Source organism: Erithacus rubecula (assembly GCF_903797595.1).
Source record: "Erithacus rubecula genome assembly, chromosome: 11".
Lineage (NCBI taxonomy): Eukaryota > Metazoa > Chordata > Aves > Passeriformes > Muscicapidae > Erithacus > Erithacus rubecula.
The window spans coordinates 876,563-1,016,817 of record NC_136663.1 but is presented as its reverse complement, the minus strand read 5'-3'; the positions used below and the strand labels follow the sequence as shown (position 1 = coordinate 1,016,817).

Below are 140,255 nucleotides of genomic sequence, written 5' to 3'. Positions count from 1 at the left end.
AAAGCCCTCCCCACTGGAAAGGGACAGGGATGGATGAAACAAGGCAGATGTTACAGCCTTGGTGAGCTACTGGAAGAAACACCAGGCAGCGATGAAGGAACTGTGGAGTCACTAAAATAGAGAAAGAGAAAACACAGCTGAAGGAAGGCAGGATGTTTAGAAGATGGAGAGTCCCAAGGAGGATGGTGGGGCTCACTTGAACAGGGGCAAGATCAGTGTCTGTGCATCATTCTGAGATGCAGCAGTAAAAACCAACAGCAGCAAAACCAACCCTTGGGTCTGGTGCCAGCAGCGAAGGCAGTGGGATCACCCCTACAAATAGAACTATGAGGAGAGTTTCTGCAAGCCCTAAGACTGTGTTATGATATTTTGTGGTGACACAGTTCTGGAGCTCTGCTTGGGCTCCTCTCCATCCCCTTTGAAACGTTTTCAAACAGCAGCAGACAGTGCCTGGCAGGAGGTCAGGCTGCTCCTTCCTCCACCTCACTTTCGTGCCCAATTCCTGCTTTGCCATTGCCCTGCAGTGTCCTGGCACATCCTGATAACAAAATGCAAATGTTGCATTTCCATGGCATGGCCTGACAATTTAAATTTATCTATCTCCCACAAAAAGATAACAGCAGGTGTGTGTTGATTGCAGGCTGTTGCTACAACAGACTTGTTAAAAAGCAGCCTTACCCTTACATGTGTGGAACTGGGATGAAAATAAAGTGGAATAAGGTTTTTCTTGATTTGCTTTAGAACCCATTTCCTCATCTGTCAAACCCACTGACTTCAAAAGGAGCAAGAGCACAGCTAACATCCAAATGGAGATCATGCTTACTGCAGTGCCAAAATTGTTGTGTCTGGTCTCTGAAGGTAGATACTGGGGGAGGGGGTGGCCAGAGGAGTTGGACTTGACTCTGTCCTGCCCTGGCCAAGAGCTTGGCTGTCCTGTGCTGGGGCCACCTGAGGTGACCCGTGGCTCTGGTGCCAGCTGAGCTGGCAGCTTGTGGAGCCCAGGGAGATACAGGAGCTGCTTTCTGAGGGAGCTGCAGGCCCCTCAGGATGGCTGTTCTGGGGCTCCTCTAGCACTGCTCAGCATCACAAACTTTGATTTTCCCATTCCTAAGAATCTGTCAGCAAGTGATAGTTTCCACAAGCTGTTGGCTATTTCGTAGCATCCTAAATGGTTTAAGAAAGGAGATTTTAGATTAAATTGCTTTAAAATGTTTCCATTTCTTTGTGATTTATCCTGGATAAAAACATAAAAGAACTTAGCAGAGCTGCCAGCAGAAGGCCCAGAGCTGTTGGGATGTTTGGGAGCAAGAGTGGGGATTCCCTGAGCTCTAAGGTCCCTTGCAGCCCCAGCAGCTGTGACCTGTTGTCAGAGGCACACACAGAGGTGTGGTGGCTCCTGGGGAAAGCAAACCCTGTGTGTGACCCGTGAGAGGCAGGGGAGGCTTGTGAAACGGGCCGGTGTTTCCCAGTCACTATGGAGTCACCCAGGGAACAGGCAGATTTTCTTCCTGTTTACACAACAGGCAGGGGCAGCTTTGTCCCCATCCCCGGTGAGCTGCAGCACTATTTGGGGCCGTGTTGACACGCCATGGCGATAGCACTGTGCCTCAGGGGATGGCCCTGCTGCACCAGCCTCTGCTCCAGCCTGCAGCACCAGGGAGCCCTCACCAGAGCTGGCCCAGATATGTCACAGGGAATTGCTCCCCTGCATCCAGTCAGTGCTGTCCAGGGAGCTGGGAAGGGGCTCAGCCTGGAGAAAAGGGGGATTGAGGGGAACTTTTGGCTCTGCACAGCTCCCTGACAGGAGGGGACAGCCAGGGGGGTTTGGGATCTGCTCCAGGGAACAGGGACAGGAGGAGAGGGAACGGCCTCAGGCTGGGCCAGGGGAGGGCAGGTTGGACATCAGGAGGAATTTAGTGATGGAAAGGATTAAATTTCATAAGGGGCTGCCCAGGGAGGTCTGGAGTCTCTGGGCAGCCTGGGGGTGTCCAAGGAAAGAGGTTCCCTATTCCAGTCCCCGGGGGTGTCCAAGGAAAGAGGTGACACTCAGTGCTCTGGGCTGGGGACAAGGTGGGGATGCTCTGGGAGGGCTTTTCCAGCCTCAGGGTGCTGTGATCTCATCCCTGTGTGCAAGAGCTTTGCTGGGAGCTCAGGCTGGACCTGGGGCTCTTGCAGGACTCAGGCTGCTGCCACACTCTGTGGGTGCATCTTAAAATGTGTCCAGCTTAAAGCCAAAGGTGCCACTCAGGACCCCCCACCAGGACAGTGCACTGCAGAATCCACCCTTTTCTTACAGCACTTTGAATAAATTCCAAGTGAATTCATTCCCAGCAGTTGTGGAGTGCTTTCATGAGCCTCCATTTCATGGCAGAAAATGTCACCCCCAAAGAGTTTCTGTGCCATTGGTGACGGTGAGGAGCTGCAGAGCCCCCAGCTGCACCAGCAGAGCAGCAGGAGCCACGCAGGGGCTGTCACAGGGCATCAGTCACAGCAGAGCCACAGTGCAGCCTGCTCCCAGGCCAGGGCTGTGCTCCCTGCACAGCCACAGCCACACACCTGGGCTTTGCACACCCCTGACCTTTCCCTGCTGAGAGGAAGGGCTGTCCACAGGTGTGTGGGGTGGGAGCCACGTCCCCCAGCAGGATTTGGGGTGCACAGCTGGGATCAGCTCACACCACGTCCCACTGTCCCTGCACCTCCCTTCTCCCCATTGCTCCAAACCACTAATTCCACACTCTACCCCCTTTCTGGGGACAGAACCTTCTTGCAGATCGAGTCAGACCCGACTCCAAGCTGCAGTTTTGGGAGTTTGCAGTGTGTCACCTGCTGACCTGGGCTCGGTGCCTGCAGAACAAAAGCTCTGCACGCTGCTGTTTGCACAATTTCCCTGTGAGTACACTTCCCATATCTGGGCTGATACTGGGGAGATACTCACTGCAGTGTCTTGCACTCACACAGGGAGGATCAGCACTTCCTGCTGGGGGTACAGCACTCCCCACCCCGAGATTAGGGGCACATTCAATATTTATTGAGCTGTCACACCTGGAGGCCCTGTCAGGATTAACTCCACAGTACCTGGTGCTCTCAAACCCTGATAAGAGGCAGTCCCACTCCCCCTGTGCCATGTGTGTCCCTGCTCACCAGCAATGTCACCGTGCCCGGAGCTGCCACCCTGGTTATTTTAAGGATGGCAGTGACTTCCACACAGGTGTCACCTTTCAGAGCTCTCAAAAATAGAACTTCAGAAAGTGCTTCACCTAACCCTTACCCTGTAAAGCTTCCCAGTGAGGGGAAGGCACCAGCCAGAGAGGCAACAGGACACAGGAGTTTTGGGAATTAACTTGGATCCAAAAAGGAGCATAATTACAGGTTATTTATACAGAGCCTTTTTCCCTCACAGGCTGCACAGAAAATGGATTGGATCGTAGAATCACAGAACCACTGAGGCTGGAAAAGCCTCAAAATCCAACCTGTGACTAATCCCCATCTTGTCCCCAGCCCAGAGCACTGAGTGCATGCCAGGCCTTCCTTGGGCACCTCCAGGGATGGTGAAATGATCAGAATAATCCTCATTTTACACTGAAACAGAGCTTTGCTCAGACAGGCCAAGCTGCAAGAGCATCCAGATCTCTGGATTGTGGAATCATGGAATGGTTTGGGTTGGGAGAGACATTAAAGTTCATCTTGTTCTACTCTGCCATGGGCAGAGACACCTTCCACTACCCCAGGCTGCTCCAAACCCCATCCAGCCTGGCCTTGGACACTTCCAGGGATTGTTCCATTGATTTCAGCCCATTTCATCACAGCTTTCCTGCTCTGTAAGAAACCCATGATCAATAAAAGGTGATTCTGTCAAGGTGGTAATCAGACAGGACTGATCACTTCTATTTGCCAATGTGTGAAGCTGCCTGTGGAAGTGCCTTTGGCCAGTTCTTTGTGGGGACCAGAGCACACCCTGCCCCTGATTCCCTGATTCCCTGAAAAGCAGCACTTCCCAGCTGTGTGTCCCCAGTGAATCAGAGGCAAATCCTGTCTCTGGTTTCCAGTCCAGCCTCCCCTGTTGCAGAACGTGTCAGGACAGCAGCACAGCTGATCTGGCACGTCACCACTGCACAAGGAAATGAAAATAACTACAGATTTATGAAGGAAGGCCCATTTCTGGCACCAGGCACGGATTTCCTGGCTGACTGCTAATACCAAAGTGCAGATCCTCTATTTTATATCAGCCAGGGGAAATCCCAGCAGTTCATGCCACAGCATTAAAACACAGAGTTCTAAAAATAGCATTACAGAGCTGGACTGGAAACAGCAGTAAAAACGAGAGAGGAAACCTTGTCCTTTTGTGTGCTTGGTGGTTTTTTTAAAGCAAGGATGTTAAATTTAACCCTGAGAGCTCATTTCAAAACAACAGGGCTTGGAAGGTGAACTGGGAATATCAAAATAGCTACTGCACAGGGGCATTTCTGTGTTTAAATCCCACATTTATTGAAGATTTCCCAAACTTGCCTCTCTAAAAAGGAGAGAGTTTCCCAGTCTCTGTGTTCTCCATCACATCCTGCTCAACCATGTTCATTTATCCCATGATCCTGATAATTATTCCACATGGATAGGCTTGGAATTCAGATATTTCCCTGTTTGACCTGCAAACTCACATTCTGATACAGCCCAGGTCCCTCGTGCTGGAGCATTCCCTCAAACTCACAGGCAGAAGAAGAAACAGGGAAGAATCTTTCCTGCCTGGGGGCCCCTTGGGAGACCACACAGGAAAACACATCTCATTATCCCACCAAAACGTGGGAAAAACCCAACATCCCCAGGCCAGGGAAGTGATGTCAGGACCTGGAGGTTTCTCACAGTTGAATTAAATACACAACACCCACAAAAATCCCAGCTCAGTTCTCTGGGACTCACAGCAATCCCAGGAAATCAGCAGCACTGCTGAGCCCAGGAGCTCCTCCAGGCCTTCCCCAGGGGTGACTCCCTCACAAACACTTCTCTGGCAGGTTGGGAAAGCAAAGCTTGTGAGAATTTCTCCTGGTTTCCCCCTGGAAACTGAGTTTCCCAGGAATTATGCTGTCCTAGAGGAAGAGTTTAGTGGGATGTTTGTACAGCTGGCTGATCAGGTTGCCCTGGTGTGGATTTTCCAGAGGTCTGGTTACTTATGGACCTGCCAATCCATTCCCAAACCTGACTCATTAAATTCACTCAGTAAGCACTTCAGTATGGCAACAGCCAGCATTACTTTTCCATATTTTTTAGCATTCTTGCTAATCCATAAAACTTAGCAGCTCGGAATGAAAACCACAGGAAGAAAGAGCTAATGAGGTCCTCCTGTCAGAGTCTGTTTATACAGCTCCCATTAATGTTAATTGGCCTTACAGAGACACAGCAAAAGGAAAACAGACCCTGGAAGATGGAAAAAATCAACTGCTTTGTGCAGCCAGGTAATGATTCCCTTTCCACAGCCTCACTACAGCTCTTCTGGCTTCACCCCCTCAAAAGCCTCGAGACATGTTGCAGATGACCAGATTGCCAAAGACACTCAGTCACATTATTTATGCTGTCACAGCACATGACTTAATAGGGAAAGAACAATAAAATCCAAACCCACAGCAGTATCAGGGGAGCACTTGAGTTTCAGCATGTATTTGATTTGTAAGTAAGATTTAAATTCTGAAAAACCTTGTCTGGAAAAGGTGTCCCTGCTCAGGGTAGGGGGGCTTTAAGGTCCCTCCCAGCCCAACCCAGGCTGGGTTTCTGGTTGGGATCAGCCCTGGGGGACTGGTGAGAGCAGAACAAATGCCAGCAGTGGCTGGAGGAGGCTGCAGGGAGGTGGTGGCGTGTGGCTGAGCTGTCCTGGCCAAATGTGATGTCAGGAGCCATCAGGGGATGTGGCATCTCCCCCCAGCAGAGCTAATCTGAGCAATCTGCTGTGCTCCCTGCTAATCCTGCCCTGCTCACAGCCAGGGCACTGCCCTCAGCTGGACCCTGAGCCTGTCAGTGCCATCCATCATCCATCCATCCTTCCATCCATCCATCCATCCATCCATCCATCCATCCATCCATCCATCCATCCATCCATCATCCATCCTTCCATCATCCATCATCCATCCTTCCATCATCCATCATCCATCCTTCCATCCATCCATCATCCATCCATCCATCATCCATCCATCCATCATCCATCCATCCATCATCCATCCATCCTTCCATCCATCCATCATCCATCCTTCCATCATCCATCCTCCATCCTTCCATCCATCCATCCATCCATCATCCATCATCCATCCATCATCCATCCATCATCCATCCATCCATCCATCATCCATCCATCCATCATCCATCCATCCTTCCATCCATCATCCATCCTTCCATCCATCCATCCATCCTTCCATCCATCCATCCTTCCATCCATCATCCATCCATCCATCCTTCCATCCATCCATCCTTCCATCCATCATCCATCCTTCCATCCATCCATCCATCCATCATCCATCCATCCATCTCTGCTGGGATGGGGCTGCAGCCAAACCAAGCCCTCAGTTGAAACTCCTTCCCATAACTATTCAAATAAAACATTTCCATAACCACAAGCAAACAGCTGCCAGCAGTTTGTGGAGTGACAACGAAAGGCTTTCTCAAATAAATTTCATGAGAAGGAAGGTGAAAATGTGGATGAGAGGTTTTGTTTGGGGCCACGTGAAGCCAGCTGATGTTTGCCCCTGTGGGAATTGTAGGATGTGATCAGATGGAATAAGTTGGGATGTTGGGATTGTGCTGTGCAGGGCCAGGAGTTGGACTGGATGATCCTTGTGAGTCCCTTCCAGCTCAGGATGTTCTGTGATCCAGTAAAACCTGACACACATCAAACCCGAGGCATCAAAAGCCTTTTACGTGAAGCCCACAACAAAATTTAAATCACAGATAAGGCACATTTAAAATAAATCAAGTTTAGGGTGGTTTTTTGTTGGTATTATTATAACTAGACAGCAACAAGCAGCAATTCCTGTGCCCTCCCATCCCAGTGGGATGTCAGCAGTGGACATAGCACTGAGCTACCACTCATCAGCCTAAAGATCATTAAAATCCACTGTCAATTAAAGCTCCAGCAGTGTGGAGGTGCCTGCCCAGCCCAGGGACCTCCCAACCCATCCATTGCATCACTCCACATCCCCAGGCAGCTTCTGCGTTTTCCCACATGGGAAAATTAAACGGAATAACCAACTGGTGTTTCCCGAGGAGAGGAGCTCCCCAGCAGAGGCTGATTCTGGGAATTCTGGAGGGAGGAAGGGCTGTCCAAGAGGAGGGGAAGAGCAAAGGCTCCTGCTGGGAGGGTGCCAGGCACACACAGCTGTGCTCCTGCGCCTTCTCCAGCTGCCTTTTGGACAATGCCAGACAGGAAATTGATGCCACAGGGCAAATATTCATTCTTGCCGACTTCCCTCCCAAAGCAAGCCCAGATTTGCCCTGGCTAGACCGGCTTCCTGCAGAGCATCCCCGGCAGAAACGCCGAAAATGTGTGTGAGGAGGAAAAACAAACAAACAAACAGCCTGGCAGATGTTTGAACACCTGATGCCCACGCTGCACCTCCAGGCCAGGCTTGGAGAAGCTGCCAGTCCAGCCTTTGACCGAGTACCCCCATTCCCATTAAACCAATTAACATTCCCATTAAAATGAGCCAAATGAGCCATTGGAGCTGCTCGGCCGCTCGGGACGGGGCAGGACAGGGGAAGGGGCAGCCGGCGGTGATGGAGCGGGGCAGCTCCGTGGGACCCCACTGCGGCTCCTGGAGCAGAGCACGGACACGGGAAAAGCCCCGAGTAAAGCACGACAATCGCGACAGCTCACACGCCACGTCCTGGTGTCGCCAGAGCCCCCAGCAGCAGGACAGCACGGCTGGGAGAGCAGGAGAGAGGAGAGGGGGAGAGGATGCTCTGCGGGCTCCTTCCTCCTGCCGGGGTTAAAGCGCGGCCAGAGCAGCTCCCTGACACCAAACTCTGCTCTCCTTGCTCAGACTCTGCTCCCCATGCTCAGACTCTGCTCCCCCTGCTCAAACTCTGCTCCCCCTGCTCAAACTCTGCTCCCCCTGCTCAAACTCTGCTCCTCCTGATCAAACTCTGCTCCCCCTGCTCAGACTCTGCTCCCCCGCTCAGACTCTGCTCCCCCTGCTCAGACTCTGCTCCCCCTGCTCAGACTCTGCTCCCCCTGCTCAAACTCTGCTCCCCCTGCTCAGACTCTGCTCCCCCTGCTCAGACTCTGCTCCCCCTGCTCAGACTCTGCTCCCCCTGCTCAGACTCTGCTCCCCCTGCTCAGACTCTGCTCCCCCTGCTCAGACTCTGCTCCCCCTGATCAAACTCTGCTCCCCCTGATCAAACTCTGCTCCTCCTGCTCAGACTCTGCTCCCCCTGCTCAAACCCTGCTGGGTGCAGCAGTTCCTGGCTCCCTGCAGGAGGGGATTTTAGCTCCAGCCTCTGTTGCTCACACCCAGGGAGGCAAACAGGAGCATTCAGGGCTGTTTTGGTGCTTCTGTTCCTGGCTAAAGCTGCTGCTGGTTCCTCATTCCCCCCAGACACAAACTGTCTCCAAAAAATGGGCAGGGACAGCCACCATTGTGCCCTGTCCCTCCATCCTTGTCCCAGTCCCTCTCCAGCTCTCCTGGAGCTCCTTCAGGTCCTGCAATGGGCTCTGAATCTCCCTGGAGCTTCTCCTCTCCAGGTGAAGATTCCCAGCTCTCCCAGCCTGGCTCCAGCCCTGCAGCTGCTCCTTGGCCTCCTCTGAATGCAAACCAATATTCCTCCTTTCCCTGCCTCACTGCTGGCAGTAATTATTGCTCTTTGTGCACTACAACGGCCTCCAGAACAGTGCTACAAATGTGGGCACTAGAAACACTTGTGTGGTTTTATCAGACAGTTCTGAAATGTGCTTCCCATGCCTAATGCTCTGGAAAACGGGCGGGAATGAGGCAGAAAGCACCTGGAACATCTCTGTCAGCAGGAGACTTGTGAGCTCAGCAGATCCCAGCCGAGATTATCTGCAAAAGGCATCAGTTGGTGCCTTGGCCTCGGTGCTGCATCCCAGTGAAAGCCAAAGCCCTTTGGTCTGGCTGTGCAAACACCGAGTTCATGGGAAACAAACAGGAATTTGATTCCATAGTGGTATTTACTGCAGCACTTCCCTCTCCTGCCCTTCCTGTGACCCAGCTGGGGGTGTTGGGGCTGGTTCTCAATGAACACCCGACTGGGGCAGCAGAGGAGCAGCCAGGCTGGGCAGGGCTCTGGAGAGAGCAGAGCTGGCAGCAGCCAGGAGCCTCCCCAGCCTGGGTGAGGCACTGAAAGAGATGTTCAGTCTGCAGGCTGGGCAGCAGATCTGATATCTGCATGGACATTGTGGGTCACAGAGCCATGGAATGGCTTGGGAGGGACCTGAAATCCCACATCATCCCACCCCTGCCACTGGGGACACCTTGCACTGCCCCAATCCCTGCCCAGCCTGGCCCTGGCCACTTCCAGGGATGCAGGGGCAGCCCCAGCTCCTCTGGAGCATCTCCAGCAGGAGCCCATCCCAGAGCAGCTGCAATCCCTGGCTGTGGATTGCTGTCCCCATCCAGCTGCAGGGGCTGGGCCCTGCTGGGTGCAGAGGTACAGGGAGTGCACAGAGAGCACAGACAAACAAAGGGCAGCGTGGATCAGCACATGGGAATGTGCTCCTCGTGCAGGGGAGAAGGCAGGAGATGATTTATCACAGCCCAATTACGCATGAGACAACTTGTACCCGGCTGGTTGGACAAGAGGGAGCCCGAGGAAAACTGAGGCAACAACAACCCTTAGGTCAACCTGACATTTGTTGTTGGGTCTGTGGGAAATTATTCTCATAAAAACAGACTTTGTAGCCAGAAGAGAAAAATAAATATTAATGCAGGGGATGTGCTGCGATGGTTGGATGGTGATGACACGGTGGGGATGGAGAAACCCCAGGGGCAGCCAGAGGTGCTCCCTGTGTGACAACCTCAGATTTGCACATTCAAAACTACAATAAAAAGCTCCCTGCCCCCAGGCTGGGCAGGGGGTTGGTGCTGGAGGCTCGTGGTGTGCTGTGCTCTGTCCTGCCATGACTCAGCCCCTCACGAGGTGCCAAATTCCCCTCCAGCAGAAGGAAACCCAGGGCCAGGCTGTGCCCACCCTGCTGCCCAGCAGAGTTGAAAGCAATTTTTTTTTTTCTCAGGCAAAACTCTAGTGAGCTACAGGAGAATCACAGAAATCCTCTGGCAGTCCTGGGAGAGTCACCCAGCCCTGGTATCCTGCTCCAAGGAACCTCTCACTGCATCATCCCTGGTCTCACCCACCTCCAGCCCCTCTCCTGCAGCCCCTGCTGCGAGCCTGGCAGTCACAGACACGGATTGAAGCCCTGGACACCAGGGATGGGGTTTATCACCCAGAATCCTGCTTTTAAGGGGTTTTTACTCCTCACAGGGGCATTGCTGTGGTTGGAGCTGGGCAGGCTCCAGCCCAGTGCAGCCCTGAATGACCTCAGAGCTGACCCTGCTTTGAGCAGGACCTTGGTTTACACACCTGCCAGGACACCTTTGCACTGCCAGGACACTCCCAAAGCTCCTTCCCACCTCCCAGGGCTCCTTCCCACCACCAGCACTGCCTGCACCTTCCTCCAAGCCACTTCCCCAGGAGCCCCACAGAGCTGTGTCCAGCAGCCCTCAGCTCCTGGCAGGAGGGGACAGGGAACATTTCCCACTCCAGGGTTGTTCTGACAGCCCCAGAATCCCTGCACAAGCCCCAGCTGGGTCCCTGTGGTGCCTTTGTGCCCTGTGGGAAGGGGGCACGGTCTGGCTGTTCCCAAGCACTTTCGGGGTGCTGACACTTCATCTCCTGCAGGAACAGCTCCTGCCCTTCTGCCCAGCTCCCAAATCAGCTGCTGCTCAGGCTGTTCCTTCCTCCCGGCCTCTGGGGCACCTTGATCCTCTGTCCAGAACGGGCTGTGACAGATCCAGGCACACAGAGGTGACCTCACCCTTCACTGTCACCACAGCACTGCCCTGACCAAGCACAGGGACCCAGGAAATCCCCCCTGGGTACCCCCACACCCCAAATCCTCCCAGCTCCCGGGGGAGAGGCATGGGAGGGATTTATCTGAGCTGGGTTTATCCAGAGCAACCTCGGGACACGGGCAGGGCTGGCTGTGACAGGGCAGGGGGACACGGGCAGGGCTGGCCCGGGTGTGACAGGGCAGGAGGGACACGGGCAGGGCTGGCTGTGACAGGGCAGGAGGGGCACGGGCAGGGCTGGCCCGGGTGTGACAGGGCAGGAGGGACACGGGCAGGGCTGGTTCGGGTGTGACAGGGCAGGAGGGACACGGGAGGGGCCAGGCACTACCGCACCGTGCCAGTGCAGGTGTCACCTGTGTCACCGAGAAAGGACAGGGCGGGGACATCCCCGGGCTCTGTCCCGTGTCCCTGCCAGGAGCAGGATTTGGGAACAGGGAAGTTCTCAGGTGTCCCTCGAGCAACTGGTGCCACGGCCCTGACACAGGCAGGAGGCAATTAATTAGGGGCTAATTAACTATTTAGGGGCTGGTTCTGCTCCTGTGCCCAGTCCCGGGATCCCCATGGGGCCAGCTAGGGTGGCACAGAAGGGGACACTGAGCTGTGTCACCTGCCCTGAGCTCAGCCCCTGCAGGTGGCACAGAAGGGGACACTGAGCTGTGTCACCTGCCCTGAGCTCAGCCCCTGCAGGTGGCACAGAAGGGGACACTGAGCTGTGTCACCTGCCCTGAGCTCAGCCCCTGCAGGTGGCACAGACACTCAGCATGTTGGCAAGGGAACACCAGAAATATTTGGAGTGTGTTGTCACACAACATGAGCTTACTGCTCATCCCACGGCAAAAGGGAAGGGAAAGGGAAGAAAGAGGGAAAAAGAAAGGGAAAGGGAAAGGGAAAAGGGAAAGGTTTGGGCAGACCCCTCCAGGGAGTGTCCCCGGGCATGGGGCTGCAGAGAAGGACCCGAAAAGCAAAACCCCATTACAGCATCCAAAATAAAAACCACAACTGCCTATGGAGAGTGGGAGGGAAGACAAAGTCCCAGCTCACACTCCCATCCTGCCCAACCCGGGCAGAACCTGGAGGAGGGAAGGACTCAGCACAAACCCAGAGACAGCAAATCCATCCCATGGCTTTGGCTGTCAATCCAAACTCTTCTCCCAGTGCCACCTCCATCCCCTTGGTGCCTTCACCTTCCCTGCTGCTCCTCCTGCCCCCGGTACCTTTCTGAAGCCATTTTCTGGGATGTGAGCCGTGGTCAGGAGCAGCTCCACCCTGCACATCCCAGTTTGGAGCTTCCAGTGTCTCCTCCTCCAGTGGAAGCTCTGCCAGGAGCCTGCCCAGACTGGGGTCCCTGGAGCCAGCTGGTTGTGCCCTCCCCTTCTGCTCACCTGACCCAGGTAACCAGGAGTGATCCAGGAATCAGCTGGGAGCAGGGAATTCCCTCCTAAGGAGCTGGTGTGGAGCTGATTGTCACAAGGCACAGCTCCAGCCCCAGCTGAGTTTGGGGATAACCCCAGGACACAGATGGGTCCCTCCCCATCCCAGGAGCATCCTGAGCCCCACAGGGGGCTCACAGCCCCCCCAGCCACTCCTGTGCTGCTGCAGGAGCCTGGGCAGGGGACACAACTCCCTGTGAAGGTCCCAGGGGGGACAGGACACCTCAGGGACACCCAATTGAACAATTACAGAGGGGTGTGGGAGGGACCTTACAGCCCACCCTGTCCCACCCCTCACAGGCAGGGACACCAAGTGACAGGCTGTGTGTCCCAGCCAACCCAGGTTTTAAACCCTCCCCACAGACCATGCTAATCTCTTCCTAATTTTCCTTCATTTAGAAAATGATCTATTTGTATTGTCCTGTTCAATAGATCAAAGTATGAACAGGGAGTAGTTCTGTGATGTCTCTCCCAATCCCCCTGAAATGTGGTCATAAAAATAAATGGCTGGGACAATGTCTTGTTTAATATCCTTGGGCTGAAATGTGATTCACAGTCCCTAGAAATGGCCATGCTGAAATGCTGAGATCAGGGCACAGGACGCCAGGGAAATGACACCCACAGCCACATTCTGAAACATGAACATTTACTAACATAAATAAACAGTGTTTTATAACAAAAGGCACAGATTTTCAACTATAAACAATGGAAAAATATATACAATTTCCACATAGGGAATCAACCAGCAAGTGCACAGTTGGTCACTCCAGATTTCCTTCCTTCCAAAGTCATTCCACCAGCGAGGAAGCGCCCAGATTTTATTTTGGATTTTTCCCTACAAACGGTCAGATGGGGACGGTGCTGCTGACCTCCTCGTACTGGATAATGAAATAGGGGTAGCTCTGGTCATCATTGAAGATGACAAAGATCTGGGGCTCGAAGAAATTGTCCACGCAGGAGTCGTAGAGGTCGCTGGTGACGCTGCCCGGCTCCACGGGCGGCGGCCTCCTCATGGTGTGGTTGCCCACCGTGTACCTGCCCGTCAGCACCTTGGCCAGGAACATGAAGTGCAGCCCCTTGGGGGAGCGTTTGGAGAAGTTGTGGGAGTAGCTGGCCTTCCTGGCAAAGTAGCTGCCCTGGCCAAACATGGTGGCGTGCTTGCCGCAGACGCGCGGGTCAAAGTTGTGCTTGCAGATGCCGTCCACCGCCTCCGGCGACGTGCCGTGGAACAGGTGCCGCTCGCCCATGGCCCGGGCCAGCCCGCTCACCTTCCTGCACATGTACTCCTTCTTCCTGGAACACACAAGGGTGGGAAGCCATCAAGGGTTGGGCTGTGTAGGAAGCAGAACGCTTCGGGCTGGAATGGTGGGACTAAAGAATGGGAGATGTATGATGAAATCAATCTTATTTTAAATTTTATGTGTCTACTGACAGCTTGCGAAACAAGGCTTTGACACAGCCCAACACATTGTGCACAATCAGATTTCCTGCTTTTGTGTGATCAATCACAAACTAAGATCACACTTCCCACTTCTGTTTTTTATCTCCCAAGACCAGATGGTTCCATGACCAATTGTCCCCAGAGCTGTCCCATGGAAGTTTCTTTGCCCATCACTGCTTACCTTGCAGAATTATTACAACAAACCAATAACAATTATTGATACTACAAGGAAAACCATCCTATAAAAAGGGAGCTGCAAACCAAGGTTGGTGGAAATGTGGAGTTTTGTCTATATACAATAAACCAATCTAAATTTTGAGAAAAATTGAGACTTTGTTTCTCATTTATAACAATGGGAACTGAAGGTGGGGATTTGCTGCAGGTCAGCCAGAGAGAAACTGTTTTCATTATGGAAGAGCTGAGCTGGGAGAGGAGATACAAATCCCTCTCATAAAATTCCCCCTCTAGGAATATCCATTATTAAAGAACTGCAATTGCCTTCTCTTACCTTTTATACTTCTCCCAAAGGAACTGGTTCTGCACTCGCAGGATTTTCAAAATCCTGTATTTGGTCTCTGGCACAGTCTTGTGGAACAGGTTGTAAATGGTTCTGTAGCTTTTGTCTTCCTTCAGAACAGGCACTTGGATGAAGTCCTGAGCTGGATCCATCCCAATCCAGGTCTCAGGGTAGAAGCTGGGGCAGGTGACAGCAGCTGGGGACAGGTCCTGAGCAGAGGCAGGGCTGGAGCAGGGCGAGGGCAGCACAGAGCTGCCACCCAGGGTCCTGCAAGGGACAAAGGCTCTGCTCAACACCCTCAGCACCCCCAGACATCCCAGCCTGCCTGAAACCTCTGATGGCCATGGCACTGCTGGACAGGGCCTGGAGCACCCTGGATCCTGGGAAGGGTCTGCCAGGTGGGATTCAAGGGTGGCACGGGCTGGGAATTAAAGGTGACACTGGGTGGGATTGAAGGGTGACACTGGGTGGGATTTGAAGGTGGCACTGGGTGGGATTTGAAGGTGACACTGGGTGGGATTTGAAGGTGACACTGGGTGGGAATTAAAGGTGACACTGGGTGGGATTTGAAGGTGGCACTGGGTGGGATTTGAAGGTGACACTGGGTGGGATTCAAGGCTGACATTGGGTGGGATTCAAGGGTGGCACTGGGTGGGATTTAAGGGTGACACTGGGTGGGATTCAAGGGTGGCACTGGGTGGGAATTAAGGGTGACACAGGGTGGGATTTGAAGGTGGCACTGCGTGGGATTCAAGGGTGACATTGGGTGGATCTAAGGGTGACACTGGGTGGGATTTGAAGGTGGCACTGGGTGGGATTCAAGGGTGGCACTGAGTGGGATTTAAGGGTGACACTGGGTGGGATTTGAAGGTGACACTGGGTGGGATTTGAAGCTGGGGATTTCAGGCCCCTTCCCAACCCAGCAAGACTCTCAGTGCCATTTACAGAGCCAGATGTGGATTTGCATTTGCAGCTGGTTCTTCTCCTGCCCCTCCTCTGGGAATGCTGCCTGGAGAACAGGCAGGGCTGGGGGAGGGAGATGTGGCCAAGAAGCCCCATGGACTGCCAGGAAAAAACCCTTGGAAAATCCAGCCAAGGGGAGCAGCTCTGACCCTCCTGCAGCTCTCACTCTGCAGCTGAGCTGACACAAGGGACTCTCCAAACCCCCCAGATGGCCAGAAATCAAATCAAACCCAAGGAAAAGCACTGGGAGGGGGAAGTTTAGTGGAAAAAGGTCTATTTTTAAAATCAACACATGGAAAGCTGTGACAGCACTCCCACTTCCCAGGGCAGAAACTCTCTGAGTGTTCACTGGCTGCTCCTTCCTGCTCCAGGCCAAGGCCAGGATTCCCTTCATTTGCATGGATTTGACTCAAAAGTTCTTCTCACTGCTTATTAACAGCTGAGCAGAAACCCAGAAATTTGTTCTACAAATTACTATTAAAATAGCAATCAAATACCAAATTTGTTTTTAATTTGGTTTTCTTCCTTGATGAGCAAGTGGGTGAAAAAATATTCCTGTAGGGCCTCATCACTCACACTGGACTGGAGATCAAGCAGAGATTGCCAGTAAATCACAGATTAATGAGGGAAACATCAAATCCAATAAAAACCCTGCAATCCTTTGGTGTGCTTTGTTCAGTTCTTCTGACTGGTGTAAAATATTTATATTATTTATTCTGCAGGGGAAGCCATTAAAAAGCCAACATTTTTCATTCCTATCCAAGGATTCTTTTCCAATTTTAGAACAGATTTAAGCAGGTGGGAGGTGAGGGAAAGAACAAATCCCAGGTAGCTTCATGTGGGAAGTGGAGGCAGCACTGACTCCTGGATGCCATAAATATTGAAAATACTCTTGTTCTTGCCAAGAATTCATGTTTTTAAGTGAGCTTTACAAGGGGGTTTGGATAAATCAAATCAGAATGAAGTTTGGTGCAGCCAGTTCTGGTCAATCCCTCACGAGTGGGAATTAATTGGGAATTGCATCATTCCAGCAGATCACTGTGGTAAAACAATCCCAGGCAGCAAAACATGAGGAGGAGCCCTGAAATCCTCATTTTTCACCAGGATGAGAACCAGCACTGCTCCAACCAGCAAGTTAGGTTTTTCCTGGCACCCTCCAGTTTCTCTCTAATGACCTGGTGGTTTCCTTGCTGTAAAACCCTGTCTGGAAACACCTCCCAGCCCAGGTGTGACCAGCCCCAGAGGGCTCTGCCAGCACACCCAGTGCTCCAACAAACCAGCAGGGCATGGCTTGGGCTGGCAGCACCTCAAACCCCACCCAGTGCCTCCTTCCAAGGCAGGGACACCTTCCACAAACCCCCCAAAAATTCAGGAAATTTGGAATTTGGCAAACATCACAAATTTCACCCTCGGGTAAACTGGGGAAGGAGCTGCGGGCAGCCCCAGATTTTGGATTTTTGCTGTTGCAGCCTAAAGGAAGAGGGGGGGTTGGGGGTTTTTTGGGATACCCACTGCAGGAAGGGTGTGAGCAGCAGGCAGGAGCGCAGCAGGGGCCTCCTCTTGATCTCCCTCCTGAAGCAGGAGTGCTGCTGGAAGCCGTCCCTGAGGTTGAGGATGTACTGGTTGTGCCAGGTGACAAAGCGAACCTCGCGCAGCCCGCGGCAGCTCGCCTGCTCCATCAGCCTCACCACGGGCTGGGGGAATGGGGGAAAATGGGGGGAAAATGGGGGGAGAAATGGGGGAGAAAGAGGGAAAAATGGGGGGCAAAGCAGGGGAAAATAGGGGAGAAATAGGGGGAAAGCAGGGGAGAAATGGGGGGGGCAAAGCAGGGGAGAAATGGAGGAGAAACAGGGAAAAATGGTGGGGAAATGGGGGAGAAATAAGGGGGAAAATGGGGGGCGAAATAGGGAAAAGTGGTGGGGAAATGGGGGGAGAATGGGGGAACAATGGAGGAGAAACCGGAGAAATGGGGAAATAGGGGAGAGAACAGGTTAGAAATGGGGGCAGGACAGGAGGAAAATGGGGGAGAATGGGTGGGAGAAAGGGGGTGAAACGGGGGGAAAAGGGGGGAAAAAACAGGGAGGAAAATGGGAGAAACAGGGAAAAACCAGGGGAGAAGGGGAAAAATGGGAGGAGAACAGGGGAAAACAGGGGAGAAAGGGGGGAAAATGAGAGGGGAAACAGAAGAAATGCACACATGAGAAAACACACACTCCAAAATTCACATTCCTGTTCTACACTACACAAACCCAGGCCCTGCAGCTCAAGCACCCTCAGTGTGTTGTTTGTGCTGTTTCTGCCCAGCTCTCTCCAGTTCTCACACTCAGCTCTAGCAGTGCCTGCCCAGCCTCAGCAGAGCTCTGAGAGGGAAACCAACTAAAAACTGCCCAGGAAAAAGGAGCTGCTGCTCTGAAGTGTTTTGTCCCACTGTCACAAAAACAAGTCCTGCCCCAGAAGGGCTCCCCTGGCATTGCCAGCAGCTGGTTTGCTCCCCAGTGGGGCAGCCTGGGCATCCCCCACAGCTCTGATGCTTTCAGGGAAAAGTCACAGATGCCAGAAGCACAGCCCAGGCCAGCAGAGCTGTCCCTTTGCTGCTCACAGGGTGCACATCACCCCTGAGTGTCTGCAGGGGCAGCAGGCTGCTCGGGAGGTGTGTGTGAGTGCTGCAGGCAGAGTTTGGGGTTGGGGCCATACCTCAGAGTACTCTCTCCAGCCAAAGTGGTCCCTGCAGAAGTATTTCCACACGGTGTAGCAGCTGGAGCTGGAGCTGGGGCACGAGGCCGTGGACAGGCGCCGCATTTGGTCGAACTCTGAGCTCTCGTACAACTTCATGTGGTTCAGATCCACCCAGAACTCCTGGCCCCTGGGAGAATGGCAGAAACACACAATCCTCAGCCTTTGTACCCCATCAAACCCGTGGTGTTCAGCACACAGGGACAGACTCAAAGGCAGCAGTTGTCTGAGGTGGGAAACCTCAGACTGGTTTGGTTTGGGAGGGAACCCAAAGCTCATCCAGTGCCACCCTGCCATGGCAGGGACACCTCTACTGCCCCAGGGGCTGCAAACCCCAGTGTCCAACCCTGCCTGGGACACTGCCAGCAACCCAGGACTTCTCTAGGAACCTATGCCAGCACCTCCCCACCCTGCCAGGGAACAATTCCTTCCCCAAATCCCTGCCCTCTGGCAGCTCAAAGCCATTCCCCTTGTCCTGGCACTAAGTGCTCTTGTTAAAGGTCCCACAGAGACTCTTTGAGAGGTGAGAACAAAGATTTCTGAAGAATCTCTCCTCACCAACTCACCAAATAAAGGTCTCTATTTATAAAATAAAGCAGTTCAGTGGAACTATTTGCACAGAGAGAACGAGCACGTTGAACTCTCAGAAGAACAGGGCACACAACCCAAATTTGGTGCTGCAGAAGAGCACAATTCAAAATAAAACTCCACGAGTTCTCAACAGCAAGACATGACCCCACGAACAAGTTTCATTTTCTCTGTTCCCTGAATGTGCTAAAAGAAAACAACAGAAAGGTATAAACTTTCCATGACACTGGGCTGAGCAGGTCAACACTGATAAGATATTTTCAGATGAGTGCAGCCAAAATCAGGATATTACCACTCTTTTTTCCATCCTCCTGAAGAACTGTAACCCATGAGCTCTTCCCCTGCAGCAGGACAAACCCCTCTAGAGGTTATGTGCAAGGAGAGGAGTGTGAGATGTGTTCTGAAGTGTTTTGAAGTGCTCTGAAAGCACGTGTGGTTTGCAGCTCCTCTCCGAGTTCGCGGACGTGTCGCGAGTTACCGCAAGCGGGTTGAGAAAAACCAGAAACGCTGCAAGCAGCAGGAAATGAGAGCAGCTCTGGCACAACAGCTGTGACAGCCAGCACAGCTCACTCAGCCTGCCAGCCTGAAACTGGGCATCTGCTCTCTCTGACTCAAGCAGCTCCTCTCTGCCCCGAGGAGCTCAGCACCTCCAACAGCCCCAAAGGCACCAGAGGGTTTGGGCTGGGAGAGTCACCCTGAGCTCAGGGGGAAACTGCAGCAAAGGAGGCACTGACACTTCCTGGAGACTGAGCAGAGAGATTTCATCTTGTTTGTGCACTTGGAGGCTGCAGGGGAAGGGCTGTCCCAGAGATGAGCCCAGCTTTGAGTGGGGGAACTGGGTGTTTGAATTTCTGTGTGAAATAAAATGGTACTTTGAGCATGTTGGCTTCAAAAAGATCAGAGAAATCACAGATTTGGTTAAACTGGAGTAGTCCCCTCAGACCATGGAGTCCAAGCATTCCCCCAGCACTGCCAAGGCCACACTGACCCATGTCCCCAAGTGCCACATGCCCAGGCTGTTAAACCCCCAGGGATGGGCACCCAACCAAGAGTTTAATTTTGAAGCACAGGCACTGAAATAGCAACAGCAGAGCTCAGACTGCAGAGCCAGAGGTGCTCCCATGGCAAGGCACAGGGGAGCAAAGAGGGAACACTGCAAGGGATGCTCATCACCCCTGTGACAGCACCCAGGAACCATCTGAGCCCCCAGCCCATCAGTGCCAGGTGAGTTTCAGATTTCATGAGTTTGCCCCCCAGGTCATGCTGCTTCTCTCTGTGGTGACACCTCACCCCAGAAAAGATGCCACAGACACATTTCCCTCTCAGCTTCAAGGCTCCATCCTCAGGGGACAAGAGAACCTAGAAGAAGTGACTTTGCTGCTTTTCCTGTGTTTATTGTATAAAGGTTGGAAAGATTGTTTTCCCCTGCCTTTACAACTGGTGACTGGGGTGCTTGCAAAAGCCTTCTGGAATTTTCACAGCTTGTAAACCTGAAACAACTGCAGACACACTGTTCCATACATGTGTGTGTGTGTGTGTGTGTGTGTGTGTGTGTGTGTGTGTATACATAGAACTTAGACGAGTGCCTGGCAGGGCAAATAAAAACAATAATAATAATAAAAACAATAATAATGATAATAATAATGATGTAACCTCCCAGCTCTGGATCAGGAAGTCCTGGAGGCAGGGCTGCTGGAGGAGAAGAGACTGTACCAGGAGCTGTTTGTTCTTCCCAAGAACCCACTCCTGAACACAAGGTCCTGGGCTGTGAGGCTCAGGAAGTTCTAAAACTCCTGAGTTTTAGCAATGAGCATGGTGAACAATCCCCTCTCCCTGTTTCCCTATTCCTCATTTCCTGGGTGTCCCTGCCCAGGCTTGCTGTACTCTGGATATGTTTGGGAGATGTTTGTTTAATTAAATTGGTAGAAGATGCTCCTGGCAGGGTGATGATCTCTAAGGGTCCTTTCCAACTTAAATTATTTCTGTTTTAGGGCAGCACAAGCACAGCTCTTAGTGGCTGCAGAGCTGGGACAGACAGGGACCCTAAAGTCACTTTCCAATATCCCACCTATCTCTGCCTTCTAAATTCATTCCTCCTTGTCCTGTTATTTTCCTAAAAAATGAATTTTCCCTATCACACCTTCCAAAACCACTCCTTTGTACACATGACTACAAGAAACAGATCCTCAATTATTGCTCAGCTCAAATCCCTCCTGATTTCAGCAAATCCAGGTACCCCAGTGGGAAGGATTTCCCACTCACTGTTCCTGCTGAGCAAATCATGGTCACAGCCCCCCTGTGCCTGCTGCCTCACCTGGGAGCAACCCCTGATCTTTGTTTCAGGAAGAGCTGCTTTATTTTATTGCCAGGAACAGCCTGACCTCAACCTGCAGCCAGGTGACAGCTGTTCCCCCAGTGCAATCTGTTTATTGCAGGAAAGCAGAGCAGGGATGGCAGTGACTGCTGCCTCCTCACAGCACCCAGACCTCCCTGGCTCTGTACAGCTCCAAGCCAAATTATTTCATTTTGCATGGAAATGGTGCTGCAAAAACAGGAGCCCACACAGCACAAAGCAAACACTTCCAAAATCACTTCAGGAGTTTTATTCTTGCATTCCTCCTGGAAAGGAATGAAAAGCAGCTCCCAAGCACTCAGAGGGTAAAGCCAAGAACCTCCCCCAGCCCAGGCAGAGGGACTCTCAGCTGGTTTCCCATCTCCCTGTTATCACTAACACATGCCTTATCTCACACACTGTGGATCACACAGAAAACTGCTGAAATTTAACTATTTGATGGGCCAGGGACCTGCAGAAAACTGCTGCCCATGAGGGTGTGGCTGCCCCTGGACACCTGGAGTGTCCCAGGCCAGGCTGGGCAGGGCTTGGAGCCCCTGGGACAGTGGCAGGTGTCCCTGCCCTGGCAGGGTGGCACTGGCTGGGCTTTAAGGTCCTTTTCCAAGCCAAAGCACTCTGTGGTTCCATGACTCCAAGCCTGAAGTGCTGTGTATGGTTTTTAACACACCATCCCACACTCAGAGGAATGAAGGAAAACCAGTTTCCTGCACACTTCACTGTGTCTGTGCCTCTCCTTCCCCATCCCTTCACATGCCCCTGATGGCTGCAGTGGAACACTCTGTATTTGATGTGAAATGGAATCAGTTAGGCTGGAAAAGACCTCCAAGAACACAGAGTCCAACCTTGTCCCCAGCCCAGAGCACTGAGTGCCACATCCAACCATTCCCTGGACACCTCCAGGGATGGGCACTCCAAACCTCCCTGGGCACACCCTGACCACCCTTTCCATGGGGAAATTCCTGCTGATATCCGAGCTGAGCCTCCCAGGACAGCTTGAATTTCCTCTTGTCATTTAGTGTTCTCACCCCAGGAGTGTGCACAGAGAGCAGCTCCCACTGCAGAGCCACCTGCCTGTCCCTCACCCCATCCTGGCCTCTCTCCCAGCTAGGAGCCACTGCACAGACCTCACAGAAATTACAGAAAAACACAGACAATGAAAGAAATCAAAGCAGCAGCAAGAAGCTGCTGTGTCAGGAGAGCTGGGAGCCCTTTTGGCCAAGAGAAAGTGGAATTTTCAGCCAGAGCAGGGGGAACTGATGGGTCAGGAACTGCAGAGTTGTTTCAGACAAATCCTCCTGTAATCTCCAGTGCTGCTGCTTGTTTAGAAAAGCAGTGTGTGCATGATAGGACAGGTATGGGGAAACCTGCTCAGCTCCTCAGCCAAGTATTTCCCCCTAGCAGAGAGCATCTTAAAATATCCCAACGTGGGCATCTCCTGCTGGAAAGCAGCACTTGGCACTGCTCCCTCTCTGCTGCAAGCTGGAACTCCTCCAGGGCCTCTCCTCACATCTATGAAGAGAACTGAGTGTTTCTTAATACTTTAACCTGTTTAAGTTGATGTTCCCCAGTTTGTTTAGATAGCTTGGTATGTAGCTTTAAGTACTTGGCAGACTCAAGAGTACAAAAAACCTGAGTAATTGATGATAAACAGTCAGTTTGAGGCCAAACTGAGGCAAGAAGCAGCTGGAGGAGCTGCATTACAAACTAACTAAACAAGGTTTACCACTCCTCTGAGATCACACTCCCTCAGGTGAGAGGCAACAACTCGGTGTGTTCCACATGACTCACCCCAATAACTTATCAGCAGCATTACTCATCCCAATGCTGAAGAGGAAGGAAGGTTGATATAAATATCTCCTTGAAGAACAGCCCAATTTCGAGCTCATTCCCTAACTGAGTTTGTGGAAGGGCCCAGAGGAGCAGAGTCCCAGTGGGGCAGAGGGCAGAGCCTTGCTGGGCTGGCAGTGCTGAGCAGGCATTTCCCTGCTGCCAGGGAGCAGGCAGGCTGCAGAGCTGCTCTGACCACAGAGATTAATGGCTTTAGCAGTAAAGCTGCAGCCTGGGCACTCCCCAGCACAGGGACACTGTCCCACCTGAGGGAGGGACCCCCACCTTGGCAGGTTCCTCACACAGGGTGAGGAAGGATCATCACACACAGGCTGATGCTGCTTTAAGGAGCTGGTGGTGATGCACAGTAAAATTTTGACCTCCCACCTCAAAACCCAGCTTAAAACCTTGGCATGTCAAAGCTCTAAGGAGGATCAGAGTTTGAAATCAGAAGCTCTGGCCTTAGAGCTTCACTCCAAAGGTCTCAGTGACACTTATCCAGAGGCTCTTCCAAGGCTGGAAAGGATCTTAAATATCAGCAGATCCCACCCCTGGGACACCTTCCACTGCTCCCAGCCTGGCCTGGGACACTGCCAGGGATCCAGGGACAGCCACAGCTGCTCTCCCAGGTCTCCTCACCCTCACAGGGAATTTGTCCTGCACAGCAGCTTCCCAGCCTGGGCTGACTCAGCCATGACCAAACTCTGTGTCCTTTACCATTAATCACTCCCAAGTCCATCCTCCAGGACACAGAGCCCATGTGCACTGATGGATTTGGTGACACAAGTTCTAAAAGGAAACCATTTGCTCATTTGCACTGAGCTCAAGGTTAAATCATTGAATGGTTTGTGTCTGGCTGGGCTGGTTTGTTTTCAGAAATTATTTCTAACACTTGGGAAATTATAGTTCCTCTGTTGTAAAAATACAGCATATTTTATCTGCTGTGAACATAGAAGATTTTTTAGGTTTTTTTTTAACAACTGGCATATTTCTTCAAGACAATTCTATAAAATATTGTTCCCTACTACATATCCTACTTTATTTTCATTTTCAGTGTGGGGCATCCATATTCTGGTATTGCCATCATAAAAAGGTCCTGGCACAGCTGCCCAGAGGAGCTGTGGCTGCCCCTGCCATGGCAGGGGTGGCACTGGGTGATCTTAAGGTCCCTTCCAGCCCAAACCAGTTTGAGTCTATGAAAAAGGCTGAATTTAGTGTCTAATCCAACATCAAATTAAATGAAAGTAAAAACTAACGCTGACTTTAAGCACTAGATTTGGTCTCTGGTGCCAAATGAGAAACCAGCTTAATAAATGAAAATAAAATATTGAGAAAGGAGGGATGTACTTCCTTCAGAAACTGAAAGTAAGAAGAGCAGAATCTCGAAGGATTCAGATGGCAAAGGCAGGGTGAAGTTTTCTCTCCAGAAATGTCCCTTTGAACTGGAGTTGTGCCAGCCTGGCAAACTTCTCCTCTCTTATCTGCCCTGCCACAATGTGCACCACACACTTCCTCCTCCAGGAAAAAACCAAACCAGGCTGCCCCCTGCACCAACAGGACCCTGCCAGCATCACTGCTCCAAACTGGAACCTGCAGGAGTTTTAGCTCTGGGGGTGCAGGAGCCCACAGGGGTCACACAACCACATCAACCCAACAGCTGTTGGCTAATTTTAGAAAATGACTCAAAAACAGCTCTGTGCAGAGAGAACAATAACTTGCAATAACTGCTTCAACAGTGGAGATGATAATTTCTGCCAGGGGGGCTCAGGTTGCTCACAGGGAATCAGCTGAAAGACCCCATTCACTGCCAGGGACATTTCCCCAGGTGTGCCCAGCTCTGGCTGAGCTGTTTGGGATGGAAAGATGCAGACTGTGCTGGGAGTGCTCAGTGACACAGAGCAACTGCTCTGTCATTCCTGTCCCCAGCACTGCCAAGGCTCTTTCATGCTGCCACTTTGTCCAACACAGAGAAAAGACTTAATTAGGAACGCCAAGAACAAGCACAACATTCCACAACAGTCTCTGAACTCCTACAGAGCCCAAGTTTTCTTATTTCACACACTCCAGCTTCAAAGAGCACATTCAGTGCTGCCTTACAGTTTTACACGTGTACAAGAATTTTGTTGAGTTAAACCTGTTGGACATAAATGGGGAAACATCATCACAGGGTTTATAACACACTTGGATACAAATATCAAAGGGAAAAAAAAAAAAAAGGCACATTTTGTTATCTTTCTGCACCCTTCCCAGCCAGGGAGTAAATTCAGATACCTACCGATACTTGGCTTTGATCTTGTCATTGTCAGGGTTGCAGTAAAGCCTTTCCAGGTGCTCCTGGGAATCGTTGGTCACACTTTGCCACTTCTGGGTTGCTGTCCTCCTCACCTGCCAGTGATAGGGCAACACTGTGTGATGCTTGGGACAATCACTGCCATAAACACAAGTGCCCTGGAGAAAATCCACACAGATTTCGATCCCGTCCTCCTGGTGGGTGTGATACTGCAGCTGGTTCAGGAGCTCGAACACCAGGTCCAGGGAAGCTTCTTCACTTTTATCCTGGAATATCCCAGCGCTGAATTTATTGCTTGGGGTCAAGTTGTATTGCATTGGACAGCTGTTCTCCTGCAGCAAGCCAGATGTGTAGCTTTCCAGAAGCTTGTCAGGGAAGAAAGGACAAGCTGCACCATCACTGGCACTTGGGTGCAAAGGATGATCCTGGAATGATTCATTCCCATTATCAGCAGCAGTTCCAGGGGTTTCTGGGGAGAAGCTCTGCTCCCCTGCCTGGACACCCTGCTCAGGATGCCCAGGGGAAGGATGGGCTCCTGCCAGCTGCCCCTGCACATCTGGAGCTGTTGGCATCAGCACAGTCACATCATTTTCTGTCTGGGGACAAGAGGTACCGAGCTCCAGAGTCTTTTTCACAGCAGGTTCACATAAATCTCCGTGGCCAGCACGCTGGCCTCGGGGCACAAAGACCCTGTCCAAGGCCCCAGCTCCCAGCAGGCTGGTGAAGATGGGTCTCAAAGCCCGCAGGGTTTGCGAGTCCAGCCTCTTCTGCACCTGCTGCTTCTTCTTGAAGCAAGGCTTGACCGGTGGGATCTTTTCAGGCAGCCGCAGCTGGGGAGGGAAGCGCTCGGGAGGAGAGCGCTCCATGGCCGGGCAGGGAGCCTGGGGCTCGCCGTCCATCGCACCCTCTGCTCTCCCCAGAGCCGCCCAGCAATCAACCTAGGGCAGGAAGCAAAACAAGACACTTAATCTCTCTAATTGCTCATGGTTGACACGAACAAGATCACCCCTGGAGAGGATTTCGAGCCAGCAGCACAGAACTCCTCCCCTGGCTGTGACTGCGGGCAGCCCTTAGGCACGTAAAGCATGAAAACAGCTAAACTGCGGCTAATTAATCCCAAACTCGGTCCCATCTCCCCGCACAGGCGGCTCTGAGACACTCAGGCACGCACACACGGTCCCCGAGGGTGGCCAGGAAAAGGGGACGGTCCCACGCCTCCTCCCTGTCAGGATGCTCCACGAACAAGAACGGGCTCATCCTACCCACAAAACCAACCTGACAGCGCTGATTGCTGCGCCTCCCTCACACACGGCACGAGAAACATCCCCCCACATCACATTTCAGACGCTGCTGCACCATTTCCTCTCCCAGCAAACCTACACATCCCTATCCCCATTCCATGCGCCTGTGTCCCCCTCCCTCGTGTCACCTCCCACATCCCCCGGCAAAGCTTCCCACGATGCCATCCCGGAATCCGGAGGGATTCCAGAGCTCCCAGCCCGTCCCTGTGTGCCTGTCCCCGCCCTCGCTGGTGACACACACCGCGCCGGGCAACAGGAATTAAAACCGGCCGGGGAACAAACACGAGGGTGATGGTTACTCAGGAACCGAGACAGACATGGCTCGCGAGCTGCAGAATTGTATTGTTTTCAAGCACAAATAAGCAGTGTGTCTCCTACGTCACCAAAAGCTATGCCTTTTAATCAGGGAATCCTGCAATGTTTGATTACATTTAATTAAACCTTCTTCAATCTCACATGCAGGCTTCGAGGCTCAGAGCGGAGCACATTAAGGATTACTTCCTGGATAAATGCATTCCGACCAAAGTTAGTCCTCACTTCAAAACAAAAGCAAAAAAACGGAGAAAATTTGGCAATAATTTCTTACTGCCGATGATTTGGTCTGGAAAAATTCTCATTGAGCCTTCCGTATTTTGGAACACGTATTTGTAAAGCTTTTCCATTTCCCTGGGAAACAGCACGTCAGAAATGCCAGGAAAAAAAAAAAAAAAAAAAAAAAAAAAAAAAAAAAAAAAAAAAAAGTTGCGCCTCTCCAGTTTTCCCATTTTTAGATTAAATTTAAAGCAACTGGTGCATCTGTTTTAATCCCAAAGTTATCCGTGTGTCTGTTATTCCTCCACAGACACCAGGCGATTCCTCCAAACCACCAAAGGCACCTTCAGGTAACTCCGAATGTTTAAAAAATCCGAAGAGAATGGGATGTTCCCGTGTGCAGCCCAGGTCTCAGTGCCCTGGCGAGGAGCGAGAGATCTGCCAGGACCCTGCAGCGCCAAGGTGCTGAGCAAGTGACTTCTGATCTCTTTCAGCCATACCTTCTGCTACTTCAACATTTCTGTTCCTCGCTCCGCCAGCTTTTAAGTTTTGCTGCTATTTTTACAGACCCGCCTTAGTGAGCGGAGCAGAGCCGGATCCCCCAAAGACTCTAAAAATAAAGCAGCGTTCTGTTGGAGCGCCAGGCTCTGCTGGCGGTGCAGCAGCGATCCCGCAGCGATGCTCCCGCATCCCGCATCCCGCACGGGGCTCGCTCGCCATCGCGGGCCAGCCGCACCTCCTGTGCTCCACCTTTAAAACACCTTCCGACAGCCAACAACAAAAGCAGCAGCGCAGAGACACGGGCTGAGCACGGCGGAGCTGCGGGGACCTACCGGAGCGGGTTCCCTCGGCGCTGCTCCCGGCACAAAAAAACAACTCCAGAGCGGAATGGCTTTTCTTTCAGCTGCGGGGGGATGAACAAGCACAGCGCTGGGGCGGTGTGCGGGTCAGCACCGCGCTGTCCGTGTCCCCACCGGCACCGAGGAGCGCTCGCAGCCGCAATCCCCGCACATCCCGCCCGCTCCCGCCGCGCTCCGCCTCGCCCGCTCCGCTTAAATAGCGCGGGAGGGAGCAGCCAGGGCAGCGGCGGCCGGGGCGGAGCGGGGCCGCTTCCCCCGCCCCAAGGGCCGGTCCCGTTCGGTTCCCCCGCCCCAGTCCCGGTCCCCCCGCGGCGCCGGCCCGGCTGCAGCCCGCCCCGGTCCCGCCCCGGTGTCAGCGCCGAGCAAGCAGAACCGAAAGCGCCGCCCGGGGCCGCTCCCGAGAGCGATAGCACGAGGGGCCCCTTCGCGTTTCATTTATCACGCACCGAGCGTTTCGTTTCAGGGAGGGAAGGAGGGAGGGAGGGAAGGAGGGATGTCCCCGAGCACCGCGCTGCGTGCGTGGGGCTCGCACGCGAGCCGGGAACACGCCGGGAACACGCCGGGAACCAGCCGGGAACGAGCCGTGTCACTGCAGTCACGCAGGAACACACCGTGCTCACGGCACTCCGAGCCCTCCCCGCAGAGCTCTCGCTAATTAATGAGTAAGAGACAAACACGGAGCCCGTCCCGGAACGAAGTCACCCTGACTCACGCTGGCTGCGCCCACGCTCAGCCCCTGGCACGGCGCTGCCCGGGCCGGGCTGTGCTGCTGCCCAAAAACCAGCCTGTGCTCCTACAGGCTGTATAGACAGGCTGTGCTCCTGCCCAAAAACCAGCCTGCACTCTTACAGGCTGCATGGACAGGCTCTGCTCCTGCCCAAAAACCAGCCTGTGCTCCTACAGGCTGCATGGACAGGCTGTGCTCCTGCCCAAAAACCAGCCTGTGCTCCTACAGGCTGCATGGACAGGCTGTGCTCCTGCCCAAAAACCAGCCTGTGCTCTTACAGGCTGCCCGGACAGGCTGTGCTCCTGCCCAAAAACCAGCCTGTGCTCCTACAGGCTGTATAGACAGGCTGTGCTCCTGCCCAAAAACCAGCCTGTGCTCCTACAGGCTGCATGGACAGGCTGTGCTCCTGCCCAAAAACCAGCCTGTGCTCTTACAGGCTGCCCGGACAGGCTGTGCTCCTGCCCAAAAACCAGCCTGTGCTCTTACAGGCTGCCCGGACAGGCTGTGCCTGCCCCAGCCCAGGCTGGATGGGGTTTGGAGCAACCGGGTGTATGGAACGTGTCCCTACCCATGGCAGGGTGGAGGTGTGAGAGGTTTGTTTTCTTTCCCAAGCCCAGCCGCGCTGTGGTAACTCCAGCAGCTATTGTTTATTGACAGAGTGTTTTACGGGCTGGGAGCACAGCTCGCCCCCTTTGTCCCCAAGCCGTATCCGTGCTGTCACCGGCTCTCTGTACGTGTGAGGCAGCACGGGCGGTGCGCTGCCGTGTCTGCCCGGCGTGTTTCCCTGCTGAATCACCGCCCGCTCCCGCAGAAAATCCCGGCGGGACACAGCCAGCGCTCACACGGACACCCACCGCCACCACAGCGCTCAGAATGGCCGGATAAATAACTGATAAAGAGGCAGCGACTCCAGGATGTTCATTCATCGTGTTATCTGCCCAGAGAAGCTGGGGTTCCCCTCCCTGGGAATGTCCAAGGCCAGGCTGGACACAGCTTGGAGCATCCTGACCTTTGGAAGGTGTCCCCACCCGCGGCAGTGGCTGGATCAAGATGAGCTTTAAGGTCCTTCCATCCCAAAGCACTCTGGGCTTCCACAACTCGTGTTCTTGTTTTCTTTTCAAAGCCAGCCTTTCATTCCTCGCGCTCAGTGACTTTATGAAATTACACGAACAGAAAGCACGGGCAGCTGGAAGGAGACTTGTTTTAAGGTGGCACAAGCTGTACAGCACAGTTGGAAAACACTGCACAGCTGCATTTATAGTGCACTTAGGATATGCCATTTCCCCAACAAATTGCAGAAATGGAGCTCCTTAGAATCACAGACTGTCTGGGGTTGGGAAGGACCTTACAGCTCATCCAGTCCCACATTCCACTAGCCCAGGGTGCTCCCAGCCCTGTCCAGCCTGGCCTTGGACTTGCAGGGATCCAGGGGCAGCCACAGCTTTTCTGTGGATTTTATCCAATCCAAACCTGCTCATTGTCACTTCGAAGCCATTCCCCCTTGTCCTGACCCTCTCCAGTGCAGCTGGAGAGAGAATGACTCAAGAGAGGCTGAGTAAAGGTGGCTCCTGTATCTGCAGGAGCTGGAAACCAACTATCATCTATAAATTAATTGAGCTCCTAAGTGTCTGAAGCATCAGACAGAGCCTCCCTGTCTGGACTGGCGTGTACCCAGCAGGGTGACTGGGATGTGGCACGCCCTCGTCCAGGGAGAAGGAGCTGCTCACACACACTTGTATTTATGTGCCACCAGCAGAACAGAAATTACCACTTTGGAATAGCTGCCTTCACGCATGAGCTATAAATAAGAGGCACATATGGCTGATGTGCACACCGGGGTGGGCACAGCTCAGCTGCGCTGGGGCTGGGAGGATGCAACCAGGCAGAGGCAGAGGCTGCAATGACCATCCTTCCCCAGACAAATCGATAATTAAAGGAAACACAGCGCGCCAGACCCTCCGACACCCATTTCTCAAGCCATCCCACACAAATATAGAAAGAAGCTCTGACCACCGTGAAAGCATGATCTCATCTTTAAATACATGTTTAAATCTTAAGCAAGGGAAAGAAAGCTTTAATTATTTCTTTCAGATGGTAAAAGGCCCCAGCTGAATACAGCAATTTACAACTCTGCCTTGCAAATACAGGATAATCAGTATGCACACTTGGATTCGCTGATGAAAAGAGGGGAAACATCTGACTTAAATGTTTGTGATAAAACAACAAAGCTCTCAGGCTCCAACACATTTTTTTCTAATGACAGAACTCTTTTCCACCTCAACTCTTGCACAATGAACATTCTTCACTTCCTAAAACACATCTCAGTACAGGAAAGTTCATTGTCCTCTCTAGTGTTTCACACAAGGCAACAAACAGCACAACTAACAAAGGGATCACAGAGTGGTTTGGGTGGCAAACACCTTAAATCTCACCTCATTCTCACCCTGCCATGGGCAGGGACCCTCTGGGGGCGAGGTGGGGTCATGCTGAGCTCCCAGATTCTCCCCAGGGCAGCTCCCCACGCCTGGATTTGTGCTTTTCCATCCCAAAGCTTGAGGCCAGTGCTAAATCCCAAATTAAATGGCACCCCCAGCTCCACCCTCCACAGGCAGGGCAGGAGAGCACCCAGGGGAAGGAGAGCTCAAGGGTGCAGTAATTTATGAGAAGTGACCAGCAGGGAAAAGGGAATTTCTGCTGTGCCTGTGATGGGGAATGATCCAGGCAGGTTTTTCTGATGGCAGCAGAGGTTTGTTTGTGCACAGGAAGCCTTGGCTGGGCTGACACCTACCGGGCTCCACTTGCCGTGCTCAGGACAAGGAAGGCAGAAATGGCACAGTCTAAACATGCCAAGATGAAATTTTCCATTCATTCACTTCATTTCTTAACGGACTTCTATTCATTAATTTCGTTCTGTTCATTCATTCTGTTCATCTCCAGACCTCATCTGTTAATACATGACAACCTAGAGCAGGTCAGTGGTGGAAGGTGGTGCTAGTCTTTAAAATAAAAATTTGCTTGCTGGTTAAATATTCACTGTGTGTTGGGGATTTTTTAGTAAACCTCATATTTTTCTTTTTATACTTCTCAAAATAGAGTGATTCCAATTAATCACTTAAACTTTTAAAATTCAGACCCAACTTTTACATTTGCAGCTGTCAGTAAGCAAAGTAATTTCCTTGGTCTCGATTTTTCCCTCTTTTAATACTTTGTACTAGCAATTAAAAGTTTTGGAAGCACAGCGAGCTATTTATCCTACTGAATATCAAGTCTGGTGGAAACAGCATTTATCAGGAAAAAAAATCATGCATTATACATGAGTATCACCACACCTCTGGATATTTCACTATCAAATAATCTTATCTCAGGAAATGATTTAGGATTGATGAATGTGGACAGGGAACACACGATTCCAAGGTGGGCCCTTCCCCTGGAGATTTGTCAGGAGTTAATAATTCCTGCAGAGGTATTTCAGTGCCCCAGGCAGAGGAATGGACCTCGACCCTTGGTCTGTGTGAGCAGACACCAGCCAGCTGCAGCTCCCTCACTCCTGGCACTCCCATGCAACAAGAAATCATTCAGCACACAACTTCTTTTTTTTTTTTTTTTTTTTCTTTTTCTCTTTCTGTTCTACCAGCCACACTCAGCAGTTTGTCCAGAACTCAGCCTTCTAGGTGGAGTTTCTGCAGTCTGAGGGGGAAATTAATGATGCTTCCAAACTAAACAATAAATTTTAAAATCCCTGCACTTTGTTTTTAAAATGCATGTAGTGAGCATCTGCAGGGAATCGGGTGTAGACTGAGACCAGGTAGCAGAAAAAAAGCACCCATCCGATTTGGAAGCTGATGTAAATACACTAATTAATGCATGAAATGAGTCAAAATATGCCCACAGTGGGGTGAGTTTCGTCTGCTTTAAATGGGATTTTGCTGAGCTGCTGCACCCTCTCGTGGAAGTCTCTTCAATCCTTGTAAACCCAGAAATCTACTCAAGGCCAAAGCAGCATTTACCAATCCTTAACAAACACAAACTGATCCATAAAATGCCACTGAACACTCACCTTTTGAGGCTTTTTCGAAGATAATGATGATTCTGGAACACTTCTCAGGTGGATCCTCCCACCAGGTGAGCAGCAATGTGTGGATGGCAGTGCTTTGGTCCTTTCTGCTTTAGACCAACTCCTTTTTTAAATTAAACAAAATGGGAATGTTCCTTTTCAATGCAGCATTGGCAAACAGAAAGCTGAATATTTTCTAAAATCACCAGGCAGCTCCACCTAGCAGGCAGACAGTTTATTATCTGCATTGGAATCATGGAATTAACACCTAGTTCTGTGTTACCAACAGGTAATTTACTGTTCACATGCAAATAAAGTCCACTCTTCAACCAAAAATTCCAACAAATTAACAAAAGGATGCCTGGGAGACAACAGCACTGGCCTGCTTAACATCTGAAAAGCAGCTAAGAGCTGCTCCTGGAGAAGTTAGGTGTGAATGAAGATGTCTGTAGATATCCCTGGAAAAGGTCAATCCTTACAAGAGAAAAGGGAGAGGCCTTGTAAATTGGAATTCCTCCCAGGCTCTGCAGGACTCAAACAGCAAGGAGGGAAACAGGAGTGTAAAAACTGGGAATAATGTAACAGAACGGACAAAACCAATGCTAAACGCAACAAAACATTTTTCTTGTAAATTGCAGGAACTGAAGAACCAAAAATCTCAAGTTTAGGGAGCAGCTGGGTGGGCCCAGGCTGGAGAACACCTAAATAAAAGCAGCCCTAGGATGATGCAGGACCAGCCAAATGCCTGCTCTGCTCAGCAGCTGTGCTTGAAACAGCCTGAAGTGCTGGGAGGAGGAGATGCTCTGCAAATGAGAATCTGCATTTGGACATTTCTTTCCACAAGGATTCTGTGTGGGAGCACACTAGAAATGCTTTATTCCTGGGATTCATCCATCTGGGTGTTGCTGGATCCAGCATTCCTGAAGGGCACAGGGTACTGCCTTGCTATGTTCATTCTGTTCATGACTTTTCACATTTCCTAAGTTTTTTTAAATTAGGATTAAAACGTGGTAGAATTTTTTCTAGCTCAGGCTGAGCCATGACTGGCCAGCTGGATAACACAAAGTTTTCTGTGGATGCATTAATCCCCAAATGTTCCAGGAGATGAAGCAATCAGCAACACCCCCTTCTATTCCCTCAGCCAAACATTCCTCACGTGGCACTTCAGTTTTAGTTCACCCTTCTCACTTCAGTATTAACATTTTAGGAACAGTCAGCACAGGGATGGTCAGCTCTTCTGACAGCACAGAATGTTCCTGTGGTTCAGGTCTGGGCTGGAGGCTGCAGGAATGGGGAGGACAGAGGTGGGAAGTGGCACAGAGCACCCTGAGCCCTCCCACGCTGCTGAGGGATGGAGCAGAGGTGGGTGGGTGCCAGGATGACACATGCCAGGCTCAGAAATGCCATCTGCCTGCTCCTTCCTGCTGCCAGGGATGCAGCCTGCTGAACTGCTCTGGGATAATCCCACTGCACATCACCCCACACATCCCTGTCCCTCCCTCTGCCAGGATAATCCCACTGCACATCACCCCACACATCCCTGTCCCTCCCAGTGCTCTGGGATAATCCCAGTGTACATCACCCCACACATCCCTGTCCCTCCCTCTGCCAGGATAATCCCACTGCACATCACCCCAAACATCCCTGTCCCTCCCTCTGCCAGGATAATCCCACTGCACATCACCCCAAACATCCCTGTTCCTCTCAGTGCTCTGAGATAATCCCACTGCACATCACCCCACACATCCCTGTCCCTCCCTCTGCCAGGATAATCCCACTGCACATCACCCCAAACATCCCTGTCCCTCCCTCTGCCAGGATCTATCCTGCTGAACTGCTCTGGGATAATCCCAGTGTACATCACCCCAAACATTCCTGCTCCTTCTCACTGCCAGGATAATCCCACTGCACATCACCCCACACATCCCCACCTTGGGAGAGGCACTTTTGGGGCTCCTGCACAAGAGACACAAGCTCTCTGTCCCCCCTGGAAATGACTGCTTGGTTGCCTTTATGTTGTGGTTATTTTCCAAACAGTGCCTCTGATATTGCTTTTCCAAAGTGGTCAGTTCCAAACTGTTCCCAGAATAAATGCTGAGCAAGGCTGAATCTATTCCTGATTCCATTCATGAGGTCCACGGGCACAAGAACCTTAAAAAGGCTAAAGAAGGAAACTGGAGCAGATGAGACCATTTCAAGACATCAAAAATGGGTCACATATGCTGCCTTCACTGACAGCGAGTGCCACAGAAATCCAGCAACTCCCAGTTTTTAGAAATGATTGGCACCTCTTTGGGGGGGCCACATTCCAGTGGAAAGGGTCCCTGCCCATGGCAGGGCTTGGATTGAGAGGAGCTTTAACACAAATCACTCTGAGATCCTAAACCACAGGGAGGGACTGATTTGTCTGGCAAATAACACCGATTATGGCTCCAATTTTCAAACTCAGACACCCCAGAATGTTTCAGGAAAAGCACAGCACACAGGAGAGCTGGAAAGCCTCTGACTCCCTCAATGCTCACACAGGGAGAAGCTGCTCATGAGTGCCATGCCCATCCAAAGGTTTTCTTTTGTATTTGAACAATTCCCCATCAGCTGATCCCAAACTCAGCACATAAATCCCTTCCTGCATGATAAACTGCAGTAATCTGACACAAAGGTGTTTTCAGTCTGTACACACGTAAGTGACAACAATAAAATAAACAAAGCTAATCCTGCTAGGAAATGTCACTGCACTCATTTAAATTCTTCAGCTTAGTCCCCCTATTAAATTTAAAGAAGTGAGAGCAGTAAAGAGAAGCCATGTGTTTTCAGAGCACTGATCACTGCTGCTGTGCTTCAGAAGAGATTTGCTAAGAAACCTAATTGCCAAGTCACAAAGACAACAGCATTCATGCTCCTGTCACAAGAGAATTTTTGCTTTTGGGTCACAGAGCCATTGCTCCTCTGACCTTGATGCCTCACATTCCCAACAGCTTCTGAATGAGGATGTAGCCAAGATGCAAATTTAGGCACTTAAAATCTGGAATTTATTTATTGCCAAATACATGAAGTGCTGGCCCTGTTTATTCTTGAAGAAGCATCTATGACACACTCAGGGAATGGAGCTCTCACTGAGCACAGAGTTCTGCCTGAAGCCACAGTCTGCCAGTGGCAGGGGCTTTAAAAAAGCAAAGTGCTCATTTGTTTTTTCAAGAAAATCTTTCATCATTCCACTGCCTAAATCAATGTCCTCTTTCATCCTAATGGGGAGACAGATGGTCACTGGGCAGATTTCGTTTCAAAGTGACAGCATCCTTCCCATGTAAGCCAAAGCAAGAACAAAAAGATTTAATTACATCCCACCACAACACGAAACAAATGAGAGGAAGGAAGAAAGCTGGGCAAGGGCAGTGATAATGATTAATCTAAATCTTGAAACCACCTTAATTTTCCCCACAGTTTTCAACTACTTTATACAACTCTAAGCATGCTCTTTAATTAAAAAAACCCACGTGATTGGCAGCATTGATTGATTACTGATGCTTTCTATTAGAATCACAGAGTTTTGGGCTGGGAGAAACCTTAAAGTTCATCCATGGGCAGAGACATGGTGGCTTTAACCTGTTCAGTCTTGGAAATTTATGATGAGCTCAAAAAACAGTCCTACTGCACCCAAGTGTTGTATAAAGCTCTATCATAGTGAATTCACTTTGACCATGTTTAAATAATTTAAATTTAATCTCATTCCTACGTAGCATTTCCTCACGGCATGCACCTGAAGTGTTTCCTTGGAAGTAACTGGAAGGAAATAAATGGGGGAAATTATTTTAATTCAATTTTAGAAAAATACATGCTTTACTAAATGAAGTTTACACCAAGACATCAAAGATATGAAGAGGATTGGCAGCCCAGGGGACCAGGAGTGCTGCAGGCCGTGGGACAATGCTGTACCCCCCGGCAAGCAGGGTGTACCCCGGTGCAGGACACTGATGTGCATCCCCAAAATCTCTGCACAAACTGCAGGGGGAAGGTGAAAAACAGGGAGGGCACTGCTCCCCGAGCCGGGGAGAGCAGGAATGCTGCCAAAAGCCTGGAAGAACACAGAAACACTGTGCTGTGGGAGCTGGAGGGGGGATTCACAGGGGAAACACGAGAGCAAAAGGACAGTGGCACTGCTGGGACACCGGAGAGACCCGGGACAGCCGGGACCCACCTGCCTAAGGAACGGGAGAATGGGAGAATGGGAAAATGGGATGGGATAATGGGATGGGAGAATGGGATGGGAGAATGTGAGAATGGGATAGGAGAATGGGATGGGATAATGGGATGGGATAATGGGATGGGATAATGGGATGGGAGAATGGGATGGGATAATGGGAGAATGGGAAAATGGGATGGGAGAATGGGATGGGAGAATGGGAGAATGGGATGGGATCGGGATGGGATGGGAGAATGGGATGGGAGAATGGGATGGGATAATGGGATGGGAGAATGGGATGGGGGAATGGGATGGGAGAATGGGATGGGATAATGGGATGGGATAATGGGATGGGGTGGGATCAGGATAGGATCCTGCCGGCATCAAGATGGGATCAGGATGGGATTGTGCCGGGATCGGGATGGGATCGGGCCCGGATCATGCCGGGATCGGTTCGGGTCGGTGCCGGGATGGTTTGGGTCGGGGCCGGCATGGTTTGGGTCGGTGCCGGGATGGTTCGGGTCGGTGCCGGGATCGGTTCGGGTCGGGGCCGGGATGGTTTGGGTCGGTGCCGGGATGGTTCGGGTCGGTGCCGGGATCGGTTCGGGTCGGGGCCGGCATGGTTTGGGTCGGTGCCGGGATGGTTCGGGTCGATGCCGGGATCGGTTCGGGTCGGGGCCGGGATGGTTTGGGTCGGTGCCGGGATGGTTTGGGTCGGTGCCGGGATCGGTTCGGGTCGGTGCCGGGATGGTTTGGGTCGGTGCCGGGATGGTTCGGGTCGGTGCCGGGATCGGTTCGGGTCGGTGCCGGGATCGGTTCGGGTCGGTGCCGGCATGGTTTGGGTCGGTGCCGGGATGGTTTGGGCCGGGCCGGGCCGCGCTCGCCGCGCTCCGGAAGCGCTCCCGCCGCCGGGCCCGCCCCGCGCCCTGACCCGGAGCCGCTCGGGCAGCGCTGACGCTGCCTTGCCCCGTGTCCCTGTGCCGTGTCCCTGTCCCTGTTCCTGTCCCCGTCCCGGCCCCGCCATGGCTCCCAAGGGCGGCCCCGGCGGCCGGCAGCAGTCCGAGGAGGATCTGCTGCTGCAGGACTTCAGCCGCAACCTCTCGGCCAAATCCTCCGCGCTCTTCTTCGGCAACGCCTTCATCGTCTCCGCCATCCCCATCTGTGAGCGGCCCTGAGGGCAGAGGAGAGCTGGGAGAGGGGGGGAAAAGCACCCTGGAAGGGGGATCAGAGACCCTGAGGGACCGGGAGATGGGGACAGGGATCGGGAGATGGGGGACAGGGATCGAGAGATGGGGACAGGGATCGGGAGATGGGGACAGGGATCGGGAGATGGGGACAGGGATCGGGAGATGGGGACAGGGATCGGGAGATTAGGGACAGGGATCGGGAGATGGGGGACAGGGATCGGGAGATGGGGACAGGGATCGGGAGATGGGGACAGGGATCGGGAGACGGGGACAGGGATCGGGAGATGGGGGACAGGGATCGGGAGATTAGGGACAGGGATCGGGAGATGGGGGACAGGGATCGGGAGATGGGGACAGGGATCGGGAGATGGGGACAGGGATCGGGAGATGGGGGACAGGGATCGGGAGACGGGGACAGGGATCGGGAGATGGGGGACAGGGATCGGGAGATGGGGACAGGGATCGGGGCTCCCCTGCGCCCACCGCGGGCCTGTCCCGCTGCGGATCCGGTGTGGGATCCTGGTTCTGAACCTGTGGGATCCGGTGTGGTATCCTGGTTCTGAAACTGTGGGATCCGGTGTGGGATCCTGGTTCCGGTCCCTATGGGATCCTGTCTGCCGTGTCGGGTGCTGGTTCTGAACCGTGTGGGATCCCGGTTCCATCCCTATTGGACCCGCTTCCATCCCTGTCGCTCCCAGCCCATTCCTGTCGGTCCCGGTCCCGCCCGTTCCCGATCCCATTCCCGATCCCATTCCCGATCCCGTTCCCGGTCCCGTTCCCATTCCCGGTTCCGATCTCGTTCCCGATCCCGGTCCCGATCCCATTCCCGGTCCCGCCCGTTCCGGTTCCCATTCCCAGTCCCGTTCCCATCCCCCGTTCCCGTTCCCATTCCCGGTCTCGCCCGTTCCCGTTCCCATTCCCGTTCCCATTCCCGTTCCCGTTCCCGTTCCCGTTCCCGTTCCCATTCCCGTTCCCGTTCCCATTCCCATTCCCGTTCCCATTGCGATTCCCGTTCCCATTCCCGTTCCCGTTCCCGATCCCGGTCCCATTCCCATTCCCATTCCCATTCCCATTCCCGTTCCCATTCCCGTTCCCATTCCCGTTCCCATTCCCATTCCCGTTCCCGTTCCCATTCCCGTTCCCATTCCCATTCCCGTTCCCATTCCCGTTCCCGTTCCCGCTGGCAGGGCTCCATCACTGACGTGTCCCTCGGCTCCTCTCACTGCTCCTTTCATCCAAAGCTCATTCCCCCTCCCAAAGGATTTTTAATGCAGCTGCAAAACCCTCAAGTGGTTTTTGGCTTTGCTCAGGGCAGAGGCTGTGGAATTAGAGCTCAGATCCTGTGTGGGGCTCCTGGAAGGGACGCTTTTCTTGCAGAGAAACTGCTTCAAATACCATTATTTATTTTATTTTAATATTTTTAAGGGCTTTATTGGAGAATATGGCATATGGATCTTGTCCAGTCTGCAGTCCTGTACAGTGTCATGACCCTTATCAGTACCTATCTCGTGGCTTTTGCATATAAAAACGTCAAGTTTGTCCTCAAACACAAGTAAGTTTAAATTTATCCTTTAATAATTTATCAAAACCACCTTTTACTGCTATAGTTTTTTATTAATGAGAACACCAGAAATGTTGCTCCAGAAAACAGGAGTATCTCCTATTTTTTTCTGTTAATCTCCTGCTATTTTCTGTTGTTCTCTTGTAATTGTAGTCAAATCTTGTCAGCTAAGAGTATAGTGAAATTCAGAAATAAATCCATAAGTAAATCCATTATTATGCTCTCTAGGTATCACCGTAATATATTTTAAAATTGCAAATTATATTCATTATAATGTGAATTATGTTACTTTCAGTAATTGCTGTTGCCATTTCTTCACTGTACATTAAATTTCCTGTGATGCCAGGGTGGGCTGTGGGGTTTTTGCCATTTCTGAGGTGTGACTGAGTGCTGGTGCTTGCAGAGTGGCCCAGAAAAGAGAAGATGCTGTTTCCAAGGAGGTGACTCGCAAGCTGTCCGAGGCAGACAACAGGAAGATGTCCCGTAAGGAGAAGGATGAAAGGTGATCTCTGTCCTATTCCTTCTCCCCTTCTTGTAGGATTGCCTTAAATCTCTGTAGGGTTCTGCCTGGGGGGGTAGGGACTGGGCTTGGCACTGTTTTTTCTGGCAGGGGGTGGAGTGGGATGAGATTTAAAGCCCCTCCCAACCCAAACCATTCCAGGATTCTGTAATATCCACTGATTTAAATAGATTTGAATTTTTATCTCCACTTGCTCCTAGGATTCTGTGGAAGAAAAATGAAGTTGCAGACTATGAGGCAACAACTTTCTCCATCTTTTACAACAACACCCTCTTTCTGGTCCTGGTCATCATTGCTTCCTTTTTTGTGCTGAAGAACTTCAACCCCACTGTGTATCCTTTATCCCACCCTAACCCCCCCACTCCTATTAATTGTCACCTTGAGTTGTCACCATTCCTCTGTTAGTAAGTGCAACTAATAGTACAGCAGCTTAGAATGTTGAAACAAAAATAAGAGTTTACAAAAAAAAAAGTCTCCCACTCGCATAAATGTGACATGAGATGTTTTAAGGATATTACTTGGGCAGGAATTCTCCTGGCTTTGCTGCTTCCTTTGTAATTTTGGAGTGAGGACACAGCTCAGTTTCCTGCAGAAACACTGTCAGTGTTGGTTGCCACAGCTCTTCCAACTCCAGTAACTCACAAGTAAAATGTTTTGTTCCTGAAGGAAGTATTAGTAATAATAAATAATCAGTAAATAAATTAGTATTTAGTCAGTTCAAGATTTGTATTTATAAAACTTATAAGAGAACAGGCTTAACTTTATGGTTGTCTTAATTCTGCATGAGTTCTGAAGCTGTTCCAGGTTGCAATATTCCAGTTTGAGAACTACAGACTAAATCCATTCCAATTCCTTCCTTTTCACAAAACTACCAAATCTTGTCTACCAGAGGAGGATCTTGACAATTCCTTAACCTGTTCCCCACAGAAACTACATCCTTTCTATCAGTGCCTCCTCAGGACTGATTGCTCTGCTGTCCACAGGATCCAAGTAGGCAGAAAACCCTCAGCAGTTTCTGTGAGAGGCTTCAACTGCCATGAAAATGTCTAAGGGTGGAATAGGAATCATTTTTTTTTAGCATGAGGAAAATGTGGGGAGGGTTTGAATCCAAACTGGTTGAATGATATTTAGTTTTGGTATCTTTACATGGTATTTGATATTGGAATTACTCAGTTTTGGGGTTTTTTTTTACTTAGGAAGGAGAGGGAGTGGGGTGTGAGCTGTGAGCAGACATCACCTTTCTGCAGCTCCACCCTGGGGACAATCCATTTATCATTGTAACTTGAAAAGTTGTAATAAAAAGGAGCTTTTTTTGGCCATTTGATTCCTTGTGTTTTCATTCTTCATTTTTTTAAAAAAAGCAGGGATTTCCATATCTGGGTTTGTCAACTCTTTCTGCTTCCAGAAGAGAGGAGAATTCTACAAGCTAACATTTTCAAGTAGCTTGGAGTCAAGACAAAAACCTAAATCTCCTAGGACAACACTTCTGAAGTGCTTTGAAGTACTTTTGTTTTTTGTTTTTTTTTTTTTCATTAATCCTCAAAGTTGTAAATAAATAAAAAACCCTGCCAGTCTCCCTGAACAGCTTAAGAAAAATGCTTTAGCTGGCTTTTAATAATGGGTTTATCAGACAATCCTGTGCCTTCTTTTCTGGCTAGCACTGGAGCAGCTGTTCTTAAATACCAAACTCTACTGATATTAATGGAATTCCAGTTACAGATCCTGCCATTACAGACTTGGCATCCTAAAGAGAGAAGAAAGAGAAAGTTTATAATCAGATTTAATGTAGCAATTACTCTGCTAATCTTGGCTTCAACAAGATTAAATGGAAAATAGAGTAAAATGGAGAATGTGACTAGCAGGAGACAGTAATGGCTCTATTTGTGATAAATTCAAGTACTTTTGGTCAGTTAATACTCTTTAATTAACTGTCTTCTCTCCAAATACATGGATTTTTCTTTATCCCTTCTGCCTGACTATTCAGCACTGGAAGGACACATTGCATAAATGGAATTGCACAATTTCCCTTTCCTTGGCTTCCCTTCTTCTAAGGGACAGAATTGATGGGGTTTAAGCTGAGTTTTTAGCTCCCATAAAGCAGATTTTTTAACAAACCTCTCCAAACAGCCAGAGCCCAGCACAAAGCCAGGCTGGCTCCTCTGGGATTCTTTGATCTCTTTGTTTTTCCTCTTGTTCTCAGAATCCCAGCTCTGAATTCAAACCCTTGAACAATGTTACTCTCCTGGCAGGGCTGGGAGGCTCAGGTGTATTTACACCTTTAGCAGGTGGATTTTCCAGAAAAATCTGCTGTCTGGAGAGTGCTTGGAGGCAGCACTTCTGTCATTCCTGTCAGCTCACTGAATCTTTTATTATCAGCTTTTCATCTTCTCTTTTTTGGTATTGACAGTTGCTGAGGCCTGGAGCTCAGTGAGTGTCAGAATTTTCCTGGAGAGGGAACACTGAGCACTGACAGCCTGAAACAAAAGCAGCTGGGTGGGTGGGCTGGGTTGTGTTCTGCAAAAAACTCACCTTGAGCCTTCACAGAAAAGTTTGGGGATTTTTTTTTTTTTTTTTTTTTTTGGTTGGATTTTTGTTCACTTTTTCAGTTTTTTTTTTTTTTTTTTTTTAAGAGGTGATGTTTGGTTTTTCCCCTGCAATCCCCACTGCAAGCTGCAATGATAAATAAATTCAATATAAAACACTGAAATTGTATTTTTCTAGTCTAATGCTGAGGGTTAACCTAAAGCTGGGCTGCTGCTTGGCCCCTCAGATCCTATCAGGGAAAATCCATCTCCTCAGTTAAAGCTGGGATTTGATCTAGTTTTAATACATTCCTGGATTCCCAAGTACATGAGAAGAGGAAGAGAGAACATTAAATTGTACCTCCAGAGGGAGGAAGAGGAATTAGCCTGCTACTGGGAGGATAATTATATTAAATTAATGAAGCTGTTAACTGTGTAGTGGTTGAAGCCTTTGTAAAAATGAGCAATAATTAGTGTAATGCAGCAGTGGGGGATGTCCCCAGGGCAGGGGCAGGTGAGCTGCACCTCAGCTGGCTGGGACTGGCCAGTGTCACCCTGCAGAGGCTGGGGACAGCCAAATCCCACAACAGTTGGGCTGGGAAGGGACCTCCAACCCACCCAGTGCCACCCTGCCATGGCAGGGACACTTCCCACTCCCAGGGTGGCCTTGGGCACTTCCAGGGAGCCACAGCAAATCTGGGAATTCCATCCCAGCCCCTCCTCACCCTCCCAGGGAGCAATTCCTTCCCAAAACCCATCCATCCCTGCCCCCTCCAGCTTCAGGCCAGCCAGACCTTACCTGGGGCTGCTGTGCTCCTTGGGGACAGCCAGCAGCACCTTGGGGACAGCCCTGCTCCCTCCTGGGCACAGCTGGAATGTGGAACACCCCCCTCCTCAGCAGGAAGCCCTGCTGGCAGTAACAGGTCTGCAGCTGGCAGGGTAGATGCACAAAATGCTTTTATTGTGTCCAAGCAGAGTCCAGTCAGACTGCATTTCTCATGTACAGCAGATCATTGACACACACCACGGCTTCACACACAGCAGGAGACCACTCTGGGCTGGGAGCTGCTCACCTGGCCCAGGTGAGCACTGCAGGGGAGGGGCAGAGTACAGGGGTCCTACAAAGACTGTACAGAGCTGCATCCCAGCAGGGCTGGGAGAAATACAGACTGAAATCAGGGGAGCATGGTACAGAGCAAATCCATGGGAAGGTACAACGTGGGGCTTGAGCTGGGCAAATTCAGATATAAATCCTTCCTGTCAGCTCCTGTAAATGCTCACAAAAATCTGTCTGTGCATTTCCTCATCCCCTGTTCCAAAGCAGGTGTAGCCTTTTGGAGTCTGTACCTGATTGTTCCTGCAGTTCTCAGCAGCTATAGATTGTATATATTTATAGTATCTATATCCTTAAAAGCTCCTGAATATTGAAATTTGCAGTAGCTCTGTCTACAAGCAGGCAGAAGTAGAGGCAGGTTCCTATAGATGCAAAACCCAATATTTAATCATGGCTTTCTTGGTTTGAGGTTTATGGAGAAGTAGAACTTTGCAGAGCTGTTGTGTTCAGTAACCTGACATGCTTGGGCTTCCTAGCTCTGCCCCAGGAGCACTCCACAGCTGGAACAGCTGCAAAATGAGGAGCTGAACTATCTAAGTGCTAACTAGTTCTGTCTCACAGCCTTGATTCAACTACAAAGAAATCCTAGAGCTTAGATTCAGCATAAAAAAGCAAAGTTTAGGCTTGCCCCTTCCATCTGTTAACCTGAAGAAACTTTATAGTTGAGATTTCCCAAACATGGTTTTATTAAAACCTGAAGTTGTATCTGGCTTTTCTTCATTGAAAAAATAGATCTGTACATCCTTCTTTAATTACCAAGTACCTGAAGGTTATAAATTATTTCTTCTTTGTTTTTTTTTTTTTTTTTTTTTTTTTTGCTTTACAAGTGTTTGTCACAGCACAAGCATGAGGTGCAAAGAGTAAAGTAAAAATTAATGAACTCGGTCGAGAAGGTAAGAAAATACAAGGTTATTCTTGGTTAGAAGAGAGATCACCTGTGCTTTTTAAATTCACTGCAGAGTAGTAGCAAGAGCACACATCTCAAGGATCCAGTGACAGTAGACACCGAGCAGCAAGTGCTGAATGATTCTCATGAGAGTAATTCAGGGCTGTACTGGAGTACAGAGCACTTCTAAACCATGCAGTCCAGGAAATTCATGCATTGCATTAGGATCTGTAGTCCTTCTTGCTGTAGGGCTTGTTGCCCAGGATATTATCTATTTCATTTACAATATGGGATGTCATCTTTGGAAGGACCTGGGGGTGGAAGAAAGCGATGTTCAATGGAGAGAGTTCCAAAATGAAACTTAGATTTTATCCAAGTACATTTCCTCTGGGGGTTTTGTGTGACAGATATTAAGCATTCACCTAATAACTTTCTCCCTCAAAGGAAAAGCCACTGGAGTATCTTTACTCAGTGAGAGAATCACAGCAAAGTCTCTCAGCTTTCTGTGTGAATTTTGTTTGGTTGCAGTGGGACATGAGCTGGTGGCAAGGACAGCAGAGGAAGAAAAAGCTCTGATTGGGGAAAAACCACAGGGAACCATCAAGGTGGGAGCAGGGACATGACAGCACAGAGTCTGTCACAACACAGCCTGGAATCACTTGCATTTTCAGGTTCTGATGTCACCCTCATGTCACTGGGAATGTTTGCAGTGAGCCCAAAGGTGCCAAGCCATGGTGACACAGGGAAGGGCCTGGCTAATGGAGCAGAGAGACAAAATCCCAGTGTTACCCCTGCATTGGGAGACAAAATCCCAGTGCTACCCCTGCATTAGGGGTCAAAATCCCAGTGTCACCCCTGCATTAGGGGTCAAAATCCCAGTGTCACCCCTGCATTAGGGGACAAAATCCCAGTGCTACCCCTGCATTAGGGGACAAAATCCCAGTGTCACGCCTGCATTAGGGGACAAAATCCCAGTGTTACCCCTGCATTAGGGGACAAAATCCCAGTGCTACCCCTGCATTAGGAGGAGGTGCTGAGCTGGTGGTCCTCCCCTGCCCTCACCTGGATGGCTCCGAGGTTCTCGATCAGCTGCTCGGGGTTGGAGGATCCCAGGAGCACAGAGCTCACTCCCTCATTCCTCAGGCACCACGCTGGGGACAAAGCACAGGCTCAGTGTCTTGGGTTCCAACACAGGATGTGGCCAGAAATGTGGATTCTGTCCCCATCTGCTGACACAGGTGGGGCAGTGCCCCGATCTCCTGGCACATATTCTCTGCTAATGGGCCAGCTTTAAACCAGCTGGGGCAAACACCTTTATCTTCCCACAGCCCATCCTCCCTCCAGGAGATATCTCCTGTTCATGGGCCACTGTTAAAAACCAGGTGGGGCAATCATCTTTACCTTTCCCATGACCCACCTTTCATCCAGGAGGTATCTCCTGTTAATGGGCCATTGTTTAAAACTGGGTGTGGCAGTGAATCTTATCCCTGTGGGAGATATCTCCTGTTAATGGGCCATTGTTTAAAACTGGGTGTGGCAGTGAATCTTATCCCTGTGGGAGATATCTCCTGTTAATGGGCCATTGTTTAAAACTGGGTGTGGCAGTGCCCCTGATCTCCTGGCACACATTCTCTGCTAATGGGCCATCTTTAAACCAGCTGGGCAATCATCTTTATCCTTCCACAGCCCATCCTCCCTCCAGGAGATATCTCCTGTTAATGGCCAGTGAGTCCCAGTGCATGGCTGATAAAATTCCATCATCCCACTGGGAGATGCTCCAGCCAGGGCAGGAGCCAAGCCTTTCCTACCCAGAGAAAAACTGAGATTTTGGACACCAAGGCACCTTCTTTCCACTGGATTCCAGAGGAAAACCAGACCTTTCCACATCATCCCTGGAGCTTCAGAGGAAACTGCCCCTTCTCCAGGAGCACAGCTCCAGCTGAGCCACATCTGCCCCTGCAGGAGGATGCAGCACCATGGAATGGGACTGTGCCACCACCCTGACTGACTGACTGTGCCAGCTTGGATTCTGACTCTGGCAGGGTTTGGGATTGTTCTTTGTAATACTGCATTTCTATTTTAATTTACTAGTAAAGAACTGTTATTCCTAATTCCCATATCCTTGCCTCAAAGCCCCTTAATTTAAAAATTATAATAATTTGAAGGGAGGGGGTTTCCATTCTCCATTTCAAAGAGAAGCTTCTGCCTGTATTGGCAGACACCTGCCCTTCAAACCAGGACAGGAACACACGTAGGATCACAGGGCCTCTGTCTCTGCTTGAAAATAATCACATTATTTGTCTCTATTTACTCCTCTGGCACCACCAGGAGGAATATAAAATATCAACCACCACAGATCTCCCACCTGAGCCTGCTCCAGCACTTCTCCTGATTTTGGGGTTTGGATTTTCCCTATCACAAGGATTCAGTGCTGGGATGCTGAACCAGGAATCACCTTTCTGACACACATGTGACATTTTCCAGCCTCAGATCTCAGCAGCATAAAGATGATTATTAGGAAAAAAACCCCAAAACTCATTTTGAACATCAATCTTTTGTCTGCCAGCCCAGCACCACAGAGGTGATGGTTTCATGGGGAGGGAATGTCCAGGGAAACAGGGAGGTGGGACTCTGTGGCTCACAGCCTGGTGCTGCTGATGGAAACAATCCTGTTTTAATTAATTGTTCCCCAGAGAATCTGTGGATCTCTGGGAATATTGGAGGAGTTTGGAGCACCCTGGGCTAGGGGAAAGGCTTCCCTGCCCATAGCAGGGGCTGGAACAAAATGTGCTTTAAATTCCTTTCTAAACCAAACCACTCCAGGATCAAGAATTCTTTAAATAACAAAAACATCTCTAGCTATGCTTCCAAACCATGATGGAAAGGCAGCACATTTTCTGTGCCAGACTTTCCCTGGGGTGGCACTGGCAGCCCTGGGGTGGCACAGAAGGGCACTGAGGTGGCACTGGCAGATCTGGGGTGGCACAGAGGGGCACTGGGGCAAATCTGGGGTGGCACTGGCAGATCTAGAGTGGCACTGGGGCAGCCCTGGGGTGGCACTGGGGTGGCACTGGCAGATCTGGGGTGGCACAGAGAAGGCACTGGGGCAGCCCTGGGATGGCACTGGCAGATCTGGAGTGGCACAGAGGGGCACTGAGGTGGCACTGGCATCCCTGGGGTGGCACTGGCAGATCTGGGGTGGCACAGAGGGGCACTGGGGTGGTACTGGCAGTTCTTGGGTGGCACAGAGGGGCACTGGGGCAGCCCTGGGGTGGCACAGAGGGGCACTGAGGTGGCACTGGCATCCCTGGGGTGGCACTGGGCAGCCCTGGGGTGGCACTGGGGTGGCACTGGGTGGCACTGGCAGGGACCCACCGACAGCCAGCTGTGGCAGCGTGCAGCCCAGGCGCTCGGCGATGGGGGACAGGTCCTTCAGCTTCCCCTGCTGCTTCCTGCCCTCCTCGCTGATGATCTTCTCCTTCAGCCACTGGTAGCACTGCAGAGCAAGCACAGCCTGTCAGTTTATAATTATAATCCATACATGTATATAAATAGCAGCACTTGCAAAGCCACGTCCAGGGAGGTCACAGGGCTCAGTAACACAAAGCTTGGCTGCCCAGAGCTATAAGAATGTTTCTTCTTGTCCTCAGCTCCCTGGTTTTATTCTCACTCCAGAACCTGACTCTCCCTTCGTTTTGGGCTCCACAATCCCCAATAAGAACAAAATCAGGATAATTGTGGATAAACCCAAGCTGTGGTGACAGCAGAATGGCAAAACCTGTTAGAGAGGGCAGCACCCAGCAGCCCAGGGGTCTTCAGTGGGCTTGTGCTTGGCCTGGGGGTGTCTGGGGGGATGCTGGAGGGCTGAGCACCCCCATGGCCTGGGCTGGTACCCAGGGAAATGATCCCTAAGTCTTTCTACGTGGTTCAGGGGGCTGGAAGTGGCAGCAGCCGCATCCATTTGTGGTCAGAGTCAGCATCCCCCACCCCCAGAGCATCCCCAAGCCCCCCAAAACCCCAGAGCTGCCCCAAACCCCCCAAAACCCCAGAGCTGCCCCAAACCCCCCATTCCTCAGTGCAAGGTGGGGATAAGCATCCCCCATCCCCAGAGCTGCCCCAAACCCCCCAGCCCCCAGAGCTGCCCCAAACCCCCCATTCCTCAGAGCTGCCCCAAACCCCCCCAGCCCCCAGAGCTGCCCCAAGCCCCCCAGGTGGGGAAGGACCCTGAGCCCATCCTAACCCAGATCCAGCTGCTCTTTGCAGTGTGCTTGCCAGAGGAACGGGGCTGGTCCATCCCTGCCTCCCGCAGGGAGCCCTTTCCCCTCTGTTATCCCTGAAGCCCGAGAGCAGCAGCAGAGCCCCCTCAGGGCAGGGGTACCTTGAGTGAAGCCCTCGAGCTCTCGGGGACCCCGTTGCCATATTTCCCTGAGATGATCCCACAGGCCAGGGGGGACCAGGTCATGGCTCCCACCCCTGCAGGGACACAAGAGGCATTTCAGGGCAAACAGAACACACCTGCAGCCAAAACTGAGCCAGAAATAATGCGAGCCTGATTGTTTCAGATGCTGCTGATTCCCTTAAGGATATTAAGGATTTATTGTATTTATTTATTTATTTAATGTTTATTTAATGGGCCACATGAATCTCAGAGAGTAAGGAGCAGCCCAAGCCAATTAATACTTACTATGCTTATTAATTTATTTTAGCTATTAATAATTGTACATATTAATTTCTGTAATTGTATATAATAATATAAATTATTATTAATGGTATGATATATTAATATATTAAATACATTAACATATAATTTCAATATTAATATATATATAGATATTATCTTAATATCAATAATTATATAATATTAAGCACTGATTCCCTTAAGGGTATTAAGGATTTATTTTACCTAATGGGCCACATGAATCTCAGAGAGTAAGGAGCAGCCAAGCCAATTAATACTTACTATGCTTATTAATTTACTTTAGCTATTAATAATTGTACATATTAATTTCTATAATTATATCTAATAATATAAATTATTCGTTATATAGTATATTAATATATTTTATACATTGACATAATATATAGATAATATATAATATATGGTAATAGAGTGATTTTATTATTTTTATTTAATATTATTATTTGTTTTATTATTTTATTATTATATATATTATTATTATCTTAATAATTATATAATATGAAGCAATGCTTCTTCATCAGAGGCACAGGAAGCTGTTTTTTCTCTTTTGCCAGTAGATAGAACTTGGCTCTGTGCTGGCCCAGCCACCCCACCCTGGTCTGTCCCCAGGCAGGAGGCAGAGCTGGCTCAGACTCACCGATTTTGTGATACAGTTCTGGCAGCTGCACCTCCACCTTCTCCCTCTGGAACAGGTGATACTCAGCCTGCTCACACACGGGGGGGATCATGTTGAACTGCCTGGCCACTGAGTAGGCTTCCTGCAGAGGAGAAAGTGCAGGACACTCCTCAGGGGATGGAATGTCCTGCAGGACACCCAGCACCTTCTCCAGAGCCCAGGGATGGCCAAGGCACAGCTGCTGTCCCTTGGCAATGCTGCATCTCCTGGAGTCACAGCTCTGGGACATTAAAACCCCTTTTATCCATCCCATTCCAGGGCCAGGCTGATATCAGACTGAAAGATTTGATTCCAGTCAAATGACAAATGACACAGCCTCCCCAAACCCCATCTCTAACCAGCACCAGGCTCATTCTGGGCCAGGTTTTGGGGCTGGAGTGGGAGCTCAGGGCTCCCCTGGCAAACCAACTGCAAGTTTGCTGATAAATGACACTGGGTATTGAAATATGAAATAAACAGTGGGGTAAAAGCATGAATTCCATTGAATTAAAAATTAGAAGGGACAGTTATACATTAGAGGGGAATCTCAGGTATAAGGGTTTGGGAAGTCTGTGCCTCTCAAGTACCTCAGCACAAGGGGAAGGAGAGAGAGAAACTGGGATAAAAAGGGAGGCTGTGTCCTCCAAACATCTAAGAAATCCCAGGGGAATGCCCCATGGCCTCTCCCTTTATTGGAATAAAGTAGAAGGATTCATCTTGTCTCCTTTTTGGACATAAACCTGTGGTGTTTGGGGATGAATTGTCCTGACACCCCTTCCATGGACACTAACCCATGGTGTCTGGATGAGTTTTGGGTCAGGTTTCCCCTTACCATGGACACAGACCTGTGGTGTTTGGTTTTGGGTCAGGTTTTCCCTTACCATGGACACCAACCCATGGTGTTTGGGTGGATTTTGGGTCAGGTTTTCCCTTACCATGGACACAGACCTGTGGTGTTTGGATGGATTTTGGGCCCTTACCATGGACACCAACCCATGGTGTTTGGGTTTTGGGTCAGGTTTTCCCTTACCATGGACACCTACCCATGGTGTTTGGTTTTGGGTCAGGTTTCCCCTTACCATGGACACAGACCTGTGGTGTTTGGATGAGTTTTGGGTCAGGTTTCCCCTTACCATGGACACCAACCCATGGTGTTTGGATGAGTTTTGGGTCAGGTTTCCCCTTACCATGGACACCAACCCATGGTGTTTGGGTTTTGGGTCAGGTTTCCCCTTACCATGGACACAGACCCGTGGTGTTTGGGTTTTGGGTCAGGTTTTCCCTTACCATGGACACAGACCCGTGGTGTTTGGGTTTTGGGTCAGGTTTTCCCTTACCATGGACACAGACCCGTGGTGTTTGGGTTTTGGGTCAGGTTTTCCCTTACCATGGACACCAACCCATGGTATTTGGGTTTTGGGTCAGGTTTCCCCTTACCATGATCTCCATGGCACTCCAGCGGGACGTGCCCCAGTACATGGCCATGCCCTGGTTGATCACATGTGTCATGGCCCGCACAATCTCTGAAAAACAGCAAAAATAAAGGGTGTGAGCAGTGCCCAGAGACCACACCCAGCACCAAACCCACCTCCAAACACCCCCCACACACAGCTGGGGCTGGGAAAGCATCTTCAGTGCAAACATCACGAGACTGGCCCTGCAGCTGGGTAAAAACTGCTTTTGAAAACTGCTTTTTAAAACCTGCTTGTTAAAAAGCTGCTTTTGAAAACCTGCTGTTGAAAAAACCTGCTCTTTAAAACCTTTTCCCACCTGGCTCTTGCCCACAGCCTTAGGAGAACACTTCTTTCCAAATAGAACACAAGAGGGCGGCACAGTGGAAAAATAAACTATAAAGAATTTTTTTTTTTATTTGCTGCCTGAAAGCACATATCTGGGTCTGCCTCTCTTTAGCAGGAATACTGGGGACAAAGATGGAAGGATGGGTGATTGAGCTCTGCTCCACCCTCTGCAAAACCCAGCACAGCAGTGCCAGGGTTGTTGTTCTTTGGGATGTGGAACTTCCAAGGTTGCACCAGGACAGGATCTTGGATTTCACCCCTCACACCTCCCTGCCCTAAAAAAACCCTCCTGGACTTTACTTTAATGGAACCCCAGAGTGTTTGGGTTGTAAGGGATGTTAAAGCTCATCCATGGCAGGGTCACCTCTCACTGTCCCAGTGTCCAGCCTGGCCTTGGGCACTGCCAGGGGTCCAGGGGCAGCCACAGCTGCTCTGGGCACCTGTGCCAGCCCTGCCCACCCTCCCAGCCAGGAATTCCTTCCCAACATCCCAACATCCATCCCTGCCCTGTGTCAGTCCCCAGGAGCAGCCACGAGCCAAAACCCCCTGCCCTAAAACCCCAATTCTGACAGGGCTGCAGCACAGACACACCCACTGCCCACACAACAGGGAAAATGAGCTAAACCCCATCTGAGAGGGGAATTAAATAATTCTGGGGCACTGCCACACCTCCCAGGGGAGAGCCAAGGAGGTGACACTGCTCTGAGCACCCCAAATCCCCCTGGAGGGAGCCCAACCCCTGGGATCAGGGTGCAGCTCTGCTGCTCCAGGGCAGCATCTTCACCCTGCTTGTGAAGGGGGAAGCAGGAGCTGGTGCCAAGCTGTGAATGCTCCTGCAGGCACTGACAGGCAGCTCCATTTATAACCTGCAGGGCTGGGACTGACACACAGACCTGCCTTCAACCCAAACACTAATCCACTTCATCCCAGGGAACCAGGCAAAGCAAATAAAAAGCCCAGGCAGTGTTAAAGCCAGCACTGGGATGTAAAGGAAACTTCCAGTTCTTCCTGAAAAAATATCAGCTCATTTCAGTGAAGTGTAAATATAGAATCAAAGGCTGGTTGGGGTTTTAAAGGGCCTTAAAGATCTTGTTTTTCCAATCCCTTTCCCTGGGCAGGGACACCTTCTACCTGACCAGAGCTCCAGAATTCAACTGATGAGCAATTTCAAGCTACCCCATCTGAATATTTAATTAAAAATTGTTTTTCATTTCCTACCACCATCAGTCTAAGCCTGTAAATGATCCTTCCCTTCCTCCCTCCCTCCTCAGCAGCTTCTCCCTGGGTTTAGTTTTCTATTTTTGCCCTGCCACCATTTCAGAGTTCTGAAAAACATTTCGTCACACGCCTCTTACACATCTCAGCCTGTGGTTGTTTTCATTTCTCCAGCCCCTACTCTTTTCAAAAAAAAAAAAAAAAAAACCAAAATCCTAGTTAACTCAGAAAATGTATATAAATATATATAGATAGATATATAGATATGTTCTTATTTAGAGAGCCAAGGGACAGTGATGGGATTTGGGAAGAGCACACTCCCAGATCTCTTGTCCTGCCAGCTGGATGCCCAAATGGCAGCACTTAAGAACAGGAGATTTTATTTTTTTAAAAAATATAAATCAATGCTTCAAATCCCAAATACCAGCCCTTGGCATCACAACAATAATAACTTTGAAGCAGCTTAAAGTTCCCTAGTAGCAATATCACCTTCCCTCCCTGGTGCCAGGGCTGTTCTGGCTGTGTACTCTGTGGGCACCTGGCTCTCTAAAAAAAAGCATATATGGATATATTTATATATTCATATAATTTATATATTTATATATTTTTACATACATTTATATACACACCAGGACCCTCCTCTGCAGCTGGAAAAGCCCCTTGGGATGATGAAAAAACATCTGCCAGCACAGCTGGGGGATGAGATCTCAGCCTGAGTGACGAGGCACAAGGCACAGGGGAATTCTGGAGAGGACAAATGTTCCCAAAACTGTCCCCCAGGGTCCCTGAGGCAGGGCTGGGGGTGCCAGAGATGGCAGGGACACCCCACACACGACCTGCAATGAGCTCCCCAAGGTGCTCCCCAAATCCAACTCACTGCTCCTACAGTGCTAAACTGCTGGAATTTGCTCCGAGACCTTTAAGAACATTAAATACATTTCAGGGGTTTGGGTTAAGCAGCTTTGCCAGGTGCCCTGAGGCCCAAGGCAGCACAGAAATCCCCATGGGATGCTCGTCTGCTCCATCCCCAGGGGAGGAACAGAGCCTGGGCAGGGGAGGATGTGCCTGGCTGGGGCACAGAAGGATCTGGAAAAGCTGCCCACGGGTACTTGGCAGCAGAGGGAGGATCTGACAGGGGAGAAACCCCAGGAGCAGGGAAAGCAAACAAAACCAACCCAGGCTTTGATTTATTTGTGTGCAGAGAAACCCACAGGAGCTGCCACGAGCAGGGAACACTTTAGGGTCACTTCCTCCTTCAGGAGGGGCTGATCCTGAACCCCTGAAGTGTCCAAAGCCAGGATGGACATTGGGGCTGGGAGCAGCCGGGGGTGGTGGGAGGTGTCCCTGCCATGGGGTGGGATTTGGGGTGGAATTTGGGATTTAAGGTGCCTTCCAAGCCAAAGCTCTCCATGATCCCCCTGTGGGAGAGGCTGGGGTGTGCGTGGTGCTGAGCAGGATGGAGCAGCTCGGGAAGGCAGCACTGACAGATGGCCCAGCAGATGCTCTGGGATGGAAGTGGCTTAGTAGGTGATCCATAAAAAAAGGCAGGAAGATGATGGGAGTATCTCCACCAGGCCATTCACAAGAGAAATGTCCCTTTTTTCACCCTGCCAGGGGGATCTGTAGCACTGGGAGGGTGGGATCAGCCTGGCCCCAGTGCTCAGGGATGGGCACAGAGCTCAGCCCCATCCCAGACACAGCACAGCCCCTTCCCTGACCTCAGCAGCTCCAAAAATCCCAGGAGCTGCCCTGGGGCACAGCCCCATGCTCAGCAGGAATGGGGTCAGCACCCCTGACCTGTAGCTCCAGCTCTGCTTGATTCCCACCCAGCACAGCTCCTGGGGTACACATGGTATATCCATGGTTTATCCATAGTATACCCATGGTTTATCCACAGTGTATCCATATTTTATCCATGTTTAATCCATGGTGTATCCATAGTGTACCCATGGTGTATCCATGTTATATCCATGGTGTACCCATGGTATATCCATTGTATCCATATTTTATCCATGGTATATCCATGGTATATCCATGTTTTATCCATGGTGTATCCATGTTTTAACCATGGTATATCCATTGTATCCATGTTTTACCCATGGTATATCCATTGTATCCATATTTTATCCATGGTATATCCATGTTATATCCATGGTATATCCATTGTATCCATGTTATATCCATGGTGTATCCATGTTTTACCCATGGTGTACCCATTGTATCCATGTTATATCCATAGTGTACCCATGGTGTATCCATAGTGTATCCGTGGTGTACTCATGGTGTTTGCCTTAAATCCAACCACAAACCCACTTCACCTGAAGGAATCACAACAAGGAAATCTCCAAACATTAAAGCCGCTCCTGAGACAAAGGAAACTCCCATTTCTTTCCAAAATATACAAATTCTTGTTGTGGCAGGGTAAACATAGAAACCTTCAACAGGTTGGGAGGGACCTAAATAAATTCCACCCCTCTGCCAGGGCAGGGACACCTTCCATGGGCCAATATTTCATATTTCATCATGAAACTACCCCACTACCCAACAAATAGTTTTTCATTTCCTGCCCTGCCCAGTCTAAGCCCTTAAGCCAGGATCAGGCAGGTGAAAACCTGGAGCTGCAGTTCCCACCAACCTTCCATGGGGGTGTTGTTGTCCGGCCTGTTGGCAAAGACCACGTCCACATATTCCAGCTGCAGCCTCTGCAGAGAAGCCTTCAGCCCTGGGGAAGCAGAGACAGGGTCAAAATGGGACTCACAGACAGCTTGGGGTCTGTGAATATAAATGTAAATATAAAAATAAATAAAAGTATAAATACAAATATAACCAATAAATAAAAATATAACAATATCAATATAATTCTAAATTAAATAGAAATATAATTCTAAATATAAATATAATTTAGATAAACATATAACTATAGATATAACTATCCCTACAGATATTTTTATATATCCATGTATGAGTGTATGAGAGAGGGCGAGCAGAGGATGGGCATTTCATCCAGCTCAAACATTTCCAGCCTGCTCTGTTTTGACTCATTCTTCATGAACATTCATAAAAACATTTTGTTCTTGGGAAGATTTGTAGGAAATAACTGTTAAAATCCTCTTCTCTCACGCACACAGATATATATAAATGTATATATAAAAATATAAAATATCTCTCGTTGACCTTAACGTTGTTTGCTGGGTGTTCTGTGAAATTATTCCAAATCCTGCCAGTGCTTTTCTGTCATTTCACCCAGCAGCTCCACAAGAAAAGGAAAAGGGAAGGGTCTGGAGTGCCTGTGACACATCTGCCACCTCCCTGGGCACCTTTAGTGCCACCACTCACTGAGGATCATTCAGATGAAAAACCAACAAAATGCTGCTACAAGAAAAACTTTCTCCAGTGGGAAAGGCACAGCCTGATGTGCCTGGATCCTGCAAACACTCCCAGCTAAAATGCCCAGGGCAATCCTGGATAAAACCTGCCAGCAGCAGCAGGAGGGTGGAAGGAGCAAACCTGCAGCCCAGGGAGGGGCTGGGAACCAGAATGATCCTTTGGTGCATTCTGGGCTCTTCACAAGTTTGGGAACTGCTCTGAGTGGGATTGGCACAGGGAGCAGGGGAATCAAACAGCCCCTGCTGTTTGAGCTTCACTTTCGAGGTACATTTTAAAAAGTTTAATGAAAGACAGTAAAAGACAAGCAATAAAAAAAAAATAATTAAATATATAATGGAGATATTATATATACACACATTTATACATATATATAAATATACGTATGCATGTAAATGTATATATACATATAAAAATGTATATATACATATAGATATACTTATATATATATACATTTATACATATATATATTAAAAATATTTTTATATATACATTTTTATATATATATCTATATGTAAAATGGTTATAATGGCCAGGTGCTTGGCCTTCAGCCAAGAGCACACCTGTTGTTTTGGAGACACCCCTTAAATCCTTAAATTTAAAATCTTTACATTAGAAATTCTTAAATTCAACATCCTTTAAACTCTTCTTCTGAAGGCAGAGCTCTGCCCTGGCCCCAGCTGTCCCTCCCCAGCCCAGGGGCAGCCTCAGGTACCTTCAATGATGTGTTTTCTGGAAAGGCCTCTCTCTGTCTCAGCTCTGCAAGGGAAGAACAGCAGCTCAGCTGGGAGGTGCCAACAGCCCTGGAGCACCCCCAAAATCAGAGAATCACACACTGGTGGGGTTGGAAGGGACATTAAATCCCATTAAATCCCACCCTTGCCATGGGGACACCTCCCACTGTCCCAGCGGCTCCAGTCCCAGTGGAATTCCCAATTCCCAACATCCCACCCAGCCCTGCCCTTCTCCAGGAATTCCCAATTCCCAACATCCCATCCAGCTCTGCCCTTCTCCAGGAATTCCCAATTCCCAACATCCCACCCAGCCCTGCCCTTCTCCATTCCCTCCCTCCCTGTCCCCAGTCCCTCCCCAGCTCTCCTGGATCCCTTCAGGCTCTGCCAGGGGCTCTGAGCTCTCCCTGGAGTTTTCTCCAGGTAACTCCAGCTTAAAACACTTGGCAAAATGAACAGAAATGGAATGGCAGCAGCAAAGCACCCCCAGTGCCATCAGCCTGCCCTGGCTGTAGGCTGGGGCAGCAAACACCAGGACAGGAGATGTCACACTTACTTGCCACCCCAGTACAGCTTTGTGGTTATCACCAAACTGGACCTCCTGCAAAAAGAGCAGAAAAGAATTAATAATAATAATAATAACCACCAAGCAGGATACTGCCCATCAAACCAAGGGTAATGCAAGTGAAGCAACCAAACCCCCCAAATATTTTAATTACTAAGCAACACCCAGAGCTTTCAGCAGGCTGCAGCACTATTCCCTCCTGCCATCCATGCCCCTGCTTCTCCCTGCCCTGCAGCATTCCCAGAGTTATCAAACTCGAGTGTGATGCATCTGAATTAATCTGTAAACTCCTACATGATATTAAATCAAAGATTTATCATCCTCCAGCTACCTTGCTGCATAACCAGACACGTACAACACGATTTCCACAGCTTTTATTGAATTTATTTTTTTCCTCCATATCATCTAGAATATTTCTGACCAAATAATCAATCACCCCCTAATCCCCTGGGCAGGGATGCTGGGTTTGGAGAGAGCCCTGCTAGAACCTTCACAGGAGGCCTTTAAAGATTATGCAAATCTCTTAAAACCCCACAACATATGCTAATGTGCATCACTTAAAGGAGGTGTCATCTCCACCCAGGCTCCATCCCAGGAGATGAAACTCCTCTCAGCTTTGCATCCCTAATCCCCAGAAGGGATGAGGTGCCAACAGCCCATGAGAGGGATGGAGAGGACCAGGGGTGGGACTGAGGCAGGGAGACCCCAGAGGGAGTCACACCCCAAATCCCAGGGGAGCTCCTTCCCCTGTGCACACCCCAAATCCCAGGGGAGCTCCTTCCCCTGTGCACACCCCAAATCCCAGGGGAGCTCCTTCCCCTGTGCACACCCCAAATCCCAGGGGAGCTCCTTCCCCTGGACTGGGAAGGTGTGGCTGCTCCCATGGCACCCAGCATGGGAAATCCTCCAAACCCTTTTCAATCCCTCTTGAAATTCTTCCAGAGGGGTTTCCACGAGCCCAGGGGGGGCAGGGAATGCCAGACTGTACCTCCAGCCCTTCTTCTTCAGGATGTTGCCCAGGATCACCTCGGCCCTGTGCAGGAGGAACCAGGTGTGAGGGGATGTTCAGTGCCACCACCCACCCACCCCAGCCCTGCCCTGGGACAATAAACTGGGACAGATCCCACTCATCACAGAGCTCAGAGCCCCCTCCCACCCCCCTGAGCCTCAGCAGGACACCAGAGAGCCCAGAGCCCCCTCCCACCCCCCTGAGCCTCAGCAGGACCCCCAGCCCAGCCCTGTGCCCCATCCCAGGCACTTCTGTCACAGATGATGTTCCCCCATCCCACAGAGCAGCTCAGCTCTCCATCCCCACAGGGATCTGTGCCTGGGGCTCTCACAGCCCCTGGCCATCCATCACCATTAACATCTGCACTGACTTTTCATTTATTTAGGATTTGTTTTAGCAGCAAGTGGCACGAGCTGCGCTCCCCCCTCTGCTGGGTACCAAATCCTTGATTTATTTGATGGGTGCTGCAAACACAAAGGTTTTCCTGTCCCTCCCAGGGATGAGGTGGTGCCCAGGGGAGGGGGCCCAGGGAAGGCAGGTCCTGGCAGGGAGGGGCACTCACTTGCCAGCTGCATACACCTCAGCCGTGTCAAACAGGTTCACCCCGCTCTCGTAGGCAATGGTCATCAGCTGCTCGGCCACCTGGGGGGCACAGGGGGACAGAGGGGGTCACCGACCCCATCCCCAGCCAGCAGGGAGAACCCCACACGGGTCAGCACAGCCAGAGGGGCTGGGACACCCCAGCAGGGCAGGGAGACACCAAAATGTGGATTTACAGCAGCTCCCCTGGGAGCCAGCCTGGCAGGGATTCATCTCCTCTCACTGGAGCTTTCTGTCAGGAAGGCAGCCAAGAATTTAACAGGGTTACAGGAGATACTCTGCAGATTTACTGTGTTTAACACAGAAAAGGGGGAGTTTAATGTGCTTTGGGCTGCCTGCAGCTTGTCCTGGGGGATGGAAATGCCTGAAAGTCATTTTGTGGGAGCCCCTGAGGAGTTCTGGGGTTCCTGGTGCACCCCAAGGGCTGAAAGCTCTGGCTCAGCATCCCCAGGGAGGGCAGAACCCCAGCACAGGGCTGTGCTCCTGTCCTGCCTCCATGCATGGAATCATTGTGAGCAAGGAGGGCAGGAGAAGCAGAGGGCAAAGTGATCATCAAAACGAGCCTGAGGGACCCTGAGAACATCCTACAGGGCCTGGGACAGTAGCAGAGCTGGGGATCCACGGGATCAGAGCTGGGGATCCACGGGATCAGAGCTGGGGATGGATCCACCAGGAGAAGCAGCAATCCCACAAAACCCAGTGAATTTAAAGGAGAACCCTCCTGAATCCAGGCTCCTGGGCTCCTTTCCTCACTGCAGAGCTGCTCTGGGCAGCAGCTGCTCTCCCTGCTCACATCTGTGGTACCTGGGCTGGAGCAGAGCCCAGAGCTGGGGGAGATTCCCTGGGATCAGGAGCCATCTGCTCCAGGGAGAAGCAGGAGGAAACCCGAGCTCATTTCCATATGTTTCAGCTCATTATGTCAAAAATAAATCACCTCTGTAAGCCCAGCCCCTGCCTGAATTTACCACTGCTGTCCATTACACAGAAATAATTCCCAATTTTGCAGTGGGAAGGAGGGAATGTGGCAAGAGACAGGAGATGGCCCCAGGGGCTCCTCTCAAATTTAAGGTTCATTTGGGGTTCTGGCAGAGCTCTGGGTGGTGACTTGCTGCTGTCTCTCAATGCAGGAAGGTTCCAGGAGCCACAATTTAATATAAAATAAATATAATTTAATATAAAAATATCCCAGAGCAGAGTTTGCTTCATGCACTCACCTCGTCTGAGATCTGACCTCCAAAAGTCACCCAGGTCCCTGGAAAAAAACCAAAATCTGTTACTACAAGAAGGGTTGGACACCAAAAATGAGATTTCACCAAAATCCTCTTTGGGATTGAACAGGTTTGGGATATCCATAAAAATCATCCATCCCATAGGCAGGGACAGCTCCTGTTGGGAGGGATGAGTGACAGGAAGGTTCACAGATATTTGTGTATAACAAAAAGATCTTCAAATGTAGAATTTAAAGAAGGAATAGAAATGACAGCAAGTTTTGATAAAGAAGACAAGAATTGCTGAGCCAGTTTTACTGGGTGACTTAGAAGTCAAAGAACAAGTGAGTTGGAATGACTGAGCAACGGATAAATTCACCTCAAATAAAAGATGTTTTCACCAAGCAAAAAGATTTTCACAGACAAACAAAATGCCATGTTGGAAGTAGAAAAAAATCTCAGAATTTTCCACTGCAAGAAAACTGAGAAACAACTTCTAGCTTAGACTGTAACTACGAACTTGGGGAAGCTGTGAGGCTGAGAAATAAAACTGCCCAGACAAGGGGAGTCCTTCCCATGGTGGGGCTGTTTTAACCAGAACAGACCTTGTGCTACAGGGTGACTTTCCCAACTCCTCCAGTTCAAAACCCAATCCCAAATCCTTTGCAAGAAGGGGCTGGAAGGACCAGGCAGAGCCCAGGTCCTCACCCAGCTCCATCCCAGCAATGCTCACCTGGCCAGGTGACCCCTGAACTCACCCCAAACACTCTCTGCTCTCACAAGTCTTGTTCAGCAAACAGCCCCAAAGCCTGTTTGTCTGAACAGCCTGAGCAGAATCATCCCAGAATCATCCCAAAATCATCCCATCCCATCCCTCTGGAGGGCAGGGACACTTTCCAGTAGAGCAGAGTGCTCGGACCTAATAATAACAGAACTGTCAATTATTATTATTATTGTTATTATTATCATTATTATTTCACTTCTCAAAGAACATTCCAGTAACTACCAGCCCAAATTGCATCCAGCATGGAAATTTCCTGATGACTAAAGCCAAGCATCCCATAGAATGTGAGTCCAGTTTTCCCTGAGCTGCTTCCCAGGTTTATGGTTTGCCACAGGCTCTGTGGGCACATCAATTGATTTAAATACTCTGACTAAGTGCAGAATGAACGTTGCCATCTTAGGTTCATAATTAGCTTAGATTCATAATTAAGCCACTGTTGTGCTTATAGCAAATCCTATTGAGTCACTTGATAAATGTTAAATTAGTCAACTGATTAAGCACTGCTATTGTTGTGTTGATTGAGCATTGCTGAATCCTTCAGGCCTGAAGCTGTGACCCAGTCTGGGGCTGCTCTGACCCCCAGCACCCATTTCTGCAAACTGATTTTAACCTGATTTTCCTCCATGTGCTCTGTCTACATAACACTGAAATAAAATGTGCCACCAACCTCTATGATTTTATCAATTTATATTCAACCTGGGTCACTGGTACTTTTCTCAGAGATTCTTTAGGATGCCCAAAGTGGTGGAGTGGCAGATAAAATATTGATAAGGAATTCTATGGTTCTGGAGCCAGTGTGGAGCAGAGATAAGAGAAGGGGAAAAAGATGAAGAAGAAGAAGGGGGAAAAAGAAGAAGAAGAAGGGGGGAAAAAGAAGAAGAAGAAGAAGAAGAAGAAGAAGGGGGGAAAAAAGAAGAAGAAGAAGAAGGAGGAGGGGAGGAAAAGAAGAAGAAGAGGCAAAGGAGCCCTGCCCCAGCCCAGGCTGGTGTGGCACTGGGGCTCCTGGGGACACTCCATGACATCCCTGCAGGGCACAGGAGAGGATTTTGCTGTGCTGGGGGAGGGACACAGGTACTCACCCAAGCCCAGGCACGACACTCTCAGCCCAGACTTGCCAAGGTTTCTGGAAGGAAAAGGAAATGATCAGCAAATTCAGGAAACAAGCCACTGCTTTTGTCCAAACCCTGTTTTCCCCAAAGGGAGATCCCACAGTGGGATCAGGCTGTGCTGCCATGTGTGCTCAGGGCTGGGGATAAACCCAAACACACCCAGCAGCATCTGGGGTCCCACAAATATTCCCAGCACCCCACAGCAGCCCAGAGGGGTTTGGGTGGGAAGGACCATCCTGTTCCACCCCCTGCAAAAGGTAAAAATCGCTGCCCACCCTGTGCCCTCTGCTGCAGAGCCTCAGAAATAAAGCAGAAGGAAAGGGCTGGGCAGAGCCCCAGGGCTGGGAGCTGTGCTCACCTCATCCCACTGTCCCTCTCTGGCTTTCCTGCCCCTGTCAGGTCTCACTCAGCACATTCCCCAGGAGCAGGGAAGGGGGAGCAGCCCAGACCCCCCAGTGCACTGCTGCCCCAGGGCTCAGTGCTGCTAATGGGGCTGAAGGTGCTGGGAGCCACAGGAACCTGCAGGTCTGTGTGAGAGCTGCAGCTGCATCTCCAGCAGCACCAGCCCCCAGCACAGCACTGACCTCTTTTTATTGTTTTCTGTTCTATTTTTTCTTCTTTATTCTTTTTCTCTTATTCCTTCCTCCCCCCCCCACTTTTTTTTTTTTTTTTTGGTTTTTTATTTATTGAGTGCCAGCACACCAAACCACAAAGGATGCCCAGGGCAGCACAGTCATGAACTCCTCTCTCCACATAAATATAAAAATATAAATACATAATTATAAATAATGTCAATATAAATAGTATAAATATAAATACACACAACCCCCTTATATATATATATTTGTACACATATTTTATATTTTATATACACCCCCCTTTATCTCTATGCATACACATATCCTTTATGTGTGACCTTTATATAAACACCCTTTAAATCTATATATTCATAGGCACACCCTTTATTTACACCCCTTTATATATCTGCACACACAGTTATTCCCAGGATCTCTGTGCAAATACAGATCCCCTCCAAACACCCCTTACACATCCCTATATAAATGTATTTGTAGGGACACACAGTGTCAGTGCATCCCTGGGGTGTTTCCCTGCATTTATAGGGAAATAAATATAAATACAAATAATAGATATAAATATAAATATAAATATCCCTGGAAGTGGGATCTGTTTCAGGCTCTCAGCCCAGACCTCCAGGGTTGTCCTGTCCTTCCCCACAATCCCACACCAGGGCTGGTCCCTCCCCATTCCAGGCAGATTTTGGGGTAAAACAGCCCCAGATTTGCTTCAGGGAGCAATACCCAGCTCTGGGAAGAGCCTGCTCCAAACAAACCCGAGCAGAAACGTTGTGTTTGGATTTCCAGAGCTCTGCCATTTGCTCAGGGCACACCTGACCTGGATATTTAGGGAACTGATGCTGGAAATGCCAAATCCCAGCAGGGAGAGATCCCTCCTGCAAAGGGAGCTGGGCTGGAGGATTTCTGGGGAGCATCTCCAGGTGTGCCCCCATTCCCAGGTGTGGAAAACAGGATCATGGATATGGTGATGTCAGTAGTTATGGTAGGCTATAGGTAATAATGAAAGTATTGATTGGGCTCTGCCACCACTACCTGTGAAATTCTGCATCCTCTGGCCACAATAAGCAGCATTTAAACAATAAATAAATTGCTGTATCCTCTGGGTACAATAAACAGCATTTAAACAATAAATAAATTGCTGTATCCTCTGGATACAATGAGCAGATACAATGATGGAGTCCTGGCCCCTCCTTTTGGCTCTTACACCTGCAGCAGAGGGAGAGCCTCACCTGGGCCAGGTGTCACCCCTGGGGCTCTGGGTCTCCTTTGCTCTGTGGCTCATTTTCCTCCTTTCCAGCAGCTCAGCCCCCATGGGGAACACACCTGCAAACCCCAACCCAGCACTGAGCCCTTCACACCTGGCAGAAATGCAGCTCAGAGGAGACACTTTGGCTCTGCTGCAGAGCTGAATCAATCTGAGTTAATTATTTTGTTAAACAGGCTCAGGGGCTGATCCACACCCAGAGCTGCAAAAGCCTCCAGCTCCTCAAATCTGGGGGAAAAAAATTCCATTATTTTGCTGCTCAGTCACTTGAGCGCAAAACCAAGGGGAATCCTGCAGGGATGCATCCAGCTGGGTAAGGAGAGCTCCTTCTGGGGCCAAGAAAGCAGCAGGACCCAACAAGCACACAAAAGGTCAAGGTGACAAGTTTTGGCTTCAAGAGCCTCGTGGTTCAACATCAGAAAGTCAAGAAGTGGCACAAAGGGAAAGGAATGACAACACATCCTGCAGCACAGAGGAATAAATTTATCCAGGATAAAACCTGACAGCAAAAACACAGTGGGGAGGGGGGGAATATCACAGGTTTTCAGGACTCTTTTAACTCAAGTTAATGTTACACACAGAATCCAATCTTCAAACACGACAAGGAAAAATCCCCTGGGATTGGGTTTGACCCTCCTGGATCCTGCCCAGAATCTGCCTTGGACCAGCCTGAGCCTCCTCCAGCACAGGGAGCAGCCAGGACCGTGGGAGATGTGGAAAATTCCCAGCCCTCCCCTGCCTCTCCCTCACCCCGTGCCTCCTCCATGGTTTTATGGGAATTTGGAGTTCAATTATTCCCTGGGAAGTGCTGAGTGTGCAGCCAGAGCTGAAGGAATCAGTGATTGATGTATGTACATATGGATGTGGGATGAGCAGAGCTCCCAGGGGAGCAGGCACAGGATCCTGGGGAGCCAGGAGAGCACAAATTGAGAATTTAGGAGGAAAAAAACCCATCTGTGTGCCCACAGGACAGCAGAGCCCTGCAGGGACAGTGGCACTGCCAGGCCTGGGGACAGAGCCACGAGGTGCTTTAATCAAAGAAAAGGAGAGGGAGGGGTGAGACATCCTGCAAAGCCAGGAATGGGCTGTCTGCTGGGGCACAGGACAGAAAACTCTGGTAATTGTGTGGCTGAAATTAATCCTGAGTAGGGGAACAGCTCAGAGCCCACCAGGGCACTGAGTGCTCTGTAGGGCTGGGCTGGGGGACATGGGGACAGCCCCAGGCTCCCATGGGGACAGGAGCTGTCCTTGTCCCTTCAGAGCCACCTCCACCCTCCCAATCACAGCCCCAGGCTTCCCATGGGGACAGGAGCTGCCCTTGTCCCTTCAGAGCCACCCCCACCCTCCCAAAAACAGCCCCAGGCTCCCATGGGGACAGGAGCTGTCCCTGTGTCTGCAGAGCCACCTCCACCCTCCCAAAAACAGCCCCAGGCTCCCATGGGGACAGGAGCTGTCCTTGTCCCTTCAGAGCCACCTCCACCCTCCCAAAAACAGCCCCAGGCTTCCCATGGGGACAGGAGCTGTCCCTGTGTCTGCAGAGCCACCTCCACCCTCCCAAAAACAGCCCCAGGCTCCCATGGGGACAGGAGCTGTCCTTGTCCCTTCAGAGCCACCTCCACCCTCCCAAAAACAGCCCCAGGCTCCCATGGGGACAGGAGCTGTCCTTGTCCCTTCAGAGCCACCTCCACCCTCCCAAAAACAGCCCCAGGCTTCCCATGGGGACAGGAGCTGTCCCTGTGTCTGCAGAGCCACCTCCACCTTCCCAGACCCATTCCCAGCCCAGGACAAGCCCCTCTGCCTGCAGCCAGCAGTGGGAAGGACAGTTCCCCTCCCTGGGGAGCCCTCACCTGCCACACTCACCTGCAGGAGCAGCACAAACCCCACAGGCAGCACCCACCCCCTTCCCTGGCAGGGATTTATGGCCCGAGGCACCTGTGCTGCTTGATTACCTCCTTAACCTACAACTGGCAGCCGTGTCCTTCAGGGACAAAGCAATTCCAGCAGCACATGTTCCCTTTATCCAGCTGGGAATTTGCTTCCCTGCTGCCCTTCAGTGCTTGGAGCAGGGAGAGTTTGGGTTTGGCCACTTCAATTAACACCCCCCAAATCAGCCCCAAAACCTTCCCTTCCCTCCCAGCTGGAAGGGATCAGGAGAACCATCCTGTTAATCTGTGTATCCATCCATCTATTGATTTATCTGTTCATCCATCAGTTGATTTATCTATCTATCCATCCACCTATTGATTTATCTATCATCTATCTATATATTGATTTATCCATCCATCCATCCATCCATCCATCCATCCATCCATCCATCCATCCATCCATCCATCCATCCATCCATTGATTTATCTGTCCATCATCTATCTACCTATTGATTTATGTGTCTGTCTGTCTGTCTATCTATCTATCTATCCATCCATCCATCCATCCATCCTTCTCTCTATTAATCCATCTCTCCATCTCTGCATTTATTCATCCACCCATCCATCAGAAATGAGACAGGAGAGGTTTTTTCCCCTATGCAAAACCAGATTTTTTAAAATAAAATCTCTGCAATAACACATACAATGACTAAAACATTTTTGAGTCCACACCCACAGAAGAATCTCCAGCTCTGAGAGCTCCTCAGAATGGAGATGAAGCTGCTTTTGGCTTGTTGCAAGCCTGGTTTCATTGCCCTGTGTCTGTGGTTGTGCCCACAGCAGGCAAATTCTACCCAAATAAATCCTGAGGAGTCCCAGGGCAGCAGCCTGGGGGAGGTGACCCCCAGGGGACCCCTCACACACCCCCTCACAGGTGGGGGAATCAGCCAAACTGGGGAAATCATGGCACAGCTTTCCTGATTTAAACTGCACAGAGTTTGTCTTATTGCTACAAAAATATGAAGGGGAAAAAAAAAAAAAAAAAGTACAAAAGTCACTGTTCCTGACGCTGGTGGTGGGAAAACAACGTTGCTTGGAAACATCCCCACCAGGCTCCAGAACCACTCCTTTCTGTGCAGAAAAAGAATAAAATATGGAATTGATTCCCTGAAAAAAGAGAGACTGTTTCAAGAGACATCAAAACCCTGATGAAAGCAGAGACCCATTTCATCTGATGTCCCTCACCTGTCACCTGCAGAGTGGGGACAGTGACACCTGGCTTGGCCTGGACCCCAACCAAAGCTTTGGATTTCAAACTCTGGATTTCAAACCCCTCTGCAGGGCACAGACAGGGCAGAGAGCAGGGTCTGAGAGCCCCAGGACAGCAGGACACCAGGGCAGGGACAAACCACAGCGTCCCCATGGCCTGGGGGTGCCCAGGATGTGGTCACTGCTGGGGAGGAAGGGGTTAAAACCGTCAGTAATTGGAGATTAAAAGGGTGAGATTGGGCAAACCATGCTGAGCAGCTGTCCTGGCTCCAGCACAGCCTTTCCTGTCCATGCCTCAGAAATATTCCCTGTCCATCAGAAATATTCCCTGTCCATCCCTCAGAAATGTTCCCTGTTCATCAGAAACAATCCCTGTCCATCAGAAATATTCCCTGTTCCCAAAGGGAATCTGCTTCACCCCAAGGTGACCCAAACTGCTCTGCACTGTCCAGGGGACACAGCCCAGCTGAGAGGGGCCCAGAGTGTCCCCACAGTGTCCCCACAGTGTCACCTCATCCCCACACCATCCCATGGCTTTGGGAGCTTTGGGTGCCACCTCCCAGCAGAGGCTCCTTGTGTGGGCAGAAGTCAGGACAGCTCCAGATCACAAAGCTGCAGCTCAGAGACAGAATCAGAATCACAGAATGTCCTGGGCTGGAAGGGACCCCAAAGAACCATCCAAAGAACGGGACCCCAATAAAGCTCCTGGCCCTGCCCCCCCAAGAACCCCCCTGTGCATCCCTCAGAGCATTGTCCAAACTCTCCTGGCTCGATGAATTTGGTATTTATGCAAAGCATCCAATGTGAGGCATTTTTCACCTCTGTTCTGGAGGATGAGGAGCTCAGGCAAACCTGCAGAGCTGCAGCAGCTGGAGCAGCGTGGGTGGCACAGATTTCCCCCCCGAGCACGTGCAGCCTCCCCTGTGCTCTGCATCCCACCTGACACCTGCTCTGTGCACTCTGCTCCTGCTCTGAGATCTCCCACCTGTTACAGAACAGGAGCTTGGTCTGCATCCTGTGCTCCTAAAGATTGTCCCATTCCACCCTGCCATGGGCACAGGGACACCCTGCACTGCCACAGGTGCCCTGTCACCCTGGCCTGGAGCACTTCAGGTGTCCCTCTGTGCACCCTCCTTGCCACGCAGGAGCAGGGATGCTCAGGATCAGGTCAGGGATAGAAAACAGGAAAGGAACTCGTGGGATAATGCAGAGACAAAGCAGGGCAGCGCTGATGGGCTGGGGGAGGGCAGAGGGGAAGGCAGGAGGTGCCTGGAGGGCACCCAGCCCCCAATCCCTGCTCCCTGCTCCCTCCCAGCCTCTGCCACACTCACGGGCTGCGTGGGTGTCACCTCACAGCACGCTGACAGAAGCTGCAGATGATGCATTAAGGTGTAAATAAGGCAGAGGAGATGGGGCACGGCCAGCGGGCACAGCTGCACCAGATGTGAGGTGGCCGGGGGTGGGGATGCCAGGGTGACCAGGGGTGACCAGGGGTGACCAGGAGTGACCAGGAAGGGATGCTGGGGTGACCAAGAGTGACCAGGGATGACCAGGAAGGGATGCTGGGGTGACCAGGGGTGACCAGGGATGACCAGGAAGTGATGCTGGGGTGACCAGGGATGACCAGAGATGACCAGGGGTGACCAAGGGTGACTGGGGGCAGATGCAGAGGTGACCAGAGGGAAATGGCACGGTGCCCAGGGGGGATGTCAGGGTGCCCAGGGGGATGTCAGGGTGCCCGGGGGGGATGTCAGGGTGCCGGGGGGGATATCAGGGTGCCGGGGGTGCCCAGGGGGGATGTCAGGGTGCCCGGGGGGATGTCGGGGTGCAGCCCGTTCCCAGGGCAGCAGCTCCTGCGGGATCATCCCAGCGCTGCCCCCGCCGCGCTTCGTCACCGCCCGACCCCGGCAGCAGCTCAGAAACTCTTTGTCATTCTGCAGCGAGGCTTTTGAAGTGCAGGGTTTCAGATGGCTGAGGGGATTACGTGATCCCTGCAAAAAAAGCCTCAATGGGATGGAGTTACTGGCAGGAATTAGGGGAGCGGGGGGAGCTCCATCCCTGCTGGGAGGGGTGGTCCCAGCCCGGGGGATGGACACAGAGCCACAGCCCTGGGCACTGGCCACACATCCCACTTTTTGGAGATCCCACTTTTTGGAGATCCCACTTTTTGGAGATCAGCGCCCGGGTCCTGCCTGTGTGCAGGGGCACAGCCAACAAACCCCTCGGGCTGGAATTAGAAATGCCATTTGCTCTCCTTTCCGTGCCACCTCACACTATGAGAGGGAAAATAAAAACAGGAGAAGCCCATCAAGGGGTGGGGGGCTCCCTTCCCCTTCCCTCGACCCACCCTGGATGCACCAAACCGAGCTGAAGAGTTTGAATAAACTGGGAGTGAAACACAAGTACTCCTCTCCATAGGGAGACCCAACCTTGACCCAACTCTGAGACTGGGGAAGGAATTTGAGCAGTCCCAGGATAATTCTGGGCTCTCAGCACAGCCCAAGGCAGCTCCATCCCATCTGCACCCAGGAGAAGCCTCAGCAGGGATGGCCAGGAAGGGCAGATTTCCCTTTGGAGGGACAATTTATCATCCCTGCAGCATTGTTTAGGTAAAGGTGATCTGCAGGAATTGTTAGAAGAACAAGCAGCTTGAGGTAGGGAAACCACTGGGGAAAAAAAACCCAGAATTTATGTCTTAATTGTGTGATTTTTGACAGAGAAAAAAAAAGATTTTTTAAAATATTTTAAAGGATTGCTGAACAAAAGAGGGATAGGAGGGAACAGCTTCCCACTGCCAGAGAGCAGGGATGGGTGGAGTATTGGGGAAAAATTATCACAGGACAGGGCTTGGAGCAAGCTGGGCTGGTGGGAGGTGTCCCTGCCATGGATTCCCATCCAAAGCAAGCTGGTGTGGGCTGCTCTGATGGCTCTGAGAAGCAGCTGCAGCACTTTCCCAGCCAGCACAGCTGAAGCTGTTTTTCTCTGTCGGGTTTTTTTTATGGCCAATTCAATGCCAAAAGGAAAATATAGGTATGCCATAAAATTTTTATGACTTCACCCTCAAAATATCTCCGAAGCAGCTTGTTTACACAAAGGGCACGTTCTCCTGGTGGCTCCCAGGGGCTCTCAGAGATCCAGAGCCCCAGCCCAGCTCTCCATCCCCATCCAGGCTCTCCACATGCAGATCCAGCTGGATTTGAGCTGCTGTGGGCCCTGCACTGACTCTCACACCAATCCTGAATTTTGTAACCAAACCCAGGGATGAACCTGCTGCAGCTTCCCTCTTGGGAAACTTCAACGGGGAATCCAGGAGCTTCAGGATTTATTTTCCATGAGTTTCCTACCTCTCAAACCCTGTGTCCCACTGATTATTTCTGCTCTGGGCAGAGCTGTGCCAGTGAACATCTCCCAAAACCCATTTGAGGGAGCTGCAGAGCCCAGGGAGGATCAGGACACCCAGCCCTGCTCCCCTGAGGGAGTTCATGGTGCTACAAAAGCAGTTTGAGAAACAATTCAAATCCATTTGGATGCCTGGAGGAGCAAGTCCCACTCAGGGCATTTTCCTCTCCTCGAAGACAATTAATTTCTTTAACAAACACATTCTACAGAAGACGTTTGGTAGCGTCAGTTCTGAAATAAAAATAAGCACACTCAAAATTCCAATTGGGTTTTGCCAAAGCAGCCAGGCTAAAATACTACATTTTAAATGTCTTAAACTGTGCACTTCCCAAGTAATTAAATTACAGCGTTCCTTCCATCCATTTAAGCATTAGATTAAAGTTGTCAGGCAGCTGTAGATGGAAAATACCAGGCTGAGGGAAGGGTTTGGGAGAGGGACCTGCTGCAGCCCCAGGCAGGGGACAGCACCCTCTGCCACTGCCCAGAGAGGGGACACGGAGTGGGGACACAGGGGTGGCAGGGCTGGGACAGCCACTCGTGTGGTGATGGGGACAGGGAGCCACCCATGGGTGACAGGGAGAGTCATCCATAGATGATGGGGACACCCCCACAGGTGACAGGGACACCCCCACAGGTGACAGTGACACCAAGGACACCCAGAGGCGACAGTAACACCCCTCCAGGGGTGACAGTGACACCCCCACATGTGACAGTGACACTCACAGGTGACAGGGACACTTAGGGGTGACAGTGACACTCTCACAGGTGACAGTGACACCCCTAGGACTGACAGTGACACTCTCACAGGTAACACTGACACTCACAGGTGACACTGACACCCCCAGATGAGAGTGACACTCTCACAGATGACAGTGACACTCACAGGTGAGAGTGACACCCCCACATGTGACAGTGACACTCTCACAGGTGACAGTGACACCCAGCAGTGACAGTGACACCCCCAGGACTGACAGTGACACTCTCACAGGTAACACTGACACTCACAGGTGACAGTGACACCCCCACATGTGACAGTGACACTCTCACAGGTGACAGTGACACTCACAGGTGACAGTGACACCCAGCAGTGACAGTGACACCCCCAGGACTGACAGTGACACTCACAGGTAACAGTGACACCCCCGGGTGACAGTGACAGAAGCAGTGACAGTGACACTTCTGGGTGACAGTGACACTCACAGGTGACAGTGGCACCCCCGGGTGACAGTGACACTCACAGGTGACAGTGACAGCCAGCAGTGACAGTGACACCCCCGGGTGACAGTGACACCCCTCCAGCCCCCGTTCCCTGGCTGGGGTGGCCGTGGGTGGCCCCGTGTCCCAGCCCCCAGAGCTCCCCTGCATTATTTAAAGGCTCCTTTGAAACATTTCCATTTCCACCCTCGGGACAGAGTGTCACTCAGGGGGAGCCCTGCTCTGGCTGGGTTTGTCCTTGAGCCCTGAGCTCACTGTGCCCCGTGTCCCCAGTGCCACCACCCGGGCAGGGCTGTCCCCAGCAGGGCTGGCAGCTGCACAGGGTGCCAAAGCCAGGCTGGAGAGCCAGCAACAGCTGGAACAGCTGGAACAGCTGGGCAGGTGCCCCAAAGCAAAGGCGGCTTTGCTCCAGCTCACACCTGGAGAGGAAATCCAGCACCTGCCAGGAACCTGCCAAGCCCCCACTGTCATGGAATCATGGAAATTATAAATAAATTATAAATATTGAGGGTGAGAAGGGCTGGGGGATGACAGCCAGCCCCAAGGCACTGCCCTGGATTTGGAATAAATGTGAATAAATGTGTCCAAACCTAACCCTGCAGCAGGATGAGAGGAGAGAAATCCCGACCCCACCAAGCCCCAGCCTCACCTCGGAGCTGCCAGCTCCCGGGGAAAGTGAAAGCAGCACAAATCAGCACATTCTGTTTACTCTGCTGGTTCCTCTCCCTTCCCCTTTGAGCTATTCCTGCCTCCTTTGTAGCCATTATAAGCTACAGTCCTGGGGGGAAAAGCATTGTGAATTCAGCGTGAATCCATTCTGTTCACTGGATTAGTCTTAATTTGCAGCAGGAAAATTAAGATCAGACGATGAGCCATAAAAGTCAGCCTGATGTGGAGAGTACTGAAACAATATGGAACTTGATATCAAAATAATTGCACCATTTGCATGAGACAACTGCTCATAATTGCAGCAAGACTTAAATAAACCACAATTTGCTAAATATGTGAGGTAGTTATTATGGTTAATGCTTGGAAAAAGAAACGCAGGGAAAAAGAAGGCACAGCTCCTGGAACAGTGCTAAGAAATACCTGCGTCCACTTGCAGCCCTGAACTCCAGTTCCCGCAGGAATTCTGCAGCCCCGGGTGAGCTGTGCGTGTTCCCAGCCCTGGGTTGGTTTGGTTTGGGTTCCCCAAGCCCAGGACAGGCTCTGCGGGGCCGGTGCCACAGAGGGAATTTGCATTTTAATAAAAGCGTCTGTGCTTCCAGCCCCCGGGTGAGCCGGGCACGTTCAGGGCAGTGGAAGGATGGAATCGGGTGGTGCTCACACATCTCTGACACCCCGGGGGCTCCGCAGGGAGCAGCCGCTCCCGGGCTGGGATTCCCCCTCCTCCTCCTCCTCCTCCTCCTCCTCCTCCTCCTCCTCCTCCCGGCACCAGGAGCCCCTCTGAGGGATGTTCCATGGAACCACTGAACCATCACACCTTTGAAGGGACTTTCAATCCCCTCCAGTGCCACCCCTTCCATGATCCCAACCTTCCACCGTGCCAGCCCCGGTGTCCAGCCTGGCCTTGGGCACTGCCGGGGATCCAGGGGCAGCCGCAGCTGCTCTGGGCACCTGTGCCGGGGCCTCAGGCATCACCGAGAACAATTTATTCCTAAATTCTACTCTAAACATCTCCTCTTTCCCAGGGGATGAGGAAGAAAGCGAACTTCACTTCTCCAGGTTTACCTGCCCAGATCACCTTTACCTCATTCCAATGTCAGCAGCTTTCCCTCCGCAGATTTCTCCCCGTACCATCCCCAAACTCAGCTCCCCCCGGATTTGAAAACGATGCTGGGGAGGGAAACAACTCTTGTCTGCCCTCCCTTCTCCCCGCTTTATTCCCTTGTTTTTTCAGCTCTTATTTCACAAACGTTAGTAACACTTCTCTAAAGAGGGAAGATTCTCACCCCTTTGGGTGGGAAGGATGGGTTTCCCCTCGGGGGATGGTCCCGGCCTCTCCTCACCCTGCCCAGGCTCTCAGGAATATGAACTCCACCGATCTGCCTTTCAGATACAATTTTTTTGTTTAGGCTCGCGCCGGAGTTAATGGTCAAAGCTGCCTCTATCAATTATGGATGAGCACAAATAGATAGTTGCGCTCTGTAAATTGGGTCCTTCGTGCCCATGCGCAGCAATAGGGTTATTTCTGAATTGCTGACGGCCCCAAATCGGCCCTGCAGCGGCACAGCCCCAAAACAGCCCAGCTCGGGGCACAGCCCAGCTCCCAGCATATCCCAGTTCTGGGCACATCCCAGCTCTGAGCATATCCCAGTTCCCATCACATCCCAGTTCCCATCACATCCCAGTTCCCATCACATCCCAGTTCCCATCACATCCCAGCTCCCAGCACATCCTGGGCACAGGGAAGGCTCCAGGGCAGATGGGGCACCTTGGGCAAGGTTTTGCAGTGCTGCAGCTGTGATGGAAACGTGCTGGTGTCAAAGAATTTGGGAATTCTAGACTGGCTTGGGCTGCAAGGAGCCCTAAAGACCCATTACCAAGGCATCACCAGCCTCACTGTAAAAACTTCTTGATGTGTAGTTTTAATTCAGGGAACACAAGGCTGGTGCCAGTCTCACTTTCAGAAGTTGTTCCCTGTGGTAGCACCACATCCAAACAGCCCCCAGCACCAGGATCGGGGCTGGATCCATTTCACTGAAAAGAATTTAAGGAAGACACGGCAAATTAGGTGAGAGGAGAAGCCGGGCTGTGACCCCTCCATGCTCCCTGCGAGCATCGTCTCGGGGAAGGAAAGCAAAGCAAAGCCAAGCCACATCCTTTGTTTCCAGCTGCGGTGCGGCAGATTGCAATTTTCCAAGCCGAGCTCTGCAGCTACATCATTTTCAAAGAAAGGCTAATAAAAGGAAAAAAGAAAGAATACCCCAGATATTCCCCCGAGCACTGGGCAGGCTCCCGGTGGGACGGAGCTGGAGCATTAAAGGATAAAAGAGCGCAGCCTGTGCCCGTTCCCTTGCAGGAGCAGCCGGGCTGTGCCCGGCGGTGCCAGCGATGCCTGGGGGCTCCTGCCCGGCTCTGCCACAGCCCGGCAGAACCTAAAGCTCGTTCTGCACAGCCAGAGTCGAGCTCTGCTCAGGTGAGCGCCGCGGGGACGCACCTGAGCCCTCGCATCCGCAGCTGCGTTTATCCCCGTAAACTTTTGCCTTTCATCTCCCAGTTCGGTCCCCGAGCTGGAGCGGGGCCAGAAAGTTGTCAGTGGTGACAAGCCCCCGAGCTGGCTCCTGTGCCGCCCCCGCCCTGTCACAGCCGCTGTCTGTCCCTTTTACATAACCCCGGCGGATCGGGAGCCGGGGGAGGCTCGGAGCAGCCCGGGAGCTGCGGGCACCTCGGGGGCGCAGGGGGGCGGCTCTCGGTATTTTTAGCGTGAATCGAGGGCCAGCCTGGCTGTGGTGGCATTTGGAGCAGCTCACGCTGCAGATCTCGGCATCAAGGACATAATTCAGGCAGAAAATGGATTGGGAAGGACTTCAGCTTCAAATGTGAGGGAGAGGAGGACTTCAGAGAATTGTTGTTGCAGCCGCCGGGAGAAGCTTTTGGCTTTGGATTTCCCTCGGGCTGAGGACTCGGTCCCGAGGTGAACACGGAATTCCGGCTCCGTTGGTTGGGAGGGAGGCTCTTCCCCACCTAAAGGTTATCGCGACTCAGCAGGGTTACTCAGCTCTTCCTCCAAATTCCCCTGCGCTGCTTCTCTTGGGGGAGAAATCAGCTCTGCACACCCTGATTCGCGAGCAGAAACAGAGATTAGTCATAAAGATAAAAGCTCAGCCTTGTCGCCAACGAGCTGCTATTCCTGGTGCGACTCCCAGGTCTGGGGCAGACGGAGCCGGGGCTGTGAGAACTCCGCCGGGACAACCCACCCTCACTCGCCAAAGCTCACCCAGCAATGAGGCAAAGACTCGCAAAGGCCCGATCGTGGAGACTCAGCAGCAAGGAACTGCGATTCCCGGGGTGTTGGTACCCTGGAGAGCGCTGGGGAAATCAGGGAATAACTGCTGGCAGTTAGCACACAGTGCCCCGACAGCAGCACGCAGGGCTGGGGACAGATCCTGTCTGAGAGACAGCCCAGAGCAGGCTGGGGACAGATCCTGTCTGAGGGACACCCCAGAGCAGGCTGGGGACAGATCCTGTCTGAGAGACAGCCCAGAGCAGGCTGGGGACAGATCCTGTCTGAGGGACACCCCAGAGCAGGCTGGGGACAGATCCTGTCTGAGGGACACCCCAGAGCAGGCTGGGGACAGATCCTGTCTGAGGGACACCCCAGAGCAGGGCTGGGGACAGATCCTGTCCCTGGGTGACAGCCCAGAGTAGGGTTGGGGACAGATCCTGTCTGAGAGACAGCCTAGAGCAGGGCTTGGGACAGATCCTGTTCCTGGGTGACACCATCAGAGACTCATCTCCCACAGATGAGCTCATGGGGAAACTGAGGCACGATGGTTTGGATGGGGCTGCCAGAGGGGTCAGGGGTCACAGGAGCTGCTGGCTGCCATTGCTCCACTGGGAAGGTGATTAAAGAACAAGTTTCACTGATTTTGTGTGTCCTGCCTTTGACAAGACCCTCTGCCATGTCCCAAACACTGCCCTGCCCACAGCTGGGGCCAGACTGCAGCAAGCAGGAGCTGGGATCCCCCTGGACACTGCCCCTGTCATGCCACCCTGTCCAGACATTTATTAACCTTTTTAAACCCAGGAGACATTTATTAACCAGCAGTTCTGCCCTGGCACAGGCTCACTGAGGGTTTCTGCTGCCAACACCACGCCAGGATGGTGCAAGGTCCCTGCTGGAAGTTGGTCATGGCTGAAGGACAGGGACAAGCAGCTGGAAAGGCTGGGCTCCCACTCGGGCTAAGCCTCCCTGTCACTGATCAACCACCCAAGAAAACCACAGAAAATTACATCTGAGCACCCCATCCAGGCTGCTTCCCATCTGTGCAGCTCCTGGACAGGTGACAGTGACATTTTCTGAGCTGCAGGATCCCCCTGCACTGGCTGCACCACGCCTGGATCCCAGAGTGGCTCTGAGGCCGTCCCAGGACCCCAAGGGCAGCATTAACAGCCACCTGCACCCTGCAGCTCCCCAGGGCAGCTCTGGGGCACAGGAGGCCTGGCTGGTACCAGGATGAAGCTGCCTGGAGCCCCCCACCCCTCCTGTGCCAGCTGCCTCCACCAGCAGCAGCTCCACCTGGGGCACGGGGTGCAGGGACCCCGGGCTGTGCCCTTCTCCCAGCCCCAATGTCACCCACTGGGGGCTGAAAGGGACACCCTGAACAGGCAAAAGCCAACACCAAAGGCACACAAATCCTCCTCACTTGCAGCCAAAGGCAGGACAGAGAAGCTGCTCAGCTGCCCACACTGAGCACTTCAGACAGAACTCGGCCATTCTCTGATTTTCCTGCATAGGTTAGGAGGAATAAAAACTTGTGAGGGGCAGGAGGCATTGCAAAGGAATCCCTGAGATTTTGTTTTCTGCATTTGCCTAAAATTGGCTTTGATCTCATCTTGCCCAAGTGAAGCAGGTGAGAAGTCCGTGAGCCACCCCCACGGTGGATTGATCCCCACAGCAAACGCCTCTGCTCCACACAACACTCTGCAAACCAACTTTCCCCGTCCAGCCCCGAGCATGCTTCGCTAATTGATTTTTCTGCTCATTAGCACCGATATTAGTTACATAGAACACTTAAGTAGGAACCATCTTAGCACCACTGTCACAAATTCACGTTGCACAGAATCTGCCCAAGCAAGTGGGTTTTTGGTATCAAATAAATCCTGCAAAAGCATAAACACCCCAAAGCTTTCCAGTTATGCCCAAGTTTAAAAATCTATTAATAACCCGAGGACAGAGCTCCTCTGCAAAACCAGGTGCATCGAGGCACGCAAAGTAAAGAGCTACCACACTGCAAGGGAACAAAGACCGAGACCGTGCCCATACCTATATTTCATGCCCGTTTGCTTTGCGGTGGATTCTTTTAATGAAATGTGGTGCTGCGGGGTAAATGTCCCCAAACTGCGAGCGATAATAGCCACTGTCCGAAATTTCGCCCGGGCTGCATTCACTACGTTCGGGGTGGTGCTGTTCTGCTTGCTGATGAGCCTGTCCTCACCATTTCTCTTCAAGTTGTGGTCAGTGCAGGCGATGGACACTTGCATCGCGCCCCGGGCGGGTGGCGGGCGGACCCCCGGCCCCCCTCGGGCTGCGGCTGCCCAGCAGGGCGGGCACAGCCCCGGCAGGGGCTGCCCGGGCTCGGGGGGCTCGGGGGGCTCGGGGGGCTCCGGGGGAGCGGCCGGCGGCCGAACGGGGACTCGCCACGGCACCCGCGCCCGTGGCCCCGGGCTCGCTCACTCCGGGTTCGGTCCGGGCTCGGTCCGGGATCACTGCGGGTCACTCCGGGCTCGCTCTGGGCTCACTCCAGGATCACTGTGGGCTCACTCCGTGCTCACTCCGGGCTCAATCCGGGCTCACTCCGTGCTCACTGCGGGTCACTCCGGGCTCACTCACTGCGGGCTCACGCCGGGCTCAATCCGGGCTCAATGCGGGTCACTCCGGGCTCACTCCGGGTCACTCCGGGCTCTGTTTCAGCCAGAAGCATCCATCCACTCAGGCATCCATGCACTCAGGTGCTGCCGGAGCGCCGCTGCTTCATGGTGCTGGTTCCGCAGCCGCTCTGCCTCTGCCGGCCGCTGGTTTTAAATCACTGCGGGCATCCTGCCGGAGCGCCAAGTGCTGAGCAGGCACGGCCGAGCCGCGTCCCTAAGGAGCGGCAGCATCCATCGGTGTCCTTCCTCCGGCCGGGCGCAGCAGCGCTACCTCCCACCCATGGCAGCGCGCCCAGCGCTGGCAGCGGCTCCGCAGCGGCGCCGGGATCCCGCCAGAGCCTGCGGGAGGATGGAGAGGATGGCGAGGATGCGATCCGCGGGCCTCCTTTGTGCTCCGAGGGAAGGCGGAGGTTCAGGCAGATCCGCCCGCAAAAATCGCTGCCGGCATCGCTAAGCGAGGTTTTCTACAGCGATTCGATGTGAAAATGGGTTAATGATGGGGGAAAGGAGAAAAAAAAAATACGGGGGAGGAGGAAGAAAATCGCGGTGCTCCGGCGTGTGAGGGAGTTAACACGTTAGTGCCGCGCTCCCGGCAGCCGGAGCCGCCGCCCGCAGCCCCGGCTCGCGGCAGGGCAGGGGTTAATCCTGCTCGAACGGCATCGCCAGCGCAATAAACCGCAGCGCAAAGGCTTTGAAACGAAACCATCCCCATCCCTCAGCAGAGCAAACCATCCCCATCCCTCAGGAGAACAAACCATCTCCATCCTTCAGCAGAGGAAACCATCCCCATCCCCACCCCGGCTGCGGCCGAGCCCGGCGCTGCCCTGTGCCACGGGCACGGATTTGGGCACCGAGGGGACCCCCAGGCTGGGGAGCTGCTCACTGCAGCAGTGGGAGGGTGACCAGGTTTAGAGGCCCCCCAGGACCCTCCGTTCGTCACTGCCACCAGCAGAGTGGCCCTGGGGAGGTGACAGTGGGTGTCCCTGGGAGGGACAGGCGGTGGGTGTTCCTGGGTGTCCCTGGGAGGGACAGGCGGTGGGTGTCCCTGGGTGCAGCCTGTTTGAGCCCTGCCCTGCAGCGGGGCACACCAGGGTGGGTGTCCCCCCATCCCGCGGAGGATGGGGCGGCTGGGGACAGCTGCCCAAGGCCACCCACCGCCCCCTGTGACAGGGTCTCGCTGCTGCTCCTTCCCTGACGGCTCCTTAACAGGTACCAGCACATCCCTTTGAGGATGGAAAGCATTAAATCCCAACAAAGGCAGTTACCGTGTGATACTTGCCCAAAGAGGATTAACAGTTAATCACGCAGCTGGCAGTGATCTCCTTAGACTCACCCTCAAGAAGGGATTTGGGGTGAGCAGGACCCCGGGAGAGTTTCCAGACCCCTCACCAGTGGGTCAGTATTGAGTGGGGCATGGGGGGACACAAGCCATGGGGTCACTGTGCTTCAGAGCCCAGAGCACGCTGACCAACCTGGAAATATTCACTATTCCCCTCTCTGACACCCCCTCACTGGGCTCAGCCATTCCAAGGAGGGTTTTACCTTTACCTGTGTCCTGTACATCTCTGGAGGGTTCACACTGCAGCCACATCTGTAAATGCTGTGACTTGGGCCTGGGGATGAGCCCAGGTACTGTTACCTGGATCCTGGTCACTACCCCAGGGCTGCCCATGCCCTGAGGTGCCAGGGGAGGGGACAGAGAGGGACAGAGAGGGACAGGAAGGGACAGTCACCTTCTGCACTGGCACCTCCCACAGAGCATCTCATGTCGAGCTGCTTAGCTTTGGAGGGGTTACAGTCCCTGCACACAATATGTATTTAAATACGGAATTTATTTGATTTCCCTGGGCAAGATAATCGCTTCTGGAGTAAAATGTTGGAGGAACAAAATGCAGTATGGTGAAAATCCTGAGCTTATAGAGGAGGAGGGATGTGACAACCCTGGCAGAGGACTCAGCCACCAGCCCGTGCCCAGCTCCCTGTGACACCTCAGTGCCCCCAAATCTCTGTGACAAGATGCCCGTGTGTGTTTCCCCCTGAGCAAGACAACCACTCATTAAAATCACTCACTCAAAATGCTTCATCAAGCAAATGAGGTTTAACACAGCTGCTTGTGACCACCCTGTGACCCCCCCAGTCCTGGAGCCACTGCAGCCACCCCAGGGGCCAAATCAAGAGCCAGCAGACCCAGGGGTGCAGGGGCTGTGGGGCAGAGCACCAGGAGCTGCCCTGGCTCTACACAAACAGAACAATGCAGGGGTTTGGTTCCAGGGTCAGTCAGCAGCACAGTCTGGCTGCAACCAGAGGCAGGGAGATGCTTCTGCAGCCCAAAATATGAACATGAATTAACATCCTGCAGCCTGGGCTGGGTGAAACCTCGTGAGCTGCTGCAGCCCTGGCCCAGCACAGCCGAGCTGAATATGCTGACTGCTCCTTCCTTTTTTAAATTTCACCTTACAGTGGAGCTCCTCTGAAATACACTGCCAAGCCTGGCTGGAGGTTCTGCTCCTTGTGGCTGCAGTCACAGGCCATTCACCCTCCCTGCACGGCAGGGCCTTGGGGCTGGGTGGTCTTTCAGCCACACCAGCCTGTGATTCCAGCAATCCAGATCACACTAATGATGCCAACCCAGCCTGCCTGAGCTCTTTAAATTAAATTCTTCCATGTCCAGAGAAGACAACAACTGAATTTGGGCAGCAGCAGTGCCCGTGACAGAGGTGGGATAGAGGGAGGTGTCCCTGCCCATGGCAGGGGTGGAACAAGGGGGACAATAAACAACCCAAACCATTCTATGTGAGCAGTGTTCCCTCTGCTCCCCATGGCCAGAGCAGCCCCAGGACCGGGGAGATGCAGCAGGATGAACAGCCAGTGCTTCCAGGCTGGAGACACATCAAAAGTGTGGATTCAGTCTTCACCAAGAGAGCTTTAACCAGGCTGGACACTTGGGCAGATGCTCAGTGAGGCTTTGCATGCAGTGCCCCTCAGGAGCTGCTGGCCGTGCCACGAGGGCAGGACTCCACTCCAAAATCGGAGCTGTTCCACTCACAAAACCCACTTTATTTTATCCAGCAGCCCAGCCCCAGAGCCACACTCCCCAAAGCCAGCACAGCCTCTGTCCAGGACAGAGATCTCCCTCCCGAGGATTACCCCAAATCCCCGATTTCCAGAGCCCCACCCGGCACTGCCGCAGCGCAGCAGGACAGTTCAATGTCCAATAAAAGTTCCATCGGGCTGTAGGAGCCGCGGTGACAAACACAGCCCGTGTCCTGCCGGCTCCCTCCATCCCCAGAGCGGCTCGGGAGCAGATTTCCTGCTGGGATAATTCCCGACATCGCCGCCGCTCCTGACACCTCCCGGATCGCGCTGATCGGGACACGGCGGAGATAACAGCGCTGCCCGGAGCCCCCAGCAGGGTTTTCCCGGATTAATCCCAATTAGGAGCCGTTCCATCCCGCCGGAGCCCCGGGAATCCGCGGCTCTTTGGGGTGCAGCCGGACCCGCCGGGAATGGCTCTTTCTGATAACGCTGCTGGGCGCTGGGAGAGGAAATGAGCTGCGGAACAAAAGCTCGGCGCTTATCGAGCCCACAGCCATCACATTGCACATCAAAAACTCCATTTGCATTTGTAATTGCGCTTGAGGAAAGCGGATCAAAATTCCCATTAAATGGTTTTTAGTTAAAAGGCGTCGCTCCGGCAGGTTTGGAGACAGGCTGGGGGCAGTGGCCAGCCCAGGGTTCCTCTGGTGGCACTTGGGGTCTGTCACCGCCCTGGGACCAGGCTGGACATTGGGGTTTGGAGCACCTGGGACGGTGGGAGGTGTCCCTGCCACGGCAGGGGTGGCACTGGGTGGGATTTAAGGTCCCTCCCAACCCAAACCATCCTGGGATCCTGTGCTGCTCTAAATTCCTGGACAAGCTCCCATCCCATCATCCCATCCCATCCCATTATCCTATTCCATCCCATTATCCCACCCCATTATCCCATCCCATCCCAAATCCCCCGGGTGTGGGAGCACCCTGAGCATCCCCAGCCCCGAGGGAGCCCCGAGGAGCTCTGCACCCAAACCAACATCCCAGAAATAATCTGTGGATACAACAGGACAGGATCAGTGCAGGGACCCAGCCCGGAGCTCTCGTGTGTGACACCAAGGGTGGAGCTCATCAGGGCTCAATCCAATTAATTGCCCGTTTGTCCCCGTGCACAGAACACCCCCCACGGTGCCTGCAGCCCATTAGCTGCTGGATCCCTGCTCCAAAACAGGTAATTTAATTTTCCCCTGCTATCTATTCCATTTCTCAGCTCACTGCAAGCCAGTGCCTCACATGAAGGGCTCCAGAAGTCACCATTATATTAATGTATCGTGCTACACTGAGCACTTAATGGTCTTTAAGGTCCCTTCCAGCTCAAGCCACTCCGTGATTGTGTGATTAAATACGATTAAAACACTTAGAGCTGCACGAAGCTGCAGTGCACAGAACAAGAGGGTTTTCTGTTTTATTCCCCCTGGGAGCCCCTGACATGGTATCCAGGCACTGAGCATCCATCCCAGGCTGGAGCAGCAGCAGCCCCAGGCACTCAGGGCTGCTGTGCCAGCTCGTGGCCAAGAAATGATTTTCCCTTCTGCCATACTCGTGTTCCACACCGTGCATACACAAAATGCAATTTTCCCATCACCTGGTGGATAAATGTATTCCAAATAAAGCTCAGCCCAAGCTGTGTTCTTCCAGCTTGGCTGTGCTTGTTGAATAGCAGATTTTAGGCAATTATGAACATTGCTGTGTTATCCACACGTGTCAAACCTCACCCGAGCATTGCTTGTAACAGCTTAGAGCTCTAAATTAACTCGTTTGGAGGAATCTGCTGAAGGGCTGGGTTTGGATTTGGGTAACAAACACACGGCTCTGGGACAGCTGGAGCAGATGGGGGAGCAATTATGGAGCAGTGACTTCTGATTCTTTGAGATTAACTGGCAGAGGGTCAGCACGAAGATGAGCTGCAGCAGACTGTGCTGCTTGGGAAGCTCTTTTCCAATGGGTACCCTTCAGAAAACTCCCCCTCTCCTTGGACCCTCAGTTTCCACCTCCTCCTACAGCTGGTGGAGGGACTTGGCCTCCCTGTGAGCAACTCAGCAAAAGCCAAGTGTCTCCATCAGTCATTATCTTATATAAGGCACCACTGCATAATAAGCACTATTAAAAATATCACCTTCCCAAATAGCATTTTTCAAAGTAGAATTTAAAGTCTTCTCCTGAGAGTCTCTCTTTCAGCTGCAACAGCATTTCTAATTATTAACGTGAGTGGCACAGGGTACAAATCTCATCAGCTGCACCCAGCAGAACTGGCAGGAAACTGCTCCTGCTCCCGAGGCAAAACTCTTCACCAGCATCCCAAAAGAAAGAGGCATCTGCTGGGATTAATCACCGAGGGGAATTAGCACATCACCCAGGACAATGGTTTGCTGAAATCCAGCAGATTACCAGGGAACCATCTTCAGCCCCATTAATTTTAATGGATCCTTTTCCCACTGCCGGCTCCTCTTGGGGGAGGGATTGGCAAATCCCGCAGTGTCAGCACTTCCTCTGCCTCTCACTTACCAGCCCACACTGCTGCTGAAAAATCAGCATTTCAGGACCTCTGGAATCTGCTTTTCACCTGAGCAGGTGCAGGCACAGCACTCTGCTGCCAGGGCCTGCTGTGACTCTTCAGCTCCCGAATTTTCCCTTCCTCCTTTTTCACTTCCACGATTCTCTGCAATGGCTTTGAACTTTTTTTTAATTTTTTTTTTTTTTTTTTTTTGGCCCACGAGGCAAGAGCCTGATGTACCTCAGAGCAGCACAATGTCATGGAGTGGATTGGGTTGGAAGGGACCTTACAATCCAGGGGCATTGTCATTTCAGTAAATCAAGTGCAAGGCACTGTCCAGTCTTCAGGTGACCTCCAGGCACTGCCAAGCTCTTCCAAGCCAAGGATTTCTGCATTTCCCAGGCCAGTGCTGGCCGGGCCAGCAGTCCCTGATCTCAGGGCACATCCCAAACATCCAACAACCACTTTTGCACTGGAACGGCGCCCATTTAATTAACAAAAAGATTTGCAAGAGGATCATTACTTACTGCCAAATGCATAACTGCTCATTAGGCCCTCAGGGGAAATGAATAATTACTCCTGCAATCTACAGATTGTGTCTTTTTCTGCAGTGGAAAACGGTTCCATGTCCCCAGCTGGGGTGGGGAACTGAGGGCTGGGGGAGAACCCTGAGCCCAGAGGGGCTGGGCCGTGGGGAGCAGCTCCCCCAGCAGCCCCAGCCTGCCCCTGGACCTGCCAAAAATCCTCTCTGTGCTCTCCACAAAGACCTCAGGAAAAGGCAGCACCCAGTCCTTGGAGTGATGGAAACACTGTGCTGCTTCTGGAGCCTTTCTGCTGCAGCAGCTGTGAAAACACACTGAAAACAGGGCAGAAAAGGCTTATCAGGCAGTGCCAGGGCTGCACAGGGGGTTTATGGTGGAAAAGCTGCCTCTGATCCTCCCCAGCTCCCCACAGTGCTCCCCAGGCCACAGGGAGAGGCAGGAACAGGGGGGCTCAATCCAGAGTGGGGGAAACCCAGAGTGGTACAACCACACCTCAGCTGAGTGTTCTGGCTGGCTCAGACTGGAAAAATCAAATTTGGTTCTGAGGTGGGTGTGAAGAACAGCCCCACTGAGCTGTGCCCACCTGAGCTGTGCCCACCTGAGCCGTGCCAGGCACAGCCAGGGCACCAGGGCAGGTGAGTGACACAGGACCTGCTGTCCCCTGGACTGAGCCCTGGGTTCATCATCACTCCTGAAGGAGGCAGCCCCAGAATGGACCTGCAGGCCACCAGAGGAGGTTCTGTTCCCAAAATCAGCCCCTGCTCAGCGTTCTGTGCTGCTGCAGCATCCAGGCACATCCCTCTCCCAGCACCTCCCAAAGGCAGCACAAAGATCTGGATAAAACTCTTCTGACCAGGAGCACGTGGGCTGTTCCATCCCAGCCTGCAGCCCTGGCTATAAATACACCCAGAAATATCCCAAACTCTGCTGGGTGGGCTGTGGGAGGAGGCTCAGGGAGCACCTGGACCAGGGATCAGGGATGGAGCAGCACCTGGATCAGGGATGGAGCAGCACCTGCCCAGGGATCAGGGATGGAGCAGCACTTGGATCAGGGATGGAGCAGCACCTGGATCAGAGATCAGGGATGGAGCAGCACCTGGATCAGGGATCAGGGATGGAGCAGCACTGCCAGCCCAGCCTGGCTGCCAGGCTCCCACAGCAGCAGGAGGTGGGGAAAAAAAGCAGCAAAAATTCAAATTCCTGCTGGAATTCCCTCAGGAGCAGCTGAGGGTCAGCTGGGATTCACTGTGGGAAACGAGCAGAGCAAAATCTGCTTTGTTTTCCCCACAAAACCAAGCACCTGCAGCAGGGGAAAATCCCACAGAAAGGTGGGAATAGCTCTGGGTGTAGCAGCACCCCGAGCCTGAGGCTCTGTGAGGATTTAGGGAATCATCATGGAAAGGTTTGGGTTGGAAAGGATCTTAAAGCTCATCCATGGGCAGGGAGGGAATCCTACAAAAATAACACAAATAACACAAATCCCAGGGAACTGAGATCATTGGGAAGAAGGGCAGACATGGGAAAGTGTCCTGTCACCACTGCACCAGGTAGCTTCTGTGGAGTTTGAACAGACTATAAAAACAGACTAAAAAACCACTTAGGACATCTGACAGTGAGTGTTAAAGGAAGGACACAGCTGGATGCAGCTCTGTGGATCAATCTGCACAGGAAGCAGGGGGAACATTAAGGCTGGAAGATATATCCCAATAAATATAATGCAGCAGCACTCAGGACAGAGCAGATGAGGACAGGATTACAGGGCAGGATTACAGGACCCCATCACGAGCCCTCCTGTGTGCTGCCATCTAAAGATTAGGTATTTTAAAGCTTCAATTCACAAAATGGGCCTCACTGGGGAAGCCTGGAAGAGCAGCTATGGCAGAGGGTCATTCACAAATTCCCCTGTCTGGGGTAGCTCTGCAGGACTAAGAGGGGGCTCTGCTTGCTCAGGGTTAAATCCCCCCCGGGTGTTCAAGCCCTTGGCTGATACCTGAAACATCTTCAACCTGCTGGAGCTTGGGAGTTCCCCACTGCCATCAGAGGAGGCTGGGAAAGGGTTTCCTGTGCTCAAAGTGTTGTACAAAATGTCCTTTTCTCCCCCCTGTCCCAGTTCCTGCGTGGTGGGAGACGGTGAGTGATTGGCTACAGGCTGTTCCTGATTTAATCACATCTGTAATCCCTGCCCATCATCTTTTCCCTAAGCCAAAAGCCTGTTTAATCACCCTCCCCGTGCAGGGACAATCCCATCCCTCAGACCCCCGGGCTGGCCAGAGCCCAGGCTGCTGAGCCATGTCAAATGGGATGGCCAGCACTGGCCAAGGGCTTGCTGCCAGCTCCTCACAGCTCCCTCTGCAATCAGGAGAAGGGGAGAGGGAAAATGGGGAAGGAGAAAAGGGGTAAGGAAAAGGAACATCCTACAAAGGGCTGGCCAGCCTCTGCATAAAAGTTTCCCAATCCTAAATTCCCAGGTTTTAAGTTGTTGCTTAACCAACAAAAGCAACAGAGAGAGGACAGTGCTGTCTGGGGATGCAGGAACTCAGGGGTTCCCTGCAGGACACCCCAATGGCAGGTGGATTTGTCAGGGATTTCTGTGCTGGGGGAAGGATTCACCCTCCTGGAACAGAACCTGAGCTAACACAAAATAGATAAATAGATAAAATAGATAAAACAGGAATGCAAAGCCCAGCCCAGCTGCAGCCTGGGCTAACCCAGCAGTGCCTCAGGACTCTGTGACCTCCATAAATACTTCCCACCCCAACATTTGCCAGCAGCATGTTTTGCAGGAGCTGCCTGGGTGCTCTTGCAGACACATCTACCCATATAAGATTTCCCCCCCAGGCCCTCTGAGTGCAGCTGCCCAGACCCTGCTGGAATCAGCAAGGAGCAGAACACTGGGAGATTTTACAGCCACAGCCTCAGCCCAGCAAAGGAGCTGAGCAATGAACACCTCGATGGATAACAAGGCACCAAATTTGCTTTCAAGTGGTGCTTCATCTGAGAGAAATTCTGCTGTCATCAGAAACGAGCCAAGCTCACACTCTGCTGCACTTTGGGGTCTCCTCCAACACTGAACTGTGCTGCATGGGCTGAAGCAATGAAAGGGAAAAAAGCTGATCAGCTTGTAAATGAACCAGCTTACAAGTGTTCAGTAAGTGTTTCTTGTTCACAATTCATTACTTGCCACAGGAAATTGAATAAATGTTAAAAAAGAAGGAGCTTCTGCTGCACTGGCTTTAGGCTGGACCCATGGAGAGCTGAAGAAACATCCATGGGGCAGCAGAAGAAAATGTCCAAGCTCACAGTCAGAGAGAATTCTGGAGGAGAAAACACCCTGTGGAAGGTGCTGGAGCATCCCTGCCCTCAGCTGAGCCCTCTGCCCAGCCCCTCTCCCACAGGAGAAATCCCTGGATCCCTGGGATACACAGTAGGTTACATCTGCTCCTGTCAGCTGTGAAAAATGTGCACACTCAGAGTGGAGCAGAGCTCCAATCCATCAGCTTCAACAGAAGTGAAGCACCTGCTTTATTTCCCTGTGACTGAAGCTCTGCTCATGCAGACACCCCACTAACCAAGGTGAGTGAGTGCAGGGGCTCCTGCAGCCACAGCTGCCCCACAATCTCTCATTAATTAATTTTTTTTTAAGGTTTAAACTCTGCTCTCCACTGGGGTGGGGTATCCAACCCTACAGAAATCTTCTCCCCAAGCTCTTTGCAGGTTTCTGCCCTGGACTGGGCAGGTTTTGGTGCAGCAGAACCCAGAGATGGACACTGCTGTCAACTTTTGGGTGATGCCTTTTGGGCTTGGTCCCAGTTCAGGATGTGTCCATGCACCAGGACAATCTGTGGAGGACACTTCAGACAGGGGATCACAGCCCTTGATGGGAACACTGTGATGGGAACAAGTTTTAAATCACTTCTGCATGGACCAACACCGTGGAAAGGGCAGAATTAGAGAGAAACAAGATAAATGGGGATTTTCCTGTCCTGAAAAGGACATCAACCTTTTCAAACATAACTGCAAGGTGGGATTAGGATCATCAGAAGGAGAAAAGGAATTTCTCATTAAAGAGTGGCAAGCTTCCAGGTGAGAATCCCCAGGGAATGAGATTCCTGCCAGCCTGGGGTTCCTCCTGCCAGCACAGCATCCCTGGGACTCTCCCATTCCATCCCCAGCTGTCCCCAGGGTGCCCAGCTGTCCCCAGCACAAAGCCCTTTGCCATTTCTCCTGGTCCTGACTCCAGAACTGCTCTTCCACCCATCCCTGCACATTGTCACCAAATTTCCCCACCCAGCAGCAAAAGCTGGGACTGTGCTGGAGCCATAACAATACCACTCATGGTGTCTTATTTCAATTTTAAGCTCAGACTAGCCACGGGCAAAGAAACCTCTTGGGACAGCAAATGTTTCCAAGAAAATTTGCTTTTCTTAGAAGCAGAGAGAACTTGTAGACTTTCCATAGAGGATGTCATCCTTTTAAAGGGAACCTCTTTGGAAGCAAAGTGCAGTGACAACAGCAGCGTCCCTTCAGCCACCAGCCCCAGCCAGCAGCCCCTGTCCCCAGGCTGTCCCAGCTCCCAGCATGATCTCACCCTTTCCTTTGGACACCCTTTCTGACCCAGAACCACACATTTCCCAGCCTGGACCCAGCCGGGCTTTTGGGCTCCAGGTCTATTTACTCTATGGGGAGGGTGAGGGTCTCAGGGTTCCGGATCTGAGCTGGAAAATTCAATGTTTTTCCCCATCCTAGAAGTGCTCAAGGCCAAGTTGGAGCAACCTGGGATAGTGGAAGGTGTCCTGCTCATGGCAGGGTGGAGTGAGATGAATTTTTACCTCCCAACCCAAACCATCCCACGGTTCTGTGATTATTCAATCGCGAAAGATCAAATTCAGATTTTTAAGAGAAGAGCTCACACACATCCATCTTCCCTCAAAGCCATCCTAATTCTCACAGCACTCAGGAACATTCAAGAACTCACAAAGGCAACCACACTGCTGCCAGCCCACCCAAAGGTGTGCCGGGCTCCTCCCTGAGCCTGGTGTCACAGACAGCCCGGGTGACAGCCCGGGTGACAGCCCAGGTGACAGCCCGGTGTCACAGACAGCCCGGGTGACAGCCCGGGTGACAGTCCAGGTGACAGCCCGGTGTCACAGACAGCCCAGGTGACCACCCAGGTGACAGCCCAGGTGACAGCCCAGGTGACAGCCCGGTGTCACAGACAGCCCAGGTGACAGCCCAGGTGACAGCCCAGGTGACAGCCCGGTGTCACAGACAGCCCGGGTGCCAGCCCGGGTGCCAGCCCAGGTGACAGCCCAGGTGACAGCCCAGGTGACAGCCCGGTGTCACAGACAGCCCGGGTGACAGCCCGGGTGCCAGCCCGGGTGACAGCCCGGGTGCCAGCCCGGGTGCCAGCCCAGGTGACAGCCCAGGTGACAGCCCAGGTGACAGCCCGGTGTCACAGACAGCCCGGGTGACAGCCCGGGTGCCAGCCCGGTGTCACAGACAGCCCGGGTGCCAGCCCGGGTGCCAGCCCGGGTGCCAGCCCAGGTGCCAGCCCGGGTGCCAGCCCCGTACCTGTAGCTCATGCCGCTGTGCCGCAGGCTCAGCCCGTGCAGCTGCAGGACGCTCTCCAGCTGTTCGCTGCCCGTGCCGGGGCCGCGATCCCCGGGCCGGCCCGCGGCGGCTCCCGGAGCCCGCGGGGCATCGCCCGCCCGCCGGGCCCGCGCCCTGCGCGGGGGGATGTCGCCGCAGGCTGGCTTGTACAGGTGCATGGGGCCACCGGGGCCACCCCGGGGTGCGGCTCAGCAGCTCCCGGGACCCGCGGGAGACCCACAGATCCCCGTGAGGGTCGCAGAGCTGCCAAACTTTTCTCGGTTTTTCTCAGCTTTTCTCGGTTTTCTCCCAGATTTTCTTCGTGTTGTTGCAACCTGCCCCTTCTGGTTGATGCCCAGGATGGGTTTTGGCCAAGATCAGCAATCTTGTTCATCTGCTGGGACCTCTCCTGGCCCAGCACTCCAAGGGATGGGGACTGCTGGTGGGAATAGAGCACTGACCCCGTTTCTCAGGTCTTATATTTAGATAATGAGAAATATTTGCTTGGGATTCAATCCAAGGCCAATAAACCAAATGCTCTCACAGGGTGTATTTCAGGCTCTGGGCTGGCCACATGAACTCTGCAGCTCACTGGAATGTCTTGTTTAGTCACAGGGAGCTCTCACAGCTGGGGTTACCTGGTCTGGGAACTTCCCCAGCATCTGCAGCCTCCTGGGCTGAGACAAGTCACAGGAATTAAATTGTGGTGTTAACAATGGTTTCACCACTGCTGAGCAGCACACAAAAAGGGTCTGGTTCATAGACTCACAGGATGGTTTGGGCTGCAAGGGACCTTAAAGCTCATCTTATTCCAAGCTCCTCTGCCATGGCAGGGACACCTCCCACTGTCCCAGGTTGCTCCAAGCCCTGTCCAGCCACTGAACAACCCTGGGATGGTTTTTATGGTTTTCATCCCTACAACACCCAGGAGGGCCACGGTGCCCTTTTCTGTCCAATCTTGCCAAGCTCTGCCCCATGCCACTGAGGGAGATGTCTGAGACTCTTCTACTCTAAAAACTCACCCCATTTCAGCCCCAAACACATTAGAAAAATAAGTTAAATAATCAAGTGATGGATGTATCATGAACTCAACTAATCCTTAAATCTTTCAAAGCAGATAAAGAAAGACTGATCCCAACCCCAGAATATATTTGAAAAGCTCATAATTCAATGTCACAGAGGGGTTTGGCAGGAGCAGTGGGATTACCCCGTTATTTTCCTGTGTGACTGTCACATCAGGGTGTGGGTGGCCCTGGGTGTCCTCAGGAGGGTCCTGCCCTGGATGGGGTCGTGTTCTCACAGTGCTGATCCCATGGGGGTGTGCAGGGGGGTTTCAACCCAGCTCTTGGCAGCTCCAGGGAGGGCAGCAGGTCCCTGCCCTGTCCCAGGGATGTCCCTGCCCTGTCCCCAAGGCTGTCCCCGTGTTTCCTCCCCACAGTGTAGCTCCAAGGCTGTACCTGTGATCTCTGCTGCAGCTCTCTTTGCTTCACCTCCTGCCAGCCCCAGCTCCCTGCTCATCCATAATGCAAGGTGAACCAGCACTAAGAAATATTTCTGCGAGCTCCTCAGAGTTTTTGGACACAAGGGTTTTGCTGGTTTGGAGGATCAGGGTTTGTGTGGATCAGCATCTTTAGAAACTTAGTGCTCCCAAAAGTTCTTCCCCAGCAATTTGTTTTTATGGGTGCCAACCACAGGCTGCTGGGCACTGGACCCAGAATCTGCCCCCTCCTAATTTTTGTTGTAGTGTAATTAATTTCTTATCCCAGAATATCTGCAAGAGCTCAGTTTGTGCTGGGCACTGCAGGCATCCCCACCCTGCCTGGGATCAGGGAAGATCTCGGTGGATTCCCAGCTGGAATCCTGGCTGCTACTGAAGAGAGGTGAAAGAAAACCTGAAGGGAGGTGAAGCAAAGCCCCAAAGGAGGTGAGGGAAAAAGCCCCAAAGGAGGTAAAGAAAAAAGCCCCAAATTAAGTGAAGCAAAGCCCCAAAGGAGGCGAAGCAAAGCCCCAAAGGAGGGGAAGCAAAGCCCCAAAGGAGGGGAAGCAAAGGCCCAGGTGAGGGGAAGGAAAAAGCCCCAGGTGAGGGGAAGGAGCCTCCCTTCCCGTCCCCTCCCGACCCCTCCCCGGGCCGGACCCGCAGCACCGCGGGCAGTTCCTACTGAGGTTCCCGTTTCAATGAGGGTCTGACCCCGCACAGGAGATTAGAGACTCGCACGTCTAATTTCCACTAATACCAAGATCCCCTTATATTTTTTTAAAGGAGCAAGATCAGATTCTGGAGGCTGCGACATTTAAGCCCGATGGGATAAGAGATGCAGCGGCTGCAGGTTTCCCCTGCCGGGGCTCCTTCCCGCAGGGGGGGACAGGGACCCTCCTGCCACCCGCAGCAGCAGCTCTGCAGCTCTATTCACACAGAACCACTCGGGCAAAGCAGAAACAAGGCTCAACAAGCACGGGGGGCTTGTGCCGGAGAAGTTATGGGAACTGAGAGACAAGTGTGCAGGATTCAGCTCTGTAAAGCACGAACAAGCAGAAAAATCAGACTTATAAAGTCAATGACCTTTCTATTATTATCACTATTACTACCGCTATGATTATTATTATTGTTGCTATTATTATTATTACAAGTTTGCAGGATATTCAGCTCTGCAAAGCACGAACAACCAGAAAAATCAGACTTATAAAGCCGAAGACCTTTCTATTATTATTACTACCATTATGATTAGTATTGTTGCTATTATTATCATTCTTATTACTCTTATTACTATCCTTATGTGGGTCCCGGCGGCCAGCAGCACTCCGGGCCGGGCAGGGCACGTACCTGTGGGGCATGCCGGTGGTGTAGGCGATGGTGTACTCGTGGGACAGCTCGCACAGCCGCAGGTACCAGTTCATCTCCAGCTCCCGCAGCAGCGCCAGGCGCCGCGCCCGCTGCTGGGGCTGCCCGGCCCGGGCCCGGCCCTCCTTGCTGCCCTCGGCCGAGCTCTTCAGGGCTCGCTCCCTGCTGCCCAGGGACAGCACCGACTGCTTCCTCAGCTTCAGGGGATCCTCGGCGTTCTTTCCCCCCACGGTGCCCGTGCGTGCCGCCAGCATCCTCGGAGCCGGAGCGCTCAAATCATGGGAAGTGATTGCAGCGCGCTCCTTCTCCCTCTATAACCTCACGCCGGCCTCAAAGCTGTAATTAGAGACGTGTCTGCGGGGCTTAACCAGAAAGAAGAGCCGCAACCTTCTCATGGAAACATCTGGAGCGGCTGCGGCGCGCCAGCGGCTCGGCAGCCGGGGCGGGGGACAGTCCCAAAAACATCGCAGCCGGCACAGCCGGCCCTGGACGGAGCAGGGCTCCCGGCGGAGGCTTCTGGAAAAGCCTGGCTCTGCGAGCAGCGAGGTGAAGTCACACGTGTCACCTTGAGGGCGAACCCCGGCCCACGTGGGCTGGCCCGGGCAAATTGCAGCGCGCTTGGTGCCGGAGCATCCCTGTGCCCATCGCCTCCCTCCTCCTCCTCCTCCCCCTGCAGCTCCTCGGGCCGCCCCGTTCAGCAGCAGATTCCATCCTCCGAGGGGTCTGCAGGAATTCGGGGGCTCGGCCACCCTTAGGGTGAGAGCAAAGTCCGGCTGCTCCCGAGGAAACGCTGTTCGGGAAATGGATGGAAAGGCGGACACGGGAATGGCATTAATTCCCCTCCCCGGCCTGAAATGCAAAAGCTGATAGAGAGATTACAGCTCTAATCACAGCGGCCACTTCGGGAGCACGGGCACAGCCGTGTGCCCAGCGCGACTGGGCAGGCATCGCCTCCCAAGCGCTGGGATCGGCCCGAAGCGGAGCCCGGAGGGTCTCCCGGGGCTGCCCCCGGCGAGGATCCCTGCAGGGGAGCCCAGCGAGCTCTGGAGCAGCTCGGGATGGTTTCCCACCCCCTGCTGGAGCCACTGAGTCAGGGGTCTGTTTGAATTTTTCGGAGAGAAATGCAAGCGCAAGGATTGAATTACAGTCTGTGGATGCATTGAAGTGTGTTAAGCCACTCACACATAAAGTAGATGTTTAAGTAGAAGTAAGTAAGTTTTAGGGTGAATTCTAATGCTTTTAGTAAGTGAAAAGTTTTACATGCAGAGTAGTAGTGTGAGTTCTAGTGAAGGTTGAGAAACATGCTGATGTTTTTAGGACAGGCTCTATTATGCCTATGTACCATCTACAACTGTGGTTCTGGAGCCAGAGGGGTTACAGGACAAATGAAAAATTAAAATTAAAATTTAAAAAAAATCCCCTTTTTGGCTGCTTTTCCACAAAGCAGTTCCATCACCTTTTGGGGTAAGTCCTACAGAATTGACCTCCAACAAGAACTGGTGCTATCCAACCTATTTAGCAGATATAGCACTAAAATATTGACTGGAAGTTTTGCAAAACTCTGGAAAAATGACTCAAACTTTGAGCTGTTAAAACATTCCTGTTCTGTGCCTGATCCAACGTGTTCATCCTCAAACTTTAAAGTGCTTCCCAGAAACTCCAGGAGCATTTAAACCAACCCTGAGCAGTGAAGCAATACATATTTATATTACATGCACACGAGCTGAAGGCTGCTAAAATCCTTCAGGTCTTCCCACGTGGAAGTCGGTTATCAAAAGTTAAATAAAGTTCTCAAAGAGCTGCACAAAAGGCACGTTGTGCTTCCTCAGCCTCTCATTCTCTTAACCCAAGGACTCGGAGAGGTATCGGTGACCTGGAGCCTGAGTTAAGCGCGGCGATTTGTCCCGTCCCGGCGGGGCATTGTCGGGCTGCGCGGGCCATTGTGCGCCTGGATGCTCCTGACGCGTGGTTAGGCTTTGGTGTCCGGGTCATTCCACAGCCTGGCACGAAAGGAGAGCCCGGCTCGCCTTATAAAAATTGCAGGGCGATTGATTTCCTGAAAGCAAAGCTGCCCTGAAATATTGATACTGGAATCCTGGGGGGACAGACCCACCCCAAACCCTCCTGCTGCTGCGGGGATGCTGCAGGGAGAAATGCCTCAAACTGACCCCCTGCCTCCTGTATTCCTTTTATACTCCTTTTCTATTCCTTTGCTATTCTCTTTTCTATTCTTTTTTATATTCCCTTTTCTATTCCTTTGCTATTGCCTTTTCTATTGCTTTTTCTAGGCAGTCATCTGTTAAAGTAATATATGATATAATTTATGCATTTCTAACTTGCCTGCACAATGTATAAATGTACAGAATCATCTTTTAGGAACTCTCTACCTGTTCTGTATTCCTTTTCTATTCTTTTTCTATTGCTTTTTCTAGGAAGTCATCTGTTAAAGTAATATATGATATAATTTATGCATTTCTAACTTGCCTGCACAATGTATAAATGTAAAGAATCATCTTTTAGGAATTCTCTACCTGTAGCTCATTAGGAATTACAACTGATTATTGTATTAATGATATAATGTTGTGGAACTTATGTTCATTAATAAATTATGCCAGGTTTTGAAAATTTCTTTCTCTTCTTAAAATGCTTTCTAAAATCTGATTTTTATTCCAGCTGCAGTCCCCAGGGCTGGAACCCAGAGCATTTACAGGGAATCCAACACCATCCCCAGCTCCTGCAGCTGAGGGAGCACCGAGGGGTGCAGAGGGGCAGAAGAGCCTCCACAGGGCTCTGAAACCCCCCGTGCTGTTTGTGCCCCTGGCCCTAAAGCAGAACATTCAGGAACCCCCAGGATCAGAGCCTGGATTAATCCCTTTCCCTCCAGCTCAGGCACCCTTTTAGCCAAACCTCCTTTTTTCAGATGTAAATAAGAGAAGCTTCTAAACCCCTGCAGCAGCTGTTTTCTGCTGGGGAAGCAGGAGGTGGCCTGGATGGGTTAATGCACACAGGGCCCACTTAAACCTGGCTTTAAAATCAGAGCAGTTTTCCAGCAGGATGTGCTGCTCCTGTGACACCTCTGTGGTGGCCAGTGGGACCCCACAGTGTCACTCACAGGGGGCCCATCCTGACTTTCTGCACCACAAATTGATTTTGACAGGGTGGAGGAATGGTTTGGGTGGAAGGGACCTTAAATGCCACCCCGTGCCACCCCTGGTGTGACAGGGACACCTCCCACTGTCCCAGTGCTCCAGTCCCATGTCCAGCCTGGCCCTGGGCACTGCCAGGATCCAGGGGCAGCCACAGCTGCTCTGGGAATTCCATCCCAGCTGGGAATTCCTAATTCCCAACATCCCATCCAGCCCTGCCCTTCTCCACTCCCTGTGTCCTGTCCCTCCATCCCTGTCCCCAGTCCCTCCCCAGCTCTCCTGGATCCCTTCAGGCTCTGCCAGGGGCTCTGAGCTCTCCAGGTGAGCACCCCCAGCTCTCCCAGCCTGTCAGTGCCTTGTTCCAGAGTCAAGGAATGCAGGACACACACTCAGATCCTGCAATTCTCCAGTAATTCCACTAAAACACGTTCACAGCTCACCCTCTCTTAAAATGATCCCAAAATCCAGATCCCGCAGCAGCTCCCAGCACCTGCTCCCCACGTTTTCTCAGCTCCACACCTGCACACCCCAAAGCTCTGCACACCCAGGCCAGACAGTGAGCAGCAGTTCAGCCCCTGGAAGGGATGTTTAGAGAGGTTTAAGGTTTGGGGTTGTTTTGGGATGTGCCTGTCACTGATCCCTGAGCAAACAAAGGAGTTTGGTCCCACAGGAGCACAGCCCTGCCCAGCTCCTGATCCCACCAGCCACAGAGCTCAGGCTCTTCCCAGCTCTCCTCTGCTCCAGGTAATTGAAACCCCACCAGGGAAAGGTTCATTAAGGTGTTTAATTGGGTTTAAGTGGCTCACCCTGCTCTGGCAGCACACAAACCTCTGCTCAGCCTGGAATCCTGGAGCCAGGCAGTTTCACCAGACCTCTGAGACCACTGTGAGCCCACCTGTCCACCCAGATCCCAAAAGCAGCCCCTGGGAGAGCTCCCAGCTCCCTCCCTGAAGGGCAGAGGGGCACAGCAGCCTCGAGAGCCAATCTGCTGAAATTAAAATCTGAAGTGGAAGTGCCTCTCTGCAGCCTTTCATCTCACCCAGTAATTTCTAGATGTGATTGCAGGGCCAAAGGCCAGTCCCAGCTCACCCAAGTGAAGGGGAAAATTCCTGGGTGTGTTAATTAACTCCTTTTTCCCTCTTGGCTGGGTTCAGGGAGGTCACTCATGAGCAGCTCCTCTGGGCTTGCTCTGAGCTGCACCAAGGAGTGACCAAGGACCCCGTGATGAGAAAGAGAAAACTTGCAGGGCCAAGGAGAATGCAGCACTCACTCAGAGCTCTCTGCAGGCTCAGCTGTGCTGGGCAGGGGCTGCAGGAGCCCTCTGAGCCTGCTGAGCCCCAACCTGCTCAAACAGCCCAGAAGGGCACAACCACCCATGGGGGCTTTACTTTTCTGATGGAATTTCAGACAAAGCCTGAGCTGCTGTAGCTGAGCAGGTGAGTGCTCCCAGGATGGATTCAGAGCAATTCCTGGCCATGCTCCTGGGCAGGTGAGAGTGCTCCCAGGATGGATTCAGAGCAATTCCTGGCCATGCTCCTGAGCAGGTGAGTGCTCCCAGGATGGATTCACAATAGTTCTGGCCATTCTCCTGGGCAGGTGAGTGCTCCCAGGATGGATTCAGAGCAATTCCTGGCCATTCTCCTGGGCAAGTGAGTGCTCCCAGGATGGATCCAGAATAGTTCTGGCCATTCCCTGGGCAGGTGAGTGCTCCCAGGATGGATTCACAATAGTTCTGGCCATTCTCCTGGGCAGGTGATCCCTGCTGAGCAGGTGAGTGCTCCCAGGATGGATTCAGAATTCTCACTCAGAATGGATCCCATTCCTGGGCAGCCTCCTGTGCCTGCAGGATTGTGTTTGGTTCCCAGAGCTCTGGCTGGGAGCTGAACCCCCACCCTGGAGCAGCCAGAGCTGTCCCTCCATCCCAAATCCCAGCCAGGAGCCCCGTGCCCACCCCTGGATCCTGCTGTGCTGTGGCATTGCCATGGCAATCAGCACCACACAGGGACTAAAAATAAACCCCAGCTCTGCAGAGCACAGAGATCATCCCAAATCCCAGCCCTGACTCAGGCAGCTCCCAGCCTGGGGGTGTGTGCTGCTGGCTCCCTGCCCCTCCACCATCCAGGCTGCCTGGGCTCAGCTTTTCCTTCAGCCCTCACCCACCCCAGGCATCACTCTGAGCTCATCCAGAAACCCTCTTTTCCTCTAAACCCCCCAAATCTGATTCTGCATCCCCACCATGGAACCCCAACAGCTGGGCCAGCTCCAGCTGTGGAGAGAGAAGCTGGGCCCTGGCCTTGTCCCAGGTCACCAAAGTGTCACCAAATGACTGCAAAAGCAGCACTGGGAGCATTTCCCAGAACAGCATTCCTGTGCAGAAACCCCCCAGGAGCCACCAGGGCACAGCCACACCCTGTAAAGAACACACACCCTCCTCTTTAATTAACAGACACAACTCCTTAATTAACAACTCAAACTTGGCTCTCCCCAATGCTTCATTGACCCCACAAAGTTTTTTTTTCCTACCCGAAATAACATTTAAAAAAGGGAAGAAATCCTGCAAGCAGCTTTGTATTGATCTCTGTATCCCAAACCACTGTGGGAAAAGAGAAATATTCCAGCTCTAAAGGGGCTCTCGAGGAGACATTTAAATCAATTACATCTGTAAAAACAGCTTGTTCAACCCAAAATACTGTCCCATTCATAATAAAGATTTTACAAATAAGCCCTTAAAAAAAAAAAAAACAGCCACACCAAGGTTCAAACATAATATTTTTATTTGTGGATAAAAATTAAGGCTCACAGTACTTTATCATTTCACAAGCAGAAAAATGTTAAAAATTGAGACTGATGGGGAGTGCCCCCAATACAAATTCTTCTAATTGCTGACATGTTTTACTGAAGACTCCAGGTGAACAATTGTACAGGGCAGCTACAGGTATTAGATTGTAAACTAGGTGCTAAATATAACTGGTTTTTAAGAAATGTGAACAGAGTATGATGTTTCTCTCCAGTCTGGCTGTCCCACACCCACCCAGAACTGCTGGGATGAGCACACCAAGCACAGCCCTGCATGGCACAGCTGGCAGCCAGGGGCTGAGGGGCACACACTCCACTCCAGCAAGACATTTCCATTCATAGTGCAATAGTTTACTCCTGAAATGCTCAATATTCGGTTTTCTGACCCAAAGAAGAGCACAGAGGTGCTGCTCCAGAGGGAAGCAGCCCAGGGGCTCAAGGATGCTGACAGTGCACAGCAGACATGGTGCCCAGAGTTAGGGTGCAACTCCAAGGGGGATTTTTCCAGGGGTGCAGCGTGCAGGGAACAAAAGGTCCCAGCCCAGGAGAGCTGCAGGGGGTGTCCCAGGGCAGCATCTCCCCTGCAGCCCCCAGCCCTCCCTGGGGCACGTTTTACCCCAGCACAAGCTGCAGCTGCACAGGGACAGCCTGGGCAGGATCCAGCAGGGGCTGGGTTTCAGAGCTCTCTGCATTATTTGCATTATTTTTAGTGATCCTTTCAGCTTTGCTTGTTTGCTGTCAAGGCAACACAGCCACGAGGACGAGCCTGTTGCTGTGAGAACTGAGGGGGTTTGCATCTCACAGAGATTCAGCTCCTGCCTCTGCACCCTTCTGAGAGATCCCACCCAGAAACATCAGCAGTGCCCTCAGCCCTTCCTGACCACACCTAAACACACTGGAACTTCACTGGGGAGCTCTCTTTGAGGTCAGCTTTCACCTGCTAGGACAGGAGCTGCCCCAGCAAACACCCACTGACAGGGATTAACAAGCACAGGGCCCCATCCTGCAGCAAAGGAATCGATCAGCACTGCCAGCACTGGAGCTCAAAGAGGTTATGACAGGTGTGGGTGCAAATCTCCACCCCCTTTGGAAAAGGAGGTGACTGAGTTATCAGTTCAGCTGGATTTGCCCACCTCAGAGCTCTCCTGGAGCAGGGCTGGAGGGGGGCAGAGCCCCCAGCCCCAATTCCTGCACCCCCATGTCCCCAGCAGCCCCACGGCTGGGACATGCCACCTCCTCCCCCTCATGAAAAACATCCCTCAGTGACACAGGCAAAAAAAAATACATTTACACCAGTTGGCCATTTGCTAGGAGCAGAAATTTCCAAACCCCATTTCCATAACGTGTGGGCAGGGAATGTTAGAAGAGGAAAACACGTGTGAGCAGAAATATAGAGCAAACACTCCCAGTATTATTCCAGTTCACAGATGCAGGCAGGGGCAGAGAGCAGCTACAGCCATGAAACACTCCATGTCACTGAACAGTTTAAACCAGGTATTTTACCCCATAACACTAGAGTGATCTCACAGCTGAACAAAACACAGCTGCTCAAACTGAAAAACCAGGGCTAAGAGGGAAGAGCCTGATCATGTTCCAGGTGCCCCAGTGGGGGTGACCCAGCAGCATCCACAACCTGCTCAGGTGGGAATCCAGCTGTTCCTGTCCTGGGACAGGAGTCTCAGGTGGATGGAAATGGCTTTGCCTCAGAATATCAGAGCTCCTGCCCAGTAACCACCTCCAATTATTGCTTCACTACCAACAGCAGAACACGAGTGACAGGAGGGGCTGCAGGGTGGGGAGCTCACCCTGAGCCAGGACTCCACACTAACACCTAGAATGGTCTTACAGATGGAGCTAAGCACAACACACCCCAAAAAACCCATCAGAGCAAACGTGTGGAAAATCAACTGCCCTCAAGTACAAGGGAAGCACAGGGGCAGTGCTGGGGGCACACAGGGGGCACAGAGCCAGGAGCTCTGCTGCAGCTTTCCCTGCTGCATGCCAGGTTTGCCCTTCTGCCATCCCAGAGCACTGCCAGGCACGGGCAGGAGCTGGGAGCTCTGCTGTGCCCCAGCAGGGACAGACACACGGACACAGCAGTGCCAGGAGAGGTCAGCACTGCTCACCCTCACTGCAGAGCACAGGACAGGGGCACAGAACATACACAGCCACTCCACGACTCAACAGTACCCACTACTCCATTTGGCAAAATATTTATTCATAATAAATCCGTCCCAAAGCGGTTGGTCACAAAGAATTAACTCCTCTTACATGGTTGGGCTGTAACAATGCTTTTGGTAGAAGTAAATAAACTGTCTCTTTTTCCACAGTGTACAAAAACAAAGAGACACCCAAATGACAGGTAACAGAAGATGGGGGGGAGCTGGGGGACAAAGGCAAAGCAGAGGGGCCTGGCCTGGCAGCAGTGCCACCGTCATTTACCCGTACAGTCCTCAGCCCCTGCCGCTCCCATCCCCAGCACAGCTCTGAACTGCAGGATGATGCTCCAGGAGAGGAATCTGATGCCATGTGGCAGCTCCAGTCACTCTTTCACAGTACTGCATGTCAACACTGGGAATGGTTTCTGATATGGTTTGGACTGCACACAGCACCTGGATGGGAACAGTTCGTTACTCCCACTCCGTGGTTCCCGGCGGCTTCGATGTCAAGTCGTACATCACCCGAGAGATGCCAGGGATCTTCTTGATCTCTGCCACCATCTTCAACACAACCTGTGGGCAGGGCAAACACAGTGTCAGAAAAACTCTGTGAACAGACCTGAAAACCACCCCAGAAAAGCCTGAGGGCAAACTGCTGTGGACACAGGGAAGAGCCTGCTGCTAGCAGCACGCTGGCACCAGGCACAAAATAAAATCAGCTGCAAGAAAAGCCCTGGTCCCCATCAGAGCCATCTCCCAGAGCTCATGTAACCCATGTCACAGGAGTATTTGATGGGCCCAGTTCCCAACAGCACTTACATGACACGCTGTTTATAGTGCAAGCACAAATTAACAGTGCATTGCTCTGTACAGAAAAACACTATTATTACCTCATAAATATGGTTATTCTCTATAACCTCTATATTATTTAGTCACCACACTACCACCTAGCCTTAAAGTGACCATTTTTCATCTTGAGGAATGCAGGGTTTTTGTTTAGGGGTGGGTTTTGTGGTGTTTGGTTGTTTTTAAACACAAACACTGAGATCAAATGAATCCTTATTTTACACAACGGGATAGTTCACATGGCAACCTGAATTTTTCTTTTCATGGATAGGCTGCCTTAAAGTAGAGGACTTCAGCTAAATACAATCACTAAGCAATGCTCCTAAAGTGTGTCTAAAATAAAAGGTCAGTTCTATTCCTACAGTGCATTCCCAGAGGGACAAAATACTTGACTGGACATGGATAAAGTTTCCCATTAAAAAAAAAAAAAAAAAAGAAAAAAAAAAAAAGAAAAGCTTGAACCTGACTGCTGAGTCCTTGTAGTGACCTAAAAAGCAAATAGGACACTGAGATGTTAAACTGCAAGCCCCTGTAAAAGCAGGAGTGCCAAACAAAGGCAATTCCTAATGCCAGGAAATTTCCAATTACTGATGCCAAAATTAATTCCAAATCCCAGGAATGCCTGGGTTATTCTTCCTTCTTTAATTGGCTCAGCACTGCTGGAAATCCTTCAAGTCTATCATACCCATCTGCCAGCCCCTCATTTTGTTAGGGTTGGCTTTTTTTGTTTTGTTTTCCCCCAAAACCACCACAGTATTCTTTCTAATGATTATTTATAAAAGAGTAAAAAAGGTGGTGAGGGGGAATTGAGATGAGGAAGGATGATTGGAGGGCTTGTTTTAGTTTTGTTAAATTATTAGTTGTCATGGTTAATTAATTTATTAATACTTGAAATTTAAATCACTGGTCTATAATGAAATAGAGGTGCTTTCATATGGTGAAAGGTTTAAAGTTTTTAAAGTATAGTAATAGGTATGGGTCAATATAGAGAATTTTGAGTGTGGTCTCTTTTTGGTGTTCATCTTCCTTCTTCATGGTTTCAGGCAGCAGTTTCTGGTTAGTCAGTCAGTGTCACACTGAGGGTCATGAGGATTTAGATATTAGGTTAAAAGTATAATTCTCCATTGGACTGTCCAGCTTCAGGAGACCTTGCAGCAGCTGGATCTTGCTCCATTTTCCCCTTGCTTCTAGCAGGTGGTTGGATGAGCTGTTAAACACTCTGTACTTTAGATAAGATTTAATAAACAACCCAACCCAAACAGGAGAAAATCCATTTCCATCGTGCTTTTGTTAACCCCACCTCTGAGAGAAGGCAAAATAGAGTGAGACTCAGCACTGGTGAGTGCAGAGCTCTCACTGTTAGAACATTTCAGAGAATGACACAGAGAGTGGCTGGCAGCCCTGACCTCCTCGGGCACCTGGAGACTCAGCACTGGTGAGTGCAGAGCTCTCACTGTTAGAATATTTCAGAGTGACAGAGAGTGGCTGGCAGCCCTGACCTCCTCAGGCACCTGGAGACACAGCACTGGTGAGTGCAGAGCTCTCACTGTTAGAACATTTCAGAGTGACAGAGAGTGGCTGGCAGCCCTGACCTCCTCGGGCACCTGGAGACACAGCACTGGTGAGTGCAGAGCTCTCACTGTTAGAATATTTCAGAGAATGACACAGAGAGTGGCTGGCAGCCCTGACCTCCTCGGGCACCTGGAGACACAGCACTGGTGAGTGCAGAGCTCTCACTGTTAGAACATTTCAGAGGGTGACACAGAGAGTGGCTGGCAGCCCTGACCTCCTCAGGCACCTGGAGACACAGCACTGGTGAGTGCAGAGCTCTCACTGTTAGAACATTTCAGAGTGACAGAGAGTGGCTGGCAGCCCTGACCTCCTCGGGCACCTCGCTGCCCGGCGTGGCGGCCACGCCCGTCATGAAGTCGCTGGTGATGAAGGGCCTGATGACCACGGACCTCTGGCACGAGGGCTGCTTCTGCAGGGGGTCCCTGTCGAAGTGCAGCGGGGTCAGGATGATTGGCATCTGGCTGATCTTCCCAGCATAGCCTGCAGCACACACACAGGGCTGTTAGCTGCACATTCCCACCTCTGCTTCCAGCTCCAGAGCAGCAGCTGCTCCTGCATCCTGTGGGATCTGCTCCCTCTGCTGCCACAGCTGCAAACCAGCACTGGGAGCAGCTGTGCCTGCCCCTGGATCCCTGGAAGGATCCCTGGAAGGACCCCTGGAGTGCCCAAGGAACAGGGCTAGGAGCAGCCTGGGATAAGTGGAAATTGTCCCCAAGGACTAGAACAGATGATAATGTCCCTTCCAACCCAAGCCATTCTGAGAGTCTATAAATTGCCACTTGAGATGATCCTCAGCCTTAGCAGGCATGCAGAAAAATCCCAGCTAATCTCTGTTATCCCTCTAATTCACTGTGCATCGGTTGAAGAGTCACTTCCCTTCCCAAATAACATAAAACCATGGAGTTTTGTCAGTCCCCACATCAAGCCCAATAAAGAGATGCTCCCAAATGAACCTTTGAAATATTCTTTGCAACACTCAGGAGAAAGCTCTCCAGTGTCTCTGGCTGGTGGTGGGCAGGCAACTCCAAACAATCACACAAAATCACTGATTTTACAACACCTCCTTCTGACAGGCAATGCACAGCTCCCCAATTTCCCTGCTGCAATGAGGAAAGGTGGAGCTCACACTGCCAGCCCTGGCCTGAGCTGCTGCACAGGGAGGTTTTTACCCTAAACCACAACTCCAGGCTTATTTTTAGGAGCAATTCATTCACACAAAGCCAAGTGTCACCAAAAGTTAGCAAGACACAGCTACAGCTTTACCAACACAGCCAACAGTGTTATCTCAGCCTTCTGAGGTTAATTCTGCACAAATTCTGCTCCTCTGCAAACTGAGCATGGATCCTCAAAGAGAGGGATCCCTTGTAACTTGATTTATACCAAATACAGGCAGGGCTGATGCAGTGCTTCCCACACAGATCACATCTCCAAAGGTAATTAAGTAAAAAACTAAAGAGGCTGAACCTCAGAACTATTTATTCCCAGGCTCTGCCTGTGCAGCACATCCAGGGGACCCTGCAGGGCTGGGGTTGCAGCTTTGACTTCAAGTTAAGAAGTCTGAAACCACCACAGGCTGTGAGCATCATGCTCATGAAGAACTTGGCTTTCCCCAGAAGCAGCATTTAAAAATTATGTCAACTTTCTTCACCTCAGATGAACACTGAAATCAGCAAAGAGAAGGGATTTGGGTGACTGAGTTGCCTGACAGTGGAACACCACAGCTTTGAGCTTTGTGATGTGTTAGAAGCAAATCAGTCTCCCAAACCCCCTAAAATTAATTCCTGGCCTTTAGCTATCAGCTTTTCATTATCATTCCACTAACTGATCACTTTTCTGGAGATATTTTCCTGCAGGTTTTGACAGCACCACTCTGACTGCAGCCATTGCAGGGATCTGGAAACACAGCTGTGACCCCTGGGAGGAGGAGGAGCACCTACCAGACTCCCTGAGAATGTTGTGAGCCTCAAAGTCAGCTTGACGTAAAGTGCTGAGGACTCCTGTGGTCAGGAAGGTGGGGGTGACATCCGTGGGGGGCTCCTTGACAGGGGGGCCAAACACATACACCACTCTGCAACACAGAACAAACCAGATGCACCCAACCTGCTCCTGCAGAGCCACAGGGAGAAAGCACAGCTAGGCACAGTGTGGTGTTTTATTCTGCTTACAATGTTGAACCATAAACCACCCAAACCTCCATTAAATGCTGCACCTTATTGTTAACAAAGGGTGCTAATTGCAATGTTAGAAATCTACAGAAGTACATCTGCAACAAAACATCTTCTGAATTCCAAGCAGTCACATCAACTTTATGTTTTTAATTTCATTCCTTGCATTTCAGCTGCTGCAGAACAAGCAGCAGTTGAGGAGCCTCGTGCATGGATTCACCACAAGGTGCTCACAGCAGCTCTGAGGCTGCAGCCACAAACCAGCAATCCTTGCCTAAAATCCAAAGCACAGACATGCCAGTTTGCACTGTGGGGATTTGTTTGGAACACAAAGTCTGTGAGCACAGCTGGGCAGGAGATCAGCTGTGCCAGTGCCCTCCTCAGTGTCCCTGGAACAGCAGCAGAGCCTGCAGGGACAGCAGAGCCACCAGCACTGTGGGATGTTCAGCAGGGCTGAGTTAAACCCAGCAGAGCTTCAAGAAATCACCAGTGCTCTAAAGCCAGAAACTGGCTTTTATTTTCATTTTTTTTACATACTCCAGAACTGCACAGGCAATCCTGATTTAGCCTTCTTGTGTCCCCTCTGCAGTTAATTTAAACAGGTACCTTGCAATTCCAGGTCTCACCTTTCAGAGTAAAAGCTCTGGCAGGAGGTGTCACTTATGTGAGAAGATGAAGTTTTGCTATCAGCAATTCTAAGCAGTTTTGGCAGAAATCCCACAGCCAGGCAAGGAGGGTATAATTCCCCAGAGCTGATTTCGTGTCTAAGCACCTTCAGCTGCTGGAAAAGTTATGGACTGGGGTAGGTAGAAAATGTATCCTCAGAGAGCTCAATTAAGATCAAACTGCTCAGCTTTGGAGCCCTCCCTGTGCCACCAGAACTGACAGCCCCACACAAATCCCTTCCTGACACAAAGGCAAACCAAACTGCAGCACATCACAGCTCAGCACCAGGCTGGAGCCTTCAGGAGAGATTTGCATAAATTATAGTGAATGCTGCCTAATCCAAGGATATAGGCCAGCAATTTCTTTTCAAGCTGGAAATAAATCCATATTTTGATTTATTGTGTGTTTGTGACCTCTGCATGATACACCTGTCCAACGTGCAAAAATATCCCACCCCAGATTAAACAGGGCAATGTTTGCACCTGCTCAACTCCCATCTATGAGCTGTGCAATTAAAACCAAAGGCAGGTCAGGGCTCACCTGTTGATGTTGTGACACATGCGGGGTATGAGCCTGGCAAGGAACATCAGGGACTCCCAGTGGGGAGAATCTTTACTGGAGATGCCACAGACGTAGCTGTACGAGCGACAGTCACCCTGGGGAGCAGAGCAGCCACCCTGAGTGAGCCCTGCTGCCAGGGCCACTCACAGCCCTTCCTGCAGCACAGTTTGGGAAAACATTCAGCACACACTGAGCTGGTGACACTGAGAGACTGAGCAGGTGAGAAAATACAGAGTGAGAGACAGAGGTGGAAAAGGAAATATTCACGCTCGTATGTAGAAAGCAAGATGGAGGTTTTAGGGTGGAGGCTTGTCCTTCTTCACAGGGTTTAGGTGATATGGTGTGACTGGGTAGAAAATTCTGCATTGTAGGCCACAGGTGGTTGGTTATTGGGTTAAAAGTAAAAATAATTTTGGTGGCTTTTTTTAACTGGACAGTTTGCCCTTAAAAGGCATTGGAGAGAGAGAGATGGGTCTCCATCAGCTTGAAGTGCTGTAGAACTCACTGTAATATAGACAAGAATTAATAAACATCTGAGTCCAAACAAGAAGTACCATCTGGAGCATTCAATCCCCACTCTGGCAGAAAAAGAAAATAAAGCACAAAACAGGGCTGTACCTGCACTCCCACAGTTTTGATTGGTAGCAAGAAGGCATTCAGTGAATGTAGGCTTGTGATCTGCATCAGCTTCTCCTGGTCCTCCTCACTCGTGCACGCCTTCACCCTCTGCAGCAACGTGTGGGGCTGCCCAAGGAGGCAGAGCAACAAACTGGGATTAAATAAAGCTCCCAGCCCCCAAACACAGCTTGCACAGCACAAGTAAAATTGCTATTTAAGTAACTGTTTTAGTCTACATTTACCCCTTGCAACTATTTAAAAGGTGCCTCTCATCTGACAATTAAACATTAGCAAATGCACTTTTCTGGGATTACTCTGCATTTTATGGCATCAGAATTCCTTGTCTTGTAAAGGAAAGGCAGGCTGAAATCCCTGCCCTTCAGGATTTACCAAAAAGGTTCTGGCAGTTGTTTTGAACTCACACCTCAGAGCAGACCCCTGCAGTGACTGACAGCCACCACAAAGGTTAGCACAGTCAGGAGGTGTGGGAGTCAAACATCACCCACTCAGAATTCCAGGTTTTGGATCAGGGCACCTGGCCAGCACCAGCTCCTGCACTTGCATTTACACACCCAGTGATTTCTGGGGTGTGCAAACCTAAAATTATACAACTCTTCCATGGAGGGAAGATCTTTTCTTGACACTATGTGAGCTCATCTGCACAAAGTTTAACACAACAGAATTTGTTTGTTGTTTGAAAGGTAAATAAAGTTCCATTTTCCAGAAATGGTTCAACACTTGTACCAGTCCCAGCAGTAAAAATTCCACTGAACAGCTTCAGCTGAGCTTGGAGGCAGCAATTCTTGAGGAGCACAAACCAGTCCTTTTAACCTCTCAGCAGATAAACCTCACTGCAGGTCACTACAGAACCAACACTCAAAATTAAAATTCAGGATTTCCTTACCTTCTTCACACTTGCAGAAAAATCTGCCACTATTTTCAGGATGTTGTTGGTTTCTGGGAAGTCTTTGCACACATAAGGCTCCTCAGCACAGATCACTCTGATTGCTAGGCCAGGACCTGCAAAGCAACATTGAAAAAAATTGTGCACCAAATAACAAGGAGCTGATTTTAACCTGAAAATGTGGAGAATGATCAGTCTTTGTGTATTCTGCCACTGTGTCTAAGCTTAGCTGTCCTAACACCCTTCAGGACAAAAATAAACCAATCCACAATTATTGACTTTGCTGTTTTCTAGTGGAGAACTCGTGTTAGAAATGCTGAGCATTTAGTTTGAAGGCAACCCATGCCCCTTGGAAAGGCAGAGCCAGGCCATTATTCCAGGTCAGAGCCACGTGGCAGCTCAGGCAGAGCTCACTGCACCTACTGAACTCCTCCTTTGGCTTCTCCCACCAGGGCCAAACAAAGGCTCAATTATAAAACATTATATGTACTTATCAAGCTGCTCCCAAGTCATCTTTTCCTGAAAGACTGTGGTTAAGTAAAAGGCTGAATAGATTTTTTGTGTGTTTAAAGATCAGTTTTGCTACAGTTATTCTGGATCTGCTGAGGAACACTGCTGTGATCCACCAGCTCCATACCTGGGAAGGGATGCCTGGAAACCAGCTCTTCAGGAAGACCAAGCTCTCTTCCCAGCACTCTTACTTCATCTTTGTGAAAATCTTTCAGTGGTTCTATTACTTTACCCTGAAAAAGAAAATTAAAAAAAAAAAAAAAAAAAAAAAAGCATTTTATGCTCCAGCTCACATATCCAAACAAAAAGCCTCAAATGTTTAGGTTCTGGCACCCAAACTGGCCTGACCTCACAGCATCAGTGCCAATGATTCCATAAACACTGGAAAGAAATTCCATGTGAATGTGGGCTTTGTAGAGCAGCTGCAGGACAGAGGGTGAGACCAGGAAGTCCCAGCTTGTGCCAGAAGAATCTGTGGCTCCAGCAGAGCAGACAGAGCTGTAAGGCCAAGCTGGCCCTGCCTGCATGAATTCTGACCTTTCTTGTCTCTGCTGGATGTTCAAACCAGCCCCAAAACACTTTGTGCAGGGATTAGAAATATTAGCAATATTAGAAATGGGGACTGTTAGTTCTCAGAGCTGGTGGCAACAGAGCACCTTGCACCAGATTGCTGGGTGAGGTCTCTCCTGTGCTGTCCTTTCTTAGAATATAACACAGGCAGAGAACTCACCATTCAATGCCAGAAAATCAAACCAGGCAATGTCCCACCTTTGCTGCACATGCCAACACTAAAGAGCTGTGCTGAAAAAGCTTTTCTGGACTTTGGCTAAACAGACCCGTGGCAACAAAAGAAATGCAATAAATTACAGATTACAGCAGGGTCCCAGGGCACAGCAGGGCCCTGTCAGTGGTAGCCACACCAGCAGGAGAGTTTTTGGCTGTGGGTGCTCAGTTTGTGGCACAGGCAGCAGAGGAGTTTTTGGCTTTGTGCTCAGTCTGTGGCAGAGCAGTTTTTGGCTGTGTGTGCTCAGTTTGTGGCAGAGCAGTTTTTGGCTCTGTGTGCCCAGTTCTGGCTGTGCACTCAGTCTGTGGCAGAGCAGTTCTGGCTCTGTGTGCCCAGTTTGGCTCTGTCAGTCTGTGGCAGGGCAGTTTTGTCTCTGTGTGCCCAGCTCTGGCTCTGTGTGCCCAGCTCTGGCTCTGTGTGCCCAGCTCTGGCTCTGTGTCAGTCTGTGGCAGGGCAGTTTTGTCTCTGTGTGCCCAGCTCTGGCTCTGTGTCAGTCTGTGGCAGGGCAGTTTTGGCTCTGTGTGCCCAGTTTGGCTCTGTGTGCCCAGCTCTGGCTCTGTGTGCCCAGCTCTGGCTCTGTCAGTCTGTGGCAGGGCAGTTTTGTCTCTGTGTGCCCAGCTCTGGCTCTGTCAGTCCGTGGCAGGGCAGTTTTGTCTCTGTGTGCCCAGCTCTGGCTCTGTGTGCCCAGCTCTGGCTCTGTGTGCCCAGCTCTGGCTCTGTGTGCCCAGCTCTGGCTCTGTGTGCCCAGCTCTGGCTCTGTCAGTCTGTGGCAGGGCAGTTTTGTCTCTGTGTGCCCAGCTCTGGCTCTGTGTCAGTCTGTGGCAGGGCAGTTTTGTCTCTGTGTGCCCAGCTCTGGCTCTGTGTGCCCAGCTCTGGCTCTGTCAGTCTGTGGCAGGGCAGTTTTGGCTCTGTGTGCCCAGCTCTGGCTCTGTCAGTCTGTGGCAGGGCAGTTTTGGCTCTGTGTGCCCAGCTCTGGCTCTGTGTGCCGAGTTTGGCTCTGTGTGCCCAGCTCTGGCTCTGTGTGCCCAGCTCTGGCTCTGTGTGCCCAGCTCTGGCTCTGTCAGTCTGTGGCAGGGCAGTTTTGGCTCTGTGTGCCCAGCTCTGGCTCTGTGTGCCCAGCTCTGGCTCTGTCAGTCTGTGGCAGGGCAGTTTTGGCTCTGTGTGCCCAGCTCTGGCTCTCTGTGCCCAGCTCTGGCTCTCTGTGCCCAGCTCTGGCTCTCTGTGCCCAGCTCTGGCTCTCTGTGCCCAGCTCTGGCTCTCTGTGCCCAGCTCTGGCTCTCTGTGCCCAGCTCTGGCTCTCTGTGCCCAGGTTGGCTCTCTCAGTCTGGCCCCAGGCACACGCTGCCGTTACCTCCTCGCGCAGTTTGCGGATCAGCTCGGTGTCGTTGTGGTGGGTTTTGATCACCTCAGCCTTGCCACTGGCCACCAGGGAAGCACTCTCAATCAGGTCAGGCCTGAGGGTGCCCTGGGCCAGGAAAACCTCCTCGGGTTTCAGGTTCATCTCCCCGATGACCTCGTTGGCAATCTGCAGGGTGGGCACAGAAAGGAAGAGTTTCAGCACTTCTGGGGCTGTCAAAGCTCTCGGGAAGAATGAATGAATTGTCTGACCCAAGGGAGCTGCAAAAGCACAAATGATCAGCAAACTAAATGCCACTGTCCCACTGCTGAAACATTCCTGCAACCCCAGCTTTTGGTCAACAGAAAATGGCAAAAATGTCTCCAGAGTACAGGAACATCTGTTAAATATTCTCCCTGTCACTTCCCAAAGGCTTTTGGGGTGACCCACAGCTCATACAAGCACCAGTGCCTCTGATTAAACAGTAAAAGATGCACCCACAACATTTAAAAACTTCAGCCCAACAACAAATAAACAATACCTTAACAAAGGTGTCACCGATAATTTTTCTCTTTTCTTCAGGACTTGTAGTCATATTTAAGGTCTTGCTAATTCTTTTACGTGGAGTTCTGTCCTCATCTGAGATGGGCAGAGTTGTTGTGCCATTATAGAATGAATGGGCTGCATTCACCACTGCAGGAAATCACAGAGATTTTTATTGTTTTTACAAAAAAAGATTTTCAAGCAGGTTGCAAAACCAAAGTTGCACTTTATTGCTTTAAAAAAAAAAAACAACGAAAATTAAAAATAATTTCCTTTGACTGTTAACTGCACGGAATAGGGCTGCTCAATACCTCAAAAATTAATTTCAACAAAAGCCTTTTATTTCTATTAACCTATTACTTCTTCCATATTGTGAGATTAGGCAACCACATGCAAGTCCAGTTCTTGCTTCCCTCTTAGCCTATAATTTACTTGCTTTAAATAGTTTACAGGACAGTGTTTCCCCAAGGCCTTTCTGCAACCAAAATTAAATGATGCACTGTTTACTCATGCTACATTATACCTCTTAATTTAGAGAGGCTCCCAACCCAGAGATCAGCTGGGAGGCTCTCTGGCATCTCCTACCAGCACTGAACACCCTGACCTACAGAAGGAGCATTTGCAGCAAAGGGATTCCCTCAATTTGGCTGCCTGCCAGAATCCAAGTTTATTGCTCCACAGAGTGCAAGAATAAGACATGGATTTTCCACTTAAAAAAAAAAAAAAAAAGTAAAAATAAATGTAGAAAAATGTGTTTAGAATAAAGCTGGAGACACTTCAGCCAGTGCCACACTGCCTGAGCAGAACACAGACAGACCCTGGACAAGGCACAGATTCCCAGAATTTATTATATTTATTATCTTGAGGGCACCCCCTGCTCAGCCACATCTGGGCACCCCCTGCTCAGCCACATCTGGGCACCCCCTGCTCTCTCAGTTAATTCCTTCACAGAACCACAAAGGATGGAAAAGACTTCCCAGACCACTGAGTCAGCCTTTGACCAACCAACACCTTGTTCTCAAAAAGTCACTCCAAAACCATTAAAATGCACCTTTCAAAGCAAGAAATCATTTTGGGAAAACCACACAACCACCAGAGCTGAGGGTGAATTTTGGGAAAACCACCACAACCATCAGGCCTGAGGGTGGAGTTTGGGAAAACCACCAGAACCATCAGCCCTGAGGGTGGAGTTTGGGAAAACCACCATAAACATCAGTCCTGAGGGTGAATTTTGGAAAAAAACACCAGAACCATCAGCCCTGAGGGTGGAGTTTGGGAAAACCACCAGAACCATCAGCCCTGAGGGTGAATTTTGGGAAAACCACCAGAACCACCAGAGTTGAGGGTGAATTTTGGGAAAACCACCATAAACATCAATCCTGAGGGTGGAGTTTGGGAAAACCACCACAACCATCAGGCCCGAGGGTAAATTTTGGGAAAACCACCAGAACCACCAGGCCCGAGGGTGAATTTTGGGAAAACCACCAGAACCATCAGGCATGAGGGCAGATTTTGGAAAAAACACCACAACCACCAGAGCTGAGGGTGAATTTTGGGAAAACCACCAGAACCATCAGGCATGAGGGCAGATTTTGGAAAAAACACCACAACCACCAGGCCTGAGGGTGAATTTTGGGAAAACCACCAGAACCATCAGGCATGAGGGCAGATTTTGGAAAAAACACCACAACCACCAGGCCCGAGGGTGAATTTTGGGAAAACCACCACAACCATCAGCCCTGAGGGCAGATGGTGGGAAAACCACCACAAGCACCAGGCCTGAGGGCAGATTTTGGAAAGAACACCGGAACAACAGGCCTGAGGGTGGATTTTGGGCAAACCACCACAAGCACCAGCACCCAAATGCCATAAGGAGCAGGGGCAGCAGTGAGGTACCTTTCACCTGGATGCCCAGCTTCTTGAGGGCCTCCTCCACGGCCTGGCTCTCCCTCTTGCGCATGAAGCCGTTGTCGATGTGCACGGCCATGACCTGCTCGCGGTTCAGCGCGCGGTTCAGCAGCGCCGTGCACACCGTGGAGTCCACACCTCCACTGAGGAGAACCTGAAAAAGGGGAAAAAGGGGAAAAAACCACAGTGTGAGCTGGGTATGGGGAACACAATGGAGTCCACACCTCCACTGAGGAGAACCTGAAAAAGGGGAAAAAGGGGAAAAAACCCACAGTGTGAGCTGGGTATGGGGCAATGTGCACACCGTGGAGTCCACACCTCCACTGAGGAGAACCTGAAAAAGGGGAAAAAACCCACAGTATGAGCTGGGTATGGGGAACACAATGGAGTCCACACCTCCACTGAGGAGAACCTGAAAAAGGGGAAAAAACCCACAGTGTGAGCTGGGTATGGGGCAATGTGCACACCATGGAGTCCACACCTCCACTGAGGAGAACCTGAAAAAGGGGAAAAGGGGAAAAACCCACAGTGTGAGCTGGGTATGGGGAAATGTGCACACCGTGGAGTCCACACCTCCACTGAGGAGAACCTGAAAAAGGGGAAAAAACCCACAGTGTGAGCTGGGTATGGGGCAATGTGCACACCATGGAGTCCACACCTCCACTGAGGAGAACCTGAAAAAGGGGAAAAGGGAAAAAGGGGAAAAACCCACAGTGTGAGCTGGGTATGAGGAAATGTGCACACCGTGGAGTCCACACCTCCACTGAGGAGACCCTGAAAAAGGGAAAAAGGGGAAAAAACCCACAGTGTGAGCTGGGTATGGGGTAATGTGCACACCGTGGAGTCCACACCTCCACTGAGGAGAACCTGACAGAAAGGAGAAAAAGGGAAAAAGGGGAAAAACCCACAGTGTGAGCTGGGTATGGGGAACACCGTGGAGTCCACACCTTCACTGAGCAGAACCTGCCAGGAAAAGGGGAAAGTGGAAAAAACCCCACAGAGGGTCAGCAGCACCTGCCAGGGAAAGGGGGAAAAAGCCCTATAGTGGGTCAGCCCTATAGTGGGTCAGCCCTATAGTGGGTCAGCAGCAACCACCAGGGAAAGGGGAGTGATGGAGTTAAAGTCACAGGTGTGCAGTTAAATAGGAGTGTGTGATTTCATACAGTGAAGGGTTTGGAATTAGAAAGTTTTAGAATATAGTAATAAGTATGAGACAAGAGAGAGGATTTTGGGTGTTGTCTCTGTCCTCTTCATGCTTTCAGGTTGGATAGTTAGTGCTGCACTACAGGTCACAGGTCAAAAGTATAATATAGGTCTGAGTTCTTTATTGGACTGTTTAGCTTTAAAAGACCTTGTAACTAGCTAAATTCATCTCCATTTTGTTCACTTTTAGCTGGCAGCTACACGTGTTGCAGAACTCTCTGTACTTTAGATAAGATTTAATAAACAACCAAGCCCAAACATGAGAAAATTCATCTCCTTTGTGTTTTTATCCTGACTCTGAGTGAAGACAGCAGAAAAAGAAGACAAGCCACTGTCTAAGTGGTGCAGTTACCCCAGTGTGTGTGCAGATGAGCTCTGAGGCACTCACCAGGACCTTGGAGGAGCCCACTCTGTCCTTGATGTCCTGGATGCACTGCAGCTCCCTGTTCTGCACGGTGAAGGTGCCGGGGCAGCCCGCGATGTCGTACAGGAAATTCTTCAGGATCATCTTCCCGTTCACTGTGAGGCTCACCTCGGGGTGGAACTGTGCTCCATACAGCTTCTTGGACTCATTTGCTATGCCTGGGACACACAACAGAGCAAAAATGAAGAACTGGAACTGAAGGCACACACCCAAGTCAAGCACGAGGCACAAAGTGGCTCTTTGGGATTTGGTAACTCCAGTGGCTTTCAAACCCCAAATTCTAAGGTGCCAAATTTCCTGTGACATTCTCTGTGATGTTCAAGCCCTGCTTTCAGCACCTACATTACTCTTGCTCAGTTGAACATTCATGCAATATTAAATACAGTAACAAGTTAATAAAGCTTTAATAATTAAACAGTGCTTGGCTTGTACTGTTCCAGAGCACAACCCAAACCCCTCTGGCACTGCACAGGTCTCCCTCTCCCCTGCCTTAAGGGCTCAGATGTTTTATTTCTAAGATAAACAATACATGGATGCTTTTAAATGATATAAACTACATAATTAATGCCAACTTCAACCACATTTAAATCAGGAGCATTCCTTTTAAGGTCTATTTCTTTATTATCATGACAGCTCGACATATAAACACACACCAGAAATTGTTTAAAACACTTTATTTATTTGGCAATTAAATAACAAGAGCTATTACTCTGTTGCCATTTGTTTCTAAGTCCAGTCTGCCATAATTCTTTACTTTACCTAACATTATCAGAAGACAAATTCAGGATAAAATAAATACCTGCTATGATGTTCCCAGACTGTGCCACCACTTTGAATCCATCAGCTACTTTATCCACACTATCTCCATGAGTGAGGAGCACGAGCTCTTCCTTCTGAAGGCCCCTACACCAGGATTAAAAACTAGAATCAGCTCAAGAAAGAACAAAGACATAGCTCCCTTTCTTTCCAAGAGATGTCCTGAGGGATTCCAACAGGAGAACATCTCCATAGACCAGGACACTGGAAATGTCTGCAGGATTTCCTTCCCAGCAACATCCACCTGCAGCCCTTGGGAGCTGCCCAAGTCTGTCCAACAGAGCCCTCCTGCAAGAGGAACTGATCTGAATGCTGAAGGGTTTGTGGCTTTCTCCTTATCAACACCCTGAAGTCCCCTCTTGGACATGGGAGCCATCTGCAGTCAACCAGGATACTGGCAGTCTTGCTTTTTAGTTCAACAAAGTGAAATTTTATTTTTCAAAACTGTGTTTCCAGGACAATTTGGGCCATCAGACAGTTCTGCAGGAGCCCCACAGAAGGAAGATAATAAATCTGGAACACCAGGGATGAGTAAACTGTCAGACTTTCTACAGGGAACTTGAAAACCATCAACATTACCAAGAAATCTAATTCTGGTTTATAAAACATCACAGAGCCGTTTTAAAGGAAGGTAGAAGAGGAATGGGTTTGGATTTTCTGTGCCCTTTCCAAAACTGAACGGGCACCAACAAATACAAAAGCAGTGCACTGCAGGAGACAGAGCTTAACTCAAATATTCTCAGATCGTGGTGCACTTACAGTGTCTCAATGAAGACTGAAATAAGGAGTTTATACAATATTCCCAGCAAATAAACCTGCTTTTTTAGAGCCAACTGCAAAGTTATCCCTAAGTATGTGTGTCAATGAGTAACCTGCTTATTTGTGACCACACTTGCAGAAGTTTTATTAGAAATTATCAGCTAATTTCACTCTTTTTTAAAAAAAGTAACCTTCCTCTGATCCAGACACAGTTTCCCAGACTGATACTGCTCTGATAGGTGGAAATGTGTGAGCACCTGAAGAGTGAGCAGGTGTTGTCCAGGGTGATGCTGAACACTCCATCCTCCCGAACACTCTTCTTGTGCACTGTGCCTCCAAACACCTTGTTCATCATCTGCAGAGCCAAAGGAGACAACATGAGAAACCCCCCAGAGGCTGCACCACTCCAAACCTCCCAGGACTGGCAGCACCTCAGCACATTCCTGCTGTTCTGCAAAGAATTCCCTTCAGAATGAATCCCTGCTCTGTGCTGTTCCCCTCTGCCAGCACAGCTGGGGGCAGTACCCACAGGTACTGATTATCTGCACAATCATCTATATCCCATAGTGTGCAGCTCCTTCCCTCAGAAACAGCTGCCCTGCAAACCAGTACAAAAACCTGAATTTATTCCCTTAGCTCTATTTTGTGACTAACCCTGGGAAAAAAACAAGATGCACGAGCCCAAGTCATGCACCTAAAGCATCCCTTGTCTCCCTGAATTTTGTTTTGCTCAGCTGAGATCTACCAGATCCCTGCAGGATCACCAGCAATCCAAAGGTAAGGAGGGGTTATTTCTTTTGCTGTGAGGGAGTTCTTGCTGAGACACTGCTCCACTCTGTTCCAGGAGAGGTGCCCTTCTCATTCCAGCAGAATTAATGACTGACTGACAGGCTGTGTCCACTCTGACAAAAACAGAGTGTGGAACTCAATCCACAGCACTGCAGCAAAGCCATTTATGCAACTGATCCCAGACTGGTTTGGGTTGGAAAGGACTTTACAGTCCATCCAGTGCCACCCCTGCCATGGCAGGGACACCTCCCACTGTCCCAGGGTGCTCCAAGCCCCAGTGTCCAACCTGGCCTTGGGCACTGCCAGGGATCCAGGGTCTCCCCACCCTTCCAAGGAGGAATTTCTCCCCAATCTCCAATCCAAATCTGCCCTCCTTCACTTAAAGGCCATGACAAGACAAGGCAGAGCTGAGAGAGGAACACAAAGGTTGATAACTCAGGTTATCAGGGGCTGCTCCTGTGGCACTGCCTCTGTTTGCAAAGCAGCTCCTCCAGCTCAGCTGGCTGTGGACAATCAGATTTAACAGCTGGACTGGCTGCTGCAGATGCTCCCCAAGGCCAAGGACTCAGTTTTATCTCCCAACAGCACCTGCATCCCATAGCAGATCCCAAGCACTGGTTTTCCTATTGTGAATATGGCTGGGTCGAACCATGGTGCATCTTCTGCATACACAGAGTTTGGTCCTCCAGATATGATGATGGCTCTGCAGACACAACATGAGGAAATCATTAATACAAATATACTGGTTACCTTGAAATCTATTTACTTTAAGCATTAGCACTGTTTCATACCACTCTTAGAGCTGCTACTTTCTAACAAACATTTTAACACAGATATCATAACATGCAGCTTGATTTTTGCTGTCAAACCCAGCAGGTTTTCAGGGAGGGATTTCCCCAGTTTAAACAAAGTCAAATATAAACCCTCATAAAAAGTGCCAGTATTTTAAATTCCTCATAGCCAACTATCAGCTATGAGAGAAGCAGGATGGCTGGGACAAGGGCAGAGTATTAGCACCAAGATATCCATTTTTATATACATATATACACACAATTTAGGAAATCTGTGACATCTGGAGGAGACCCACAGCCAAAAAAACCACTCCCTAACTCCTAAATCTACTAGAAAAAAAAATCCCTTCATCCATTCTGGTTATGCAGACATGGCATTAGCAACAAATTGAGAATTACAAGCACAATACACGGGATCATGTAGAGTTTGGAATTAATATTTCACACTATAAAAGAAAATTAAACCATCTCAAAGGGGAAGAGAGGCTTTTTGCAAACCATAACGATTTACAAGACCATGAACTGCAGAAGCACCAGTTGGGCAACACTTCTGGCTTTAGCCCAGGACCAGACCTTGGACTCAGAACTGTTTGTTTCACAGAGAACACCAAACTCCTCCCGAGCCAGAAACAAAAAAATTAAAGGAGACACAAGTTGCATGAACGGGATGAAATGTATCTAATAATTGTGCTGAGAGCAGAGTTCTCCTGGCTCTGGGCAGCAGCAACAGGCAGCAGCACAAAGAGGGCCAAGGGCACTGCAGCCCCTGCAGCCCAGGAGGGATGGAGCTGCCCTGCCTGCTGGGGTGTCCAGGCCAGCTCTGGGGCCAGCACAGCTGATGTGGCTGTGCTTTCACACAGAACCATCCTGAAAGCTCCTCCCTGCTGTTCTTGCACAGGCACTTCTGCCCAGCCTGGACACAGGGTGCATTTCCTGAATCTGAACTCTCTGCACGGCTGCTGGTGTCACTGCTCCAAATCACTCCATGCACAGAAGCATTTGCTCAAGTGCCAGATGTACAGAATGCTATTTAATATTAATTAGGATCACAGAATGTGTTCCTGGAGCTCTGGCAGCCCTGGGGCTGTGCCCATCCTCTGGGGAAAAACCTTCTCCTAACATCCAGCCCAAACTTCCCCTGACAAAGCTCCAGCTGTTCCCTTGGGCTCTAGGAAGGAATTAAAGGAATACAGCCACACCTATAGATGGAATATTCTTATGACAAATCACAACAGTTATACACTATTCTAGTCAAAAAGCAGAGTCTTAAAAACCTGGGGTTTTTTCATACCAATTGAAATGTGATGTAATACAGAGAGGTTTGCAGTGCGCCCAAGTATTGAAGTAAAAAAAGTGAGTTGAGGCTGAGAGGAGGAATTGCATTTTCTCAGCTGTACAGAAGCCAGAAGCAGCACAGGATGCACAAAAACACCCAGGGGAAAATGTGTGCATGGATACAACAAGGTCAGGACTCCTGCCAGAGCCCAGACTAAACCCAGAGCCCAGACTAAACCCAGAGCCAGGACCTTGTGGGAAATGCTCATGTTCATGCACATTTAGGTGACACTTGTCACTAAAGTGTTCTGAATGTTGAGGAGCTGGCTTTAAACACAACATGTAAAAATGTGATTTAGGAGAACACTGTCTGTTGCTGCCCATCTCAGAGCTGAGCACAGCCCCAGGTGCAGCTCCTCAGCCCATTCCATGAAACACAGGGACCTGACTGTTCCAGGACATGGACCATGCACCAAAACCCTGCAGGAAAACCACAAACCCCACAGTCAGCACAGCTGCTGACCTGCTGGGACTGTTGACTGAGCAGCACTGGACACAAACAGGTTTGTGGACACAGTTACTGACCAGCCTGGGTGACCTGGAACCTCCACCCCAGCCTGGAGCAGTGACCTGCAGGAAGAGGCTCTGCCACATTTTACACTGCAGCTATTTGCCATCACAGGTCCTACAGCTCTAATCCCAATACTCTGAAGAGCTTTCATCTGTTCTGAAGTTCTCCCTGCTGCAAACCTGTATCAACTTCACTAATTATCATTGATTGGAAAAATGCACTTCTGCAGCACTGTCTTATCTGTTACAGAGCTCAGCCAAAATCCCACATGCACTGATTTCTGGATTTGTACCAAACTGACAAGTAAGTACAAATCTTTGGTGATTTGTAGACTTCAGGGTATTTATTCTCCACCCACAGAAGAGATGTATATCCTAAAAAGCCTAACAAAACATGAAAAATTAATGTACAAAGCAGTAATTTTGAGACCTTTCTTGGCTGCAAACAATGAGTGATATTGTCAACTACAGGGATTTTTTTTAGTTGTTTCCCAGAAACATCTGGCATGATTTACCACAAACTAGTTAGCTTTAAAAAGAAATTTTTAGAAGCCCACAAAAAATTCAACAGGTAAAACAGCAAAAATCATCTACATTTTGGCAGATATTTAAAATGCACAATAAACTATTCTTGTAGAGAAAAACAGTCTGTCCCTGTAAAAAACAAGAAAACTGTCCCATGGGAATCAGTCAAGAAAATATGTAAACTAACCCAAAATAGAGGGATTTCACAGACAAACACCCTGGCCATTTACTGACCAATAAACTCAGTGGATTGTTGCCAGTGAGGTCTAACAGTGCCTGCTGATATTTCCTATCAATAAGAGCTTTGAGAATACAGATTTGGCTTTTCCTGCATGAAGAGTCCTCTCTGCTCATTGCTGCAACATGCTCAGGCAGAATCACTGACACCACTGGCACCAGGGCTCTGCCCAGGAGAAGGGGAGTGCTGGAACCCAAAAACCTGGAGTTTTAAACTTTCTGTGCTTCCTGACACTGACCCCCAGGAGAACACTGTTTTGATTTGAGGCTTCCAAATTTGAGTGATGGAGTTAAAGTCAAGAGTGTGCAATTAGAACAAAAGTGTGCAATTTTACATGGTGAAGGGCTTGGAATTTAAGGTTTTCAGAACATAGTGATAGGTATGAGACAAATTGGAAGCTCTTAAGTGTCACCCCATCTTCCTTTTCTGTTCCTTCTTCCTAGTTTCAAGTAACAGTTTTTGGCTGGACAGTCAGTGCAGCACTGCAAGTCACAAGTGCTTAGTTATTAAGTCAAAAGTACAAATAATATTAGTGTTATCTCTTTATTTAACTGTTTAAAGCTCAGTCCAGTTCCATTTTGCTCCCTTCCAGCAGCTAGAAGTGCTGCAAAACTCTCTGTACACCAGGTAAGATTTAACACCCAGCCAAGTGCCAGCAGAGCACAGCTCAGCCCCTGGTGCCCTGAGCCCCAGGTAAGATTTAACATTTAATATCCATCCAAGTGCCAGCAGAGCACAGCTCAGCCCTGATGCCCTGAGCCCCAGGTAAGATTTAGCATTTAACACCGAGCAGAGCACAGCCCAGCCCCGGTGCCCTGAGCCCCAGGTAAGATTTAACATTTAATATCCATCCAAGTGCCAGCAGAGCACAGCCCAGCCCCAGTGCCCTGACCCCCAGGTAAGATTTAACATTGAACACCCAGCAGAGCACAGCCCAGCCCCGGTGCCCTGAGCCCCAGGTAACATTGAACACCCAGCAGAGCACAGCCAGCCCCAGTGCCCTGAGCCCCAGGTAACATTGAACACCCAGCAGAGCACAGCCAGCCCCAGTGCCCTGAGCCCCAGGTAACATTGAACACCCAGCAGAGCACAGCTCAGCCCCGGTGCCCTGAGCCCCAGGTAAGATTTAACATTGAACACCCAGCAGAGCACAGCCCAGCCCCGGTGCCCTGAGCCCCAGGTAACATTGAACACCCAGCAGAGCACAGCCAGCCCCGGTGCCCTGAGCCCCAGGTAACATTGAACACCCAGCAGAGCACAGCCAGCCCCGGTGCCCTGAGCCCCAGGTAACATTGAACACCCAGCAGAGCACAGCCCAGCCCCGGTGCCCTGAGCCCCAGGTAACATTGAACACCCAGCAGAGCACAGCCCAGCCCCGGTGCCCTGAGCCCCAGGTAAGATTTAACATTGAACACCCAGCAGAGCACAGCCAGCCCCGGTGCCCTGAGCCCGCTGCAGAGCCAGGAGGCTCAGCCCGTACCGGAATCCCTGCTCGCGGATGGCGAAGGCCGGCGTCTCCAGCGGGAAGATCTCGGACTGCACGAAGAGCTCGCGCACTCGCCGGTCGATCACCTTGCCGTACTGCGCGCCCGCGTCCAGGATCACCACGGCGCCCTCGTAGTGCTGCTGCCCATCCTTGAGCTCCGCCGCCGCGTTCTCGGGCTGCCAAGGGCACGGCAGCGCGTCAGGGGCGCGGGGGACACCCGTACCCCGTCAGGGATCCCAGGGAATCACCCGTACCCCGTCAGGGATCCCAGGGAATCCACAGCACCCACGTCAGGAATGCACGGAGACACCCGTACCCGTGTCAGGGATCCCAGGGAATCACCCGTACCCGTGTCAGGGATCCCAGGGAATCACCCGTACCCGCGTCAGGGATCCCAGGGAATCACCCGTACCCCGTCAGGGATCCCAGGGAATCACCCGTACCCGCGTCAGGGATCCCAGGGAATCACCCATATCCATGTCAGAGATCCCAGGGAATCACTGAACCCCATGCTGGGGATCCTGCAGTCACCCATACCAGAAATCCCATGGAATCACCATCACCCATGTCAGAGATCCCAGGGGATCAATGGCACCCACATTAGAGATCCCACTGAGTCCCCCACACTCTCAAACCCCGCAGGATCACCAGGACACGAGGCTGGACAAGCCCTCTGCCAGCTGCCCACCCAACCCACCCCCACGGGCACCACTGACCCGTGGTGACCAGCACCCCAAACCCTGAGAGCCACCCCACACATTACTGGGACCCCTCAGGGATGGGACCCCAGCACCCCCAGCTGCTTCACCAACCCTCCTCTGACAGCCCACTGACTAAGCCAGGGCTCTTCAACAGCTAGCATGTGCAAGGCTTTGCTAATTAGCTATGCTAATTTATGATAAGAATGATAAAGGCCGGCCAAGAAACTTCAAAATGACAAAAAAAAAAAAATTTAAAAAGAAATAAAAGAAAAAAATCATGATGGTTATAAGGACCAGTTAAGGCACAGGCAAGATAAGGGTGCTGGAACCAGCACAGAACATCCACCCCAAGCAAAGACAACATCCCCCAAACCAAACAGGGCACAAATTAGGGAAAGAAAATGCTAATGATCTAATGAAGGCAGAGCTTTCCACAAGCAAGAGCTCATATGCCCTGATCACCATCTGCAGCCACTCCATCTTTTTGCATTTTCCAGTTCCACACGAAGCCCAGCACAGCCCATGAGCATTGGCCTTTTTCTCAGGCAAAACAGCACAAAAATCCAACAAAAAAATGTTTTTTCCCCTGTCACGCTGTCTCATATGCTGAACTTCACTTGACATTACCTCCTGGAGAGGATAAAAAGGGGAAATTGAGAACAAATGTTGCTGCTAAATGAGTAAAAAAAAACCCAAAAACCAACATTTTGAGTGCAGCATTTGAGCAGATTGCACCTCAGAACAAAGCAGTGATTCCCTCTGAGCCCCTCACGTCTGAACTTCCTTAGCCAACTTTGGCTAAATCTGAAAGAGTGCTAAAAAACACAAGGCCAAGTTTTTTCATTAAAAAAAAAAATAAATGAGAAGAAGCAGCTATTCCATGGAAGTGTCCTTATCAGAGCAGCTCCAAGGAAGAATCAGCAGCCAACACCAAAAATGTGCTGCCTAAAGAATTGAATTGAATTCTCTTAGGGTGTTCTCCCCCTAACTTAAATCTTACCCTGTTTCCTTGTTAATGCACAAAGTGGCAAGGGTTTTATTTTGGCAAAGCTGCCTCCAAACTCCTTGGAGCTCCATTTCAAGTTTTACTGAGGGCAGGTTGTTCTGCTGGTTTGGACCAGGCAGCAGAACCTGTGTTCCCATCACTGCTGCTCAAGCATTTCCACCTGGGGCAGGAATTCACCTGAGAGCATTGTCCTGCTGGGACACAACCTCCCAGCAAACACACTGGAAACTTCCAAAGTTCACACCAGCTGGAAGAGGTTTTATCTTAATTAAAACATAAGTGGGAGGAAAAAAAATTAGTGCTAAATCCCTCAAAAGCCTAAATCCAGGCTAAAATCAGATATTTAATTTTTGTCCTTCAGCAGGCAGACAAGTTGCCTGATGGGGAGCTCTTAATGACTTTTAGTCCTGGGTTACACAATTTAAAAGTGCATGTTTTGGAGGAGAGCAGACTTTAGCAGCACTGACCCCTTCACACCCCCAGTGAGGCAGAGCCACAGAACTGTCCTCCCTTCCAGGGCAGGGAGGGAATCACTTTTACAGTGATTCTGGGCATTTTCACCTGGCAATTTCAATATTAGCACCTCTTGCAAGACACACCAACATCCTTATTCTTTCCTGAGCCCATCTTTGGGAAAAACACTATTCCTTGCTAGTGCTATGTTCTTTATTTCAGACTTTAATTGTTTCAGAGCAGTAGGTTGTGTCATTTAGGGACACAACTCTGCAGCCCTCTCACAAAAAACAAAACAAAACAAAAAAAAGACTCAACAGAAGTTAGTGTTGGTGTCAGCTCAGCTGGACTGACAGCCAAGCATCTACACCCAATAAATAAATCTGGCTTTCAGAGCCCTACCCCGGATGTTTTGGGCAGGCAGATGTGGTTAATGGAGGCATCAGCAACATCTGTGGGGGAGACAGAAGTGTGACAACAGGAAGAGCCTGAAGTTACATGAGGAGTAGCTGGAGAAGCACAGTTAAATCAGCATCAGCAGCTGTGTCCTGAACCAGCACCTCCCTCAGACTCCAGCAGAAGCAGCACAGCAATCCAGACTCCTCTGAAATAACCAGGCAGGTGAGGGGGTTCAGGACTAAGAGCCCAACACACACCACCATAAACCACAGGCAAAAAGGGAAAAAAAGGCAGAAAAGTCATCACAGGATCTGGCTTTACTTACTGAAAGGCACAGTTCCAAGGGTAGGGGTTTTAACCCTAAATTTACCATGGGAAACTTCATTTGATGAAATGCCAAAAGGAACAGCTGCTGGTGGTGTGCAGCTGAGCTCTGTACACCACAGGGGTGCCAGCAGAGAGATTTAGAGGACAGCAGACAGCTCCTGCAGGGGTGGATGGGGTGTAGGGAGCCAGCACCTCTTCCTGCTGGGGGCCGAACAGCCCCTAATGAAAGCTCTTTTTCCTCTCAGTACAGGGAGAACCAGAGCTCCTTGTCTTCTGGTCTAATCTCACAAAAACCTGGAGAACTTGCAGGTTTTGAGACTCCTGTGGAAGGTGCTCTGACACCTGTCCCAGGCAGTCCAGGCACCATGAGCAGGACTAAAAACTTGTGCAGAAGAGAGAAGAAAGTGTCAATTCAGGTAATTCAAATCACAGGTACCCTGAATGCCACTGACCCGAGACATGGCACCAGGGTCCCATCTGAGCTCTGGTCACCCCAGCTGTGCTGCCACACCGAGGGTCAGCCTCATTCAGCCATGGTAACACTGGGACAAAAACCTTCCGTCACTGCTGCTCTTCTGGTGTCAAAACCAAATAATTCCGAGTTCTCCAGTGAGCTGAGGCAGGAGAACTGGAACCAGGCTTGGGCTACCAGCCAAGCACACCACAAATCCTGTTCCTCACCGACCTGTCTAGTGCCTTAAACTGAGTGTGCAGGCTCCTAACAGCCCACTTGTGCAGAATCAGGGGATTTTTCAGCTTTTCACACACCCACATGCTCGCAGGTTGGTCATTAATGTGATTTAGAAACTACATTTCCATGCAGACCAGTCCCATCCTGGAGCACTGGGAAGTGGCAGCAGCTCCTCTGTCTGAGCCCTCAGCCCTGAGCTTTCACCCACACCAGGAACCCAGGACAAGCCTAAACCAGGAGCCTTGATCTCGCACTTTCAAGCCGACACAGGTTTTACAAGGATTTAATTGTTTCCCTGTGGTATTAAAATTCGGCAGGTCTAAGAATGCTCACTCATATTTCCAAATATAACAGGAATGTAGCTCCCTCAAACCCAGGCCATCCCCAAAACCGAGACAAGAACCCCCCAAATTATTATATCAGGGGAATTTTAACAGACACGAGTCTCATGCTGGGAGCCGGTCCCTACAGAACCCGCTCCCACTCGTGCAGGAGGAGCCGTGAGCTCCCTCCCCATCCCCACTGACAGGGAGAACTCAACCCGCAGGAGCAGCCCCGGCCAGGAACAGCGTGCCAGAAAACTTGATCAAGGACGAACCGAGCACTCAAAAACCCCTTCACAGCTTCTTGCAAACTAGATAAAGAGCCGAGAACAAGGGAGGAGAGGAGTACAGGTTGTGAGCACGGCCAAGGAACAGCGTGTCAGAAAACTTAGAGAGGGACCGAGCGAGCAGTCAAACCCGAGCACAGTCACAGTTTTGGCAAGCTAGATGAAGAAACCGGAGAAGGTGTTTAGCGGCGTAGAGCAGCGGCTCGGGGCTCGGCTGAGGAGCTGCATTATCAGAAAGAGCTGCGAGTTGCCAAAGCGCACGGCTCGCTCCGAGCCCCGTGTGCCACGCGGACACGTGCGCGCCGTGCCGCTGTCGCCGCAGCGGGACACGGGGCCAGGGCTGGCGGGGAGCTCCGCCCGACGAACCGAACCGAACCGGCCCGGCTGGCAGCGGGCACACAGCGGCACAGGCCGCACGCAGGGGAATTAATCAGTTAATTAATGAATTAGCGCTGCGGCTGCGGGCGCGGGCGGTCCCCGTTTTCCCCCGGTGCCGTTCCCCGCCCGGGCCGCGGGGCCCCGCCATGTGCCCGGGCGGGCAGCGCCGAACCGAGCCGAGCTGAACCGGGCCGAAGCCCCGCACCCCCCGGGCGCAGCACTGACCTTGGTGTCCCCGTTGCACAGGGCCATGGGGGCGGCGGGCAGCGCGAAGAAAGGGCCGCGAGGAGCCGCGGCCGCGATGAGCTAATGCCGCCCGCGGGAGGAGGAGCCGCGGCACGGCCGCTCCGGCGGAAGGGGAGGAGCGGCGGGGTCAGGGCGGGGCGGGATGGGGACACGGCGGGGACACGGCGGGGACAGCCCCGCGCACGGCTCGGCTCGGCTCCCCGCCGGGCTTCGGGCTCACGCGGCTCTGTGGTCAGGGTAAAAGCAATCGGAGCTTTGCAGTCAGTGGGGTTTTGTGCATCAGCATCCTGCGGTGTCACGGATCGCTGGCTGGGCTGGGCTGGGCTGGGAGGGACCTAAAGCCCGTCCCAAGCCATGGGCAGGACTCCAGGGCTGCTCCAAGCCCTGTCCGTGCTGGCCTTGGACGCTGAACCTGCTGTGCCTGCTCGGTGAACTCCCCAGCGGGCACTGGAGAACGGGGCTGCACCCGCGGAACACTCCTGGGGTTTTGATGCCTTTCCCTGAGCATCAGTTTAAATAGAGGCAATAAAGGAAGGGGTGAATGAAGGAATTCTGGTTAAGATGAAATCACACACCAACATCTGCTTCTGTCAGCTTCCAAACAGTTCTGTCCTGAGGCTGATACAAACGTACAGGTTTTGTTCAAACCCGGGATTTCTGGTCTGTTGTTTTTTGGGATGTGTCATTCTTTTACAGTTCTATTTACATTGGCATTCAAGCAGGGTCATCTCGGAGCAGATGACTGTGTCCAGATAGGTCTGCAATACTCCCAGTGAGAGACTCCACACTGTCTCTGGTCTCTGTTCCAGTGCTCGCAGGAAAGATTTTCCTCCTGTCGAGGTGGAACTCCCTGGGGTCAGTCCCTGCCACTACTGGGCCCTCGGGGACACATAGGGACACATGGGGACACACAGGGCCATCTCAGCTGGGGCTCCTCTGCAGACTGAACAGCCCCAGCTCCCTCAGCCTTTCCTGGGCACCGAGACGCTCCAGTGACCCCGACCCGCATCCGATCCAATCCCGACCCCTGATCCCCGATCCCGGTTCCTGTTCCCGGTTCCCGGTTCCGGTCCCGCCGCCCCTGCCCCATCAATCAGTGCCGGGGGGCGGTGCCATGCGTGGCGTCACACGCAGCGCACCAATGATGCGCGGCCACGCCTGGCACGCGCGGGGCGGGGCCGTTCCCTCAGCGCGGCGGCGCCGGGGCCGCTCGCGCTGCCGCTGCCGGACATGGCGCCCGCCATCGCCGCCGAGGAGGGCGGGCGGCAGCGCCGCGCCGGCACCCGCCGGCACAGCCTGGAGCTGACGGGCGAGCCGCCCCCCGACGGGCTGCCCGGCGACACCGAGGCGCTGCTGCCGGCGCCGGCGCGGGCGCGGGGGTACCGCGCGGAGCTGGGCAGCATCCTGCTGCTGCTGGTGCTGTACGTGCTGCAGGGCATCCCGCTGGGGCTGGCGGGCAGCGTGCCGCTCATCCTGCAGAGCAAGAACGCCAGCTACACCGACCAGGCCTTCTTCAGCTTCGTGTTCTGGCCCTTCAGCCTGAAGCTGCTGTGGGCGCCCTTGGTGGACGCCGTGTACCTGCGGGGCTTCGGCCGCCGCAAGTCGTGGCTGGTGCCCACGCAGTACGTGCTGGGGCTCTTCATGATCTACATGTCCACGCAGGTGGACGCGCTGCTGGGCGACGGCCACGGCCGCGGCCCCGACGTGGCGGCGCTCACCGTCACCTTCTTCCTCTTCGAGTTCCTGGCGGCCACGCAGGACATCGCGGTGGACGGCTGGGCGCTCACCATGCTGTCCCGGGAGAACGTGGGCTACGCCTCCACCTGCAACTCGGTGGGGCAGACGGCCGGCTATTTCCTGGGAAACGTGCTGTTCCTGGCGCTGGAGTCCGCCTCCTTCTGCAACAAGTACCTGCGCTTCGAGCCGCAGCCGCGGGGCATCGTCACCCTCTCAGGTACGGGCCTGCAGGCAGAGCCAGGGCGCTGCTTTGGAGGGACTCAGAGATCCCCTCGCTGCTTTGGGAGGGACTCAGAGATCCCCTCGCTGCTTTGGGAGGGACTCAGAGATCCCCTCGCTGCTTTGGGAGGGACTCAGAGATCCCCTCGGTGCTTTGGGAGATACTCAGAGATCCCCTCGCTGCTTTGGGAGTGACTCAGAGATCCCCTCGCTGCTTTGGGGGGACTCAGAGATCCCCTCGCTGCTTTGGAGGGACTCGGAGATCCCCTCGCTGCTTTGGAGGGACTCAGAGATCCCCTCGCTGCTTTGGAGGGACTCAGAGATCCCCTCGCTGCTTTGGGAGAGACTCAGAGATCCCCTCGCTGCTTTGGGAGGGACTCAGAGATCCCCTCGCTGCTTTGGAGGGACTCAGAGATCCCCTCGCTGCTTTGGGGGGACTCAGAGATCCCCTCGGTGCTTTGGGAGTGACTCAGAGATCCCCTCGGTGCTTTGGAGGGACTCAGAGATCCCCTCGGTGCTTTGGGGGGACTCAGAGATCCCCTCGGTGCTTTGGAGGGACTCAGAGATCCCCTCGCTGCTTTGGGAGGGGCTCAGAGATCCCCTCGGTGCTTTGGAGGGACTCAGAGATCCCCTCGGTGCTTTGGGAGGGACTCAGAGATCCCCTCGCTGCTTTGGGAGGGGCTCAGAGATCCCCTCGCTGCTTTGGAGGGACTCAGAGATCCCCTCGGTGCTTTGGGGGGACTCAGAGATCCCCTCGGTGCTTTGGAGGGACTCAGAGATCCCCTCGGTGCTTTGGAGGGACTCAGAGATCCCCTCGGTGCTTTGGAGGGACTCAGAGATCCCCTCGGTGCTTTGGAGGGACTCAGAGATCCCCTCGGTGCTTTGGGGGGACTCAGAGATCCCCTCGGTGCTTTGGAGGGACTCAGAGATCCCCTCGGTGCTTTGGAGGGACTCAGAGATCCCCTCGCTGCTTTGGAGGGACTCAGAGATCCCCTCGGTGCTTTGGGGGGACTCAGAGATCCCCTCGGTGCTTTGGGGGGACTCAGAGATCCCCTCGGTGCTTTGGGGGGACTCAGAGATCCCCTCGGTGCTTTGGAGGGACTCAGAGATCCCCTCGGTGCTTTGGAGGGACTCAGAGATCCCCTGTGCAGGGACTCCTCTCACTGTCCAGCCTGGCTTGGGCACTGCCAGGGATCCAGGGCCAGCCACAGCTGCTCTGTGCCAGGCCCTCACACCCTCCCAGGGAAGGATTTTTTCATAATTATATCTTTCTCAGGATGGTTCTTCCCTGAGCCTGGAGCCCTCTGTGTTTTGACGCAGGTTGGGTTTGTCCCTTGCCCCGTGGGAAAGCACGGCCTGCTTGGAGGCTGGCAGAGCCCACTGCTACATGCACTGGACTCAGATTTTTGGGGTTGAAGTGAGTGGGAAACCTGCCTTATCATCGTCTTGGCTGACCTAAGCACTTTGGAGGAACTTCTTTTTTTTTTTTTTTTTCTCCTAGTTTAATGGCCATGGACTGGATTACTCTTTAAAAAAGGCAGCCAAAAGCCAAAGTCTCCATCTGGGAAGAGGGGAATGAAAAAAAAAGATTGTTCCAGTATGATATTTTTCACAGAACAGATGTGAAGATGTTCAGGATTGAGCATGTGGCCAGTTTCTGAAGGAAGTCCTTATTTTAGTAATTTAAGAGGGAATTGCTTTTTCTCCTTAGTGTGTGGTAATCCAAGCATAACTAGCTGTTAGTGGAGGGCTGTTTCTGTTTGCTGGGGTTTGGGACCTTTCTCAGAAAGGTTCTGTGTGATGGTTGATGTTGGGGTATTGCCCAGGAGATGCTTTGAGTGCAGCTGGTTGGGCTGCACGTTTGGGGCAGTCCTGGCTGCAGCCTCAGGGTGACCCTGGCAGTGAAGGGCAGATGCTCACGGCCTCAGTCCCTTCTCCCCTGACACTGAGTGCCTTGCCCTGTCTCAGGGATCAGGTGTGCCAAAGCAGGCTGCAGTTGTGTGAAGGGGAGCTTTGCTCTCTGTCCTGCCCCACTGCTGTGCTCGCCTGGTGTGTGCAGCTCTCAGCCCTGCTAACTCATCCCCTCTCTGCTCCCTGCTGCCAGCCTGTGGCTGGCCCGTGTGAGGAGCTCAGAGAGGCTCTCCCAGCTGCCTCCTGCCTTTCCCCGGTGCTGTGCAGCTCCTGCCTGGCCTGTCCCTTCCCTCTCCCTGCAGGGCACACTGACGTCTTGGCTGCTGATGCAACTTGCAGGCACTGGAGTTCAGGCAGCTTGGCTTGGCTCTGCTTCCCTCACTGCCCAGGGCTTTGCTTGGATGGGGGTTTTTCCTCTCAGGGCTGTTTGTATGAATGGATTTGTTCCTATTACAAGAGTGCTGGTTTTAAAAGATAGGATCCCAAACCCAGGCAGCACCAATGCAGCCTCCTTAACCTGCCCTGGAGTATTGATGTGGGTGGAGGAAGAACAGCAAATAACTGACAGTGGAGCTGCAGGACATGGTTTTTCAGGTGGTAAAACTGTAAGAAATTTCTGTTTCCCTGTGGTGTGACAGGCACAGTTTGGTGTTTCTCTGGAGCAGCTGAGAGCAGCAGGAGTAACCAGCTCACCAAGGAGCACAGGGGCTCCCTGTTCTTGCCATGGCTGTAATGGGCTCCTGATGAGCAGGTTTGGGCACTAAAGCAGCAGAAAACTTCACTGCTGGAAAAGGTGAATGTTTTCTGCCAGCTCAGATCTCTGGGCACTGTTGTCACAGGATGAGCCCAGTGCCAGGGAAAGAACAATTCAACACAATCCAGAGGGGCAGCACCTGGGGGAGCAGCTGGAGCTGTGCCAGGGGAGGCTGAGGTGGATATTACCGAAAGAAAAAGACCCTCACCCTTGAGGGAACTTCAGAAAGTCAGCTGCTTACCATTGCCACCAGCACAGCCTCCCCAGCTGGAGCACTTACAGGGCCAGACCCACCAAAGCAAAGAGCAGCACCTGCCTCTGAAGGAACAAGATCTCTCTGTTCAGCTTGGAGTTATTGAGAGGCAGCAGCATTCATTGTTCTCACTAACTTCAGGAAATAAAGTGGGCAAATATAAAACCATCATCAAATTCACCAAACCAAAGGCTGTGTTGGGCTGTGCCAGGCTGAAGTGCCAGAGAAGGAAATGGGAAAAACCCTTCTGATTGTCCTGGCACATGCAGGGGTTTGTTTAGCTCTTGCTGTTCAGGTGACTTCTGTTTTTGTAAAAAAGCAGGGGAAGCTGCCTGCCTGGGTTTGTGATTCCTGCCTGGATTGCCCATTCCAGCATGAAGGACAGGCAAAGAGTGAGGCCAGGACAAAGGTGCCCACTGAGCTGTGCCAGGGAGTGTGGAGCAGCCCTTCTCCTGGGAGGAGATCCTGCATGGTTACAGCTCTTGGGACCTGTACCACTGGCTGCCTTCCTCAGCATTGTTCTCCAGCCTGATTCATCCCTCATCTAGTTCAAAAATGTGTTTTGCCCCATCTCAGTGGTTTATTTTGTTACTGGCTGTGTAGCTGCAGAAAGTTTGTGCTTGAAATCTGTTATGTAAACTCTGATTTCAAAGTTATTTTGCTTGTAGCCAGTTAGCAAGGTTCCTTGTATTTGAAAGGAAATGTACTTTATTTTTGTGTAAACTGCCTACAGCCTCAAAAAAACCCGATTTTTCTTGTCTGAACTACTATATATATATGGGTTTTATTTTTTTCTTTTTTCTTGCTTTGCTTTGTTGCTGATGCAGCCCCTGCAGTGCTGTGCTGCAGCTGACAAGGCTGGCCTGATCAGGAGCACTCATGTGATGATGCTCAGAGCTATTTCTATCTCCATCCTTGCACTGTGTCTCACTGCAGTGATAATGCTCAGGGTTATTATTAGAGAACTCCTCTACCTCCTTTGTAGCCAGCAGCTGTGATTAATGAGACTCTCAGAAAATGCATCTTTCCTTGAGAATGTCTTTGTAGGGCACCTTTTTTAAAGGAAGAGCAACCTGACAGTGGTGCTTCTGAGATCATGTTTATCTTAGGAAAGGGCAAAGTAGCAGAAATGATGTGAAAAGCCTTTTTCCTGTCACCCTGGGAGTGGTGGGACACACCTGGAGCAGTCCCTGCATGTTTTCTTGCATGCTTGCATGAGGAGCAGGCAATAATGGGCTGGACCTTTGTGCTGTCTGTGCCCTTTCACCAGCCCTGCTGCTCCTTCCCAGTCTCCCAGAGGCTGCTGGAGCTGCTCCTGAGCAGGAAGATTAAAGGCTGCTTGTCCCACCCTCTGCACATGGCTCAGGTCTCTCCTGCCTGAGAATAGGATTATCTTGGACTGGCCATTCATTAAACCAAAAAGTTCTCTCTTGTGGGTTTTTACTGCCCCACATCCACGATTTAGCAGATACTGATCTGCATGAAACAGAGCCCTTGAATGCTGGCAGACAAATCTGAGGACTCCTCACAACTCTGTGAAAACTTTCCTTGGGCCATGTTCACACTCCTAAGCCCAGTGTGGAGCTGCAGGTGGGAGGTGGGGGTGAGATAGGGAAGTGGAGCTCAGGCTGAGCTGGAAGGAGTTCTGCCTCTGGAGGTTCTTCCCTGGCTCCTCACTGTTTGCTGTGGTTTTCCTCCTCCAGCAGCCTGTGCTGCTGGTGTGTGTGATCCTTCAGCACGTTTGTCTGTGCTTCTGTTCCTCCTGCAGTGTGCTCACTGTGCCAGCAGCCAGCAGGGAGGGACCTGGTTTGCTGCTGCTCCTGTGCCTCAGCTCCAGCAACACACCTTTCAGAGGAGGCCAGAGCTCTGTCACTCACTCACTGTGTAGCTCTGTGCTCATGGTTTGCTTTTGCTGCTTGTTTTTATTTGATTTTTAGGTTTATATTCTACAACTATCAGTCATGGCTGCTACAAACAAATTTTTATTTCATTTTATTTTCCCCTCCAGATTTCCTTTTTTTCTGGGGAGCTGTCTTCCTAATTACCACTACATTGGTTGCCTTTTTGAAGAAGGAAAACCAGGAGCTGATACCAGCAAAGGAAGAAACAAAAGGCATCACTGACACATACAGGCTGCTATTCTCAATAATCAAGATGCCAGCAGTTCTTACTTTCTGTGTCTTGATCCTCACTTCAAAAGTAAGTAAATACATTTAAGAATTGTTAAATGCTGGCATCAGAGTCTGGAAGGCTGCTGAGTCCTGGGATTTAACTTAGTTTTGCTTTTGGCTGTCCCCAGAGTTGTGAATTTTCACATGAAATTGAAGCAGAATTGCTTATCTCATAGTGCTGAGCAGGGCTGTGCAGCAGAAAAGCTCATTGGGAGCTTTTGTGTTGAACACAAGCATTGAAGGGAAGTTTGGTGGCAATGTGGTATTAAACTAAAGTACATTTTTAAGCAGGCTGTGTAGCCTGCAGTTAAAAGGACAGAAAATGTTTCTTTTTTAGCTGAGAGTCCCCAGCTCTGTCCAAGCTGGGTTTCCATGGCTCCTGGTTGGACATTGAGGATGCCAGCAGCAGTGAAGGCACAGCAATGAATAGCAGTGCTATTTAATGCTCTTGGAATAGTTTTGGCTCTGATGACAATAAAAGTGTGCAATTGTGGAACATGTAGAACTAATTTGGAAACCAAATCAGGGGCAGAAGTGACTTGTCCTGTATCCCATTTCTCAATTTACATGATAGGGAGTAAATTGAATTTCTAGCCCAACTGCCTGTTCTGCTCTGCTTATTTTGTCTCCTTGACATTGCAGGTTGGGTTTTCAGCAGCAGATGCTGTAACAGGACTCAAGCTGGTGGAAGAGGGAGTCCCCAAAGAGCACCTGGCTCTGCTGGCAGTTCCAATGGTTCCTTTGCAGATCATCTTGCCTCTGGTTATCAGCAAATACACAGCAGGCCCCCAGCCCCTGAACACCTTCTACAAAGCAATGCCTTACAGGTAAAGGCTCATTTGAGTGAAACACAGTCATATGTGTGCTCAATTTGTGTGCTCAGATCACCTGCAGGGTTTTGTGTGTAACTCTCTGACTTCCAGGTCCAAAGAAGTGTGTCAGGATTGCCACAGTGAGTTGAACTGGCTGATGGATGCAGTGTCACTGTGTGGAATCAGAGCATGAGCTGCTTGGGATGTGCATGTACAGCAGCATTGGAACAGTGCTCTCCTGCTCCTACTTAACAATGTCACTGCTTGTCAAATATGTGATACCTAATTCTGAGATAGAAATAGGTGTAACTATTCAGATCTAAACTATTTTAATGTACTCACTATGAGTGTTCAGTGGTTGCTATGTGTTGAGGAAGCACATGGGAAGAATTACTAGGAATAACAAATCACCTTTCTCATCCCTCCAGGTTGCTGCTTGGCCTGGAATTTGCTCTCCTGGTGTGGTGGGCTCCTAAAGTAAAGCATGAAGGAGGATTTCCTGTCTACTACTATGCTGTGGTGGTGCTGAGTTATGCTCTACACCAGGTAACACTCACTGTGTGGGGAGGGCAAATGCTGCTCCCTGACTTGTCCTGGGTCACACTGGAACCCCTCCAAGCCTGACCTCCAACACTCCAGTCAGTGTTATTCCTCCCTATTCCTGTGCTCCACTGCACATCATCTGTGCAGCTACTCGTAGCTGTCCATGTCTGGTGTAGTTTCCCAGATTCCTTTTTCTCCAGACTCAGAAGCTCAAAAGCCCAGAGGAGCTGGAGAAATCCCATGGGCATGCTGATGAATGCACTGGTTGTGCAGATAGATAGTTATGTGATCCTGGTCCCAGAAAAAAAAGGTGATTGTTGAAGGAACATCGCAGTGGATCTGATCCAAAGACTTGGGAAACAAACACCTGGTAGAGCTTGGTCTTTGGATCAGAACTGCAATGTGTGCAGTGCCTTGAGAGGTCCTTTAGCTGCAGAAGGGCTGTGCTCAGGTGCTATTTCAGCTGGCTGATTTATTTCAGTTTGAAAGCCAAGGCACGGCAGTGCATGCAGGGCTGGGTCTGCTGCAGCATGAGTGGAGCCAAGCAGCAGTGGCACTCCCGTGTCAGCACAGGGCAGGCTGAGGAGCTGCTGCCTGCAGGGGATGTCTCAGCAGTTGCTGCTGGGCTGCAGCTGTGTTTGTCCCCCCAGATCACCCTGTACAGCATGTACGTGGCCATCATGGCCTTCAACGCCAAGGTCAGCGACCCGCTCATCGGGGGCACCTACATGACCCTGCTCAACACTGTCTCCAACCTGGGGGGCAACTGGCCCTCCACAGTGGCCCTGTGGCTGGTGGACCCCCTGACAGTGAAGGAGTGTGCAGGGGCCCAGGGCCACACCTGTGCCACTGCAGAGACTGCAGAGGTGAGTCTGGGGGATTGGAGGGGGTCTCTGATCAATCTCTCAATTAAATGGCTTCTTGCAGGTTTTTTTTTTTTTTTTTTTGCCTTTGAAAAGCTTCACAATGTATAGCTTGTGCTTTAAAATTCTCACTGCTGGAGCTCCTTTTCCTGTCTGGTAAAATCCAGTCTGTTAGCACCTGCACAGCCTGAATAACCAGCCCCTTAGCCAGGGTTTGCAGCTGCAGAGTAGTGAGCCCTTTGTTCCTGTGCTGGGCTGGGGAGGAAGCACCAGACTGGTGCCACATGGTGCAGTGTGAGGAGGCTGTGGGGATGGCTTTGAGTTGTGCAGCCTCTGTCCCCCAGGGCCCTCCATTTCTCTGGTAGGTTTTTCTTCCATCTCTCTGGAGGCTTCTTATCTGCCTGCCTTGATACCTTCTCCAAGATGCTGCTCTGCTCTCTGGCAGTGGTGTCCACTTTCCCTGTGAAATCAAGTGGGACTGGCTGTCTGCCCAGTTCTGGGAGCCCTGTGGAAGAGAACAAAGAGCTTGCTTTACACAGATCAAACAAGAGGACACAAAACTGCTGGGACAGCAACATTTCAAATTCACCTCCTCACAGCAGGAGATATTTGACATGGCTGAAGAGTGGAAATGTTTGGGGGGTTTTTTGTGCTCATGACTTAGATTTATTTCACTCCTGAGTGCCATGGTGCCCTAGGATGTGGAGGTTCTCTAAATGATCAAAGTGTTTTGGAGTCCAGCATGACTTGTCTGAACTGGAGTTGCAGTTTTTGCTGGTGCAGAGGGGAGGCTGCTGCTGCAGCTGATGCTTTCCCAGCCTCTCTCTCATTAGCTTCTCACTAATTAGGTTCCTTGTGTCTCAGCCTCTACTGAACTTGGGTCCTTCCTCTTTTACCTCACTCCTGTGATCTTTTTCTCACATCCTCCTGACATTCCACCACCACCACCACCACTCTCTTCTTACTCCTAATCTGATTTTGACATGTCTCAGAATAATGAAAATGCTGGCAGAGCCTCAGCTCAGAGGATTGATTAATCCTGGGATTAGAGCAGTGTTGAAAGCCAAACAATAGCAGAAACAATCCTGGGCTCTACAATCACCCTGTGAATGCTGGGGATTTGTCTTCCAGTTCAAAACCATCCTGGGTGTGTTTCTCCCAGGTACAGAATCACAATCATGGAATGGTTTGGGTTGGAAGGACCATAAAGCCCATCCAGTGCCACTCCTGCCATGGCAGGGACACCTTCCACTGCTCCAGCCCCAGTGTCAGCCTGGCCTGGGGCACTGCCAGGTCTGGGGAGTGCACAACCAGGATGGCAAGGAAATCAATCATCTTTCTCTGAGGTTGGGAGCAGAGGCTGCACCTCCAGGCCCACAGGGGCAGTGGGGCTGTTTGTGTTTCCTGTGCTCCATTTCCCACACGTTTAGAGCAGGTTTGGTACTTTATTACTTTTCATGCTGCTGCTAAGCTCCAAAGCCTCTCTGACCAACTGCATAGGAAACAGCAGAGAGTAAACAGCTCATGTAGTGCTGGCCAGGAGCAGGGGGCTGTGCCCAGCAGCTGTGCAGTGCAGTGTGCTCAGTGCATTAACTGTGCTCTCTTGTAGCTGTGCTCTGCAGCTGGGGGCTCCTGTGTCACCACCCTGGACGGGTACTACGTGGAGTCTGTCATCTGTGTCATCCTGGGCTTTGCCTGGTGGTTCTTCCTCGGACCAAAATTCAAAAAGCTGCAGGACGAAGGACAGTCTGCGTGGAAGTGCAAGAGGAGCAATTGATGCACTTAGGTGTTGGATGGACCAGTTGGAGGGTTTTAGTTTTACTACAAAGACATATCCCATAATCAGCACCCTGGAATCCCGGTGTTTCTGTGCCAGGCCTGGGAGGTCTGGCTGAGGCAGGGCTGTGAGTGGCACCACAGCCCAGGCTCAGTTCAGGAAGGAATGGCTAAAGCAGCACCTCAGTGCTTGCCCCTGGCTCCAGAGCTGCTGATTCCACAGGCACCTCTGGGAAGGCTCCTCGTGCCCTGGCTGCAGAGGCAGCAGCATTGCCAGCTGAGTGCCAGCTTTTGTTTTCACACACAAACGATCTGACAGGGCAGCTGACCCGGGGAAGGATGCCCAAGGCATTCTGACTTGGAGGTTAAGCAGGGTACTGTGGAATTCCTTGTGGGAAGATCAGTGTGAGATGTCTGTGGGCTTTGCTGCTTCTCACTTCCTGAACTGTAACCGCGCCTCAAAGGATGAAACCTTCCGGAGATTCTTTTAAATGTATTTTCTGGCTTTTATAAGCTTTAAAGGTTTATAAGAAAATATTTTTATAAGCAAATTACATTTGTTTAATTTATTTCCGCTGTTTCAAGGCAGTTTGGTTTATGTTCAAGGTACTTTCTTGACAGCAAAATGTTGTAAGGTAGGACTGGAGTAACGCACAATCCTCTGAGCCTTGAGTCCTGCAGCTGGAACTGGAGGTGCTTCCCAAGGGAGGGCACTTGGGCCTTTGGGAGGGGTGAGCTGAGAGAGAACCAATCCATTGGTTTCCCAAACTGTATTACTAAAATTTGAATATCCATCCTGGAAAGCCGTGGGAACACCGAGACTTCCCCCAGCGCGGGTGAGAAGAGTGAGTTGGTGATAAAGTTGCCAAATTCCCAGGGAGCTGGGGCAGGACTCACCCTCTCACAAACCAAAGGGGGCAGAGCTGCTGCAGAATTCACTGCTGGTGCCATGTGGTGGAAGCATTCCCACTGGATTTCTCCCCAAGCTCCCTCCTGAGTGCCTTAGGGACCCACAGGTGCTGGAGAGGCACTCGGACCCTGGGTGTGTGTTAAACAGGAAACTATTAAACATCCCTTGGAAAGCTGCTCGAGGGTCTCTGCTGTGTTTCTTGTCAATGTTTGAAGGATTGGGCTGGGAGGGGGTTGGGATGTGCTGCTGCTGTGTGTTTTGGGGTAAAGTGACCCAATAGCCCCTCTGCAGTGCCTGGAGGGTGGGTGGGTGCTCAAAGGCTCTCCTTGGCATCAGGAGAAGAGAACACTGACCTGTGCTCGGCTGGACACTGCCTCCTGCCCTCTCCCTTGGGGACACCTCCCAGTTCCTTCCAGCACAGCAGAACCTCTCCTGCTGGGTGAATTCAGGGGTTGTACTGCCCAGCCTGAACGGCTTCCCCTTTCCCCTCTGCAGAAGAACAAACAAATCAGATTTATGGCTGCACCTTTCACCTCTGTCCATCTCCACTGCATTAGCTCTGTGAGGCACTTCAGTTCTGAAGCCTCACTGGAGCCATGGGCTCCTTATTTAATTGCACCTTGTGCATCCTAAAGAGCTTGTTTAACTTTTCTGATTGTGAGGGAAAACTTCAAGTGCAGGAGCTGAGAAGTTAATTTTGCTCTGTATTAGATTTGGGGTTCACTTTGCAACTTTCACTATTTCTAAAGGTGCCAGTGAAACTTGTCACTAATAAAGATGAGTTAAGGATTGCTTATCAATTACTAGATTATCTCAAAATAGCACATAAACCCCAAATCGGTGGGAATAGTTATGTTACCTGAAATAAATAACTGTGTCCTTTTTCAAACTGTTGAAACAGGTTATGGATCAGTGCTTTTAATTTAAGTAACCATTTAGTAAGTTGGAA

General features: G+C 51.3%; 5 protein-coding genes across 9 annotated transcripts; 2 read left to right on the top strand and 3 right to left on the bottom strand.

The window, feature by feature from the left end:
* Positions 1-13,323: 13,323 nt before the first annotated feature.
* On the bottom strand, positions 13,324-27,988 carry TIPARP (TCDD inducible poly(ADP-ribose) polymerase). 2 transcript variants are annotated; one of them, XM_079315145.1, is made up of 6 exons: positions 27,865-27,988; positions 25,185-26,137; positions 18,103-18,271; positions 16,921-17,102; positions 14,437-14,712; positions 13,324-13,780 (listed from the first exon to the last, which is right to left on the bottom strand). In XM_079315145.1, the coding sequence occupies exons 2-6, from the start codon at positions 26,096-26,098 to the stop codon at positions 13,333-13,335; spliced, it is 1,989 nt and encodes a 662-aa protein (XP_079171271.1). In that variant the 5' UTR covers positions 26,099-26,137; positions 27,865-27,988; the 3' UTR covers positions 13,324-13,332. The 2 variants fall into 2 exon arrangements, with proteins under 2 accessions (XP_079171271.1, XP_079171272.1); XM_079315146.1 differs by lacking the exon at positions 27,865-27,988 and having other exon boundaries at positions 25,185-26,398.
* Positions 27,989-37,805: 9,817 nt separating this feature from the next.
* SSR3 (signal sequence receptor subunit 3) lies at positions 37,806-41,444 on the top strand. Its single transcript, XM_079315642.1, has 5 exons — positions 37,806-38,013; positions 39,465-39,591; positions 40,004-40,102; positions 40,321-40,452; positions 41,048-41,444. The coding sequence occupies exons 1-5, from the start codon at positions 37,875-37,877 to the stop codon at positions 41,112-41,114; spliced, it is 564 nt and encodes a 187-aa protein (XP_079171768.1). The 5' UTR covers positions 37,806-37,874; the 3' UTR covers positions 41,115-41,444.
* Positions 41,445-43,574: 2,130 nt separating this feature from the next.
* On the bottom strand, positions 43,575-93,676 carry KCNAB1 (potassium voltage-gated channel subfamily A regulatory beta subunit 1). 4 transcript variants are annotated; one of them, XM_079315149.1, is made up of 14 exons: positions 93,139-93,676; positions 62,371-62,414; positions 60,514-60,551; positions 59,262-59,341; positions 58,679-58,723; positions 57,682-57,726; positions 57,110-57,153; positions 55,646-55,732; positions 51,434-51,519; positions 49,979-50,099; positions 49,021-49,115; positions 48,018-48,138; positions 45,705-45,793; positions 43,575-44,953 (listed from the first exon to the last, which is right to left on the bottom strand). In XM_079315149.1, exons 1-14 carry the CDS (start codon positions 93,408-93,410, stop codon positions 44,864-44,866), a joined length of 1,257 nt encoding a protein of 418 aa, XP_079171275.1. In that variant the 5' UTR covers positions 93,411-93,676; the 3' UTR covers positions 43,575-44,863. The 4 variants fall into 4 exon arrangements, with proteins under 4 accessions (XP_079171275.1, XP_079171277.1, XP_079171276.1 ...); XM_079315151.1 differs by lacking the exon at positions 93,139-93,676 and adding an exon at positions 90,300-90,788; XM_079315150.1 differs by lacking the exon at positions 93,139-93,676 and adding an exon at positions 77,998-78,265.
* A 7,619-nt stretch (positions 93,677-101,295) lies between these two features.
* Positions 101,296-127,507, bottom strand: GMPS (guanine monophosphate synthase). The gene is made up of 16 exons (XM_079315144.1): positions 127,337-127,507; positions 122,541-122,722; positions 118,250-118,364; positions 117,130-117,227; positions 116,097-116,200; positions 115,262-115,455; positions 113,659-113,824; positions 111,761-111,912; positions 111,235-111,408; positions 109,227-109,332; positions 108,590-108,705; positions 107,686-107,811; positions 107,047-107,162; positions 105,613-105,743; positions 103,983-104,155; positions 101,296-101,830 (listed from the first exon to the last, which is right to left on the bottom strand). The coding sequence occupies exons 1-16, from the start codon at positions 127,361-127,363 to the stop codon at positions 101,729-101,731; spliced, it is 2,082 nt and encodes a 693-aa protein (XP_079171270.1). The 5' UTR covers positions 127,364-127,507; the 3' UTR covers positions 101,296-101,728.
* A 1,041-nt stretch (positions 127,508-128,548) lies between these two features.
* Positions 128,549-138,965, top strand: SLC33A1 (solute carrier family 33 member 1). Its single transcript, XM_079315110.1, has 6 exons — positions 128,549-129,311; positions 134,240-134,430; positions 135,045-135,229; positions 135,643-135,760; positions 136,408-136,623; positions 138,230-138,965. Exons 1-6 carry the CDS (start codon positions 128,588-128,590, stop codon positions 138,395-138,397), a joined length of 1,602 nt encoding a protein of 533 aa, XP_079171236.1. The 5' UTR covers positions 128,549-128,587; the 3' UTR covers positions 138,398-138,965.
* Positions 138,966-140,255: the final 1,290 nt, after the last annotated feature.

What these genes read in the sequence shown, in the direction of transcription:
- TIPARP (XM_079315145.1), bottom strand. Translation starts at nt 26,098, where the DNA reads ATGGACGGCGAGCCCCAGGCTCCCTGCCCGGCCATGGAGCGCTCTCCT. An exon ending in AAGATCAAAGCCAAGTATCG is followed by an intron (nt 18,272 to 25,184) that starts GTAGGTATCTGA and finishes CCATTCTCCCAG; the next exon opens with GGGCCAGGAGTTCTGGGTGG. An exon ending in GCTGGAGAGAGTACTCTGAG is followed by an intron (nt 17,103 to 18,102) that starts GTATGGCCCCAA and finishes CCATTCCCCCAG; the next exon opens with CCCGTGGTGAGGCTGATGGA.
- SSR3 (XM_079315642.1), top strand. Translation starts at nt 37,875, where the DNA reads ATGGCTCCCAAGGGCGGCCCCGGCGGCCGGCAGCAGTCCGAGGAGGAT. An exon ending in CGTCTCCGCCATCCCCATCT is followed by an intron (nt 38,014 to 39,464) that starts GTGAGCGGCCCT and finishes AATATTTTTAAG; the next exon opens with GGCTTTATTGGAGAATATGG. An exon ending in AAGAACTTCAACCCCACTGT is followed by an intron (nt 40,453 to 41,047) that starts GTATCCTTTATC and finishes TGTTCCCCACAG; the next exon opens with AAACTACATCCTTTCTATCA.
- KCNAB1 (XM_079315149.1), bottom strand. Translation starts at nt 93,410, where the DNA reads ATGCTGGCGGCACGCACGGGCACCGTGGGGGGAAAGAACGCCGAGGAT. An exon ending in CAGAAAACACATCATTGAAG is followed by an intron (nt 55,733 to 57,109) that starts GTACCTGAGGCT and finishes CTGCTTCCCCAG; the next exon opens with GGCTGAAGGCTTCTCTGCAG. An exon ending in CAACAACACCCCCATGGAAG is followed by an intron (nt 51,520 to 55,645) that starts GTTGGTGGGAAC and finishes GCTGTTTTTCAG; the next exon opens with AGATTGTGCGGGCCATGACA.
- GMPS (XM_079315144.1), bottom strand. Translation starts at nt 127,363, where the DNA reads ATGGCCCTGTGCAACGGGGACACCAAG. An exon ending in TCCGCAAACTGCGCGAGGAG is followed by an intron (nt 109,333 to 111,234) that starts GTAACGGCAGCG and finishes TTTCTTTTTCAG; the next exon opens with GGTAAAGTAATAGAACCACT. An exon ending in TTTCTGCAAGTGTGAAGAAG is followed by an intron (nt 107,812 to 108,589) that starts GTAAGGAAATCC and finishes CTCCTTGGGCAG; the next exon opens with CCCCACACGTTGCTGCAGAG.
- SLC33A1 (XM_079315110.1), top strand. Translation starts at nt 128,588, where the DNA reads ATGGCGCCCGCCATCGCCGCCGAGGAGGGCGGGCGGCAGCGCCGCGCC. An exon ending in TGAGTTATGCTCTACACCAG is followed by an intron (nt 135,761 to 136,407) that starts GTAACACTCACT and finishes TTGTCCCCCCAG; the next exon opens with ATCACCCTGTACAGCATGTA. An exon ending in CCACTGCAGAGACTGCAGAG is followed by an intron (nt 136,624 to 138,229) that starts GTGAGTCTGGGG and finishes GCTCTCTTGTAG; the next exon opens with CTGTGCTCTGCAGCTGGGGG.